This window comes from Acinonyx jubatus, chromosome B3 (assembly GCF_027475565.1).
Source record: "Acinonyx jubatus isolate Ajub_Pintada_27869175 chromosome B3, VMU_Ajub_asm_v1.0, whole genome shotgun sequence".
Classification (NCBI taxonomy): Eukaryota; Metazoa; Chordata; class Mammalia; order Carnivora; family Felidae; genus Acinonyx; species Acinonyx jubatus.
In genome coordinates, this window is record NC_069386.1 from 88,050,300 (window position 1) to 88,194,478 (window position 144,179).

Here is a 144,179-nt window from a genome sequence, read left to right on the forward strand (position 1 = left end):
AGTGTACCCTGGGGATATCATGAGTAATAAACAGAAAAGCAAAACCCCATGCTGTTACAAAGTTTACATTCTTGAGGGAGACAAAGAAAATAAATGGCATAAACTAAACAGTTGTCATTAAGTGCAAACTGCTAAGGAGAAACATAAGAAGGGTAAGAAATGTCAGTGAAGGGTTGTTGACACTTCAGGTAAGGCTTTCTGAGCAGGCGATTTTCAATGAAGAACCGGAAGAAAGTAAGGGAGTCAGCTGTGCAGACATCAAGAATACTCAGAGAGGTGAGAGTAAGAACAAGGATTAAGGCAGATAATGTGCCAGATGTTTTCAAAGAGCAGGAAGAAGAGTGTGGCTAGAAGACAGGATAAACACACAAAGGTCCCAGATGAGAACAGATTAAAAACAGAGCCAGATTATGAAAGTCTCTTAGGTCACGGCAGGTGCATTGACCTTCACTCTGAGAAGGGAGAGCCTCAGAGACATAACATAAAAAGATTTATATTTTATGTTCTACTATTTAGATATACCAATAGTGATAAGCAATTATACTTACAAGTGGGACTAAAAGGGAAGTGACTGGGTCATATCAAAATGAAAAAATTATTTTCAGAGCTCTATGTGATACATAGGTGTTGTTAACATACGAGTTCACAGATAAAAGGGTTGGACTAGGAGCGTCTGGGTGGCTCAGTAGGTTAAGTGTCCAACTTTTGATTTCAGCTTAGGTCATGATTTTACGGTTTGTGAGTTTGAGCCACACATGGGACTTTGTGTTGGCAGTGCAGGGCCTGCTTAGGATTCTCTCTCTCTCCCTCTCTCTCTGCCCCTCCTGCACACATTCTGTCTCTCAAAATAAATAAATTTAAAAAAAAAGGATTGGACTACATTATATCCAAGGCTTTGACTATAGTTCTGTTGAGAACTGGTTTAGGTTTAGGATAATTACCACCCAATCTAAGTTCTAACATGGGAAGTATTGATGTCATGTTAATAGGGAAAAGTTTTTATCAAAATCATGGCATTGCAACTAGACCAGGCATTAATCTGTTTTGGATGACTTCTCATTTTTAGTGGAATTTCAATCAATTTTAAAATATCTCATTTTTCAGATGAAAGAAATAACTTTCATTTTCAGAAGTAGCAACAACTCCCTTAATACAAGTGTGAAAGAAACAGTGACCCATTAAACGTTAGGATAAGTTTTGTCTTTTACAAATATATTGAAAACAATTTTGACTACTTATAAAAATAAGCTTTAGGAAAAAAAGCAACCACTGGATTTACAATAAAAATCTTAGGCACAAAATTTAAAAATAATGACTTTTAGATGCGTTAATGTTAAAAAGAAATACTGTAAAATACTGATATTGCTAAAAAGCAATTGGGTAAATAGAACAAAATATATGTGTAAAATAGAACACTTTATTAATTTATTTTGACAAGTATAATTGAGTTTTAACTATTTATGAGTTTTATGAGTTTTCCATATGAGGTAAATGGGCTGTAATGTCATTTTTAAAAACCATGAAATATTTATTATTATCAACTTATGTCAGCATCCCATTACTGAGATTATTCTTGAAAATAATCTTGAAAAATATTCTTGAAAATCCTGAATACCAGATGCATTTGTTAAATATACTGTGCTTGGAGCTTAATTAACCTGGAAGGGATTCAGTATATAATCATCATATGTCTCAACAAGAGGCACAATACTATTTATTAAGACATTTTTCTCTTGTTACCTCAGATTAGAGGAAAAAGATAAATAATTGTATGCTGATATTGCACACAATCATTTAACAAAAGTCACTTTACTAAATTTAAGAATTATATGTCAAAAATATCTATACAATCTTATTCTTAAACTATATTGGTAAGCACAATAATTGATCATGAACTCTGTCATGATATTGGACAAAAGATTTGACCAGACTGTTAAGTATAATCCAGTATAATTTTGAATATAATATACTGAATACTTCAGTACAATATAGAAAGTAAGGGAAATGGAAGAGAATAAAGAGGTTAAGGAAAATGAAAGGCAATATTATATAGTAAATAGAGTCCAATAATTCCTTAATATCAAAAGTTAAGAGGCAAATGGTGAAAATTTATTTAAAATAAATTTAAATGAACTAATGACAGAGCTACAAATAAAAGTCAAGCCAATAATATATTTTTAAGTTTACAGGAGATAGAATATACTTTATTCTTGTCTTCAGAGACAATAGAATACTTAATTAAATTAGTTGATAATGTCCTTCTTTGTGTCCCCAGTGAGCTATGTTCTCTATAGCTAGTAAAAAGCCTAAAACATTAAATGGGATTTAGTGAATTGGCTACCCACTAAATTATGAGTTTCTTGAGAGTTGAAATTATGTTTTATTTATTTGTTCTAGTGCTTTCTTTAGTGCAGTAATGGCTCATTAAGGAAAGCCTAAAGGACTGGTCTGAATCATTGTCTTCCTTCTTAAGAAGTCACCCATTTTCTCCTGTTCATTTTAGTTGTTTTTTTATCCCCAATGATTCCAATAAAAATGTTACCAAATGGATCATTTTATTATAATTCAGTTATTATTTCTACGTCCACATCTTAATTTGCCTTTTGGCATCACTTGCAATAACTTAATATTCCCTTTTAGGAAAACTGTTTCTAAGGATTCTTTGGCTTGTAGGTTGACTTTGTTTTTTGTTTTTGTTTTTCCCCAATCTCCATATTTCTTTTATATTATTTCCTTTGTGACTTCTGTTACTTGCTTTCATTCTCATGTTTTGGAACATATCAGGACTTTGTCCTCTTATATGTTCATCTGAGTTCTCTCCATAAGGGAGCTCATTATCTTTGCAATTAGGAAAAAAAATCTAAATGGGATTCCTGTTTGATTTTGCTCTGAATCCTTCCTTTCTCCTTTACTTCATTTATTACACTCATTCTCACCACCCTGATGGAACCATGCTGGCCAAATAATAGGCCATTAAATATGCCACAAGAGAGACTGCTAGATCTCACCACTATCTATAGTATGTTCTTGTGTTTTTTATTTTTATTTTTTTTTCTTTGTATGTATTCAGCATGTAAATCAGTCCTCTGGATTTAGTTAATGCCATGAAATTGGCTCTGGCCAATGAAATATGGGTGGAAGTAATTCATATCATCTTTAGACATGATACTTATAAGCTTTGATATTCCATAGTTTCTTCCCATGTCTTCTGGCCTGAAGCAGAATATAGGGAGAATAATGTTTAATTCAACAGGGAGTGCTAAATTATCCATCCCTTCTACCTAACCATTGTTTGTTGGGGGGGGATCATTTGCTGAATTATTGGGGTTCTCATTTTCTGTTTTATTTTTTAATGTTTTATATAGATGAATGCAGTTTATACAGATGAAGACAGTTTGCACTTTTGCATTTCTCTGGGAAAAGATGACAATTTTGTTTGTCAGGTTTTTAGTTCAAGAGCATCTCTTTCCTTTAGTGTAGCAAAGTATGATTTCTTTATTGGATAACTATTTGTTCTGGGGAAAATTTGGAGAAAATTTTGGAGAAAATTTGGACTTGAATCCAAACTCTAACAATAATTTTTGTCCAAAGACACAAATATGCACACTTGGCCCATGAATCCTAATTACCTACAGAAACAACCCAAAATATAGCTTTATATTCACCACAATTTGTCACAAAAACAATATCTTGCCTTCTTACTCTTATCTTCTCAACACGCTGATAGGTCTACACTGTAACCTATAATATGAAAAAAAGATACACTTTTAGTGTTTCTTTGCATGTTTAGTTTTCTTTTTTCTTGTACTGTACTGTTATCGTTTCTTCATGTTGCTGTTTTCAGCTTCACTGCTAATTTTCCTTAGAGGACCTCACGCTTGATTCTATTTTGCTTCTGCCCTTAGGGCAGCATCATTCCAAGGCGATCTTCTCATGCCTCCCATGCACCTTTTAGTCTTTTCTCTGGAGTTAGTGCTCTGACCTAGTAATGAACTTTTTCAGTATTTTAATACATAGGGTGGGTTTTTTTATTCTAGGGATAGATTTGATCAAACTTTATCCTGCTGTCATTCCTTTTGTCCTTTTTTTTTATTCTTTGTAGTTTTTCCTCAATGTTTACTTCTTTCTGTGAAGATATGTAGTAGAAATGTAGTATGTAGCTTGCATAGATTGGGTGATATTTTGGATGAGAGTTTTTGACAGGACTTGGTTTTCCAGTTAAACCTTTGAAAGTCCTCTATGAGCTACATATACTAATGTATTTGGCCAACACTAAATTTTCAATTCTTAAAACAATGTCACGTGGTAAGTCGTGATATACCCATTTTGGATTTAGAGAGATGGCTTCACACCTTTGTTGAGGAGAAAAGAACAAAACTAATCCAGGTCTTCACATTTCCTAAATCCATACTTATTCCCTTGTTCTAAACCCTTCCCCAGATATTAATTATATGGTGGCGTGTCTGAGTTTTAGCCTTCTCCCTTGCTTCCATCTCAGATAAAATTAAATGCTTTGGTATCCTACTAGGAAGAGACTTTAAACACTTAAAGTTCAAATTGAAAAGTTATTTCAATTGGAGTTGTGCTGAGTTGGGATTTCAGGGTGTACTTAAAATTCTATTTGATATTTGAATAATCTTAGGCAAATATTATTTGATCTCAGTCTCCTAGTGACTATGAGTTTCAAAGTGCTATTCTCATTTCCTCTTATAAATAATGAAAGCTGCAAAAAGACAACTTGTCATGATACTACATCCCATAACGTGAGATACGTGATATGTATTTAATGTACAGGGAAAGTAGGGATTTTTCATAACACTTTCAGATGCAAATTTTAGCATGTATGTATGTGTGTGTGTGTTTGTGCATGTGTGTGTGTGTATGCTGCTAAACATAAGAGTTTCATAGAGAGGCAAAAAGCCATATGAATAATTTTGCGAGATGAGAATCTTATTATGGTAAATAGTGGAGACTTGGGTTGATATATGTCTTGCATTTGTGACTTTCTTGACAATTTTATTCCCTGTTTCAAGTTCTCATTACCTCTTTTTGATTTTTGCAGTCTCATGAAAACTTTTCCTGAAAATAACCTAATCCTCTTCAGACTTGAACCCAAACTCTACCAATAATTTTTGTCCAAAGACACAAATATGCACATTTGGCCCATGAATCCTCATTACCTACAGAAACAACCCAAAGTATCTTAGCTTTATATTCACCACAATTTGTCACAAAAACAATATCTTGCCTTCTTACTCTTATCTTCTCAACACCCTGATAGGTCTACACTGTAACCTATAATATGATCGGTTCTGTCTTCCGTAACCATAAATTTCTGTTTACTTTCTCCTGTGTGTACACTTGGCCAACCTTCCCTGTTTATGCTCAAGCTGTCTCTTCATTCTATCAGGCACTATAATCAAGAAGAATTTATTAATGTCCAGTTAGAACTAAATTCCCCCTAAAATTCTTTGTAATTCCTAGAATCCCAATGTGCCATGTTCTTTGTGCTGTGGTTATGGTGGTTCTACAATTGCAGTTGATCACACACTTAGTCACATTTTAAAATGTATATTTGGATATGTTTTTTGGTAATGACTATAATGGATTTACATACATGAATAATTATTAAATATATCCTGAGGCTAGGCATCATGCTAAGCATTCTCACACAATGTTCTATTTAATAACCAGAAACATCAGCTAGTAGGAGAAATTGGCATGCAAGGAAGTTAAAGAGCTGGCTCTTTATTTTCACTAAACTCTTTACTTCAATTTAATGCATCCATCAGTTATAAATGTAAAGAACACAACATAATAGTATTAACATTTCAGGCTTGTTTTTCACCAATAGAAATCAGATGTATTTTCATAACACATTACAGATATGTATTTAAACATATTGCTTACTGTCATCACATCTTCAAAATTATGGTACAGTACTTAACAGATTCACTAATGGTTCTTGTTATTTAACATGTAATAAAGAAAATGCTATAGTATTCTATTCCAAGTCATTAATTTTTTTAATTATTTATTTATTTTTGGGGGGCGCCAGGGGGCAGGAACAGAGAGAGAGAGGGATAGAGAATCTCAAGCAGGCTCTACACTGTCAGTTGATTCAGAGCTCAAACTCACAAACTGCAAGATTGTGACCTGAGCCAAAATCAAGAGTTCAACTCTTAACCAACTGCCTGCTACCCAGACTCCTCAAAACAAATATTTTCTTATAACCTGATCTCCATTAAAAGTTTAAAACTATTTTATAATGCATTTAAATATTTTCCTTGAAGTCTTTATTTTTGCTCCTTTTGTATGGACTGCCTTCACTGATTAAAAGACAGTCTATTTATTCTACTTCACCTTTCCTTTTCATCCTGGCTGCTCCCAGTGTTCTTTAATGACACACATTATTAATACTGACAGGAACTTAGACAAATATAAATCGGATGCTCATGTGGAAGATAAATTTGTAAAGTCAAATTATCATTATTTCATAATTTACTACCTGGGTGAAAAGCTTCCACACAACATCTGGTTGATTCTTTGTAACCCAGTTTTAATAACCAAATAGATATTAGCTGCATACTGACTTTTTTGAATATAGATGAGCTATATTATTGATGTGCAAAAGTTAGAAAGCAGAAATAGTTTTAAGGTAAAAAATTTCTGGGCTATAGAAAAGCAAGGCAATTAATGATAACGTTCACTGGTTCATTGTCTTCTTTGGTCAAATAACCTAAGTGTTGTGATTTATTACAGGAAAGTACCAGAGGGGAAATACTTCCATTTTTTTTTCTCTTGACAAACATCAACTGTTGATAGGGTAGCTGAAGTCACATTTATCAATTTCTACTCTGCTGTGGGAAAATTCTATTGAATTATAAAGTATCAGAGATTTATTAAAACTACTAGAGTCACAGATACAGGCTTTAAGTAAGAGAAAGTGTGCATTTATCAGTCTTAGTTTACTTTTCTTTGATCTAATTCTCCTGACAACTGGAGTTACTTGATGCCAACCATAATTCTGCCTTCCTTAACCGTAAAGTATAAATCTTTAGAAAAGGCAAGAATAATTCAGTGACATTTAGTCCAGTCACCTGGTCCTGTGTTTGTTGGTCTCAGATCAGTTTTAACTACAGATTTTCAGTTTGTTCTTGAAATTTCACCATTTTCTTGTCTCACCTCATGAAACTCAATCCAAGTCTCTACTCATTTGACAAGTTTTATGGAAGGAAATTTAAGTTATTCTCTCATGATTGGTTCAGTCTTAATCAGGCATGTGAAAGCGATGAATCCTGGCTTCTTCACTGTGGACCTGTTTGGTTAACCCTGATATCTTCAAATCATCCAGCTAATAGTCTCTCATGGTTATTTTTGGGGGGGGGGTGTTTGTAAGTAGTTATAAAATGTGGATAACATCAAATTTATCATCTTAACCTCTTTGAAGTGTACATTTCAGCCGTAACACATACCTTCACATGGTTGTGAAACCATCACCACTGTCCATTTCCAGAACTTTTTCAGCCTTGCAAACTGCACCTCTGTTCACATCAAAAACTACCTCCTTATTTCCCTGTCTCCCCAGTTCCTGGTAACGATTTTGCTTTTTGTCTCTATGAATTTGACTATTTGACTATGAATATTTTAGGTACCTGCCATAATGACATCGTATAGTATTTGACTTCTTGTGATCAGCTTATTTCACTAAGTGTATCTTCAAGGTTAATGCATCGTGTAGCACATGTCAAAATTTCATTCCATTTTGAGGTTGAATGATGTCAACTCGTATGTAATATACCACATGTTGTTTAGCCATTTATCTATCAATGGACATTTGAGTTGTTTCCACCTTTTGGCTATTGTGAATAATGTTGTTATGAACACTGGTGTGCAAATACCTGTTTGAGTTCCTGCTTTAAATTCTTTTGAGTGTATACTTACAAGTGGAGTTGCTGGTTTATATGATAATTCTATGCATAGTTTTTTTGAGGACCCACCATATTCATATTGTCTTACACAGAAACTGTATCATTTTATCTTATCATCAGCAATATACAAGTGTTCCAATTTTTGCAAATCCTTGCTAACATTTGTTATTTTTTCTCTCTCTCTTTTCTTGATAATAGCCAGCATAATGGATGTGATGTGGCAACTCATTGTGCTTTTGATTAGCATTCCAAAATGATTGGTAACACAAGTAGTTTTAACTGATTATTACATTTTTTGTTTAGTGTTTAATTAAGCACCAAATTACAGCAACATTTTGATCTCAAAGTATTTTAAGACTTAAATATTCTGCCTAAATCACTGCATAAATGATAGTTATCCATTTAAGGATGAAAACTGGGTATTTATAAGAAGCATACTAATATAAATAATTTTAAATCATATTACTTTCCTTCTGGCATTAAGGAAATATGTTGAGACTGTTCTAAAGGTTAACCTGGTAATTACTATATAAATAAATGTATGGTGGAAATAGAAGAGGCCTTGGGATCAAACAGACATGCCTTTAAATTTGCCTCTGGTATTTCCTAAATATAAAGAACTAGGCCAATTATTTAACTATCCTAGTCTTGATTTCCTTAACTGAAAATTAATAAAAATCACTACATAATAAGGGTTGGAGCTGCAATTCTTAGATTTTCTTCAGTAAATATAGAACTCCCTCTTCTTTAGGCAGAATGCACTTTTCCCCTTACTGGTGTTGGGCTTGGTCAGGTGAAATGTTTGGCTAATGAAATATGAGTAGATATGTCTTAGGCAGGCGTTAATGTGCATGCATAGTTTGGTTTAGCTCTTATGATCATTCCATTCGTTAGGAGAATTTTATAACTCAGTTATCTGCTGGTAGAGAGTTATCTACTGATGAACCCTGAACTAAACTAAGTTCTCTGGGTAAAATGATGTGCCCATGTAGGTTCATCAGTTGTAACAAATGTGCCAGTCTGGTAGGGGAATGTTGATAATATGAAAGCCTATGTGTGTATAGGGGCAGTAGATATATGTGTAATCTCTGTACTTTACCTTCAAATTTGCTATAAACCTAAAATCCTAAAAATAAACTTTGTTTAAAAAATGAATTTGAGGGGCAACTGGATGGCTCAGTCAGTTAAGCATCCGACTCTTGGTTTCAGCTCAGGTTATGATCTTGCAGTTTGAGAATTTGAGCCCCAAATCACCTGACAGTGTGGATCCTGCTTGGGAGTTTAAAGGTACTACATTTTAAATGTAGTATTTCTGGGGGCACTTGGGTGGCTCAGTTGGTTAAGCATCCGGCTTATGCTCAGGTCATGATCTTGAGGTTCACGAGTTTGTGCCCTGTGTCAGCCTTGTGCTGACAACTCAGAGCCTGAAGCCTGCTTCCTTCTGATTCTGTGTCTCCCCACCTCTCTCTCTGCCTCTTCCCTGCTCGCACTCTTTCTCTTTCACTCAAAAATAAATAAACATTTAAAAATAAAAAAATAAATGTAGTGTCTCTGAAATCTAACTTCCTTTCCTGGTATTGTAACATTTCCACTTTGCCTCAGGACAAACTACAGCAGAATGTCACTTTCTAGCTTTGCAGTGGTTGAAGGAAGCGAGACTATCCTTTCTTTTCCTCTTTCCAATGTAACTTACCACTTATTCATTTAAGAGTCCCCGCCGTAAACTTACACACTTTTCCTGACTTCCAAATTTCTTAGGAAAGACACCCTCCCACTTGTACATGAACTGAAACTCATTTTGTTTCCAGTCCTTTCTTTTTCCCACTTTCTTCCTTGCTGCGGAATGATTTGCACTATTTTATTCATGTATGGCTAAGAGTAGTATCCCTTCTTTATTCCAGATCTGTTCTACTACATATTTGCCTTCTTAGTTGTAATAGTTGATTGTATCTTATTTTTTTCTTTTGCTAATATTCATTTAAGTTACTACTTATTTTATTAGAGACTTTAATATTAAATATTAAGTTCAAACATTCAGTGATGGTTCATAATCAAGTATTTCTACCACTCTATCAAGCTAAGTCTTCATTTTTATAGAAATGTCAAATGTTGTAGCATAAGCCATTTCTTAATCTTTTAATATATTCTACAAAATTTTCCATGGATCTACTCATTGTTCAGTACTCTCTGATCTGCTTTCTTTTGTACTCTGCTTTTTGGAAAATGCCTGCTGTAGCTGTCTGCATCATCTGGAATGTCTGTCTTGCATGGCTGTCTCAGAACTGTACTATAACAAAGGGGTTGTACAGGCTTTGTATTTGGGAAAGAAAAGTCACTGTAGATAGTCTCAGCTGAAAAAAAAAACTGGTTCTCATATGGGCAGAGATAATTAACTTCATAAAACAACTTTTTTTAAAAATTTTTTTTCAACGTTTTTTATTTATTTTTGGGACAGAGAGAGACAGAGCATGAACGGGGGAGGGGCAGAGAGAGAGGGAGACACAGAATCGGAAACAGGCTCCAGGCTCCGAGCCATCAGCCCAGAGCCTGACGCGGGGCTCGAACTCACGGACCGCGAGATCGTGACCTGGCTGAAGTCGGATGCTTAACCGGTTGCGCCACCCAGGCGCCCCAAAACAACTTTTTAAATACATCCTTCCTGATATAACAGCCCCAGTTTTATTGCTTATCCAGTTTCAGTCCTCCATCCCATAAGCTACCACAGATCAAAAGTAGGCATGCCTTTGGCAATTTGTCTTCAGGAAGTGTACCCTAAGATGATTAGAGCACTTGACAAAATGTTTTGTTGTGTAAATTTTATATCATGTTACTTTAAAATTTTGCATACGTTTGGTTATTACTACATTTGGCTTTTTTATAGCTTTTTTGAGGTGTAGTTGATACACAATTGTACCATTTAATGTGTACAATTTAATGTGTTAGGACATGTGCAAACAGCTGTGATATCATCACCACAATCAAGATAAGACACATCCAATACCTCACAAAGTTTCCTTGTGTCCCCCTGTTGTTTGTTTTGTTCTTTTTATGGTAAAAATACTTCACGGGAGAGCTACCCTCTTAAATTTTGAAGTGCACAATACCATGTCATTAGCCATAAGCATTAGGTTGTGCAACAGGTATCTATAACTCATTCATCTAGCAAATGTTTGACGTTTTTTTTAAGTTTATTTATTTATTTTGAGAGAGAGCATGCAAGCGTGAGTGGGGAAGTGGGGGGAGAGAGAGAGAATCCCCAGCAAGCCTTGTGCATTTTACTCCATCTCAAGAACTATGAGATCATGACCTGAGCAGAAATCAAGAGCTGCATGCTTAACCGCCTGAGCCACCCAGGTGCCCTGGATGTTTGACTGTCTTAAAATAATATGGCAGTTTGAAAAAAATGACTAGTTTTTGGCCCATAATTAGCCAGTGATTTTTTTCAGAATCAGCTAGATATAGAACTAATGCCAGTTGGTCACTTTTTTTTTTGTTTTATATAGCTAAAAAACCCATTTCAAGGAAAATCAGAGAAAGGCAAAAGATTTTCTGATTCCTACTCATAGCTGAGTACACAGAAGAATAAAAAAGAAATCTATTAAGACATTGATGTTCTAATTAAGTACTGAATTGGAGTTCATTTGATTTTCACAGTGAACTAAACTTTCCCACAAATATAGTGAACCTTCAATCTTTATTCTTCTAATTTAATTTAACAGAAACTAAGGATGCCAGGAGTTAATTTATGAATTACATGTAGATTGGATAAGACAATAAAACAAGTCAGATTTATGTCAATGTGGCAAAAAAAATACTATTTTCTATTATTTTATTATTATTCATATCTCACAACTGAGAAAGTTCAGTTTCATTGAAATTGTCCTATTGTGTATGTACAAAATGTATCACTTATATTTTTTATTTAAGCCATTGATTAAGGAACTCTAGTTCAAGGAGGTGACCTATGCATAGCACTTTGTATCCTCTGAAGAGAGACTTTAACCTTCAAATTGTGTGAGTTTACCACATCAAGTGTGAGCAGAGAAAAGGGAGACACTCTAGATTGACATTTCATTATGTAATTTTGAAGGACTGAAAATAATGAGAAAATGCTAAAAATGTCCAAAAAGGGAAATTTATCTTTTACAAATGAATAAGATTAAGACTGGCTTGATAACTGATCAGAAATATTGGAGATAAGTAAACATTAGAGAAAAATCCTTCAAAGTTTGAAATCAATATTATTGTATTGCCATTAAACTATTAGGTAGGTGTGAGACTCAACCAAGAACAGTAAAAAATGACATTTTCAGGGATAAAACAATTTTGAAAATGTACTACTCATTGTACCTTAAATGGCAAAAAGTTAATGAAACAAAAATAAAAATAAAATAAATGAATAATATAGAATGAAATACTTGTATATCTAAAAAATGAGTTCCAAATGAAATGAGCCCCAAATTAAAATTATTTAGCATACCTAAAGTCAGTTGGTAAAAATTAAATGGAGTTCCTGGGTTTCAATGGAAATGTCTTCAAAAACAAACAAAAAAAATTGAAATGCATTCAATACCATAAATAACTATTTGACTTCAGCATAGCAAATAAGACTTTTGCTTATTTTCTTCAAAAGAAAAAAAAAAGTCCAGAAATTCAAATGAGAATACAAAGAAAAGCCATACTCAATATCTTTAGCAAATTTATGTTTCAATATTTTATTATTTTTGAATAATTGATTTTTCCATAAAAAATAGAATTTAATTTGACCCATATGCTAACAATAATTGTATAATTGAAACAAAAGTTATGACATTTGTCAATAAACAATGAAAAGTAAACCTACCCTACTGTATGGAACTTTAGTAAAATATTAAGTTTCCTACAAAAATATAATTCGAGTATGGTTTATATAATTTTCCAACTTTTTGAATCAACCTATAGAATATTTATAGAAGAATCGAATATTGTCACAGAATGTAACTTAAATATTATCGACTCAGGTAGTACTTAAAATAAGAGGCAGGTAGATGAAAAGAGAGCACAGAGCAGAAAGATATTGGGCTTACACATGTGTTATTCTAGTATAGTGAGCACATGAGAGACAAAAGTTGTGCAAGATGTGGAATTTTAAGTGTTTCTGTTAGATCAGGGTTTTGCAATATCAGTGATACTGATATTTTGGACTGGACAGTTCTTTGTTGTTGTTCTTGGATGTTTAGTAGCATCTCTAGTCTCAAAACACGAGATGCTAGCAATGTCCCCTGCCCAAGTGATGATAATCACTGTCTCCAGGTGTCTGGGTGGCTCAGTTGGTTACGCGACTGACTCTTGATTTTGGCTCAGGTCATGATCTCAAGGTTCATGAGTTTGAGTCCTGCATCAGGCTCTGTGCTGGCAGTGCGGATCCTGTTTGGGATTCTCTCTCTCCTTCTCTCTCTCTGCCCTCCCTGACTTGCACGTGATCTCTCTCTCTCTCTCAAAATAAATAAATAACCTTAAAAAAAAAAAAAAAGATTCTTAAAGAATGTCTCCAGATAACTACCATAGCTTGTCATATAACTTGAAGTAGCTATGAAAATTAGGCAAGGGGAAAAGAATGAAATAGTGCAAATAAGCTAATCTTCATCTTTCAGCTCATAATATTAATGTGTAATAAGTAAATAAGTTTTAAAAAAGATACAAGAAAAAACTAAGCTAAAATTTAAAATGGCAACCAATGTTGGTTAATGTTAATTTGATAAATTGAAGGCAATATGTGTTATATACAAGTATGTTAATGAAAAAATAATTGTTGAGAACTATATAAAAAATAGCTTCCGTGTCTATAATTAAGTCCCTTTAAATAATTTCCTGAAAAGGTTTTATTTTAACTTTGAAAATCTTTTGAATTAGAGAAAAATGGAATTTTATATTAAGTATTTAAATTATGATCATGGAATATTTCATGAAGTTGCTCAATTCCCTTAAAACAGTACATTATGAAACTAATGTAATATGAAAATTCTTCTTGACTTTGTATTTAAATCTCCACTTACTGCTTTCAATTATAATGTTGAAAGACATATTTTTTTATACATAAGGCATCATACCACAAAGCCATGATACATTAAGCTTACTGTGGCTGATATTAATAAACAAATGCTAAAATGTATGAAAACTAATTTATAAAAGCACAGGTTTTTGCCTTAATTCTAAAGATTTTAAAATATGTATTCTATTGCCTAGTAATATTTTGATCTATACTCCTCCAAATGCAAGATGAAGGAAAAATCCATAGGAAAGTAAAAACTAAAAGCTAAAAAACTCTGATAATTTACCATTAACACATAATCCTTTCAATAAGTGTATAGAAACAAACATTGAATATTTATCATGTCATTCTTGTTCATTTAGGGGACTGCATTCTATTTAATGAAAGTTTTGGGATGGGAATATATTCTGAAAACATTTCCAAATATTATGTCCTTTAAATTATTAATTTTAGTATCTATTTTCTAAATTTTTTTAATGTTTATTTATTTTTGAGAGAGAGGGAGAGAATGACAGAGAGGGAGACACAGAATCTGAAGCAGGCTTCAGGCTCTGGGCTGTCAACAGAGCCCCACGCAGGGCTCAAACCCACAAACCGTGAGATCATGATCTGAGCCAAAATCAGACGCTCAACCAACTGAGCCACCCAGGCACACCTAGTATCTACTTTCCAAGGTACTCTCTAAAATATCACATGTATGCATTTATAACAAGATAGCATGTAATGTATTTCAGAAAATTTGATTTTTATTATGAAAACTACTTCACGGGTCTTTTGTTCTTTCTACCATGTACATTGTCCTCAAATAGTCAGTGATTCACTTTTATTGTATATGGGCAAAATGTTGGGAGGAAAGTTATTCACAACTATATTTAGGTCATTTTTCTGCATAATCAGAAAGATAAGACTAAAGATAAAACAGAAAAGGTGGAGAAAGAACATAGATGTAAAATATACCACCTATCTTTGATGTTAAAATGTTGGACTAATTTTATATACCAATAGTTAGCTACTTTCAATCCTAGTTTATTACACTAATTCAATTAGCACTGTAAATCTTAAATATATATATATATATATGTATATTTGTGAATAGCCTTTATTTTGTGAAAAAATGTGATTCCTAGGGAAGAATATTATAAAAATATTTATTAAATGGTGACATAAAGTAGGAAATCACACTAACATTTTATCTAATGCTGGTAAGCAGTTCTTTTCTGATTAGATGGTTTCCAAGGAATTTAATTTCATTACTACATAATTATCCCTTATTTATTTTTTACGAGTTCCTTTTTCAGACTTTTGTTGTTTTTGTTTAAGCAACCAGAAGCTTTTCAAAAGATATTCACATTCTGATATTTGTGTTAGGAATATAAATGTAAAATTTTGCCTATTAAATTGAACCATTAAAATGGATCTATATTCAAATATCATTTTTCCCGATAGTTGGTTTAACACCTGGAGACTGGGTGCATTTAATAGGTTATAATACATGTGTTGCAATCGTCCAGTGAAAATGTATCATTATTTTTATTTCAGTAACAAAAAAAAAAACTCAAGTTTTTGAAGGGATGGGGTTATCAGGGCAATAGATACAAATGTATCAATGATTCCTTATAAATAAGGTTTACCTGTAATTTTAAATATATATAGTTACTTACTACAATGCACTTCACTGATATTAAATGGAAAATTTAAGTGAAGAGGGAAACACAGAGGAAGCAGTGTAGAGGTAATGTTTCACTTTCGCCATGTTCTTTCTGTTTGAAGCACAATGACACTATCAATACGTCTTCAATACTGATGTCTTCTTTGCCAGCATAGAAAATACAGCGTATTGTAGGACTGTGCCTGCATGCGAACCTGGCCCAATAGAAGAAAGTTTCTTAGTGCCTTAACCTGTGGAATTACTCAATGAAAAAAAATTGGAATAAAATAAGCACTCAAAGATAAGTTCATAAATCAGCAAAATGAAGTGAAACATGAGAAAATAAATAGAACAACAAAGCAGTTCTTAAAAATGTAATAAATTATTGGCAGTACATGAAAAAATATTCTAATTTGAGAAGCAAACTGAAAGTCAAGGAAATTTGATAAAGAAAGAACATCTCTGAGACTTTTTTATGTTGTAGGATGTGAGAAATAAGTTTTAAATATATTCACCATCTTGGCAAAAAAGGTGCATTATTCCCAAGGGGAACAATTGGACTACAATGAGGGCTTCTCTATAAGAGTTGTCAACACCCAAAGCTTGTATAAAAATGCTTATAGATCTTAAAGGGAAAAAATAATGTAGTCAAGAACATTTCATCCAGCCAAGTTTTCATTCAAGTGTAAAAACAATAGACAGACATTCACTAACAAAAACACACATGTAAACTGTTCTCGAGGAAGATAAGCTTCTTTAGCAATTCAGTTGAGCCAAGTGAAGAAATTAAAATAGAAACTTTAAGGAAAAAAATGAGACAAAATGACTGATGACAAACATGGATTGACATGATGAACATATAAGTAAATTGAATATTTTTGTCAGTTATGATTAGATAAGGAGTATAAAATACCATAAGCAATATCATTACAAAATAATGACCAATAAAACTGAAAGGTGCAGGGAAGGGAGAAAAAAGGGACATGTGAGTGCCAATGCCCTTATCCAATGCCCTTATGACACATAGCAGGCTATCAGCAGATATTTTAGAAATGATAGGCTATGTTTTTTAAAAGCCCAGAAACCAAACCACAACCTCTCACTGTGTTTCGTAGTTCTTTCAAACATTCCATGAAGAGTTTAGAAATAATATTTCCTATAGTGAAGAAACATTCATTTGAAGGCAAGAAATTCCCTTAGTTTTATTTCTGGTTTAAAAAAAAAAAATCATTTAGGATCCTGGAAAGGAACAATGAGATTTCTCCTGAACTTTACTCACAAACCCATTTATAATTTTGGTACGTACTACATAGAGTTGAACATCTCAGTCTGATAAATGAATGTAAGTTTATGTTGTTTATTTTCATGTATAGATCACTAAGCAACAATCGTACTTCATGATGAAAATCTAGTAGTGTTCTTACTGCAGTGAGGAGCATACAGTTAATTATTATTAGCAATACAATGCTATAACCTTTTTGGAAATTCTGATCACTGTAATTAGAAAAGAAAAGTAAAAGTAGCTCTATAGATTTTTACAATTGGAAGCTAATATATCAGTAGCTGTGGAAGATTTGTCTACCTAGATCTAAGAGATTTAGCTATGTAAAGAATCAATTAAAATGTTCAGAGTGAGGTTAATGACAAAATTTGGACACCAAATCAGTCATTTTCTTACATTTTTTAATGTTGGTAGATTATTATCCATGGATCTATTGCGTTTCTTCACATGTTACACATAGTGGCAATCACTTTTTGACTATATTTTTAAGGACATTTGTAAAGCAAACAGCTTTGGAAGCCTGAGATAGTGTCTCCTTGTTGTGAACAGACATTTGTTTACTGTCTGGTATAATAAAGAAATGTCTTCCTTCAGCCATTTATAAAAGATTCATAATTCCCTCAGCTCTAAGCTTCTCAGCTGTGGTGTAATCACACTATGTGCACATCTGTCTCTGCTCTACTCTACACACTCATGGAACCTGGTGTCAAGGAGATCTGACTAAAACAGGGACATCAGGCTACTTGCAGCATCGTGAGTGATAAAGTCATTTGTCTCTATCCCAGGATACCTGTGTCTTCCATCAGCATACGTGAAATTATGGCAGGCTAATTTGTTACCTGTACGTAGGGTAAATTCTCAGAATTTTCACAATTCTTGACATAAAATAGCCACTGAAAAGATGTAGTAAATGTGACACCTTTAAATAGAGATAAACTCTATGACACATGGAAACGCAATATGTTATATGGGAGACATTTAGAGATTATGAGATAAATACATTCTTTGGTAAATGACGTTAGGGCATCAGGCTGGGGTGGTGCTACTAAGGAGTAGAGATAATCTCATTCCTTTTTCCAAGATAAATTACAAATGATCAATGTGATTATATAAAACTATAAAACATTTATGGCAAGGCAAACACGAACAAGACAAAGGTCCAAACATAAACAAGTTTAGAATACAAAGAACAACTTGAGAAAGAAAAAAAAAAGAGTAAGTCAATAAATTATGGTAAATATTCAGGTTTTAAATAAAAAGGCCAAAGAATATTGTAGACAATACTGGAATATATATATGAATATGATATATATAAGTATATATGAATATATATATATGAAATGTACATAAGAGTACCCTCAGCTGGATTTCAGAGAGAATTTAATAAAGGAATATACCACAAGTATGGCCACATTTAAGGAAGAACAGAAAATGTTAAGTAACCCAAAGACCGGCATTAGGAAGAGACTGTGACCAATCTTGGGTCTGAAAAGGTAAAGAAATAATATGTTACTAGTGCTAGTGAAGCCAGCTAAGACCTAGACCCATGAAAGAGACAACAGCAGGTCACACTCCTATGGAATGTTCTAATGGCCAACGTGTTTGGCAAGCAGGACAGAGAAGGGCAGTAGAAGGACTTGCAGAGATGGCAAATGAGACTGGCCAGAGCTCTACTCTTCAAAGGCACACAAACAAAACAAAATATTATTTATCATGCATCAGTAATTCTATATTTTCAAATGTATAAGGAATTTTCACATATATCTATGGAACCAAAAGCTGATACAAGCTTTCTAGATGACATTCTGATTATTTGAAAAAAAAAAAAAAAAATACATGGCATATTTTTATTTTTTAGCATTAACTTGTTACTATAATCACTAAAATCGCTTCTCGGCCTTTTGGCGAAGATCAAGTGTACTATAATCATTAAAAATTTTATCCAATTAATTTTTATATCCAAAATGGCAATTTGGATACATATATATTTCATATATATACTTCATAAATATATATGTTTACATATATATTTTATAAACATATATATATTTCAGTGTAAAGTGATAATCTGATTTTTTTACCCAGTGAGATGCTTTATTTTTATTAGGAAAAACAAAATATAAAGCAATTTGGTGTTACAGAGAAATTTGAATAAATCAATATTTTGAAGTGCTAGAAATCTGAAATATAATATTAGAACACCCAGTATTAACATTAGGTTTAACACTGGAATACCCCTAAATCCTCCCTTGTTTTATATTTTCTTTGAAAATGTTTATTTTTATATTTATGCAATTAGATTTTCCTAGATGCCTGTAAAATTTAAAGTGTTTTAATTTTATTTCCAAGGAACCTCATTACTCTCCTCCCATACAGTTCATGGAATCCTATTGTTGCTGTTTCGGAGATAGTAAAAAGTTTTTTTTAAGTCCAAAATTCTTGTATTTTTCTGTTATAAGTTTTTATTTAATTTTAATCTCAATGTTTAAATATTTACTTTTGCCAGGCAAAGTGTTCTTATGTCTGTGGATACAGGAAGAGAAGCTGAAGAGGCTATTTTAGACATAACTTTCTCTTTAAAAAGCAAGGAGTCTAGCCATTGGTGTAAGTAGCCAACTAACTTCTTTAGAAATTTCTCTTTTTCATTATGAATAAGTCAGAAGAATAATTTCTGCTTAGAAATTCCAAGTGTCATATGAAACATAATATCTCCACAGTGCAGAGTGAAGCAGGGCTCTAGGCAACTTGTCTAACCTTCAACATGTCATAATTCATTTTATATGGAAGGCAGAGGAGTTCTGAAGTGTATACTCTTTGTTTCTCGAAAGATACCATTCATTATTTAATCTGTCCTGTGCATTTTGCATTTTATTGCCATTTTTTTTCTCTTAGGTGCAGGGAGGTGTGTGGCGTTTTTGTTTTGTTTTGTTTTTAACCTAGTGTAACATTTCAAATATGTGAAATATTATAATTTAGGTTTAGTTCACTGGCAACTTGTGTCCAAGGGCTGGTGCTGTCTTTTTCTTTTCACATCACCTCTGTTCCTCTAAGTGTCAAGCTCTCTGACCTCAGTTGTGTTACATTAGGTTTAGCTCAGAGTCCTGCTTGTGTTTTGTCCTATGGATGAGAATCCCGAAAATCTTGAGGCCCAGTGGAATTTGTAAGCTCAGAAATGGAGAACGAGTCATGGCTTCTTCATCCAAGAAATGTGTTGCTCACCCTTCCCCACTGTTGGCTTAGTTCCATTGGTCTCCAGGTCCTGGCCAGGGAGGATATTCAGTAGGCCTCCACTTACTTCTAGTTTTGTGGTGAAAATCCAGCTGCCCTCTACTATCCAACTGATCTACCTTTAAATCACACCCACAGATGTTTCTTCCCCTAATTTCCTTCTAGTTCTATCATTGTGATACAAATCCTATGCCCTAGTTTCTACAACCCCCCTCTTTTAAAAAAATTTTTCTTAATGTTTATTTTCTGAGAGAGAGAGAGAGAGAGAGAGACAGAGTGTGAGCAGGGGAGAGGCAGAGAGAGAGAGAGAGAGAGAGAGAGAGAGAGAGAAGGAGAGAGAGAGGGACAGAATCCCAAGCAGGCTGCAGGCTCTAGCTGTCAGAACAGAGCCTGATGTGGGGCTCAAACCCACAAACTGTGAAATTATGACCTGAGCCAAAGTCAGATGCTCAACTGACTGAGCCACTCAAGCGCCCCTACAATTCCCCGCTTTTTATGTTTAAGACATCATTTTAATGTAAAATTAATTATTAATTAATCCTAATTCGTTCTTATTTATTTCCTCTTGGCTCCCAGTTCTGCTCATTCCCCTGGCGCCAGGGAATTTTGCTTGCTTGCAGACATGAGGGATTTGGGGGTTCATTTTTAATTTTATTACACAAGGATATCCAAAACCATATGTAAGTTATACATCAGTGTTACTGCTTAAAAAGGACTTGCTCTGAAGATTTACCAAATGGCAGTCATGTTATCTGCTAGCATCAGATGATTATAATTTTTTTCCTGATGTTTGTCTTATTACTCTGATTAACCTCAATGTTCACATTTAAAACTTTGATCTTTAAGTTTCAGTCAGTGGACAGTCCTAAATTTGTAAGTAAAGCATAGATTTTATAGAGCTGAAAATTCAGTATGCACTTTCTCCTGTAACGGGAATTGGCCTGTTGCACAGCGGATCCAACTCTGCTGTGAGCCGTCTGTGAAGAGGAGTTCAGCTAGCTTTGCAGGTAGATTTCCTGGATAAAAAAAAGTTTAAGTGAGAATCTAAGGAGTTATGCTTCAAAAACTTTTCCAATACACTGTCTACAGGGAAGAAATGGTCTCTTTTACAAGGGCATTGGACGGTTTTAGGTCATGTTTTATACTCCAAATACTGGTCTTTCCTTATCAGTTTGTGGATATATATATATATATATATATATATATATATATATATATATTTTTTTTTTTTTTCTGCTGGATTTGTTCTCACCTACTTCAACTGTGGTATTTCAGTCCTCTGAAGATTTGTTTTCCAGAAAGTAACAGAATAACTTCTGTGACAGGAAAGAGTTTAAGACTAATATAGGTTTAGCAAAGAAGTAAAATATATCAAACTGAGAAAATCTTTTTAAAAATGTTTATTTATTTTGAGAGACACAGTGCATGTGAGCAACCTTGGTGGGGGGAGCAGAGAGAGAGAATCTGAAGCAGGCTTCACATGGGGCTGCATCTCCCAATTCTGGGATCATGCATGACCTGAGGCGAATCGAGTTGGTCACCCAATTACTGAGGCACCCAGGTGGCCCTCAAGCTGGAAAAACTTCTAAGTGCTAAACACATGCATACTTTTATTAAAGGAAGAGTGAGCATTTATTATAGTTCAAAGTGATATCTAAGTTCCTGTGAAAACTTATTCAATATTGTCTTATTGAAACGTCCTATAATTATTAATTCTGAGCATTACTTAGTAATTTAACTGGTATCACCTGAAAAGAAGTGGATGACTCATAACTGAGGACTGAATTAAAATATTTCTTCAATGGGGGCACCTGGGTGGCCCAGTCAGTTGAGCGTCAGACTTCAGCTTAAGTCACAGTTCCTGAGTTTGAGCCCCGCATCAGGCTCATTGCTGTCAGGGCAGAGCCCACTGGGATCCTCTGTCCCGCTTTCCCTTCCCCTCTCTCGCTCTCTCAAAAAATAAAAATAAAAAAATAAGAAACAGTGTAAAAAATATTTCTTCAGTGGACAGAATCACACTTAATTTGTAAATTCAATTCACATCTAAGAGCTACCCTTGTGTAGTTACCTGAACATTGTAATATTATGTATCACAGTTCCTGAGCCAGTAACATTGTAGAAGTAGTCCATCTACCTTGAAAAATACCTAATGAAGGTTTCCAATTAGTTTTACTGATTAAAATGTATACTTCAGAAGAATGTTGCATGGTTATCCCAGGTTTGCCTGCACTAGAACACATAGTTGCTCATCCCTAGAGTTACCTTTACTTGTTTTGGAAGCTCAGTCATCCAATGACTTAATGTTTATTTCTTTTTTAAAGTTATTTTATATTAACATGATACTAATAACCACTTAAAGCATCTGGCTATACAGCATGTGTTATATTTTCTCCATAAACTCTATTTTGAAGGGCAGAGGTGGAAGTAAAAAACCAAGAGTTTAGCTCCCTTGCTTATCGTGGGGTAACCACAAACAGAAGTATCATTCATACCCAGATTAAAAGATAGTAATCTTGAACTCACTCCCAATTTGGAGAACCATATCCCAATTAATCACCTTATTTTTCCAATCTCCATAGTGGCCAGACAGTAAGACACGAGTTTCAAAAAGACTTTAAATTGAGTTTTACCTTTTTAATTCCTTAAGGTTTCAGTATGGACTAGTTTTATCCATTGGGGGGAAAATGTGCAGTAGTTCCCCCTTATTCACAGGGGATATGTTCTAAGAGCCCCAGTGGATGCCTGAAACTGTGGGTAGTACTGAGGCTGATATACGATGTTTTTCCCCATACATGCATACCTATGCTAAAGTTTAGTTTATAAATAACGCACAGTGAGAGATTAACAACAGCAATAATAAAATAGATTAATTATAAGAATATACTACAATAAAAGTTATGTGAATGTGTTCTCTCTTTCTCTCTCAAAATATCCTATTGTACTGTAGTCACTCTCTTTTTGTGATGGTATGACAGGTTAAATACCCATGTGATGAGATGAAGTGAGGTGAATAATATTGCCTGTTATTCACATAGCATTCACATAGTCTTCACATTACATGAATGCTACATTCATCTAATGATGAAGCGTTAGTCTAGAAATATGTCAGAAGGAGAATCATTGCTTACAGATTGTGGTTGACCATAGGTAACTGACACTGTGGATAAAAGGAGTACTATTGTGTAGAGTTGCAGAGATCATTCTTTACATGCCTGCAGTTTGATTTGTGTGTAATACCTTGCTCCTTGTCATTTTCTTTATTTTTATAAATATAAATACAAAAATCCCATCTCAAATCCCACAACAAAGAAGATATAATTGTACATATTTGAGCATATATCACTAAAATATTTCTCATGTAAATGTATTCAAATATTTTTTAAATTTTTTTTAGTGTTTATTTATTTTTGAGAGAGACAGCGACAGAATGAGAGTGGGTTAGGGTCAGAGAGAGAGGGAGACACAGAATGCGAAGCAGGCTCCAGATTCCAAGCTGTGGGCACAGAGCCCGATGCGGAGCTCGAACTCGCGAGCCGCGAGATCATGACCTGGGTGGAAGTCAGCTGCTCAACCGACTGAGCCACCCAGGCGCCCCGTATTCAAATATTTTTAAACAATTTTGTACTGACCAAATTGCATGTACCAATCACTGTTGTCATTTAATCTTTCTGACCAATCAAGTGAAGATACCTCTGAAGTTTATTCATTGATTTATTTATTTTGAGAGAGAGAGAGAGAGAGAGAGAAAGAAAGAAAGCACAAGCAAAGGAGGGGCAGAGAGAGAGGGAGAGAGGGAGAATCTGACACAGAGCTCAATCTCACGACCTTGAGAACATGACCCAAGCCAAAAGTAAGAGTCGGGCACTCATCTGACTAAGCCACCCAGGCGCCCCTATCATATTTAAAAGTCTCAGTTGAAATATCTAATTTAGCATAGATTTTGTTAGCGTTACCCATAGGGTAACCTCAATGTTGAGCAAGCACGTGGCTACCAAGAATTAGCCTATTATTACTCTGCCTCCTCCAAAGATTTGCCTATACTATGATGAATTCCTAGTCAGTATGAGTAGGAAGAGGGTGTATGCAATGTCTAGTTTATATATTGATAAGAAAACACCTGATTTCCCAAGTTGTCTTCTCCCTTTACCAGAGGTCACAATGTGGCTATATGGTGAGCCATCTTGGACCAGGTGAATAAAGGAGCATCATGAGGCTGGAGAAGCAAAAAGATAGGAGTGGCCTTGCTCTGCTTCAAGAGCAGACCTGCCATATCAGCTTAGATTTTTATGTGAGACAGAAATGAAGTTCTTAATTGAGCCACTGTGGTTTTGGAACTCTCAGAGCAGCCACAATTATATCCTAACTAATGCAATCCTTAAGCTCTTTATGCAATATAACTTTCAGTTCTTGCTCTTAATAAAACCTATGATTTCAGGAAGAGAGAGTGTGATAATTCAGTTCAATTGAACTAAAAAATCAATTTGTAAAGGTGGACATACAATTCAAAATGGAAAAAATAAAAGGAATCTGAGAGATTCAGGAAAGTGAAGAACTATGGAGCATCCACATTTATATTTTAAACTTGGACTGATATCTGGAATTAGGACAGAGCTTTAAGAAATTAATTAATGAAAATTCAGTTTGCAGTTTGGCATTAAATTAAGAAAGATCCACTCCCAATCTCTTATGCTAAATATCACATGCCATCACTAATGGTCATTATACTACAAAGAAATATTAGGCATTATCTACTCACCTAGACCGTTAGAGCTAAAAGAGGTCCAGTGGATCACCAAGGGTCATATGCCAACGTGCAGGGGGAAAAGATCAGCTCCTTCTACTTCTGCTTACATATACTTCTAAAGTGCTTACATTTTTGCAAAATGCAAAGACAGTTTTGCCATGTGACAAACCATAATGATCAGAATAAATTAAGCCAGTCTCATTTCAATGAATATATATGTCATATATAGTGAAAGCCAACTACCCTTTTGGAAATACGTAGCTGGACAAGACTCAGTTTTTTTTTCTCATTAAATTCATGAAGCAGTTTGTAAATCTGTAAATATTAATGCAATTCCTATATTGTGTTACCTATCTTTACTGGCATAAGCAGAAAAATTAAGTCTATTTTACTGTCCTGAATTTAAGATAGTCTCTAAATTTATGGAATTATTTCAATGATTATTTGAATATCCAAAATATATCATAAGCTTCCAAACTGATAGTTTTGTAATGCATTATATCATCCAAATCATTCTCTGTGCAGTTTTCTAGGCTTTATGGAGGGACCTCACTGACCAAAGTGGGGGAAGCTGAATGAAAGCAATATTAGGAGGCCTCAAAATTTAGCCCATGGCCTTTTTTATATGACCTCCATGGTCAGAATATGTTATTATATAACCATAAATTGATAATTGTCAAAAATAATGCTCCATGACAAATTAAAGTTTTATTTTACTCCAATTTCAGTGTCCATAAATAAATTTTTTTGGAACATGGCCACTCTCCTTCATTTACTTATTGTCAAGGTTGCTTTCACTGTACAATGGCCGAGTAGAGTAGTTGAAAGAGAGACCATATTATGGTCTGCAAAACTATTTACTATCTGGCCTTGTAAATATTTCCTGCCCCCTGAAACGTGTCATTTTGGCATATATTTACTTATGTTCTGGGAATTTATACAATAATTTGTGAAAAAACAATGTTCGGAGGCTCATTGATTTTAAGACATCTTGAAAAATGCTGTATTATTTGTATATGTATTATTTGGTCTTCATACGAATCCTTGTGACATTGGCATAATTTGACTTTATCTATAAGGAAAACTTGTCAAATGGTATACCAAATGTTTGTGGCTAATAAGTGTCAGAGTAGTCATAGTAGCTAGACATCCCTAATCAGAATCCTGTCCCAAATCCTTCAATATGTGTAAAAACAAAACACCAACCATATTATTTTGATCTGATTAATCTCTTATTTTGCCTACCATAATGTGAAAGAATAGGTAAATAGCATCCAAATTTTACTATATAAATTTGCTTCCGGTTAAATAGGAGGATTTACAGAACAATAGGAAAGTTTCTCTTAAACATTTACCAGAAACTGAAGTAACAATTTGGAGACTTTTAAATTATAAATTTATATTCAATATTAAATTATAAATGTCCCTGGATACTTACCATTCTCATTTACTCACAACTCAGAACTAAATGGGTCTAATCAGATTATTTTTTCTCTAACAACTGAAACAAACTGAAGAATGTGCAAGGAATGTGAGAGGAAAACTGATCTGAAAAATCTCTACAATGTATAATGTTTTATGTCCAGTCAGTCCAATTATCAGTTTTCTTACTGATCAGAAAAAATAGGTTAGAAGAGACTCTTTATGTGGTAAATTATACCTTACCATTATTTGTTTTGAGATAGACTATTGCTTTTGTTAATACTTCAAGGAGTTTCTCTACCAGATGCCATTATAAAACAACACAATTAGAAAAAGAAGTAATTTGGGGCACCTGGGTGGTTCAGTTGGTTAAGTGTCCAACTTCAGCTCAGGGCATGATCTCACAGTCCATGAGTTGGAGCCCCGTGTCAGGCTCTGTGTTGACAGCCGAGATCCTGGAGCCTGCTTCTGATTCTGTATCTCCTTCTCTCTCTCTCTGCCCCTCCCCTGCTCACGCTCTCTCTCTTTCTCTGTCTCTCTCTCTCAAAAATAAATAAATATTAAATTTTTTAATAAAAAATTAATTTATTAATTAAAAAAGAAACAGAAGTCATTCATTATGTCAAAACTCAGCTAGCATTCTGATACAACTTAATATTTAATAAATTATGTTATTCTGAAACAAGAAACATATGTGTCTGTTATCAGAGTCTCACCAGACTTAAAGATGTAAATTTTGTTTCCATTCTAAAGGTACAGCACATAATAAATGTTTTTTTTAAAAAAAGTTCTTGGAAGTCAAACATCTAGGTTATATATTGAATAAATTTATGGAAATCTCCAAAATTATAAAGTAGCAATTTATTATCTTGATGAAAGTTTTCCAGAAGGAAAAAACTCTCTACCATACTTAAATTAATATATAATTAGTATGGCAATTTTTTTTTCTTTCCCTGATTTTTCATTTTCACCTTTTCTGGTGTTTTGAAGGCATACAAAGACGAAGAATACTGTCAAATTTGTAATTTCATGAGCTTGGGTTACTCACTAAGCTGTTCAGCTTTGATAGCTCTGGATACTGTAGAAAACATTCCTCTTTATTTGTTTCCTACAAAAATATTTATTTTCAGGTTTTTAGAAAACCAAAGTACACTACACAATTCACTTTCAGCTTACACGCAAAAAGAAAGACTCATAATGAAAAATTTTTAACTGTTTCATTTTAATGCATTAGGAGAGAAACTGTCTAGTTCTGATTGACTTTTTGGCTATTTTTTTGTTTCAGAATAATACGCTGTGAGAAATGTTCAAGGAAAGATATTTCTCTAAACAGACACATCTATAGACAGATAATTGTATGGATAGATAATAATCACCGAAAGATTAAATATAAAAATAGGGAAATAGAGTGCTATAGTATCAACACATACTTTACAAAGAATTCATTTAAAAATTCAGGCTCTACTAAAAATTACGTATTCTCTATAATATACCATTCTAATTTATATAATACTGATTTCATAGGAACTATTTTATAATTCTGTAAATTACAGATATCTGGGGGTTATGTAAAACTACTCTTTCTTATAGATAAATTCTTTTCTACATAAATTCTGTCCTTTCTGATGGAGTTTCAGTGGAGTTATTTCTTCCTTGGAAGAATCCAGTCCTGTGTCCATTTTCACACTTATTTAAATATTCCTGTTCTGTAAGTATATTTCTCAATTCTCCTTTGAACCTGTTAAATTATTTGCTTTACTCCTTCATTATAGTTAAATAAAATATTTAATATATGTTCATTTATAATTTGTATAAGAATTATGATTTTAGGTTTTTTTTAAACTGATAATTAATAGTTTTGAAGGTTTTCCATGTGATGCCCATTAGATCACCTAACAGAACTAAGTAAATTTCATTATCAGAGAGGTGCACCTGATGACAATTTAAGGTCCGTTGAGTCTTTTGTTGGGTCCGAGGGAATACAGAAAGTTAAGAGAAATTTACTATGTTTTTTTTAATTTTATTTTTCTATCCTACCACTTTTGCATTACATATTTTGTTTTTAATTTTATATTAGGCTTATTAGCAGCCAATAATCATTGCAAGCGGCAATAGGTGATCAATTGATCTTAAATATGATCATTTGACGATCTCTGACAATTGATTAAAATTTATGGCTGTCTATTCTCTGTTGGATGAGAGATTAGGTAGAATCTAGTTTGTAAGGATTTTCCTGTTTGTTTCTTTACCCATTTGGAGTGCTATTTACTGTTCTGTTCACAAGAACTATTTTTGATATTGGGACCAGAGAAGGTTTTTTTGTTGTTGTTTCTGTGTTTATTCTTGATCCATGGCTTAAATTTGTTGACACTGTAAACCCCTTTTCTGTGTGTCTGTTTGTTTATATATCTGTAATTCAGCAAGGCTTTTAATTAGATGAATAACATTTTCATAGCTCTGGATGTTATTAACAAATTATAGTGTCTCTTAAATTAAAGGAACATGCACAGTGAGGAATGTACTTTGAAGATAACAGTGATAGCAATAACACATCATTTTCAGGGGAAACTACCAATTGGGCATGCGGTGCCAGTAATACGCTGTTAATGGTGCTAGTTTTGGTAGTGTTTTACTTACCACTTACCATATCTGCTGTGATATCTTGATTGAAATTTAATCTCTGACCCTTCATTAATTGAAACCTATTTTCCTACCTCATTTGAGAACCCCTTTTAGCTACAATTAATTTTTTTCATACATTTTCTTCTTGCTTGATTTTTATTTTTTATTTTTCATTTTTATTTTTGGCATTTGTTCATGCTGCCGAAAAACAAATCAATAGGACAGTGGTTAGAATTATGAGCAATACTAGCAGATAGGCTTTTGGCAAAAAATGGCAACATTTTGCAAAGAATCCTTTCTATGATTACAAGCTCTCTTTAAAAGCTCTTCAGAATTTCTTTTTGTCTTTGTCTTTCAATAGTTTCTCTTTTTTTTTTTTTAATTTTTTTTTTCAACGTTTATTTATTTTTGGGACAGAGAGAGACAGAGCATGAACGGGCGAGGGGCAGAGAGAGAGGGAAACACAGAATCGGAAACAGGCTCCAGGCTCTGAGCCATCAGCCCAGAGCCCGACGCGGGGCTCGAACTCACGGACCGCGAGATCGTGACCTGGCTGAAGTCGAACGCTTAACCGACTGCGCCACCCAGGCGCCCCTTTCAATAGTTTCTTTATGATGTATCAAGTTATGCTTCTCTTGCATTTACCCTATTTGAGATTCATTGGCCTAAATGTGGTTGAAATAGCTGGAAAGACTATTTTCCTTCAGGGTTTTTTACTTTTCCTATTGTTATTCAAGACATAATTTTACAATAATAACCCAAACAATTTTTTTGTGAAAGTATGAGTTTGGAAACAAGGCCATGCAAGGATGTTGAGTAGCCAAAGTATTGAACTAAAGCACATGACTACCTGGCTTTTTCAGATACCTGGCTCCTATGAGCTCTTTCCACCTTAGAGATGTCTCCATGAAAGAAACCCAATGGGAAACAAACTACAGACTTCCTCCTCTGGAGCTAAAAAGTGTCATTTTGCTTTCTCCTAGCCTTCTCAAGCTCATACACTTTTAATATCACATCTAAACCACAGTCCCACGTCCTTTTCTTGGGATTCTGATTATTGTCTTCTGAAGGACTAGTTAATTTTAAATCCCTAAATCTGGGCCTTATCTTTGTAGGATCCCATCACTATGGTTGGGCTAAACATTTGTTTTGGACCGAGATGGTCTGATATGCACAAGACTTCAAGGACTCAAAAGACTAACCTTTTTTTTTTTTTTTTTTTAAATGATTGTGTTGCTATTGAGAGAAAACTAATTTCCAGTTTAATAGATACAGGAAAGTTTATTAGATGTTTCCAAAAGAGTATGAACCATGAAGTTAACTCATTTTGATTAACCAGTTCACGTATTTCCCAATAATGCAATGTGTCATAACAGATAAATTATACACTATTTTTATAATGTTTCTTTCATTTATGGTGATATTTCAAGAAATATATCAAGGTTAACATTTGATTGACCTCTGCTGCTTTGTATGATTACTCAAAGTCTGAATATCATTATAAAGACAATTTTAAAAGCCTCCTATCTTAGATGCAGAGTGCTGTTGTCAATACAGGATACAGCTGAAGGTTCACCTCAGCTATAAAGACCCAAACAAAATTTATCCAAGATGTAACACATCAGAATCTTAAAGCCATGCATTTCAAACTAAAAGTAAAATTACATGGAGGAAAAACAACAACTCTCAAAAAGATAATTTAACAGCATCTTATTATATCAATATTCCAAATTGGAATTTATAACTAAAATTATTCCGTGTCATTCTCTGTGCACATATCAGGAAGTAGACAATGATTTTTTATCTATTGATAATATTAAAATTTGTGAACAAGGGAGTTCTTGAAAGTTTCTTTTGCATTGTTTTTATTGAGATGAAACTGACATAATTGTAACCATTAAAATCTTGTTTATTTATTTATTTTCAGAGAGAGTGGAGGATGGGCAGAGGTAGAGGGAGAGAGAAAATCCCAAGTAGGCTCCCTTGCTGTTATCACAGAGCCTGATGTGGGGCTTAATCCCCCAAACCTGTGAAATCATGAGTCATAATCAAGAGTTGGATGCTTAACCGACTGAGCCACCCAGGTGCCCTTAATTATAATCATTTTAAAGTGAACTGTTCAGTAGCTTTTAGTGTGTTCAAAATGATGTGCAATCACCACCTCTCTCTATTTCCAAAACATTTTCATGGCCCCCAAATCCCCCCTTAATGGCTTAACCTATTTTACTTACAGTTGCAAAAAAAAAAATATGTGGCAATAATTATATAGGAAGGAGCAGGCACTCTCACATCTCTTCCTAGCAAAGCTTGTGTTCACTCAAAGTAAATTCACTCCAGATCTCACTATCCATTGCAAGGGGAAAACATATCCAGGTCTGTCCCAGGTATCCAAGTCTGTTGAGAATTTGCACTAACCTCACATGTATTCTCCAAAATAAAACAACACTTAGATGTGCATATGATGTTCTCCTGAATTTCCACAAAGGCAGAAAATGTTCTTTTAAAAGCAAAATTTATTTGAAAAAGCATTTTCATCTTCTGGGAAATAAATTGATCTCACACAAGGAGGATAATTGTATAGAATTTTATCCAAGGTGTTATAAAACTGTTTTACCTATTATTGTCACAAGTCTTAGGTTTAAAAACTATTGGGGCACCTGGGTGGCTCAGTTGGTTAAGCATACAACTCTTGGTTTCGGCTCAGGCCATGATCTCATGGTTCATGGGTTCAAGCCCCACATCGGGCTCTGTGCTGATGGCACAGAGCCTGCTTGGGATTCTTTTTCCCTCTCTCTCTGCCCTTCCCCTGCTTGGTCTCTATCTCTCTCTCTCTCAAAAATAAATAAACATTTTAAAAAGTTTTAAAAAGTATTGCATTTATTATTTAATTTTTACTATATTATGGTGTTTTCATTCAAGGTAAGTCTCCATCAAGAGAGGCACAGCATAAGATGTGTCCTAACACTAAAAGTAGAAAATGTGGAGATGGGGTTAATACAACACAGGGTATATATTATCTCAGGATACCTTAACACTGCAATAACACAGCGTCATTACTTCCACTTAGGGATGAGGAAACTTAAGCTCAGAAAAGTGCTATGACATGAACAAAGCAGCAAAACCAGTAAATCAAAGAACTGGGATTCAAATCTCTATATAAGTACACGATCCCCAGTTCCTACTTCCTGTAGTATACATATTTTTACCTATCTGTTAGCATAGTCATGGGGGCTGTGTAAAGGGGTACCATGTGTATAGTTATTTAATGTCTTCTTCCTTTCCTTTTATAACATATAAGGATTTTTACTTGGAACACTACAGGAAAATTAATTCAAATGGCTTATAATATTTAAAGATATATCTAAAAGTATGAAAAAATAACCAGAAAAACACCATTTCTTATTCTCTATTTCTTTCCTCCCTTCAAAAACTCTATAATAGGAAAATAAGTTTGAGGCTGCACAGTTAACCCTATTGTGTATAAAAGATGGTTTAAATAAAGAGAAACTTTATCAGACTGAAATAATATTTTCAGAAGCATCTTTGGTAATTCCCTCTGATTTTTATATAATCTTTTCTTTCTCAAAATTGACTAAAATTTTATTTAAGACATTTCAACTGGTAACTAAGATTAAATCAATATTTAATAAAACGTAATGTATCTTTGTAAACAAAGTATCTAAATACACTGTGTAGAAAATATAGATCTTCCATTCAACTGCTTTTGAAAGAAATGAAAAGAGTAGAACATTTTTCCTATCCTTCGCCTGAGAAAACCTAGCAGTGGATGGATACACTTTAAAGTCTGGTATCTTAGGTAACAAAAGAGTAACACTTCATCACTGTCTCCGAGAGAGGGGAGAAAAACAAAATGTATACCCTTTTCAGGATCAATACCTTTGCAAAATACTAATTTTTCTTCTAATGTCATAAATCATGTAAACAGAATGAATTATATTCTTGCTTGTACCATTTATCTACTTAACTCTATAGTCTTTGTTTTGTTTTGTTTTCTTTTCTTTTCATGTGTGAATTGTCTTGGTTTACCCAAGATTTATCCCTCACATATGTTCAACAGGACAAAAAAATTCTATCACTTTTGGATAAGTTATATTAGAACATATTGAATACTTCAGTTGAACGACAAATTCAGATCATACTGGCAGACAAGCAAAACTGGGAAAGTATTGAGTTATATAGTGTCAGATAGATGCTCAAAATAGCCAAAGTAAAACCCATGAATCACTAAAACGGTAACTAGTTAAAATTTGTTGTGCACCCACCTAAAAGACAGTTTGTAATCCAAGAACAGTCAAACCAGAATGTGAAATGAGAGTCAGTAGTGTATATGTTATAAAGCAGCTTATGTAGTGAGAAAGCTGTGACTGTTAACCTGTCTCAGTGACTGGCTGCAATGTTACAATTTTCAGTGGTTACCACATATCAACCTCGGGAAATAGTTCAAGTTTTGTTTATCATTTCCAGAAGCACAAGCAAGAAATGATCCAGGTCAAGTTGGCTTTGTAAAATAAGCTAAATTAAGCTTTGTTTGTATGATTAAACTGTGTTTGTCTGTTCAGGAAGTTTTCAAGGCTAGTCTCTCTTTCTGATGTTAACAATAGTAGGAGAAGCATTCAGAGACTTGTTTGTAGAAGTATTCATTTATACTGCCATTAAAACCTAAGACAAATTAATAATGCAAATATTTTAAGATAAGACTTACGTCATTTTAATTAGAGTTTTTTATAGAAACTCTTTGAGGAATTATTTCATAATATAATTCTTTATAATTATACTTTATATATTATTATACTTTATATTTATATAAAATTATATAAAATATAATTTATATTATAATTATACTTTATAATTATTCTTTATATTATAATTAATTATATAATTATAATATATTTTATTATATTATAATAAAAACAATTGGGACTAGTACTTCAATAATAATGAAGTTTAATTTTAACGAAGCCTATATATCTGATATAATAAACCACAGAGATAACTTTTTTTAACCACAGAGATAACTGGAAGCATGTAGATGAAAAACAGTAAATCTCTCAATGAAATAAAGTTTCCTAGGAAACTTTAACATGTCTTGAAATTAACCTACTCCAATAGTAAAGATTCCAACAAGAGAACTATAATTTCGTCTATGATTATAAGTTATTATTATAAGTTCTATGATGTTTACACAAAGAAAAACATGAATTTAAAAGTAGGCCTAAAAAGAAAGGTAATATTAATTATATATGGAAGAAGCCTACATATTGAGAAGCAGTAACTAAATATACACAAAAATAGACTGCAGAGTTGCCAACACATAAGATCAATATTTTTTTCTCATAAAAGAACTTGAGATTGCCCCACAATGCAACAAAGACTATGGAACAACTTGGAAGCGATTTTGCTTTGGGAGACTTTTAGGGCATATATGAAAATTTGTGTCGGAAAATGCTAATTAAAACCTGTCCCTCTGTCAGGAGGCACCGTCACACACACTAATAAAAATGATGGGGGCGCCTGGGTGGCGCAGTCGGTTGAGCGTCCGACTTCAGCCAGGTCACGATCTCGCGGTCCGTGAGTTCGAGCCCCGCGTCAGGCTCTGGGCTGATGGCTCAGAGCCTGGAGCCTGTTTCCGATTCTGTGTCTCCCTCTCTCTCTGCCCCTCCCCTGTTCATGCTCTGTCTCTCTATGTCCCAAAAATAAATAAACGTTGAAAAAAAATTAAAAAAAAAAATGATGTAAGAAACCACCATACATTTGACTGTTACAAATGTCCCTGATATGTACATAGAGCCGGTAATCTATCTCTGTGGCATTAATCTTATGACCTTTCAGAAATTTAATTTATTTTCCCTTTTAAAGGTACCCTGCAAGGAAACACCTAATAACTTAGCTTTATTGCATACCTGGACTTTACCTAGATGTCCTCATGTGTGGAGGAAGTCTAACCATAATTTTAGTCTAGTTCAGAGAACAACGAACAATAGTAGCTGTTCAATGAGCTGTGAAAATCAATGAGGCAAACTATCTTTTAATTCTAAATTGATTTTCCCTGCCAATTAATTCCTATTTGGTTACTCATTATTAGTCATTTTGTTTAAGTTCTATTACACTTAATTTGTCACTTTTTCCATGAGTGTCCCAAGTGACAGGAATTGACTTTCTGAAGCCTGTTATCTTTAAGAATAGTTTTACTAAAATATAAAAGAGAAAAAAATAAAGATACTCATGATGATTAAAATTAAAATCTAAATTGTGAAATTTATGGAAAAACATAAAAAATATTGCCTTAAAAACAATTAGTGTGAATAGTTTTAGATTTAGCTCTGTTTTTATTTAAAAAGATTGAATACCAAAATATTGTAAACAGATGGCTTAGAAGTGAATATCTGTCTATATTCTAATTAAATAGTTTACTGTCCTAATTTCTGGAAAGAAAAATCTTGTTTTTAAGTTTATTTATTTATTTTGAGGTGGGGAGGGGCAGAGAGAGAGGGAGAGAGAGAATCTGTACCGTCAGCACAGAGCCTGATGCTGGTCTCCTTCTCATGAACCATGAAGTCGAAATCAAGAGTTCATCACTTAACCGACTGAGCCACCCAGGAAGGCCCTGGAAAGAAAAATCTTAATAGTAAAGTTAGGTTTAATTTTATGTGACTTTAACCATCATCAAAGAAATAAAAACAATTGTGAATATTAGCAAACAAATTTACAACTTTTACATGTTAGAAAAATTTGGCACTTTCTTAAAATATTACTCATACAATTATAAAATCCAACAATTGCAGTTTAGGGCATTTATGTCAGAGACCTAAAAACATGACCACACAAAAAATCTATACACAAATGTCCACAACTTTATTTGTAATAATTGATAATTGCAGTCAGTCACCATTTCCTTCAACAGGGAAATGCTAAATTGTGGTACACACATAATCCTGAAATGTACTTGGCAATAAAAAGGGAGGAATTATTGATACACACAACTTCTTGGATGGATCCCAAGAAGATTTTGCTGAATGGAAAAAGAAGATAATTGCAAAAGATTTCATACTGTTTAATACATTTATATTTATATAGCATTTTTGAAGACAGAATTTGGAAGTAGAGGACAGATTAATGATTGCCAAAAATTAGGTATTGGCACAGATGGGAAGGGAGTGTATATATTTATAAAATAGGTCTTTGCTAAGAATACCAATCATGATAGTCGATATACAAACATGTACATGTTAAAAAAATTATACGGAATGCAATAGAGTTACACACATACATGCATATGTGTAAAATGGGGAAATCTGAATAAGATTGGATGATTGTATTGATATCAATATCCTGGTGGTGATATTAAAATACAGTTAGCCAAATTTTACAATTAAGGGAAAATGTGTAAAGTGCACAACAGTTCTATTATTTCCTACAACTTCAAGTGAATTTACAATGATCTCAACACAAATTTCAATTAAAAAATGCAAAATCAAAAGGCATTGAAAATATAGGGAAATAAGTGAGATATAAGTTGTTGCTTATCAGATAGAAAAGGTTAAAATGATTGGCAATGTTTTTTATAGGGAAATGTGTGATGATAGTAACATTTTAGCAATGTATTCTTGTCTATCATTTTGTCAGTAGTTGAAAGGATAATGAAACCTAGTGCTGAGGAAGATGTAGAATATTGATAGTCTTATAAACCATTTGTAAAAACTAAATAAATAAAATAAACCATTTGTGAGAGTAGAAAATAGTGATGGGCTTATCTATACATATATTAGTAATCAAAAGATTAAAATATGTTTGTGGTTTCCTCCATCATTTCCAGCTTTAGGAATCTTAAAAAAGTATATACATATAAGTACATGCCATGCAATTGGGGGTTCAAATATTTGTTGCAGTCTTTCTCCAACAGTACCATATGGAGCCATATGATAATTTCATTTCATATTTAATTGCCTTTAAATATGGTTAAATATTAGCATTTTTGTTATGGTTGGTCATATATAGAATTATAATAATTAAAAATTGAAATACACACAAATTAAATACCTTTCAAGTTGTGTATATACAAATAATATAGCAAATGTGTCATGTAATGCTGTATAGACACTTAAAAGAATGACTTATATGAGTTAGAACTTTCTGAACTTTATTAATGAAAATACTCCTAAGATATATTAAGTAAATAAATGAAGTTGCAAAACAGTGCATACGTAATTATCACAAGTAGATTAAAAAAAAAAAAAAAAAAGAAAGACTGGAGATACATGGTCCAAACTATTATGAGTAGTTTCCGCTTGGGGCTGAGGAGAATTGTGAGGTCTGAATAAAAGAGGAGTTTTACATTTCATTCCCTCTCCCTCTCTGCTTATTGATTAAATATTTGCAGTCAATGTGATTGAATGCTGTTTACTCTTATACTAATACATATTAATACATTTCCCCTTTACTCAGAAATAGATGTCTGAGTTTAATTTTGAAAGAAAAATTTTAAATATTTATAATGTTATACTATTATAGTTTTCAAAAGCAAAAAAAGAAACTCAATGGGATTCATTAGATAGTTTTATTTGAATCGCTAAGGTGAATTATTTTGAAGCTATAAAAAATCATGTAAAAGAAAAGAATTCTACTGAGTCAAATAAAAGAAAAAAAATCTATAAAATTTTAAAAGCATAACTGATTTTTTTGGAAATATACTCGTGTGTGTGTGTTTTGTTTTGTTTTGTTTTGTTTTGTTGTAAAGTAGGGAACTCTTACTATGTTTTTGCTACCTAGCCTAAATCCTAAAATAAGATTCTGACCCAATTCTGTAAGTCATAAGTGGTCTGTATACTCCTTTTCTTTTCCTTGATGTTCTAGTCTGTGATCTTGATCTTTTGTTCAATGACACTAAGATGAAAAAAATTCTGTATATATTATTCAGAGAATCCCGCAATCTGAAGTCTCGTAAAAGAGATGACTGATACCAGATGCTGTGGAGCTTGCTGGGGCAGAAGACAGCAGTTTTCCTGTGAAATTTTCCAAACCAGACTGTGGGTTATGTTCCTAACTATGTTCTTTGAGATATAACCTCTCTCAGTCCCTAACCAATTTCCTGAATTACCAACATTTATGTTGCATTTATGATCTCCTCCATATCTTTCCAATAAGATGCTTTCTGCTTACGTTTTTCAGAATCTGTTCCAGTTGTTTAAAACCAGACCCACCAGAAAGCAAACAAAATGTCCATTTAAAAAAAAATGACTGGGAGAACTTATACTAAAATCCTTACAAGAATTCTTGAAGACTCTAGTATGAAGTATTTCGGATTTTGAGGTGTTACTTTGGTTGTAGCTTTTATTTCTTTTTAAGTGTTTTTATTGAATCTACATGTTTTTGAATTTGATTCAAAATATGATTCAACGTATCTATGGCACTACCTAATAGGAATTATTTTCACATTTAAATGTCGCTTTGCTCTTCAATACTTCTTAGAATTCCACCTCCCTGTCTGTCTGTATCTCTCCTTATTTTCTGAGAATACTAGCTGAGAATACTAGTTGTATATTTGGTAGTCGGCTAGCTGCTACTAATGAAAAAAAATCTCTTTGGCTTAAAACAACAGAAGTTTACTTCCTGTTCATCTTATGATGTCCAGGTCAATTAGGCTGAATATAATCCATGAGGTACTCATGCCGATGGATGTTCCATCTCAACAGGGCTACCACAGCAGGGGAAGAGAAAATAGGAAATTAAACTTTCATTTATTTTGAGTGAACAGATAAAATTACATGGCCACAGCTCACTCATAGTGGATAGAAAAGTGTAATAATTCCCCTAATTCTCCAGAAGAAAACTGATATTCCTTTAGAAAAAGTTTTAATGTATGCCATATTAGACAATTGCAGAATTAATCACTAAATTTCCTGCTAACAGGTTATAATTATATTCATACAATGATTAGAAATTCCCAAATCATTAGTTTGCTTTGATAGATAAGTGTAAGTCTAACTTGATCTAATATAACTTTCTTGGATTTTGATAGGCTGGAGAGTAAAGATTTGAACTACTTGGTGGCATAATTTCTCTTTGTTGCTGTAAAGAATAACTGGTTTGTTTACAAATATCATAACTTAGGATGTAGAATATATTTCACATATGTCTGTTTCTTTCAGAATATTATTTTGGAATGTGAAGTGAGTTTTCTGAGACTTGAAATCATCTCTGAGGCAAGGCATACCTGATGTGATGATTCTCTCTATTTGAAGTCACTGGTTCAGTTAGAGTCATTCTAAAATTTGGCTTTTCGATTTATGTAGGTATAGGCTTCAATTGTCACCGTGAAGAAGATAAAAGTAAAGTTTAACAACACCACTTGCATCAGAATAGGACTATGCTACAGTAAATATGTTTATGAACAAATGAATTCACAAACCCCAAAAGAGAGTTTATCATATTTCAAGCTTAATCTGCTAGTATTTGCTAATAACAAGACTGCATTCTTACCAACATAACTATATTGTCACTTCACAAAGAGGTATGGTATTTTCTCTTCAAATTCTCTTCAAATTATTCTTCTCCCCTCACTTTCCATATTTAGTTTTATTATATTCTAAGGATGTGTCACTCCTGAGGAAAATTATGTGCATGTCTACATATTGTGTATATGTATGATACAATATGTGTGTCTGTGTGTGTTTGTATGTATATACAAAATATGGAGGTCAGAGGCACTTGGATGGCTCGGGCTACTGAGTGTCAGACTTGATTTCGGCTCAGGTCACGATCCCAGGGTTGTGGGATTGAGCCCTATGGTAGGCCCTGCACTGAGTGTGGAGCCTGCTTAAAGATTTTCTCTGTCACTATGCCCTTCTCCTCTGCTCGCTCTCTCTCTCTCTCTCAAGTTAAAAAAAACGTGGAGGTCATAGTTACAAAAATGTATGAATTTCTCTGGCATATGTAAGTATGTGTTATAATCTTTTTAGAAATAATTAACACTTCAGTGATACCTCAGATATGATTTACTGAATATGACATTATCTCTTTTTCAAGGATCTAATGAATTGGGCCTTGAGTAAGTAAATAGTTTAGCTGAAAGATTATATATATTTACATACATATGTGTGTGTGTACATATATATGTATATATATATATATATATATATATATATATGTATATATATATATATATATATATATATATATATGTTGATGTGATTTTTGTTTGTAAATCTAAAAAATGCATTCTCAATATCACTTTTATTCTAATGAGAATCTTCAGCTGGATTGAATACTTTGAGAAAGACTATCTGAGCAATTCGTTTGGTGGATAAAAGCCAAATCTTAGTTACATGCTTCAAGTGTTTAACTAACATTATTAGAGTAGACTACATACACACTTAAATTTTATTTCACCATAGTGACATTGGGCAACATAACTAAAAGTAATTTCTCTTATATGAACTTATTTTACATACGCATCCATAGAAATTGTTCTTTAATGCATTCCCTACATAATGCCTCACAAGTCTGTTCCAATGGAACAGAGCAACATTTTTAAACCACAGAAAAATTAAAGTATAAAATTGATCTAAAAACATCCAAATGTCAACTATATGTTACAATATTGAACAGGGAGAGGAAAGGGTGGGCATAAACCAACAAGCTTTGGCCTCAATCTCATTGAGTCTCAAAAAATTCTCTATGGTAATTCTCAACTTTAGCTTTATGTCAAGTAGATTTTTAAAATTTACAGTTTTTTAGAATGATTATGTGATGGGCAAATACAATAACAATATTTAATGTTACAATGTTATAATTCGATAAATAATAAACTAGTATTAATACAAATACAGAATTATTTATGTATCATTTATCATTAGATTTCAAATTAAATTTTATATTTCTGGGATGAACCACACCTGGTCACAGTGTATTATTCTTTTTTATTATGAAAGAAAGTAGATGTTCCTGAACATTGTTCATTAGTTAAGAGGTTATAGGTGGCCATTGCCTAAGCCATATGCCAGTTTTAAATGGGCTTATAGTTCTTTGTTACCTAAATTCATTTATTAAAAGGACAATATAGAAAAATGGATAAGCAGTGGAAGGGAGATAGAGGAAAAAGAAGAAATTTGAGACATTTTCCTCTTCTGAGTAATGTGTTCTGAAGGGAGCAGTCTCAATTGGAATCCAACTTTGAGGATGCAGGACTGGTGGGGAGGTGGCTAAGGATGCATGGTTGACAGGAGCAGGCCAGTAAGTATGATTTCAGGAGTGATGGTTTAGCTCCTGTGGTATTTGAAACAGTTGATCCCTCCTTTTCCTTGGAAAATTTTTCCTCTTTCTCAGTCATCCTGACACTACTTTATTCTGGTTTTCCTACTGCCCTGGCTGCTGGTTCTCAGTCTCCTTTGATGGATCCTTATTCCTAAATGTTAGAGTCAATTTATGTATTTTTGTTGCTGTATGTGAAATAGAGCAACATTTCAAACTCTTAAGGATTATTGTATTTCTTTTTCTATATCTTATAAATGTACCCACTTGTTAAATTAGGCCATAATTTTTTTTTAAGTTGTGATATTTAGAAAGGGAGAGAGAGAATCGCAAACAGGCTCCACACTGTCAGCACAGAGCCGGATGCAGGGGCTCAGTCTTGATCTCATGAATCCTGAGATCATGACCTGAGTAGAGATCAAGCATTGGACACTTAACCAACTGAGCCATCCAGGTGCCCCCATAATTGGTTTTTGTCTAATGACAATAATGAACTCTCTTTAATGTGAAGTGCATTAGGCTGCTTGTGGAATATAAGTTGCTTTTCTCCTAAATTTTTTTCTCCAATTGACCCTCTAGGTAAAATTATCCACAGAATAAAAGTATTCAAAATATGCTTCCTGGTCATAATAGAATTCAATTAGAAATTGATAACAAAAAGATCTCTGGTAATTGACTAAATATTTAGAAACTAAGTAACAAACTTATGAATAACCCATGACTCAAGAAAGATAATAAAAGAGAAATAGAAAAGTACTTAGCCAAAAGAAAAAAATAATAACCATAACAAAATGAAAAAGAAAATATAATCATATGACCAACTCTACTGATACATAAAAAGTATTTGACAAAATCCATATTCATTTGTGATTTAAAAAAGAAAAATATTAATCTCTTCAATCAAATAAAGATATAAATATGAAAATTATATGTATTCAGTTAATTTTTGACAAAATTGCAAAGGCAATTCAATGAAGAAAGGATAATCTTTCAAAAATGGTGTTAGATTGATTGCACATCATTTTGAGACAAAATTAACTTTCATACATTATGCCATGAGGAAAATTAACTCAAAATGAGCTGGAGATTAAAGGGAAACCTAAACTATAAGACATCTCGAAAAAGGAAAAGGAGGAAAAAATCTTAGTGATCTTGGGTTGGGCAAAAGTTTCATGTCCAAAATCTTTTGGACGTGATGTACTTATTTTTTCAATTGTGGTGATGGTTCTGTGAGTATATAAATATGCCCAAACTTATATAATCAAATCATACTCAGCTTATTTAATGACTTGAGGTCATTTATACCTCAAGAAGAATATTATTCTGAGATGGTCCCTACAATAAGTCCTGTTGGGGTGGGGGGGGAGAAGGGAAAAAACAGGTTCTATGTGAGAGTAAATAACACCCTGGCAACTACTGGGATTTTTCAGGGGTGTGGTAAATCATGTTTTTAAGACCTAGTAAACAGACAGGATTTAGTAGATTTATAATAATGTTACTTCACGTTTGTTGCTTAAGACCTAAATTTTGAATACTATCCTGATATATACAAAACCAAAATTAGAGCTACCAACTTGGAAAAGAATATTTCTATGCTTCAATTGAGGAATGTAGTCTGAGAGAAGAAATCTGGTTAGCTGTGATTTTTAATGTTTAAAATTCTTTTTAACTTTTATTCATTTTTGAGAGACAGAGAGAGAGACAGAATGTGAGTGGGGGAGGGGAGAGAGAGAGAGGGAGACACAGAATCTGCAGCAGGCTCCAGGCTCTGAGCTGTCAGCACAGAGCTCAATGCAGGACTCGAACTCACAGACCACAAGATCATGACCTGAGCCAAAGTCGGACACTTAACTGACTGAGCCACCAGGTGCTCCTGTGATTTTTAATATTTTAAAAGGAACATGGAAATATCATAAACTGAAATATTCTTTGGAAACATAGCAAGCTTTGTCACTTTGGGTATAGTGGTGAAAAACCTCTTATAATTAAAAATATATATATTTTCTCTGATGGAGGCCCAAGTGATCTAGTTTTTTTTGACTTCCGCCTTATATTAATGTAGCTTTAGAATACATCTGCTCTAATTTATACACACATACACACACAAAAAATCTACAGATAGAATTCCTATATAAAATGGATCTGAGTAGTAGTTCCTAAATTTTTTTATTATTACCTTGCACTGAAATGTACATGAAGAAACATAAAATAAAAAGTCAAAAGTAAAACTAACGGTTGAGCCTGTTATCTAAACCATTTCCCTATCTTTCCTGCTCTATTGTGAACAGTGCAAAATTACCAGAATGAAAAACAGTGGAAAGTTGCTATCTCAGAGCCTCTAACATGGTTCAAAAACAAAAAGGATGTACAAATAAGAAAACCAGTTCCTTTATGGCAGGTACTAATTATTATTTTTTTAAGGAAGAAAAGATTACTTTCCTAATATGAAGAGTGCTCCCCTTTTCTTTATGTACTTTCCAGCAGATAGATAAACAGAAAAACGACTGGCAGATTTGTCCTGGGAAATTTGAATTTGGGGAGCTAACTGTGTATAAGTATCATTAGGTAAAAGCAAATTAAAAATAAGAGATTATAGATTTCCAATCCAATCTCTGAGTCAGAAAGCCAACCAGGAAGTATGAAAACAAAACAGTCTTGTCTCTGTCCTGTGAAACCACAGGACACGGCTTGCAAATCTTCATGGTGGGGAGTCAGTTCTCCGTGGGACTCTCACGTTTCTGCCCACCATAGCAGAGACACTGATGTCCCTTTGCTACAGACTGCTTTTCCAAGGATGTTTGTAAAACAAGCAGCCCTGGGAGAGAGAGTTTTTCTTTGCTACAGAGGGTCCGTTGTTTACTATTGTTACAGTTACAATAAAGATGTTTGTTAGTTTGTTTTTCTGGAGCAAATGTTGGGCAGGTTTGCTTCCATCTCATTATAAGAGACGAGAATTTCCTAATTTTAGGGGTCATCTGCTATGTTACACACCAACTGTGTGCACACATCCATCTGGGCTCACCGGGGATTTGGGGACCATGGGAAATGGGCATGAACATGAAGCTCCTGCTGCCTGCTGTATATTAATAGACTTTTATCTCTGACCCAGGAGTCTTCTGTGTTCTGTCAGCTTGCATGAAACTCTAACAGGCTGCCTCACTAGTGTGCAAATAGGGTAAAATTCAGACTCTTCAGAGTTCTTGATATGCTTAACATGGGTATATCCATTAGAACCTCTTTCATATGGTTGTGGATATGGAAGGAGATTTAATCTACAGATAAAGAGAGCAAAACCAGGCCAAAAGGCAATGAGCACAATGTTGGTTTATAGTCATTGATCCTTGTTCCAAGTAAAACAAAACAGGAAAAGACATATACGTGCATAAAATACTTTCAAAGAAATATCTTAAAATATTAAAATAACACATATGTCTGAAAAGTATTACTGCCAGAAAATTCTGAATAATTTTTTTCATATTCTTTTTGTGTCTTAATATAAAACATCTTCTATACTCAAGTATTTTATTATTTTTTAAATATTTATTTATTTATTTTTGAGAGAAACAGAGAGCATCAGAGGGGGAGGAGTGGAGAGAAAGGGAGACAGAAAATCCCGAACAGGTTCCGTGCTGTCACTGCAGAGCCAGATGCAGGGCTCAAACTCACCAGTTGTAAGGTCATGACCTAAGCTGATTCCAAGAGTCCAGTGCTTAACTGACTAAGCCACTCAGGTGCCCCGTATACACAAATACTTTAAAAATTGCTACTTACACTCATATGTTTATTATATGAATTTATAACTGAAGATGTATTCCCATAGAACAAATGTTAAGAATTGAGAAATAGAGACTTCATTGTATAGTAGGACATAGTAGAGTTATTGATACAAATGTATGTGATAATATCAGTCAATTTGCTAAAGATGCCCAATGATTCAATATAGCTTTGCATTGTGATACTGGAAGAAGCAGCTTTATAATTCAAACAAAATGAAACTGTAAGGCAATGGAGATATTAAGTGTTGAAATCAGATATCCTATTTTTGAATATCAGAATTTCCTATCTGTGAAACCATGACAGGTTATGTAATCTATCTGACACTTACTAACCTCAAATATAAAGGATTGTGTGGGAAACAAATTGACAATAAACAGTTTCAAAAAGTTTTTGTTTGAACCAAAGTTGAGACAGATTTTAGAATGTATTTATTAAAGAACAAAATTTCTGAAGGGAGTGGGTTTTCTCTTGAGAGTGGATTTTCACTTTGGTGCCAGCTTAACACCATATAATCACAAAGGGAATTCTGGAATGTTAAAAAAATATACTTTGCATTGTTGGGATAAACCTCAATTAGTAATGACATTATTATTTTTATATTTTTGAATCAATATGCTAACATTTGGTTAAGAATTTTTGCATCTATGTTTATGAGGGGTTTTTATCTGTAGTTTTCCTTTCTTGATTTTTCTTTTTTACTTTTAATTTTGGTATGAGGATAATGCTTCCTCATAGAATATATTAGTGATTGTTCCTTCTCTATTTCTGAAATAATTATGTGAAATTGGTATGATTTCTTCCTTTAATGCTTGGAAGAATACTCAAGTGAAGCAATGTGGGACTAAAGTTTTTGTGGGTATGTTTTAAACTACAATTCCAGTATTTTTTTTTTTTTTACAGATATAGGGCTATTGAGTTATCTATTTCTCCTAGTGTGAGCTTTCACAGTAGGTCTCATTCAAGGATTTTCCTTTTTATCTAATTTACTGAATTTATTGTTCTAAATTGGTGTCAAGTATAAACATATTATTATTTAATTATCATATATGTGATTTCACTCATCTTATTTTTTATAATGGTAATAAGATTATTTATGTTTATTGATTGATTGATTGTCTGGTATGAGTGGCGGTTCTCACTGGCAGAGGGAAGAGGCAACTTTGCCTCTTTGGGGACATTTGGCAGTGTTTGAATGCTTGCAGATGCTCTTTTTTTGGTGACACGTAAAATAGTATCACTGGCATCTAGTGGGTAGAAGCAGGGATGTTTCTAAGCATCTCACAATGTACAGAACAGTTCACCCAACAAATAAATCTTGAACCCAAATACCCACGGTGCTGAGGGAGACACCAACCACCGTTTTATATCTTCTATGTTAGTTACACCTTATGTCTGTATTATTTCCTTCTGTTTACTTTGTGCTTAATTTGAATTTCTCATATCATTATTTTCTTAAGGTGGCATCTTAGGTTATTCTTCTTTTGTGATGTTAGTGTTTAATGCGCTTCTTTTTACATTTCTTTTTAGCACTGCCTTGGCTGCATCCCGCAAATTTTGTTTGTTGGTTTACTTTGTTTTCATCCAGTTCATATGTTTTCTAATAGTCATTGCCATTCTTCCTTTGACAGTTAGGTTTGGTTTTTTTTTTTTAATTTAGTTTAAAAATAGTTGAGGGGTGCCTGGGTGGCTAGTCAGTTGAGCATCCGATTCTTGATTTTGAATCAGGTCATGATGGGTGGGATCCAGCCCTGCCTCGGGCTCCATGCTGAGCATAAAGCCTGCCTAAGATTCTCTCTCTCTCTCCCTCCCTCAACCCCTCTACCCTGCTCATGCACTCTCTCTCTCTCTCTCTCTAAAAGAAATAAAATAATAAAATAAAAATAAAAAAATACTTGAGATTTTTAAGATATAATTTCTGTTATTGATTTATAATTTCATTCATTAAAAAAAGAAAACAAATTTTGTGTGATATAATTCTTATAGAGACTCATTTTACAGTCCATAATATGGTATATTTTGGTAAGTGATCAAATTGCATGTTGAATAATTGTGCATCCTGCTGTTGTTCAATAGAGGGATCTATAAATATTAAGAAAAGTTAATCAATAATATTGTTTAAGTCTATTATATTTTTACTGATTTTCTGTTTATTTGCACTATCAATTTTTTAGAACAAGTAATGAGGTCTCTGATAATAAAAATATTTTATCTTTTCATTCTTTTATAACTTTTTACTTCTTTTAGTTCTGTTAATAGGTGTGTAAACATTTTGTTTATGTTTTTGATTTATGTCTTTTTAATTGCATCCTTAGTTATTACTATTACAAGAGTCTCTTTTTTTTTTAATGTTTTATTTATTCTTGACAGAGAGAGCATGAGTGAGAGTGGGGCAGAGATTGTGAAGGGGACAAAGGATCCAAAGCAGGGTCCATGCTGACAGCAACCAGCCTAATGTGGGGCTCAAACCCATGAACCACGAGACCATGACCTGAACCGAAGTTGGATGCTCAACTGACTGAGCCACCCAGGCACCCCAAGGGTCTCTTTATTTTTCGTCATATTCTTTCTCTTTCTGAAATCTACCTTTCTGGTATTACTATAGCCAGTCTTTATTCTTTTTATTAGTATTAGTATGACTTTTTTTTTTTATTGTAAGCTACTGATGCCTTTTTTTTTTTTACCAATAACATGGACAACTTATGATTGCTTTTTACTTTGTTATCATCCAACCTGGCAATATTTTATTTTAGTTGTAATATTTAATTGGGGTTTAATTTACTTTTAATCCGAGTATTGATTTGGTTGTGTTTAAATCTACTTCCATTCTACTTAGGCTATCCTTTTTTTCCTTTTGGTTCTACTTTATTTTAGATGAAGTTAATATTGCTTGTGATTCCTTTTTCTTCATTACTAGCTCATTATCTTTACCTGTTTTTATTACTTGCTTTAGTTTTCATATTTCAACTTATCAAAGACCATATTCAATAGATATGATAGTATTTTGATACAGTATAAAATTGTACAACTTCATACTTTTCTTTCTCCCCTCCTGGCCTTCATGCTATTGGCATATATTTTCCTCTGGGTATTTTTTTTTCCTAGATGAATTTCACATAGGTAATAAGAAGATAGTCAACATCTACTGTGTTTGAAACATTATACATTATATTCTAGGCATGTATTCTAACTTAGTTCTCATAGTCTTGTGGGTTAAAAATCATTACTTTCATTTTTCAGATATGAAAACTGAAGTTCAGAGAGATTATATAACCTACCTAAGTCAGATATCTACTAAGTAGGAGAGATGAAAATCAAACCCAGATTTTATAATTCTGAAACCAATGTATATGTTTCTTATATACCACCCTTTTCAATAAGTATTTATTGAATGAACAAATGAACTTCTAAATCAATGTAATTTGAGCGACAAAAAAATACTCTGAATTCCAAATATTTACATTTACTTTGCTTGATAACACCTACAATTTTTCATAAGTGGAACATATCCTTTCAGCTTAAAATGATAAGCAGCTAAATATAGCACCCACAATGTTCATTAATAGTATCAGTGGACATGGAAATGGTTAATTAATAAACCCAGAACCACCGGTGCTTAAAAAATAGTGGGTATTGCGTGCACACACACACACACACACACACACACACACCAGAATGGCACTATTAAGGACTGGATCTGTTTTCTCCTAAGTCTCAATGAGGAAATGGTATGTCCAACTGTAGCCCCTTAGTCATCCCCACAGGTAAAGGACAATAAGAATTCAATAGAGTGCTGGAATTAGATACTTCAGAGATTAACAAGTGAAGCTGAAGTTTAGTACTCTGCAGAATGACATACAGGGAAGCACAGCCTATGGAGACACTACTGCTAAAGACTCTTATAGAAGCACATTTGCAAGCAGAAACTTCAAGTTTTCAAATGAGTTGTGTTCCCTCAATAGCTGTCTCCTCAGTGGAATGCTGAAAAATCGGAGAAATACATCATGAACTAAGATCATCTTGCTGCAAGAAAAATGTGAGGAATTCAAGAATGATCACAGAAACAGCCATCCAAGAAATATAAATGAAATGATTGACAAACACTTAAAAATTATTTTGTGGGATTTGAATACCATTTCATAGGACAACTTCATAGCAATAACCAATAGCAAGAGGCGTGGCCAGTGAGGCAGAGTTCTCCAAGGTTGCTTGATAAAGATTGTAGTGAAAGAAAAATGAGGCAGTTTGGGGGGAGGGTGTAGGAGATGCTGATTTGCTATAATAAAATCAGTGCTACTTAGCATAGTTGAAGGGAATTGGTGGACTAAGTAAAATATGAGATTTTGACTGACTTTGTAAAAATAGAAACCATGGAAGTCAAGGGATGTGAAGGAAAGAGAATGCTATGAGTATCACTTTGGGAATAGAACAGTGTCCTATAATAACTGAGTTTAATGTTGTGCCATGTAGATGGATAGCTGACACTTATTGGAGATGGAAACCATCTAGATTAAGGACTTTGAAGTAGGATGATATAAACTGATGGCTGTGAGTTTTTAACTGATCTTTAGGTATACCAAACAACATAGATTTACTTATTGAATTTAGAACAGTCATTGGATAAACAAATTAAGAAGCTATAAAGAGAAATGTACATATGGATCATGAAATGGATTTGGAATCAAGGCTTTTTAGATAATAACTAGTAGTTCTACCTTGTATGAAGCATCTTAAACTTTTCCTATGTACAAGAATTGATTTTCCAGGAAATATCCAGCTCTTTAACTTCAATGTTAAACTCATTTTTTAAAATTTATTATCACCATTAAGTTATATAAAATACTATATATATCAAATGGAAATATTGAGAGAACAGTTATGATTATGGAAATATATATTTCGCATTATAAAAAACATTTTTGCAAGAACGATTTTTTTAGAACATTAGATGAATTATATATATGTTATGTAACTGCATATATATGTGTGTGTATATATGTATACATTTTTTCTTATCTTAATTGATAAAAGATATTGAAATATTATCTAGTAACTCCTCAAAATAACATGAAGTTATAATACAAGATAAGGCAAATCCTGTATCATCTGGATTTTTTTTTCATGAGTTTCTAAACATCCTTTCAGGTGTTTAACAAGATAGCAAATCTTGTGTCTTTGTTTAACTACTTGGCTGGAAGTGGAAATGAGTGGTTTAGGGAGAGTAGTCCAGGAGAAATAACTAACTGTGCCTTAAACTTGTTTTCAGATAGCAGGGTCTCTATTTTAGAGAAAGGTGGTGCAGAACTCCACAAGAAACACTATCTTGTGGCTTCTATTATTAATCCAAATTAGATTATTCTCTCAGTTTAACAGAATTTTGCAATGGTACGTTAGCAGTTTTTCATAATAATTTGAATCTACAGTTGAGACTAGGCATTTCTTTCCACCTACTATAGGACTTTGAGAACCCAGACACAAAATTTCATTTATTTCTTGTGAAGGTATTGTATAATCTCTTCCTATTTTGGGTGGTTTATTTGGTTAGGGGCTTTGGATTTATTTTTAGTGTTTTACTAATCTTGATATTTACTTACCACACAATTGCTATTTAACCTTTTCCTCAGTTTTAAGTTACTTCCTCTGAAACACTTTTAATGACCTCCTATGGCTTGGTGAGTTCCATCCTGTACACACTTCCTACTATACTGGAGCTGCTTACATTAAAATTGTGTCGGATCACTTTATACAGTTTTATGTTCATTTTGCAATACAATGGTAGAACTTTGAAAACAGTCAAAAGAGCAAGTCTTATAAGCGGAGTGTTTATGCACCTTGCTTTTACAGAGACAGTCTCATTTTTTAACTATTTCTTCAACATTCCATGCATCAGCATTCCCTTTCACATTCCAAGTGTCCTAGTTTGGATAATAAATTATACGTATAGTTACTCTGCTTATAAAACCTATACCCCTAACAACTACCGGAAGTTTAGTTATATACTGGTCAGTAATAAAGATATGTGGAATTAATAAATGGATAATAGATGTTAAAATCAATGAATGAACTCACTATACTTATCCTTAATTCTATGTTTAAAATTGTATTTTGGAAAGTCTTCTTTTAAAAACTTGATCATGCACCTTACATTCATAACAGAAAAGGAAGAAGTGAATAACAGACTAAAATATCTTGAGCCAAAACTTGTGAACATTTTCATATATTACTTGGGAGAAAACTATTTCTGCAATTTATATCAAGAATGATCTATTTTCTGTTTACTTCTTTCTCTGCTTCTCTTTCTCATTTTTAGTTGCCTTCTCTGCAACTTTGATTCTTTTTTAGTGAATTGTTATTTTTCATTATTCTTCCTGATATCAGTGCAGACAAGTCTTAAAAGATCTTTATGCAGTGCCTCTGTTAAGTATAAAAATATTTCATTTATAGCTTTCAGTACTTCTTATCTATTTCTTTTTGAAGGATTTGATCATGAATTATACATACCAGCACAGTATGAAATATTCAGCTCATGTTCTTTCATTCCAGTCCAGCCTACCAAACAAAGAAAGAGTGGTTTGAACACAGAAAAGAGAAGGTCTGATAGCCATATGCCGGTAGTATTTAATAGATTTTTTTCCATCGTAAGGCCCAGATGAAATGTCCAGCATAACTGAAATTCATACACTCAGTGCAACTCATGTAAGTTATTAAATTAACTGAATCAGAAACTTGGCTTTAAGCATATAAAATACACTTCTCAAAATATAAGAGTTGTTTTTTTTAAGTCAGAAAAAAAGGAGTAATTATTACTCCAATAATGAATTACCATTATACAAAGCCACAGTTAGACATATTTAGGAAATTTGGAAAAGTTAATATAGATTTATTAGGTCAATAGCTACTTTGAAATAGTAACTAAAGATGTTCACTATTTCTTTGAATTAGTAGCTGATTGGTTATTCTGTTTGGTTAGATTCTTTACAATTAAAAGTTTCCAACAATATGTGTTTCTAGTTCTAGAAAAAGTAAAGTCCTTTCCTGTTACTGAAGAATTCTGAGTTATATTGAGGAGAGTGATTTCAGGTTACTGCCGGAAAACTCTTCCTTAGGGAAAGCACAGTGTAATAATATTCTTTATTGAGCTAACTTGTCCCTCAGACAGACAATCTTCAGTTATTTCCTTCTAGGAAACCAGTGTATTCAGGATTTGTGTGTTGTTTTTTGTTTTGTTTTGTTTTGCTTTTCTTAATCCAACTCAGGGGCAAATGCATTTCATTCATTAATCAAAAGTAATTTTCCTACCTCCCTGCTGTACAGAAATAAGTAGAAGACAATAAAAACGAGCAAAATAAACAATAATTTGTGAGGTCTTCTTGCCTATTTACTTCACAATACACATCATATCAAACTACCCCATAAAATGTTCAATTTATTTATACAATATCTAGATTGTATGTAGTAACAACTTTTCTATTTAAGACTTTGTAGTTTGGAAATTATTTGATTTTGAATTGACTGGCACAAATATGACTGGTTACTCTTTTCAATGGAAGTTTTTTTGTTTCATTTTAGTTTTTCTTGAAATCTTTGTTCAAGCTAAAGGGTTAATTTATAGTTCTGAATCTATAACAACATAATCTTGGGTATAGGTTTAAAACCTCAAAGCAACCCTTTTTCATTCTTGTTAAAAATGATAAAGCATGCTCCAAAATTTGAAGGTCCTTACCTGTGTTTCTGTTATTATTTCAGTTCATTTCAAAATTATTTGATTGAATATTAATTTTGCACGAGGTATATGGAGCACTTTGCAAAAATCATATTACATTTGCTATTCTTCTGTACTTAGCCATTTAGATAATCTAATATAAACACAAAAATTGAAATTAGATTTTAAATAATTTAAATTTTATCCTTGTAAAAATATTTATAGAGAACTGATTCCATACCAGTAGCTGTTTTTAGCACCTTTATGTGGATATCATATTAGTCAAGGGTTTCCAAAGAAATAGAACCAATAGGAGATGATAGATAAATAGATAGATAGATAGGTAATAAATAGATGAAAAGATTTATTATAGGAGATTGACTCATGTGATTATGGCAGTGGAGAATTCCCATAATTTGTCATCTGGGCAGGAGGAGATGTAAATCTCAGCTCAAGCATAAAGAGCTCTTCACCCTTCCTCTGACTTTTTGCTCTGTTCAGGCCTTCAATGGGTTGGATGGTGCCCACCTGCAATGGTGAGGGCAACCTTCTTTACTCACTGTACTAATTCAAGTGCTAATCTCTTCTGGAAGCACTCTCATAGACACAAGCAGAAATAATAATTTACCAGCAATCTGAGCATCCCTTATCCCAGTCGGGTTGACACATTAAAATTAACCATCACAGATGTGCTGTTTAATGCCTCTCCTTCAAGTCTTCCTGTAAGCTTTCTCAAACTAACAGCATTATTTTTGTCCTTGTTTGATCTTTCACCTCTCTTTTTCATTCCAGATTATTTCTCCCACTTCATCTTTTCGCCTACTGATTCTGTCTTCTAAAGTTTTTTGACTGCCTTTCAACAAACTAATACTATTAAATGTTAAAGACTACAAGTTTTTTTCCCCCTTCCTGTTGTTCTACTTAATTCTTTTGTCAAATGTGCCCTTCTTTTCCATCGCAGACTTTTTTTTCCTGGTATAATCTATATTTTTCTTTCATTTCTTTAATAATATTAAATATAATTATTATCTATTAATTATTTTTATTATTCCAAGTTGTTTTGGAGCAGATTATCATTGCACCTGTTTAATTACCCTGGTGGACTATTTTTTTTGCCTGTTTATCATTGTTATTCTTATTAATAACATTAAACATTTTTGCCGTTATATTAGTTTTTTATTGCTATAAAACAAACTACCACAGACTTGGTAACATAAAACAAATACCCAGTTATTATCTCACAGTTGTATCGGTCAGAGGTGTGGACAGGTTCGATGGAATTCTCTACTTACAGCCTTTGAAGGCGAAATCAAAGTGTTGGTCCAATTGGACTTTTAATAAGAGGCTCTGGGGGAAATTCCACTTTCGACCTCATTCAAATTTTGGAAAAATTCAATCCTTATGAAGCTGAAGGTCCTAATTCCTTGATGATTATCAGCAGTGGGCCACTCTCACCCTCTAGAGGCAGCTCACATTCCTTCTTATGTAGCTCCCTACCTCTTCAAAACAGCAATGACATGTCAACCCTTTCTCACACTGGAAATCTCTGTCTTTGCTGATTCCAGCCAAAGAAAACACTTACCTTAAAGGCATGTGATTATAGTAGGTCCATTCAGGTCCATTAAAAGAAAGAAAGAAAGAAAGAAAGAAAGAAAGAAAGAAAGAAAGAAAGAAAAGAAAAGAAAACAACTCAGTTAACTGGTTAGCGACTTTAATTTTATCTGCAAACTTTCTTTTGTCATGTAATAGAACATAAGTAGGACAGGATATCTCAATGCATTCAGAGTCATAGGGATAAGGCTTAACAATATAACAGAGCTGTCTTAGTTGAAGTATTTATCTGTTCATAATATTCAAGAATATATTGGTGTAGTATGATTTCAGCCTTTATTTTTTCATTTTGTCATCTGCTTTTTCATTTGCATGTTATGATCATATTGTAATGCTGCTTTCTTCACTGCTTTTTTTTTTTTAAGTTTATTCATTTTTGAGAGATAGAGACAGAGTGTGAACAGGGCAGAGAGAGAGGGAGACACAGAATCAGAAGCAGGCTTCAGGCTCCGAGCTGTCAGCCCTGAACCTGATGTGGGGCTCGAATTCATGAACTGTGAGATCATGACCTGAGCTGAAGGTCAACCGACTGCGACAACCAGGCGCCCCAATCTTCACTGCTTTTGCAGACTTTGTTTTTGTTTTTTTTTTTAACTTTTCAAGAAAGACTTATCTTTTCTTTCTACCAAAAACTCAGAGTAGGCATTAACTAGGAGGCTTCTTTGTTGTTTCCTGAGACAGATGATAGGGCACCTCCAGTCCCCATTCCTTAAAGGGCAGCCTTTTCAGTGTTCCTACTGAAAGTAAGGATCTTTGCTTACTCTGAGCAGTTTCAACGCCAAATGTTCTATCTCTGCTTGTACATTAAAACTACAGCCTCAACTCCATAAATACATTGATCCAAAATATACAAACATAAAGCATGTATAAATCAGACTTCTCGTTTTTTCTTGAAGATTTTGTGAGTGAATGACTGGATTTACCCACCTATCAATGAGAAGGCAGGGCCATGGAAATTGTGTTCACTAAGGCTCCTCAAATGAAGAAGAATCTAGGAAGTCATCACTCTGAGGTAATAGTTCATTACATTCACAAGGTAAACTTCTTTAACCGTTGGACATTTTCCAACAATGTCATTTGCCCATATACTGTAGAAGGTTTTTCTGGAGATATTTTTGTTCTTTTTCCTTCTCATCTATAGATTGTGGTGATACAAGGAGAAGAAAATGTTGTTATATATGTGTCATATGCTGATACTTCACATCGTATTTTAATAGGATTGGTGTTATTGTTCAAGTAACACAGTAATGCATTTTACTAGTGAAATTCAAGTCTGTGATTAGATATAACTGGTATTAAATTGTTCTGTGAAGGCAACTTGGCAAACTATGTTGTTTTCTCTGTTAAGAGTTATGTTTGTGAACAGGCAAAACTTATTGATAATGGTAAAAATCAGAATAGCGGTTTCCGAGGAGAAGAAAGTTGAATATTGACTGAAATTGAGCATAAAGTAAAGCTCTTTGTTGAAATAAGTATTCTACATCATTATCTGGATGGTGGTTATATTTGTAAATGCTCATCCAGCTGTATAGTTAGGATTTGTACCCTTCACTTGCTGAATGTATTTTAATCTCAATTAAAACACACAAATAGGTACACCTGGGTGGCTCAGTTGGTTACCGTCTGACTTCAACATAGGTCATGATCTCACCGTTCCCAAATTTGAGCCCCGCATCACGCTCTGTGCTGACAGCTCTGAGCCTGGAGCCTGCTTCAGATTTTGTGTGTCCCTGTCTCTTTGTCCCTCCCCTGCTCACACTCTGTCTCTCTGTCTCTCTCTCTCTCTCAAAAATAAATAAAACATTAATTTTTTTTTAAAAAAAGCACAGAGAAAATATCAAATAAATAAAACCAACGAAACACCCTTTATTTAGAACTAGTTGTATATATATGTATATATAATATGTTCATATGTCTCATTTTTTACATGTACTAAATATAAACATTCTAGAATGGTTTTAATTTACTACTTTAATATTTTTGTGAGTAATACATTTCTTACATTTTATATGAATGCATATTTCTCTCTTTATTAAGGATATCTAAAATAAGGATACTATGAAAACATGTTTATGTAAAGCCTTTGTTCTTTGAGCATTATTTAAAATTAGACATCTATGAAACAGATTTGGCAATATATATTACTTCAGAAAATGGTAAGGATTCCAAAAGCTATCATTATTTAGTGTAAAAATAAAATCCATTATTCTAGATTGAGGAAAAGAAAATAGTTAAATATAAAAAGTGAGAAGATAAAAGGAGTATTGTGAAAAAGAGATATATAGGAAGGTTTGTGCCTTGAGTTTAATTAAATCACATTTTCTTGTCTCCTGAATGAGCCTTTAGCTGACTGTGAACTCAAGATTTAACACAATTTAATGACATTAAGTTATTTCTTAAATTGTATTTTCTGTATAAATATTGAAAACCTTCCTACAGCTATACTGTTTTACTTTCTTCATGAGGAAAGTAGTTAGGTATCTTTTTTATATTTTGTGGGTTTATTTACAGGGAAATTTTTTACATATCCTGGAAAAGTATAATAATCTTCGACTTTGAGTCACAATTTTTCTAAAGAAATGATGTTACTAGTAACGTATCATTCTCAATAAAGAACATTTTGACAATGTATTCACCACGGCTATTATGGACTCAACGCTTGTGTTTCCCCAAATTCATATGTTAAACACCAAAACCCAGTGTAATGATGATAATTAGAGGTGGGCCTTTAGGAGGCAATTGAATTTAAATGAGATCATGGGAGTGGAGCCCTTAGGAGAAGACAGAAGAAAGTGCTTTCTCTCTGCAGGCACATCGATCTTAGACTTTCTAGCCTCCAAAACTGTGAGACATAATGTGTATTACTTAAACTGCCCACTATGTTTTTATAGCAGTCCAAACTAAGATAATGGCTGAAGTGCTATTTGGTTATAAAAATACTTTTGAATGGTTTTCAGTGGATACTGTATATCACAGATTAAAAATATAAGTTTAGCACAGCTTGCAACTAACCAGAAACTTCTATATTTGACAGGGAATGGAAAGTTGTAGAAGCAGGATCTTGCTAATCATCAAAGAAATGTTGAGGCAGAGGACCAGTAAACAAAAATAAACTTCTCATTCTGCAATTATCATTAACATCTTTGTGACAGAAAGTAGGACAAGGAAATATTGTTTATAAGAGAAAATAAAAAGAAGAAAATCATTTTTTGTAATTTAGGGCATACTGTGGTGACATTTTTATATTTTATTCCTGCCCTCCTAACTCACCTATACTTCTTTTAGGCTAAAGTCTAGTTTACTAGAATTTACTAAATTACAAATACATACAAATATTAAAATGATGATATAGCTAGGTTAGTCAAAATAGGTGGTCATATTTACATTGTAATTATTAAGAATATTGTATCAGAATAATAGACATCAAGTTTTGTTAGTTTCCTTTGTCTCAGAATTATTTGAACTATTCAAATTTCATCATCTGTTCTATAAATATGGCATTTATAAATAAAGTTTTATTGCATTTAAAAATATATTTGGGAAGTTTCTATGAATATCTTATCAAGTAAGAGTAGATTAACGTGGAAATGTTGGGGTTTGGAGCCGGGAGCCGAAGGCCAAGAAAGAATTCTTGAGACATCTTTGGTGCAAAATGTGGTTTTGTTAAAGCACAGGGACAGAACTCAGGGGCAGAAAGAGCTGCCCTGGGGCTGTATGGGTACTTTCAAGGTGGGGCGAGGTCAGGGATAGCCTAAATCTCTGAGGAATTTTGGAAGCAAGGTTTCTAGGATCTTGAAGGGGCTAGATATTTTTAAGAAAAGGTCATTTATTACTGTCTAATAAAACAGTCATGAGACCCCTCAGATGCAAATCAGTGGGCCGTATGCTTGGAGGATGATTGCTAACATATATTTAGGGGGGAAATATAAAGGAAATTTCCAAAAGAATTTTTATAAATTCCAGTAGACTTACCAGATCCTGGAGGTTGGGATAATGTTAAGCTAAGATTACTTTTTGCCCTTAGGCAAAGTATTAACATGGAGGCAGTTGAGCTCCCAGAGGAAGGTCACACTGCCTGTTTCAAGGACTTGTGAATGGGCTGTAAATTGTAAGGAAATTTAATTTTTTCTTTTGCCTTTGTTTCATCATAGATGACTATTGGTGAGACATTATTTCCTTGGCAAATTGAATTTTAAATGAGTGCGACAAGATGTACTGATTAGAACAGGGATATCTTAACACTAAGATCTGAGACCCTCATCAATATTTTATTTTATTAAACCATAGAAATACAAGGGATCTCCAGGGGGCACCCTCTCTTCCTCCTACCATTCTCACAGTTCAGTGGAGTTGTTTCCTGTGGTGATATTTCACATAACACAGAATAATTTCTCTTCATGTATACTGACTATGAACTGCTCATTTTTCATAAATATGATTATTTTTCTTAAATTTCCTTGAGGCTGATTGACTCATCCCTTGATCAGCACATTTTCAAAAAATTTTTTAACATAATTGCTACCCATTGACATGGACAAAGCTAAAAATTTCATTCTTAATCGTTGGGGAAGGAAGCTGTAGTAAGAGGCATACTAATTATGTACTGAGTCACAGCAAATAAATTGATGCAATCTTTCAAATCTATCATGTGTTTAGAAAGTTGGGTAATGTCTTTGAGACTTTTTTCCATGGAAGATACACTTCTGTGGGGCTCAAAAAGTAATTGTGTGGATGTAATTACATAGACTATCATATCTGTCCAAGTATAACTGGATATTACTTTGAAAAAAAGTTATGTTTCAGTCAGAACTGTCATGGATTAAATATTCATAGCAAATTCACGCTATTTATGGTGACCTCTACTTTATTTAATACTTGTATGACTGAACATTTTGAAACACTTTTCTCTGACATTTTCTATTGGCAATTGAATTAGCTTGCTGGGATTGTTGTAACAAAGTACCACAAGTGAGTGGCTGAAACAACAGAAATGTATGGTCTCACAGTTCTAGAGGCTAGGAATGTGAGATCAGGGTGTCAGCAGGGCCATACTCCCTCTGAAGGCACTAGGGAAGGATCTGTTCCACATCTGTCTCATAGATTCTGCTGGTCTGCCAGCAATCTTGCTTGGCGTATGGCAACATAATTCCAGTCTTCACATGGCATCCTCCGTTCATGTGTGTCCAAATTCTCCCTTTCTGTAGGGACATCCCCCAGTTAGGAGTAGAGGTCCACCCTACTCCACTATGATCTCTTCTTGACTAATACACCTGTGATGACCCTATTTCCAAACAAGGTCAGGTTCTGAGGTAATGGGGTTAGGAGTTCAACATATGAATTTGGGGGGATGTAATTTACCCATAGCAATAATATAAATACTTGCCATACTATAAATATACTTAATATAATATAAATCTCACAAAATATTTATTTTTAAAACTAATGTTCCATTTGAAACTAATAGCAAAAGTCTCGTTATCAAGTTTGAAAGCATATTGTAATTTGTATATGAGTTGTGTGTCTGATGATTTTATATCAGACATACATGACTGGATATGTAGCAGGTAGTATTGTACACTAATTAAACAAAAGGAGGGGGAATGAAATCAGTTTAAATCTCAACATGATGTAAGATCCATAAACACTACTACAAAATAAAGACAGCTAAATATTTCTTGTTCAAGGACATTTTTGCAAAACTCTATCATCTACCTCAGAAAGAGGGCATTATTTTAGATAATATAGATGATGAATAAATCTTCAATTGTACTCTTCACTTTGATGCCTGCCATTCTCAAGATGTATATTTTATTGTATTTTTTTTTTCAACTAAAATTCACCTCACCAGGGGATTCCTTCTGCCAAATAAAGAGCAAACTTTCACATAAAGGGAAAATGTTTTTTACCCACAACAAAAAGTTAGATCCTGCTGAGTGTTTCCCCAAGCTTCTATAAAAATTCACAGGTGAAGCTTTGCCACCTTAAAAGAAACCCAAAACAGCTTTGATCAGCTAAACAGAAACAGTTTTTATTCCAAGCACATTAAAAAATACAAAGAAAGCACAGTATAGGCATTGCTTTTGGCCTTTATTCCGTTGTTTATGATATTTTATAACAAAACTTTAAAATACTCTTAAAAATGCTTTCTAACTTAAAAAGCATCATTTGAAACAATTTCATGCTGGGGGTGATAATTAGTTCTGTTTCCTGCCATGCTATGACCCTGATCTTTTTCCTTTACTTATTTGAAATATTATTGAGAAATGATTGCATACTTAATCAAAAAAGTATCTAAACATCTGTCCATAATTTTAAAATTAGCTAATTTTAAAATTAACAAGCTAATGTAGTTGATATAAAGCTAGTCTTACATACCTGGGTACATTATACATTGTATATATTTATACATACTTATATATATATGTTTCATTTATTTGATTAAAGTAAAAATTACATGATTTTTGTGACTATATATTATTCTTTTATGTCTGTATCACAGTTGGTTAAACGATTTTTCCTTTTTGGCTACACCACTTTTCAAAATTTTGTCTGTATTGCATAGAAATCTGTCATGAGAAGAGGTTTTATCTTTGTCAATATCTAAATTTTCACCAAAATTGGTTCAAAAAATTACGTAAACCTTATCAGCTTTATTTAACCTTTAATGTTTTTAATTTGCATTTACAAAGCTTTTAAATGGCCCATCCAATATATTTTGGCATAATGTATAAGAATCATTCATAAGCCATAAAGTGGCTTTTGAAAAAAATTCCATCTCAAAGAGGCAGATAAAGGATTTATAATTACATATTTTCTAAAGTAAGTATACTCAAATAAAAAAGGCGGGGGTGGGGTGGGGTGGGGGGCCTAAAATAAGAAAGAAACTTGTCCAAAATTTAGTCAAGTAGAGACAAACAGTGAGGGCATCTCGGTCGCGACTCTTTTAGAATTTATTGCCTTTAGTGGAGTACTTTCCTAACCTGGGTTCTGTCATTTGTGAAATGCTTCCAAGAAAAGGGGATAAAAGTCCTGGCACTTCCTGCATGCCTTGCCAATGAACAGAGCAGGCTCCGTCAGCCAGAAAAGCCCAAGGGCAAAAGGATGCAGGTGGTGGCATTTGGAAGTCAAACAAACTTAGCTAGAAAGTAGAAGGGCCAAGAAGATATCAGCGGGGCGTCAACAGATTCTGCCAGAGGTAACGTCATTGTCTGGAGCACTATTCAGGACTTTAAAGACACTAAACCATTTTTAAAAATCTAAGTAGATATTGAAGAATCCATGCCCAAAGGATGCTTAAGGAACCAGTTCTGTCTTATCCTGCAAGTAGTCAAGAAAATTGCTCTATGGCAACAACAAATCATAATTTATGATTCATTAAAATGTATCTTAAATAACATTGTCAATAAACAAGTGATGATTTTTATTGGTTTCACTTGAGATTGCTTATTGAATGGAAAGAGTTTATTTTTTGGTAAAATAAAGGCATGTGTATGTCTTAGTTTAGTGATTTACATAATGGATACATTTACATAATGAGTCCTGAGTAGAAATATCTGTATCTGGAAATGTAATTAGAATCTCAAGTGCAGTTAAATCCTCTCTCTAGAAATTTTTCTCACTATAGCTTTCTCATACTAAAAACAGATTACAGAGTAATAAATCCATAGCCTTTGATGTTCTGGTCACAAAGACACTAAAGAAAATAAATCTCACTCATATTTGTTTAGATAAAATAATCATCAATCTTCACCTCAGGGGTGTTTTAGGAAACTTTTCAAACCTTCAGTTTCCTACTGAGTATTAGCTAATAGCCTTTGATTTGATACTTGTTTGGATGGCAATCTATTGGATTAAATGATGCCCTAAAGCTACCCCTTGGCAAAATAAAAATTCAGTATTTCTGTTAGTAAATTATGCTAGCTTTATTTAATTAGAGATTTCAAGGTGTCTAATTTTTTTAAGGCTGACGTCTATTGAGCCTTGCTCTAACATGTTATTAATTGCACGTTTGGAATTGAAATTTTTTTCTTAAAAAAGATATCAAATTCTAGTGATGAGAAGAGTAAAAACAAGAAAAACAGATTCATAGGATAATGTTTAATGAAAGAAGGTATTAGGTTTCAAGAATATTTTCTAACCATAGCACACAGAAATTTGCTTGTTTTATATATTATATTGCCCAATATACATTCCAAGGGATGGCCAAAGCTTTATTTTGTTTTAAAAAGACTCATTTAAGTGTGCCTAATAATGCAAAGCTTCAGATGGGAAAATTACACAGTCACATTTTTATCAGACATTGGACAAATTTTACGAATAAAGATTGTATCGTTTAGAATGTTTATGGTGCTCTTGAGAAATGCCAATTAAGTTTCTTAGTAATACAATTAAATAGGAACATTTTAAATACATTACATTTCTTGATCCTTAAGCATAAATGTATTTGGTAATAAATATTATTGATTTCTTTTCAAAGAAAACCAAAAAGAAGAAGCAAAACCATATCTAGGCATATAATTACATACATTAAAGCAAAAAAGCAAATAGGCATTTAAAAGCAAGGAAAAATAATGGTGAGTTTCAGGTCAATGAAAGATGTATGCAAGAGAATTGTTCATTAAGGTAGCATTTAAATATGTAACATTTTTTCAATTATGTATTTAAATTGTAGTACTTTTTATTATAAGAAGTAGGGAAATTATCATTTTTACTATAAAAATGAATCAATGTTTTGTACCATTTAATATAATAAAAATTTAATAGCTTTAATACCATTATATATCAATTTATATTTAGTGGGATATCTTACTAAGGATAACAATTCATTATAATGCTAAAAATATTATGTAAGTTAATAAGGTAATTGTCCTAAGGAGGAATAAATATAAATGAATAGAACAAAAACATTTAACCTTCACTCCACTTAGCTTTTTCCAGTTTCCGGGCATAGTTTAATTTGCATCTTATGTATCTATATAAATGCTATGCCATTTTTTGGCACTTGAGCAAATCACTTAAACTCCTTGCATAGTAGTTTCCTCACCTATAGAGTAGATATAATAAAACTATCTCATACTTAAGAAACACTTAGAATAGCACCTGGCACATAGTAAATGTTATATAGATACTTGTCACATAAAATGAAAAGGATGAGTGTCTGTGAAGATAATTAAATTCCCAATAATTCTCCCTTATAAAGGCCTGGGCCATGAAAGACAATATTAATAATTAAGACATTCTGTGCCATGTAGAGAGATGTCTTTGACTTTTCACAAAATTTTATGTGGTTTTCTAATTTTGCCTGTATTTGCAAATAACGATTTAAAAGAATATGGAGAATTTTATTTATTTTTTATTTATTTTTTATATGAAATTTATTGTCAAATTGGTTTCTAAACAACACCCAGTGCTCATCCCAACAGGTGCCCTCCTCAATGCCCATCACCCACTGGAAAATTGTAGATAATCATACTTTATTCTCCATTAATGCAATAATTATCATCAAGGTGAAAAACATATGGGATAGATTAAAGAATGTGAAATATTCTTTAAGGAAAACATATATATTATATGTAACAAAGGTTCTGTCAACCATTTGTATAATGCCATTAACTTTACCCAGATAGCCAAGTATGAGACATTAGGTGTTGTTATAACAGGTAGAAGAGATAGACTTTAGTATGATAAGAAATAAAATATTGTCAATACCATTATGTATGTCCTTGACTAATATCATTGCTTGCCCTTTCACTTTATGGAATACCCTAAGGTGTATTTCTTATCAGATCATATAAACCATGACTTTGTACAATAAAATACATTCAGAAAATCTGAAGTAGGTGGTCAATTTCTTTGGTTTGTCATGTGTACTGTCTTAGATAATGAGCTTTTCATAAGTTATTGTGCCATTTCTAGAGTAACACTGAAGCCACAATAAATATTTAACAGGAAAATAAATGTAGCAAATAGACTGCTCTAAAGACATAAATAGACAATCTGATTTAGTTCCATAAGTCTAGGAATTTTACTCTCCATTTACAAATTTATAACACTGCATCCTTTGTGTTATGGATTACATTTATTTTCAAATAGCATTGTTTTCTCACATCAATGAATATTTAAGTGAAAAATGAAGTTTTAAAAGCTATATATGTCTGAAGTAATAACTGGCTTATAATTCATGCAGGTATTTTATTCAATGCAGGTTGTACTTGAAGTGATTATTTGGCTTATAGTGGATATTTTCCTCAATCCATATGAGTAGACCTCCACTGGGCAAGTTTGCATGCAAGATTTTGCTTTCCACATTCATCGTTCATAAGTCAAGGGGCAAATAAATATACAACTCAAAGTTGGTCTCTCATAGACTTTGTTCAAGAATTTTAAAAGATGGAAAAGAGAAACAAAATCTAGGAGTACTTGAATCTAAAACTTCTTATTGAGAGACCTCTTGAGAAGAGATCCATTATCTCCCTATGACCCAGCAATAGCACTGCTAGGAATTTACCCAAGGGATACAGGAGTGCTGATGCATAGGGGCAATTGTACCCCAATGTTTATAGCAGCACTTTCAACAATAGCCAAATTATGGAAAGAGCCTAAATGTCCATCAACTGATGAATGGATAAAGAAGATGTGGTTTATATGGAATACTACTTGACAATGAGAAGGCGTGAAATCTGGCCATTTGTAGCAATGTGGATGGAACTGGAGAGTATTATGCTAAGTAAAATAAGTCAAGCAGAGAAAGACAGATACCATATGTTTTCACTCATATGTGGATCCTGAGAAACTTAACAGAAGACCAGGGGGGAGGTGAAGGGGGGAAAGAAAAGAGTTACAGAGAAGGAAGGAGGCAAACCATAAGAGACTCTTAAATACTGAGAACAAACTGAGGCTTGATGGGGGTGGGGGAGAGGGGAAAGTGGGTGATGGGCATTGAGGAGAGCATCTGTTGGGATGAGCACTGGGTGTTGTATGGAAACCAATTTGACAATAAATTTAATTCTATATATATAGAAAAGATCCATAAATATTCTTGCTGCCCAGAATCTTCCCTACTACCTGCCCTTTAGAAGGCTTAGCTTTCAGAAGTTCCTTTGATCTTGCAAACTACCTCACTTTTACTCCCAAAGTTACATTTTATGCTTAAAATATCCAGACTTAGTTTTGCTGTTTACAACTAAAATAACTTTGGTCAATACACAAATCTAAAGGGAGTTGCTAGATAATATCTATAAGGAAAAAACTAATGAGAAACTGCTATATGAATATGAAGTAAGCTGCAAATAATAATAATAGATAAAGTGATTTTGTATGAATAATATAGTACCTACTTATTGTACAAAATTCAAAATAAGAATATATGTAAATTCCTGGAGAAGATGAAGTAAAATAGCATGGTCTTTCATGTTAAACAGAGATGGCTTCCAGCCTGAGCCCTGGTTTTTCCTATGTCTGTGACTACTGGAAAATTATTTAAATTATCTTTATCCTCATCATTAAAATACAGACAATAATTAACTCCTAATGTCACTTGTAGGATTGAATAATCTGATTCACATGCAATGGCTATTGTAATGCCTGTTCACATAAAAGGTACTAAAAAATGTGTGTTTTGTCCCTCCTCCACAATAACTATTTGTACATTTTGGGGTGTGTAAAGATCCAAGAAACAGTGCCATTCTTCCCTCCTCAGATGCATAACTAAATGGAAAAATAAAACAAAAAATATATGGTTAGTGGAGGTCAAATATCTACTTCAATGGAGATAATAGAGAAGGAATTCTATCTATGGGATAAGTGGCTTTCCAAGTGCTGAATTTCAGAGTCAAACAGATTTCTGTTGACTTACACGGCCAGCTACAGATCTACAGGCCTGGGCTACAGAGACAAGACTAAGCTAATGATATGCCAACAGCAAAGGGACCTCTCTCCAGAATAAGTGAGAAAAATAGGGGCCAAACTACTCATGCCTGTTTTTTTTTTCCCCTTTCAATCTCACCAATAAAAAGTAGTTGAAGAGTGAGTATATAACAGATAAAACATGGTCGGAAATACCAAGAATGGAGAAAATAATTTTATACATAAAAGCAAGTCTTAGAGTTATTTGGATAGCATTTGTGTACTATACTATAATTTTAAAAATACCTAATTGATGTGTTTTAATACGCTAGTGGAACTATGTGTAGCTGCAGCAGTACTGGAAAAACTAACAGGAACAAGAACAATTTATAAATGAAGACTAGAATTCAGGTGCCAGGAAAAAAAAAAAGGTAATGTTAAGAAGAAACTATTAGAGGAAGGGAAAGCATGATGGGTTATCAAAAGTCTGAAAAATAATAAAGAGCAATATGTTTTAAAGAAAATCAAATGAAGGAACAGATATGAAATGATAGTAACAGAAATTTTTAAAAACATGAACATTTTGGGGGCGAGTGGGTGGCTGGGTTGGTTAAGCTTCTAACTTTGGCTCAGTTCTCATGGTCTCACAGTTTGTGAGTTTGAGCCCCATCTCGGGCTCTGTGCTGTCAGTACAGAGTCCATTTTGGGTCCTCTGTCCCTCTTTCTCTCTGCCCTTCCCCTGCAGGTTCTCTTTCTCTCCCTCAAAATAAATAAATAAAGTTAAAATAAAATAATATAAAATAATAAATAAATAAATAAATAAATACATAAATAAATAAATAAATCGTGAACATTTTCAACCAGAACACTTTAAAATTTTCTGTTAAAGCATGGATTCATCCATAAAATTGACTTATTGGAATAACACGTATAGAAATATCAGTGAGAGTCAAAAATAAAGACAGTAATTAACAGTTACTTATACACACAAATATGTGTGTGTGTTACTGTGTATTCTATTAACTCTTTTCTTTCTACTTTTGAATATTTTTAAAGCATATTTTTCTTCTTCAATGTATGTGCTGTAGTCAGAATGAGGGCCTCTCAAAGATGTCCACAGACCTGTGAATATGGAGTAAATGTGACAAAATGGAATTTGAAAATGATTAGGGTAATGAGCCTTGAGGCAGGGAGATGATCCTATATTATCTACGTTGGCCCAATCTAACCTTAGGCACTCCTAAAAATGTTCAGAACTTTCTCAGCCTTGAAAATTAGGAAAGATGAAATGAAAGGACAGAACAGAGAGATTCAGAGCAGGAGAAAGGAACAGCCTGCAGTTTCTGGCTTTGAAGATTGAGGCAATGGCCGTAAGAATAGGAATGTGGTGGCAGAAGGAAGCTGAAAATCTCCCTGACCAACAGCCTGCAGGGAAGTGTGGACTTTAGTCCTACAACGAGTGACACCAAAATCTTCAACGATCAAAATAAGCTTGGAAATAAGTTGATGCTGACAGACTCCAGAAAAGAACACAGCCTTGCGCGTAGCTTAATCTCAGGTTGGTAATTCTTGGAGCTGGAAGTCAGCTGAGTGAACTCACACTTCTAAGTTACAGAACTGTGAGATATTAAGTTTATCATGTTTTAAGTTTCTAAGCTGTAGCAATTTGTTACAGCAGCAATAAGAGACAAATGCAATATTAATCAGCTGTTTGCAGTATTTTTATATTTGTTGTTCTCTCAATGCTTTTGGCTTTATTATTCATGAAATAGGAGTCATGTTACAGGTGGAGATGAAGAGATGGGCTTTCGATTTTGAAAAGGGACACTTGGAAAAGAAATGTGAGAGATAAATGAGTTATCCAACATGGATGCTATAGAGAACAGAAGAATTTCAGGTTTGTGTTTAGATTAAAGGAGGTAAAAGATGATATATGGAAAGTCCTTGCCACAATAGAATAATGAAAATCCAATGCTGTGCTATAGGGTTGTCCTATATTCGGTGGTCAGTGGAAGAAAATAAAGTATAGTCATTGTGGTTGTATGTAATGTGGTGGAGTCAAAAGAATTCAGACAGTGAGATCTGTATTTACATAAGATGGTCTCATGTAAATAAGGGTTCTTAAATTTTCCTAACAAAATATTAAACCAGGTAAACCATTAAACTGGTAAAAAAAAAAAGTGCAACCAAAGAAGCAATTTTAATAAATGTGATAGAAGGATGTCCTAAAGTCAAGAATTGACCATTACTATAAAGGAGGAACTAAAAATACATGTTGCCAGTTAAACCTAAAGATGGTGAGTTGATAATATATTGAAATAAGAGGACAAAAGTAATAGGAAGAACAACATCAGGGTCCTAACTCAGATGATATAAGGGATGGTAATGCTACACCTGTGATACTGAACATAGAGAGAATGCTACCTAGATCCTTTTGGGTTTAGTACTATTGAGAAAAAAGAGCAGTATTACTGTACCAGCACAAAGAGAAAGTAGCAATTTGAATTACTTTTCATAAAAAATTAAGTTCAAAAAGTTTCTTTATTCTACTTAACTATTTCACAGGGTATCTTATGCCTTTCCTTTTAGGTAATTACTTTATAATTATATTTTATATATTTTTGTGTAGAGCTTTATTGCTCAACATCCCATAAGTGCCTATCAATATACCAGGAAAAGAACAAATTCTACTGGGAAAGATGAATGGCAAACACATTTTCCTTGATGTTTTGATGAGGTATTGTTCTTGTCTTTTAGAAAGGTCTGAAAACTAAGGACAAGTTACTTTTAAAGTATTTGAATTTTTGAGAACCAGATGGTACCAAAAAAAGGCATGATTGAATATACGCATAAATTTCTTAATTTCTTCTTGAATTTAAACTTCGGGTATCGTACCCACACATTCTCATCTCTAGTGGAATATGGCAATGAAAACAAAGAAAAAAGGTAAGAAAATTAAAATATTTTGTAATACAATTGAAATTGTCTTTGTCCTATTGTCACCTTAGGATGGTGAACATGGCACTCTCTAAGGCACCAGTTATCATGTACTGTCCATCATGTGGGCTGAGGGTGGAGCCAGGCTTGCCTTCCTAGAGAGTCTTGATGAATGAGTTGCCAACTAAGGTCAATAACAACTCATTTACAGCTCCAAATAGTAACTCTGAAGTAGAACTAACTGAACTTTAAGCTAGATCTTTTATACACAGGTTTTTGTCTATTCATAGCTGATGTCTAAATATTCCCAATCATAACAACTGGTCTCATACTCCATTCCATCCATCGATATGTGTGTGTGTTGGAGAAAAAGACGTGTTCAGCGTAGATGTTCCCTATCAGTGATGCTCTCCTAATAGGAAAACCTCGTATTTCTCAGTATTTGATTGTTACCACTTTTCCCAGGTTATTTATGACATGAAAGTCATAGATTGTCAGATTACAATAATGATTTGACCATCATTTACTATTTATTATTACAAAGTCATATGATATGAATTTAGAGGCTGGGAAATCACCTGCTTTCAGAAGCCCTCCAATACATTTTTTTTTCTCACTCTTAACTAACTCCATTTCTGGAGAAATGGAGACACTGCCAACCCAGAGGGTTAGTTAGTCAACTTTGGACATAGGATTTGGTTCTTGGTAAGATGAAGTAAAACCAACTAAGCCCTTGAAAACTTTTTCCTACTTTGCCTCATTTGGAGTACTTAGAATTGCTCCCCAAATTTTGCTTTTATTTTTTTGTTGTTGTTGTTTGCTGTTTGTTTGTTTGCTTGTTTGTTTGTTTCAGGTGTTACAAACAACTGAAAGCCAAAGCTAGAGTGTAGGTACATGCAAAAAGACCCTGTTGGGGGCCTTATCTATTTCTGCCCTGTGCTCTTGATGGCTCATTATACAGAAAATGTCCTCCTTTCACACACAGTAGCAATTTAGAAAAAATCTGAACTCCAGATTTTAATTAACAACATACAAATACTCAACTGTCTTAAGTAGATTCTAACACTCTAATTTTGTGGAATGAAGGGGGTGTAGGGCCATGAAACATGTCTTGTCAAAACCTTATTCCCTAGGTCAGTGGAATGCATCAAAATGGGTGAAAGATATTTCAACATATCTTCCAGATCATGTGTTCCATCCCAGAAGTTGCAAATTCATTTAAATGTTAGCATTGTACAAATGTGTAAACATTGGAATGCTAAAGTCCTATCCTTTTAAATAGACTCATTCTGAAGAAATTCCCAAAATTAAATTTATGTGACGCTCTAAAAATCATGTCATTCTTGACTTTCAAGTTAATAAACCCAAAGTTAATTTTATACTTGCATACACATATATTAGTATTAAAGTCCCAGTATAACAGCCAACCACATTTATTATGTACTTAATTTACTTACTAAATCAATGTAAAATTTCAACATTACCACACTGTGTTTGGTAGAAAAAAAAATCTATGGACATCACTTTAAAGTAGTTTATGAATAAAATCCCCCTTTAAGACCACATCAATTAAATGTAAGTAATTACAAAAACATAACATGAAACTTTAAAGAAACATATTAAAAATATGTCATGTGAATGATGGTATTTTTGTCTTCACATTTAACGTAAGGCAAAATATGTGTAGGGAGTCTGGCTCTAAGCACAAATCTTATGTGGGATCTTTCAGGTCCAACTGTAGCCAATTACAAGGCTTTGCCTAGAAGGTTTCATGGAGGGAAGCTGCTCTCCCACACCAGACTGTGCATGGCCAGTGCATTACAATTTTTCTGGAGGGGGTTACAGTCAAAATTTCAGCCCCGGATTACCAACCCCCCCCCCCGCCCCCGCCCCAGCCAGAGCTCCTATGCATGTGTTCAGCCTAGCATGCCCAGGTGGCTCCATGAGTTCTCCTTATTAGAGACAATGGCTAAGACTCTTTTCACCATTTCTATTTAATACTTTTCTACCCATAACCCTTCCTCTTCTCCCTATCCCATGGGCCTTCAGGTCCATAGAAAGGCAAGAGTGCCATTAGTTCATGGCTCTTCAGCCATTAGGCAATACTTCTGTTTTGGATGTTCTCTGACCCTCACATATACAATTATACTACAAATATCTATTTCACTATTAAAACACTTAGGAAGTATACCTCCACTGGTAGATCTTTATGTTCTATAGGCTTCATCTGACATGTGCAGTTAGATCTCTTTTGGATATTTTACATGTGCCCATTTCTCACAGCAACCCTAGGAGTTCACATATTGCTATCAGCATTTTGGAAATGAGTCAATTGTCAAAAACTGTAAACCACTTGCCTAAATCTACACAAGTAGTAAATGAAGGAATCATTTTTTAAACACAAGTATGTGTTCACAAAAGAAATATTCTTTTTTTTTTATTTTTTTAACGTTTATTTACTTTTGAGACAGAGAGAGACAGAGCATGAACAGGGGAGGGTCAGAGAAAGGGAGACACAGAATCTGAAACAGGCTCCAGGCTCTGAGCTGTCAGCACAGAGCCTGACGCGGAGCTCAAACTCACGGACCGCGAAATCATGACCTGAGCCGAAGTCGGCCACTCAACTGACTGAGCCACCCAGGCGCCTCAAGAAATATTCTTTTTTCTCTTATTTCTTGTTTCATGTTCTTCTTTGTGTCTCATACAACAGCTATTACAATTAACTTCATATGGTGGGTACCCAACAAAATTTAATTAAAAGGAAGTTATCACTTTTCATTACACAATTAAATCTTAATACTAGTAATATTTTCTAAACATCATTCTACTTTAAAAGGAAATTTGTGCTTACATATTTGAAAAAGATTTATTCCTAGTCCTCTGTGAATAGCAATTCCCCAAAGCCCAGGACCCAATCATTGGGAAGGAAGTCCTCTTTTGTGAGAAATGTCATTTCCAGAGTATTCAGATGGTGAGGAAATCCAGTTCAAACCTGTCAAGACTAACTTCAGATGTGAGGAGTAGGTGGGAAAATTATGCTTGAAAAATAGCAGTAGGCTGGTGAAACCCTGAGTGAAGGAGAAGGACAGAGCTCTGCAGTGTCAACACCTTGGCCATTACCTGATGCAGCCTCAGAATTCGGGGTATTTTCCAGCTACTTGGTTTCAGAGTGTGATACAATTTTTCACTCATATGGCTTAATCCTTTGAAAAACAGAACATAAATATTTAGATGGCAAATAGGTCAACTCACACAACTAACCTGCTATACTGACTGTGGTTGTGTAAATAAATCAGGAAGACATTCATGTGATTTACCACTGCCTGCTTTTTCTGTGCATGATAAAAACAAGAAACAAGTATTGATTTTACTGAGAATAAAATCAATCAAAGCAAAACCAATGGCTTAATTTCAACTGCAAATCCTCAATCACCTTATTATCAACACTTCCATTTAAAGTCACAAAGCAGATCAAAATTCTACAATGTATAGTGAATACTCCTTTAAAATATAAATTCATATTTTTAAAAATAAAGGAAAATAAAATTTACTGTTGTGTTCTTTCATTTCCCATCAGCCACGTAATTTAGATTTTTATAGTGTATCATGTCTAGGTGTCTCATTCTCCACTCTGACAAAGAAGAAAGCGAAAGCATCTTTACCTTTTTATATAATGCTTTGAATCATAGCATTGATTGTATGGACTTATTCCTACGACTGTTAATTGAGAATGAACCTGCTGTGGGTTGATCTTTTACAATGAATTTGAATTCAGCATATGCATTTAAGAATCATCATTTATAATGTATTATTTACAATGTATATTGTAAAATGTATTTATGAAAAGGATAATGGAAATGTTAAGTTTACTAATCTTTAGGTATAGACATTAGTAGTTTGATCCAGTCTAGTAGGATTCCACATACAGAATCTTAAAAATAGTTCATGGGGCAACTAAATTACCCAGAATCTGGTGCTTCCTAGCTCATTTTTAAAAACCTGCATATTTTTCCATGTATTTTTATAGAAAATTGCTCCGGTTGGAACAATTGTGACACTTATCAGTATTAATGTTGGTAATTCATTATTATGTGTGTACAAAGGGTTCACTGAGATAGAAAAATCAAAAAGAATATGATCAATAAAAAGGTACAGTTTGATTTTAAAAGGCTAATCCATGAGATTTTCAATGAAAGTGTATGAATATATTAAAGCATTATATTTTTTGTTCGAATTTCACATAACACTGGGGAAATAGGGTTCAGAAAATATAAATTATTTACTTCCAGGGGAAAGTAAAAAGTAGCTTATGATATATAGAGAGGCTATAATTTTTATGCTATGAGAGTCATGGGTATTTTTTAAACTTGTTACAATATATCAAAGTCTACCTGCATTACATTGATATTTTTGCTGTAAATTTAACTGTGAAATTAATGCATTTGCATAGTAAAATGCTAAATCTTTTGATAGATACTCAAAAATTTTTCTCCAAAACTTCTGTGCCTAGTTATGCTTTGAGCACCAGAGTGTAAGAGTTCTGAATATAGATGTTAAGTAAAACACATTTCCTAATATTAAAAACAGTATTTAATGCAATTTTATTACCAGATCATTGTCTATTGAGACTTCCAATTTACCTATACTCTTTCATCATGATTTTTTCCTTCCAAATCATAAAAAATTAATATGTCAGTGCAAGAAGAGAGGACTGTAAATGGAGTAAGTTATGATTTGTAAGGAAGCCCACACAGAAAGGATTTTGTTCTGCTATAAGCCAATGTCTGAGGCAGGAATAGAAGGAAGAAACTAAAGTAAAATTAGTACTCTATTGTCAGGAAGAGGTGAGCTCTCAGAAGGCATTTCATCCTAGGGACTCCTGGGTGGCTCAGTAGGTTAAGCTTCCGACTTTGGCAAAGCTTCCAACTTCAGCTCAGATCATGATCTCCTGGTTCCTGAACTTGAGCCCCGGTTGGGTTCTGTGCTGACAGCTCAGAAGCTGGAGACTGCCTCAGAATCTGTTTCTCTCCTTCTCTGCCTCTCTCTTTCTCTCTCTCTCTCTCTTTCTCAAAAATAAACATTTTTTCAAAAAGGCATTTCACCCTATTGGAGTAGTGTAGCACCTAACCATTTGGAAGCCTTGTGTAAAAGGACTGTCAGATACTCCTGATCCCAGAGAAATGGCAGTGTTTCTACAAGGTCAGCAAAGATAATGGATCTGTACTCTAATGCAGAGATTTCAGAGCCCAGACACTCCTGAGGAACACAACTAAGAAAGTAGATAATGGATATATTTCTTCTGGGTTGAAGACTTGAATTACTATTTGAAAATATTCTTCCTTGAAATAAGAGTCAAATTGCAAGGGAAAAAATAATAATAGCCCATAACTAAAATTATCAAAATATTATGGCAAAATCTAGAATCTGAGTGTTGGATTGAGGAGGAGAAAATAAAAGCATTATCTCTACAGTGTCATATTCTGGGAAAAGGAAGCATGGAACTATTTTATTCATTGTAGGATATGTTGTAGGATAGAGTTGACACACTTACATATAGTGGAAACATATTAATTGATTATTGACATTGGGAATGTTTAAAAAAACACTTGACAAATGGAAATCTTAAAGGACCGTCAAAAATAACTAGATTAAAAGTGAGGATGAATAAAAACAAATCAGGAAAGACAAGCAAAAGATAGAAGAGAATGTAACAAAGTAAAGCAATCTTTTTTTCATTTAAGTTCTAGTTAGTTAACATACAGTGCAATACTGGTTTCAGGAGAATTCAGTGATTCATCATTTACATACAACACCTGCTGCTGATCACAGCAAGTGCACCCATCACCCATCTAGCTCATCTCCCACCCACCTCCCTCCATCAACCCTCAGTTTGTTCTCTATCGTTAAGAGTCTCTTGTGGTTTGTTCCTCTTTCTTCTCTTCCCCCTCCCTTCCCATATGTTCATCTCTTTTGTTTCTTAAATTCCACTTATGAGTAATACATAATTTTAAAAATGAACTAAGATGGGGCACCTTGGTGGCTCAGTCAGTTAAGCGTCTGACTCTTGGTTTTGGCTCAGGTCATGATCCCAGGGTCACCAGATTGAGCCCCACCTGGATGGGCACTGCACTGAGTCTGGAGCCTGCTTAAGATTCTCTCCCTCTCCTTCTGTTCCTCCCCGCCCTGCACGTGTTCTCTCTCTCTCTCTTTCTCAAAAAAACAAAACAAAACAAAACAAAACAAAAAAACCTTGAACTAAGATAAGAGTAGTAAAATCATACAGACTAAATATAAATTAATTTGCATTTTAAAAACAAATATTAATATCGAGATAAATCAACTTTACTATGCATTATAAAAAGGAAAATCTTAAAACAAAGAACCAAATGCTGAAATGTTGATTTATGTCAGATAATAGACATTCAGGCAAATGCAATAAAGGAGGAAACAAGAATGGCAATATTACTATCATATTCAGAATCTAACTGATTTACTAGAGAAAAATAATTGAAGAGACAATTTGAATAATGCAATAAACATACAGCAATCAATAGACAAGTTAATAAAGTTGCATCCTATAAATGGAAAATATATTTTACATGAAAAAAATAAATAAATAAATTATAAAGCGTTCTAAAACTAGTGATACATCAAGTAGATGAAAAATAAGCACAGTGAGTGGGTAAATGATTAGAAACTCTGTAAGCACTTTACTATTGCATGATTAGTTATAAACTCAATGTGAACATAAAGAAAATTATCACTTAATTAATAATTTAGTACATGATATAATATGTAGAATACAGAATACAATTAACATTTTCTGTGATTTTAGGTATATAACATAACTCTAGTTTTTGGAGTTTTTTTTTAATGTTTATTTATTTTTGAGAGAGAGAGAGAGCAGGGGAGGGGCAGAGAGAGAGGGAGACACAGATCCAAAGCAGGCTCCAGGCTCTGAGCTGTCAGCAGAGAGCCCAACGCCGGGCTCAAACTCAGGAACTGTGAGCCGAAGTTGTAAGCCGAACCGACTGAGCCACTCAGGCACCCCAACATAACTCTGGATTTGATGTGTGGTATTAGAGGTTGTGCTAATCAAATAATATATTATTTGCCTGCTCTTGCTTATTTCTCCAAAGACTGTTATTTTGGAAAGACTGTTGAACTGAGAGGCAAATCCTAAACTTTGCATTAAGATTTAGCTGCTTTGACAATTTCAACTAGTATCTCTGAATGTCAGTGTACTTATCTTCTTCGTTTGCTTTTAATGTGGCACTCTTGAAAGTCAGAGACATCTCTGACCTCTAGATTACAATCAAAATATGTTTGTATTACTACTATTATCAACGGTGTTAATAAAAGACTGACTACCACGTAGTTGCAAATGGAAGGTATTATGCTAAGTGAAATTAGTCAGTCAGAGAAAGACAAAAACCATATGACTTCACTCATATGAGGACTTTAAGAGACAAAACAGATGAACATAAGGGAAGGGAAACAAAAATAATATAAAAACAGGGAGGGGGACAAAACAGAAGAGAGTCATAAATATGGAGAACAAAGTGAGGGTTGCTGGAGGGGTTGTGGGAGGGGAGATGGGCTAAATGGGTAAGGGCCATTAAGGAATCTACTCCTGAAGTCATGGTTGCACTATATGCTAACTAATTTGGATGTAAATTTAAAAAAATTTGTTTTAAATTTTTAAAAAAATAAAAAAAGACTGACTACCAAAAAAAAGCACAGATATCGAATATCTGCCAAATATAATTAATAAATCCAAGATATGCTATATTTCATCTAATTCAAAATTTTTTTATTATAACCATTATTTTATATATTACCAAGGAAGAAAAGAATTATGCCAATTAACTTACACAATGTTCTGTTATCATTTAAAATGTTTTATCCTATATTTATTGAAAAATGTATTTTAGTTTAGTATAGTTATATTTCATAAATACCACTATGATGCATACATGAAGGTAAAATAGAATACAAATAAATAAGTCCCTTCCACCTTATTCCTACTTGTAGACTTTAACACTTCTATCTTCTAAAATTTTGCACACTATTACTTATAATTTAGTCTGTTGTGTAACTTTTAATACATCCGAAATGAAAAAAATTGTAGAAAAAAATAATGCCTCATCAAAGTTTATCAAATCAGTGGACAGACCCTTACCCAACTGAATATATGACAATTAAATACTTTCCAACTATGAAGACCTGATAGCAATCATTCTTTGGTTAATACAGTATCTGGAATTTTAGATCGACTGTCAATGGGAAATATTCTTTCTTTTTTTTCCTCTGGGAATTCTATGTAAATTACCTTTGTAAGCATAATTCTTTTTCCCCCATCTTACTCATAAACTTAACTAATAAGGTAAACACAAAGGCTAGATTAGAAAAGAAAAGCTTGAGACTAGTAAAAAATGGTGAACCAAAGGGTAACAATGTGTTCTTAAAGACATAGTATCTATTGATAGAAATATGACAACAGATTTAAATTCTTGAAAGAATAAATTGTTTAGAAGATGAATTTGTACAATAAAATTACCCATTTAAAATGTGTTTCAAATTTTATTCCTGCATATTATGTCTTTAATTTGCCTGCTTTTCCCCAGCTTGATTACTTGATTCTAGAATCATTTCTACTATTTAAATGCCACTCTTTTCCTGTCTTGTTTCCTTGATTAAAACCCAGTCGGGTGTTTTCCCTTCTGTCTGATTACTACATTAGTAATCAGAACAAAACCAAAAAAGTTCTGAATGAAATTATTCCCAAGCTTTCACAGTACTTTAAAATATGTATGAAGACTAAGTATCTTATCAAAAGAATTTCCATTGTTTCATGAATATTTTACTTTTCTTCTCTGGTCCATAACCACTGGAACATTTTTATTTGCATTTAACTTATTTTCCATATTTTTAATCTATTGCATGATATTATTGTATGTAGCAAAAAGTAAAAACATCAGCAGAAAAAATAATAGAAAACACTGAAATCAATCTCTAAAATGGAATGTAGTAAGTTATAGGTAAAGATACAGTTTTTTCTTTAACGCAGTTTAATGGAGATCAGTATAAGTGCATTTTGAAAAATTTAGTAAATTACTGATGTTACACACTATTGTCATTAATTTTTAATTAAATATAAATTAACTAAGTTGAATATGGAAAGAACAAAATTCCTGTCCTTTTTTTCTTCCATTCGTACTACAAGGTCAAAATGGTTCCTCACCTGATTGGTATTCCAGTTATCAAGAAGGAGTTCAAGTGATGGAAAAGACCTACTTCTTCCACATAAGAGTACAACCCAGAATTCACATGTCACATCGAACCAATATTCCATTTGCCATCACTAGTCACATGGCCACACTGGGCTTAAGGGAAGGCTATGAAATGGTCGGTATGTAAACAATGCAGAACGAACATAGTGCAACAACTGGCCCTATCAGTCCCCCCAACTTACTTAGAGCGTGTGTTGATGACCATTACTTTTTTAAATAATTTATAAGACTAATATATTCTTTCACCTGTTTCTTAAGAACTTTTATTGTTTTAGTTTTAAATCTTTAGAGAGAGGTCACAATTTTAAAGTACCCTGTAATTCATGCAAGAAGGCACATGTGAATATGATATATTATTCCATAAATTAGAAAGAAGGTCTTAATTATTGCTTAAATACACCATTAATTCCATTTTCCACTTTTCTGCTTTCTTTGACTTTCTTAATTAGATTGGACAAGACTCTTCACAGTTCAAAATACACCGTTCTTTTTGAAATATTTTTTTCTTCTGGAATGTAATAATACTTAAAAATTTAGAACTACTTAATATGGCATTTCTTTGCTTTAATTTAAAGGAAATTTTGCATGCTCTGCTCATTTTTTAGTGATAAAAGATAATTAAGCAGTATTAGCTTCAGTTTATTGGCCAAGAATAAGTAACTTTTCATTACATAGTCACTTTTGCACAGTACTAGGACTCTTTAAGTATTAAACAAGAGAAAATGACATTTGAATTAGAGTTAAACATCCAGATAAATTGTTTTATATAGCCACAGTCTTAATATCAAATCTGTAAATATCTCTATACGCATACATACAAATGTATAGATACGACAGAATATACATACATGTGTATGTTTTGTGTGCGCATACACACACACACACACACACACACACACACACACAAATCCAGCAAGAATCTTGGGCACAGAGTCGATTTAATATTCGTTAAAAACCGTCTGGGTGGCTCAGACGGTTAAGCGTCTGACTCTTGATTTCAGCTCAACTCATGATATCATGGTTTGTGAGTTTGAGCCCCTCATTGGGCTCTGGCCTGACAGTGTGGAGTCTGCTTGGGATTCTCTCTCTCCTCTCTCCCTCTCTCCCCACTCCTCCCCTGATTGCTCTCTCTCTTTCTCAAAACAAAAAATAAAATTAAAAAAAATATCCATCAACAAACAACACTGGAAGTCTCAGGAAAAAAATAATTGAGACAGGTTATTTTAGAAATAGAGTTTATTACATTCAATGTAATGAATAAACTATACTTATTCTCATAGAAAGAAATAGAAGTTTTCATATTGAAATATGGATTAAAGATTGTGATTGTTTTCCTCTAATGCAACCCATATTCCTCCAAAACTGTAATACAAGAAGAAAGTTGTGAAAACTCTGTATAGGAAGACCTATTTTCTACAGCCTACTTCATATGGAAAGCAACAAGGAAAGTCTCTTGGAGAGCAGAACCAGGGCTTAGAGCAGTGGGGCAGTTCCTTCCAGAGTGTTTATGCATCCAAGAATCTCAAAAATGTTGCTGATGGAGAGATGGCTATACATCATACAGACATATAGAACAGGATGCAGGAACTGGAAAACTTCAGGTTTGTCTTGTTGAGAACTGGCTGAGTGTATTATTTGAATAATAAGCATAATGAGCATAGATGTTTGGGTAACTAGAGGGGCAGACTATAGCAGAGAATATAGTTGTATATTCAAACATGTATAATCAATACACTTTTTATTAAAAGAATCCAGTTTCATTTAAGGACGTAATACATACAGGAGAACAATATAGTTTGTCACATCAAATGTTTTGGATGATGATGGATCATTCTAGAGAAACTGCAGGTGAAATCTTACAACTATATGTTTGATTTTACTGTAATGTGCTGTACCATTGAATCTTATTGAGTTTTGTTTAAATTCAGTGTATCTTAAGAATAGAATATTTCTTACCTTTTCCATTATTACTGATGCAAAATCACATATTCCTAAACTCAGAGGTTTTTGTTTTGTTTTGTTTTGTTTTTCCTATGTGATCTGCTAGCTTAGACTCATCATCTCCATTAAGCAAGACATAAAACAAATTGTGGTGTCATTACAATATTAACTAGCTAGAAACACTTTACTCCCTCTACTTCCCTCTTTGCTATCTCTCCCCTGAAATACTCAATCACAACTGGCCATGTTAGAGAAATGAGGTATCAATCAACTATTTCCAGAAACATGAATAAATTACCGTTAATCAAAGATTGAATGGATTCATAATGCCAAACAGCAGGACTAAAGTGGAAAATGGGCTGGAAGTCATAGTGTCACCTACTCATGCATAATATGCACTGTTTTCCCCTTTCCAGAGCAAATGTTAGGCAAAAAGTCAGTCCTACTGAATAAGCAAAATGAATAGCTCTTATTGTATGTGTGTGAGGAAATGAAATATTGAAAAAGAAGGAAGTGGAAAAAAAAACACAGGAGTGAGTCTTAGGTGATTGTGTGTATTATCACATTGGGAATAAAAGAAGATCTAATAAGCCAATGTTTTATTTTTTGTTTTTGTTATTTTTGCAGTTTGTTGTGGTTTTGGCTTTATGTGCCCATTTCATTGTGGTAAATATAACAGAGTGTTCCTCCTAGAAACAAATTCCCATGCACATCTTCAATTCCAGGAAAAGCAAGATAAATAGAAATAAAATGTCCCTTCCATTAGAAGAGACTCACAAGATAAATTCTTAAAAGATTTACTTTGGGGTAAGCCTGATTAAGATGTATTCTAACCACAACTAAATGGATACTGAAGATGGGGAGAAGGACTCTTCTTCCCCCTCTATTAGGGAAAATCCAGGAAAAAGTCTCATTTCCATATGTTCTTTAAAAATATTTGCAGCATGGGGGCCTCAGGGTGGCAGTTCAATATCTGACTCTTGATTTTGACCCAGGTCTTGATCTCATGGTTCATGGGATCGAGCTAGCATGTCTGGCTCTGCATGGACAGCACCAAGCCTGCTTGGGGTTCTCTTTCCCTCTCTTTCTGTCCCTACCCCATTCACACACTCACTCTCTTTCTCTCTCTCAAAATAAATAAATAAACTTACAAAAATATTTTGCAGCATGAGAATAATAGGGAAGGTTTCAGAGAAAACTTCACTTTCAAAAGCGATTTACCACAACAGACAAAAGCAAACTTTACAAAGTGATTATTTTGGTGTTCTCAAAATCAGTCCATATTTTAAAATCTGTGGTATTCTTTTATAATTGTAAGGTATCTAAAAATATTCCCAGTAATGTTTTCTGTTTTCTGTTGTGTTGTATACATAAAATACTTATTAGAGAAATTCTTTTTAACTAATTTTAAAAAATGAAAAAAGAATTAGTAGCTTGATAAGCAAATAAAATAGGTATTTCTTTCACAATTAAGTAATGTTTCATTTTACTATTTTGCCCTTTGTCATACAAAAAGCAATTAAAACTGGATCAAAAGTGAAGATGACATAGATGTCTATAATACCTACATGTATACTCTCAAGAAATGACCAATGAGGTGTTATGAGAAAAAAACTAATAAATCAAAAATAATGAAAAAAAAGCAATGAAAGATGCATCAGCAGATCCAGAAAGTATTCAAAAACAGGAAGTACTAGGATGAAATTTACAAAGAAAAAAACTAAAATCAAAAACAAAATAAACCTGAAAATATATGTATGTATATATTACATATGTATATATATATACACATACACACACACACACATACACTGGATACACACACACACCTGCATGCACATACATATACTGGAAAGAATTTGATAATATGATGAAATTTTATAAAAATGGATTGCTATGGGTCTTACATTTTATAAAATTGCCAAAAATGCCATGTATTTGTCCCAAGTAAAATCTCAACAAATTCCAAAAAGCAAAATTTCTCCATATACACTGATTACAAAGCATATATTCAGTAATTTTAAAAAGTACATTTGAAAATAAAATATGCTCAATTGGAAAATTAACAGATAATCCTTCTTAATAAGTTTAGGGTTAATATAAAACTGAAATTAGAATTAGAATAACTTTAAGGTGAGCTTTGATATAAGCAATCCATCATATAAAAATGCAAATTTTATTGACTAAGGGACACTCGGGAAAAAATGTGATTTTATATTAAAAAACTCTATGAAGAAGAGCTAGCAAATATTAATTTCAAAACTATTATAAAAGTAGTAAAACAAGCTAACAAATGACTTAAAGGAAGACAAGCTAAAATGGACAACACAGTTCATAGTTAAGAAATAAAACAGTGAAGCAGTAAGTAATAATAAATATATGGGTCAATGACACTGATACATTTTTTGGAAAATAAAAAAAAAAAGAGATAAACATCTGGTGAGTCAAGATAAAAGAGAAAAACCTTAAGGTAATAATATAAAATGTATGGGGTAGGCTTTGAAAATAAAAAGTGTAGGTAATTGTAAACTTACAATTTTAAAATTATTTCACAATGGATGGTTTTTTATACTTTAAAATGAAGAACATTGTCATCAATGTGGTAGAAAGTATGATCAAACCAGTAAAAATATTAAAAATCAATTTGGTAATCAAAAAGTTACTTGTAAAAGGTACCCATCCCAGAATGTAATATGGGCAAATCCAATAAAATCTCCAGGAAAAAAACAACATATATATAAATATTTAATACAAATAAAAATATTAATAGCTTCTCAAATAATTCTACATGCGTAAATTGGTCACCAAATCTAAAAAAGAAACAGGAAAAGTTTTTTAAAACATGGAAGTAGACATTTTAAATTGCATACTAGGATATTAATATAACAAGTCTGGATTAATCAAGTCCAAATAAGATTTATCACAGGCATGGGGCACCTGGATGGCTCAATTGGTCAAGCGTCCAACTCTTGATATCAGCTCAGGTCATGATGTTGCAGTTTGTGAGACTGAGCCCTGTGTCAGCTCTGCACTGACAGTGTGGAGACTGCTTGGGATTCTGTCTCTCCTTCTCTTGCTCTGCCCCTCCCTTGCTTGTGCACTCCCTCACTCTCCTCTCTCTACAATAAATAAATCAAAACAAAAATGCTTTGACACTGAAAGCCTCAAAACCTGAATTAATGCCACTGAACTAACAGATTGGAGAAAATAGAACACATGCATTCAGGCAATGTATTTGATTGTCTTTAATATACATTCAACTGGGAGAAAAAACACAGTATTCATCAGATTTATAACATAACTAAAGTGAAGTTTTTTATAAGCACTCCTTCCTGATGCACAGTGAAGAGAATGATGTCTTCTACCACCACTACCATTAAATGAGTTCCTGGCTAACCTAAACAAAATAATGTAAAGGAATACATTGTCAGGTCGAGGGGCGGGGGGAGAAAGAAGGGGAAATTTGGATACAGACAAGGACAGAAGAAAGATCGTGTGAAGACACAGGGAGAAAATGGTCATCAACAAGCCAACAAGAGACGCCTCAGAAAAAATCAAGCCTGCTGACACCTTGATCTCAGACTTCTAACTTTCAGAACTGAGAAATCACATTGTGTCCTTTAGTCCACCCAGTCTGTGGTACTCAGTAATGACAGCCCTAGCAGACAAATGCAAGTCACTTCTGAAACTCATTTGTTGAGTCCATATTTAGTCAGGAAAGAGCCCATCTTTCCAACCAACTGCTTAACAAATGCCAACATTAACACTGCACTGCCATCTGCTCTTGAATAAAGAGGGACATTTCTGTACCCTGCAGGCTGTATAAGAGATGAAGCATGGCATGGCAAAAGCAAGAGAAAGATTCATCTTCCAAGAATGTTTCACAGTCTATCCTTAGAGCCATATGGTGCTCCAAAACAAAAAGTATTAATGGAAGCTTACGGCTTTTCTCCAATATGCAGTGACTAAATTCCTCCTCGCTCAACTTATACCTGTATAATTTTATGAAGATATTCTTCAAAGTTATAGGTATGTTGGAAGAACCCTTTTCTGCATTCTAATGATGATAGGGGATTTTTATGAATTAAATATTTTGGATTAAATCTCATTGATGATTTGGAATACAGGATGTGTCATGATTGGGTCTTCTTCTCACACGTCCTGGAGATGTAAACTACCTTTTAACTAAAAATTATTTAGCTAAATATTTTGTGCCTTGATATTATAAGAAAGATATGGAGTATTACAAGGAACGTTATATGAGTTGTAATAAAGAGACTGACCATTTTTGATGACTGCTGAGTCGTTCCTAAGCCTCACCTTCCCTTTCCCCTTTGATCTTACAGGACAGGCTGGTAAAGCTCTCATGTGCCTCATCTTTTCCGAGGAACTTTTCTCCAATCCTACTTCCTGGCCACTATAAAGACCCAAACACAGTCCCTCAGTTTTGCTCAAACCAGCCTGGATCTGCTTGTGCCCTCCCAGTTCTCCCTGAAGCCTCTTGTGTAAGTAATAACATACTTTTTATTACATTCTCTTGGTGTGTGGAATATCATAAACCTGGACATAAAACCGCATTTTAGATGGGACCCATCCTATTTCTGCAGTGTAACTCAAAACACTATGAAACTCATTTTTAAATTTTCAATATATGAACTGAATAGGAGCCAACTCTTTTTATCTTTTCTTAGCAGTTTATAAATAGAGAAAATAAACTTAAAAACTATATAGCTAAGATTCAATTCCCATTTCTGCTCTTTAACAGCTGTGCTAAGTGGGATAATTATTTAGTTTACATTTATCTCACTTTCTTCATCTGAAGAAAAATGTTTAATAATGCTTACTCCCAAGGTTTTTTAATGATTAAACCAAAAGAATATATATAAAGCTTCTGGTGTAGTTCATGGGATATAAGGCTCAGCATGTTATTTTTTAGTATACCATTATAACACAAAATTAAAACGGTTTAAAGAAAACAGAAAATAATTTTATAACATTTACTTCTAGATAACAAATCATAATTCACAAGGCCTATTTTTAAATAAATTTGATTCCAAAAAGTATCCTAGAATTTCCAATGAGAAAAATGTTTAGTATCTTAAAATTTCCATGGTTATGCTAGTAATCTCTGCTAACTAAAAATAATTCAATGTTTTCAAATCATTATCAGTAAATGTTTTGGTTCTAAAATATCTCACTTTTTCAATGTATATAAACATACATTGTATCACTAAGGTCTGCTTGTAAAACTTGACCTAAGTGTTGCATGAAACAATGGATTATTTAAGACTCCAATAATATTCCTTCAGTACTTAGCATAAGAGATGCCTATAGTGATCCAATAGTTCATTAATAAAATCAGAATAGTTTGGAACAGTATTAATCAACAAAAAGTTGCTTGTAATGGAGTTTTATGATAGCATAACTGTGTATATACAGAATATATAATGCATATGATCAAATAGTTTACTGGTTAAGCTGTAGTCTGAGTATTATTTAAAAATAAAATATGAGGGGCACCTGGGTGCTCAGGTGGTTGAGTGTCTAATTCTTGGTTCCAGCTCAGGTCATGATTCCAGGGTTGTGGGATCAAGCTCCACATCGGGTTCCATGCTAGGCCTGGAGCTTTCCTGGGATTTTCTCTCTCTCTCTCTCTCTCTCACTCTCTTTCTCTCTGAAATAAATGAAATGAAAAAAATTTTTAAATAAAATATGAATCTCTTTACCTTTGAATTAATTTTTCTGTGAATTCTAAAATTGCCCTAAAAAGTAAAGTCTATTAGAAAATGAAGTAAAATATGTTTGATGAGGAAAAATAACCTTTTTGAATATAAAAAATTACTTTATTACAATTATAATTTTAAAAGATTACTGAGATGTTTTACTCTGCTTTTTTCCCTTTATTTCTTTTTAAAATCTAGTCTTATTACAATGACATTAAGTAGAATATTAAATGTATATTGCAGATTTGATTTATAATATCCTTAGAAATATAATAGAAAAGCCAAAATAAGATAAAATTTATTTATGTATTCTTTACCTCATTACCTTCATATATTTTCTTCCTTTTCCTTAAATGTTTCCTTAATTTTAATTTATTAAGTAGCTACCATGTCCCATTGTTCAATACATACCTCAAATAAATGTATACTCTGGACTTTCATGGATGAAATTTTAGGAACTGTGAACCAAGCTTCTGTGAAATACTCCTGTCTTTTACAACTTTATTGGGAATAGTCAGCATAAGAATTTGTGTGTTTGTGTATGTGTATGTGAAATGTGAAATGGAAAATTGTCTGTCAACTCTTTTAGAAAGAGAAGCATCTGAATATTACAAGAAAATTTAATTGATTCCATTTTCTGGACTCATAAGCCAGAGTGAAAAGTGGAATATTAGACTCATATAAATTAATACTACTGTAAAAGTGGAATATTAGACTCATATAAATTAACAATACTGTCTTAGTTTGTTTCAGCTGCTTTAAAACAACAACAACAACAACAACAACAACAAACATAGACTGATTTACTTCTTTGTGAAAGTAAACGTGGTATATGTTTCCAAAATACAATGGTGGGATAGCATAGGATAAACATTTCCATTCCAAAGGGAAAGGTAGGAAAGAGAAGAATGACAAGTCTCAAGTAAGTCCAAAATTTATCAGGGCAACAACATTAAGACTTAAGGCTTGAGAATAATCCTCTTTGGCTTGAGGATCTGACTTCTAGGTCCACTGGAGTGACAACAACCCCCCGCCCCCTACAGCTCAGTAGGAAGAACTTGCAGTGGTTCTGCCTGGGCCCTGCCCTCAAGGTGGCTTTCTGATTGGGTCCCATGGCTCTAGTGTCTCATGCCCACAGCCCTCTCAGTGTAGACTGGTATTTGGAGTCCCTGATTTCACCCAGTAGCCCTGTCCTTTGAAATATAGGTGGAGGCAGCAATCAATGCCCACAGAGCTCTGCTAGGCACAACCAAAGTCACAACTCTCTGCAGGGGTTCTACCCCTGGGTTATTGGGTGGAATTTCCCTGGCCCACCTGAAGATTGTTCCCTTTGAAACCACTTTATCCCTCACAACCTTGCACTTGAGGCCTATGATGGGAGTGCTGTCTTGATGAACTCTTTGGGGTCATTCCATCTTCTTGGAAAATAACTTCTGACTTCTGTTGAGATGGCTGATTCATATTACTCTCCTTATCAAATAGTAGCTTGGTCATATCCTTAGTGTCCCCATCTTTTTGCAATATGGATAGGTTGATAATTTTCCAAATCTTTAAGTTCTGCTTCTTTTTTGCTCAGCAACTTCATCTTTAAGTCACTTCTCTCTCACATCCTGCTGTAAGCAGTCGAAAGGAGTCAAGTCACACCTTCAATACTTTGCTTACGATTTCGCCAACTACGTATTCAATTTCAATGTTCCCAGGATCAACAGTCCACAAAACACCAGAATATGAATACAACTTAATGAAGTTCTTTGCCACTGTATAACGACAATAACCTTTCCTATAGTTTTAAATAACATGTCTCTCATTTCCATCTGAGATGTCATCAAAATGGCCTGTGTGGGTAAGTTCTGCCAACATCTGTTCACAATTACTTAAGTATTCTCTAAGCTTGAGGCTTTCTCTAGAATTCTCTTTCTATCTGAGACTTCACAGAATCACCTTTAACTCTCTGTTCATGACAATGTATGATTTTCCTAGCATGCTCTTCAAAACTCTTCCAGCTTCTGTCTGTTACCACAGCCACTTCCACAGTTTTAAGTATTTGTGTAACAGCACCCCACTTCTGTTAGCAATTACTGCCTAGGCTATTTGGGTTGCTACAACAAAAACACCATAGAGTAGGTGGCTTTAAAACAATGGAAACTTATTTCTCAAAAGTTCTAAAAGCTGGGAATTGCGACATCAAGGCACTGGCAGATTCAGTCTCTGGTGAGAATCAGCTTCCTGGTTCATAGAGGGCTGTCTTGTTGCTGTGTCTGATAGTGAAGGGATAAGAGGGGAGCTCTCTGGAATCTCTTTTACAAGGGCATGAATCCCATACATGCAGGCTCCACCTCATGACCTTATCTCCTCCCAAGGTCCCACCTCCAGTTACCATCACACTGCAGGTTAGGATTTAAACATATGATTTTGAGAAGGACACAATTATTCATTCTATAGGAACCACCATCTACTTAATAAACATGTTAAAAGAACTTGAAAACTTTTTTTTTTGTTTCCTTTAATGCAAAGCTATCTTTCTGCCTGTTTGTGATGAAAACCCAGTGAAGAATAGTTAAGTTCAAGTTGTTATAACTTGTGTTTGGAAAGTGGAGCAGTTAACCAGAACTAGAAGCTGTCTGTCAATTGCAGATTGTAAGACTTCTGATAGTTCTTGATGAAGAATAAGAAACGAAAGATTTTCACATAAAAACAGCGAGGGGGACAAAACATAAGAGACTCTTAAATATGGAGAACAAACAGAGGGTTACTGTAGGGGTTGTGGGAGGGGAGATGGGCTAAGGTAAGGGGCATTAAGGAATCTACTCCTGAAATCATTGTTGCACTAGATGCTAACTAACTTGGATGTAAATTAAAATAATAAATTTAAAAAAATAAATGTTAAATAAAATAAGATAAAATCAAAGAAAGAAAAGAAAGATTTATTTTCCTCCACTGTTGTCAATACGTTTGTTGTGTCCTGTGAAGTTAAAGAATTTTTCAAATAAAATTTCCAACTCTAGAATTTACATGTCTGTCTTTTAATATAAAATAAAAATTATAAATAATTAACATTGAAGCATTATATTTAAAATAAAGTTGTTTGGCATTTAAGTTGAAATTTATTTTCCCTAAGAGTACTTAAATACTAGATACTTATCTTTTGGATTGTTTATTATTCTAAACCTTATTAAACAGTGCATTCTGCAAATAACATTTCCACAAGAAGAAAATTTTAAGACATAAAGATATATTCTATCTACAAAAAAGTATGAAAATATTCCAACAGCGGCAATTTACAGGTTGTACATACAAAAGAACACTATTATTCCAATACTTAAACATCATAAAGATATTAGCTATTTTCAAAGATAATCAAAGTTTTATAAAGGAACATCACACCTTAGTTACTATTATTACCATTCCATAAATCACAAAAACATGTATTTCCATAAAAAAGGAGGCCATTGTATTTGGTAAATTTTCTTGCAACAAGAGATAAATATCATAGAAATTCATTACTTACTTTGAATTATGAAGATAAAAACAATAGTTTGTGAAGGAAATCCTGTAAGTAAAATGTTGATTATTAGTTGTGTCTTATTTCTAGCACTCTCTTATCATACATTTAATGTTAATTTAGAGTTATTTAAATCAGGGTAGTTTATACTACCTTAATAGCAGATATATTTAATATATCATATAATTAAAATGATTACAAAATAACATCTTCATGTTTTCTAAATTGTACAGATCTTTTTAATCTTAGCCTACTTTATTGGGACCTATTTATGTCCATGCAACATATTAAAAATGACGTTAGGTAATATGTGAATTACTTTTTAAACATCATATAAGACTAAGGTAATTAAAGAGGAAGACTGACCAAGTTTTTGTTATTTACTAACCATGCAGCTGTTGTGTTGTCTTCCTTGATCGATCAGTTCCTGCAGGGGTCAAGCCGTTACGGTCACCCTGCAAAAGCAGGGGGCACTTTCACTGAAATTTGACTGAAATGTCAAGAGTAGTACACCACACAGAGCAGGGATCTCAAGGAGGTCTGAAGTGTCTGGAGAGTGCCAGAAAAAGAGACTGGCTCAGGAGTTTTTATTGCATTTAAGGGTGGGGTACGGATAAGGTGGCAGCTTGTGTGGTTTCAGTTTCCAGCAGGTACTGAAGGAGAAAGCACAGGCTCTCTTATTAGCTTACCCAAATGTGGACAAAAACGATGAGGAAGGGATGATGTCTAAAAGTTGTCAGCAGGTGAACATTGAAAAATGGAGTGAGATTCCTGTTTGGTCAGTCATCTGTGAGCAGCTGTGCTTGGTATTTTGAATGATCACCTAATGAAAGCAAAGACATTCAAATTTTGTGAGGCATTATTAAAAATGAAATCATTTTAATAGTGTATCATTTCATTAATAAATTAGAACGGCACAGTGTTTGAAGAATTTGGAGTAGTAATAATAGTTAACATATTTGAAATAGTTTGTTTTCCCTGAAGTACTTTTATATCAGAAATCATATTACACTCCTTGAATTTCTTAAGGCATATTATTATTCAGATTTCAGAATATTAAAATATTAATCGGCATAGAAAAGTTCTTTAATGATCTTTAATGTTCTACTTCTTTAATGTTCTTTAATGTTCTACTAAGTAGAATAAAAATACATTTCCTGTGTCTTGAAAAGTTCTTTATTTGTAAGCGAATTTAGTTTCAATTCATATTTGGTTTCCTGTTTCCCAAGATAATAAGGTGGGGGTAGAAATGGGTTATATTCTGAAGATGTGGCAATATTATTAATTAGGTTACCACACTAAATTAGCGCAAGACTATAAAGTTACTTATATCCTGAATTTGTTTACTCACAAAATAATCAAACACAACCCAGAAAAATTTTGATTCAGGTAAACTTTGATATTGGATCAGTAGTGTTGAAATAATAATGATGACAACACCACCAACAAAAATACTAACTATTTTTTGATGGAGGTCGACACATTTATTCTAAAGTTCATATGAAAAATATAAACATTCAATGATAACAAGTATTGAAAATAAAATTAAATGTTGGGAACTAGGATAACATACCATAAAGTCTCTATAACTAAAACACTATGTTGCTGACCTGTGAGAAGTTATATATTTGGAACAAATTGAACATCAAATACAAGTACATGGAAATTTACTGTACACAAAGGTAGCATTTCAAATCACTGAGGAAAATTATCTTTTTACTAAAAGTTTGAAAACAGGGGTATAGCCATTTGGGCACAATGACAATTGGATTAAAATATAACTGCTTATACCGCTAAATGAAACATATTGTATCTAAATGTCAAGAAAGATGTGAAATTATAAACAAAATTCTGGATATATTTCATTATATACTGAATGTTGGGAAAGCTTTTTGAATTCTGGCCCCAAAATATAGGTGCAATTTTTATTGCTGGTTTATATAATATAAAAATAAAGTAGAAACTTCTGTAGGAACAAAAAACAAATAAACAGAAGGGCAAAGTCTGAGAATATGAGTAATCAGAAAAAAATTTTGCATTATGCTCACAAAGGGTTAATATTCCTATTATTAAAATAAACCTAAAACAATATGTAAGTATAAAAAATTCAGAAGTTACAGAAAATGGATAAAATATAAAGTTCACACTCAAAAATTATGCAAATACCCTAACACTCATCTTTCCATTGATTACAAATATATCCTACATCTATTAGTATATATATATGTACGTATATATGTATATACACACATATATATTTGTGTATGTATTTACACAAATAACAAATAGCATTCTATGAAATTGGAGTTTTAATTTTCAGTCAGGACATGAGGAATATATCATGATGCAAAAGATATAATTTGAGGAAGAATTGGAAGTGTGACAGCAATTTATTTATGATTTATGCTATCAAGTTCTGCCTTAGTCTAATCTCATGCATAAATAATACCTCCACTTGATGTTGGGATGGCAAAGGACTGTTGGATGTGCCTGACTTAGTGGCTGGATAGATCTTTTTTATGATGTGAGACTTAGGTGGCATGATTACCTGGTACCTTTTCTTCAGTACTTTAGTCTGAAAAACAACCCAGTAAAAAGTCAGAAACTATTTCTCCATAGAAAAAGTTACTTGCTGAAGGGTGGCTTTGTCTACAAACCCTAAGGAATTGTACTGAGATTCTCATCTAGGGTCCAATACAGGTTCAAATGTAGCTTTCTGATCATGTTCACACAATGAGCACTGTTAAATATAACATATAAGGATCAAATTTCCAGTATAGAAATATTTGTACTAGACATAAGCAAGATATTGAACAGCTTCATTTTTTTTCTGCCTCTACTCAAATCTAGAAGCAGAAATATAGTATATGTGCCCTATTTTAAGTTGCCAACTTAAATACTCTGTTTTCTTTTTAAAGATAAAAAATGCAAGCTTCTTCATGTCCTTCACTCCAGTAACAGAAATTCTTATGCCCCACATGTTATGTGTATGGGGTAGGCAAAACTCTATGGAATGATGTATTCAACTTCTCTTCTCTGTAGATGATTACTGTCAAGATACCCAGCCTGGGAAATGTGCTAATAACTGCCATCTAGATTCTTTTCAGCATGGCATAAAAATATAGTGGCTCAGTGATCTGGAAAGATGAAAGACAATGATTAGACCCGGAGATGCTTGAAGGTGAAGTTCTGGAGATGCGGTAGTTATTATTGACCTCACAGTCCAGATTAAGACCATGGAAATTGTTAGTTTAGCTTAGAGGAGGAAAACATGATCGGATGGAGGAGCTCAAAGAACCAAGAGACCAGAATGTTGAATATTTTGAACCAAACTTGTACTGGAATATTGAAGTGATGACAAAGAAAATGATAGGAATAACAGTAAGGAGTGAAATACCATGAATAAATAATTACTTTAAAAAACGTGGGGTGGGGTTGGGGTGCCTGGGTGGCTCAGTTGGTTAAGCGTCTGACTTAGGCTCAGGTCATGATCTTGCAGTTTGTAAGTTTGAGCCCTGCATCGGACTCTGTGCTGACAGCTCAGAGCCTGGAGCCTGATTCGGATTCTGTGTCTCCCTCTCTCTCTACCCCTCTCCCACTAGTGCTTTGTCTATCTCTGCCTCTCAAAAATAAATAAATATTTTAAAAAAAATTTAATGAGGTGGGTGACCCCCAAATCAATAGTTGACAGGAAAGATGATGTTAAATCTAATAACATTTATTTTTCAAGTGAGAAGAAAGTGTTGAAGAAATAAGAAATATTTTCAAAGTGGCCTTGAGATGCAAAGCAAATACAAACTCTGCTTTAAATAATTTGGGGAAAATCAGTGCCCTTTAGGGACAAGCATGTTTGGAGTAGTACACAAACTGAAATAAACATTAGGAAAGAAGTTGAAGGTTTAAAAAATATATATCAATGTAATGGTTTGAGAAGATATTGAGAAATGTGTTATAGAGTCAATTTCAGGAAATGTCTATAGGATAACTGTTTGGGTTCTGGTATTCCAGGAAATTAAGTGATCATAGTAAATCATAGTTTTTAGCAAGAAATTTTGAACTTAATGCCAACCAGATTGGTGTGTGAGTCTCTGGGATGGACAAGGACCATGGCGTCATGACCTCTAATGGTATAGTGGCTTTTGGAGCTGTTATTTACTTAACACTAGAACTTGGGACTTCAATAGGGTTGACGGGGTCAACTTACAGAGGAATGCTATTCATGAATTCTAGAGGCTGGAGGTGTTGCAGCAGTTTGAGTAAGCAATTAAAAATGTGAATGTTGGTTAAGAACATTAGAAAGTTTCATTCTGAATTATTGACATTAATAATTTCAAATCTCTGTCACTTACAGACATGTGCAGAGATCACTAACCACAGGGATCACCTCAAGTAGTCCATCTACATTTTTAATTCCTGGCTATATTTTAAATTGGATCATATAGGTTTGCATAAATCATCTATTAATTAAAACTATTCTATTATTGCTTTTAAAAAAAAGTATAAATCCTTATGTATATGAAAATTCTGTCTAACCCAGAATAATTTACTAACACATCTTTTGAGACAGGAAGACACTTAGATTAAATATTTGTGATTAATATGCAAATACCCACTTGAGAAATTAAAATAGTTTGATTTGCTTTCTTATTGAAATTGATTTCCTCACATTATATCAAAGTCATATAGGCTACAGGCAAACCTAGTCGGCCTGCACTTGAGATCTTCACAGTTGGATGCTATCTATTCTTTCAAGTCATGTATCGCGCTCTCTCACCATGACTAGTTTGATTCTATAAGACACCATAAATCTACTGGTTCTTATCTACTGGCTCTCATATTCTTATAAAACCACTTTTTTAAAGCATCCAAATATTTCTTCATTCCTTTTCTTTCTTCTAGGTAGTCCATAAAATACACTATGGTCAGTCAGCCTTGATTGAAAGATTTTTTATTGATTTGTATTCTTCCTGAGTATACTTTCCCCCTTTTTCCACTTCTCTAATTTATTATCATAGTTCAAGACCCTGGTAATTCCTAATTTTCACTTCTTTTTCCAAATTCTAACACCATGTGTTGAAATTTATAAAATTCTGTGACCTGTATTATTCAGTCTGCTGCTTTAAAGTACTATTTAGCTGTGTCTTATTGTGTACGACCATATATTAAATGAAAAAGTAACTTACGGTGTCCAAGGACTTGAAGTTTATGTCTTCATGTGGATACAGCTATTTGTTAAACAGACAAATGAATAATTCGAAAAACATGAGTGTTCATAGTTATTATCTTTGTCTAGAAATCTACCTTTATCTTCCCTGGTATATCTCTTGTCTATTATTTTTAACAGAGAGCTTAAACCAAAAATTTAGACACAGTTTTGTCAAGACTCATATTCACACTTTGAATTTTTTCTTTGGTAGGACATAACTTGTACTCAAAAATTCAAGCTATGGGCATCTTTACAGTTATAACTGATGTTGAAAGGAAAATGTCCAGCATTGTTAAAGAAACCATCATACCAAGCAAGATCAAAAACAAACAAACAAACAAACAAAGCAAAACAAAACACAATTGCAAGTTACCTAAAAAAAAGTATCCTGGAAAAATGAGATCAGGGACCTAGGGTCAGAAAGAAACCTGTGTAAAAATAAGATGAGTTGAGAACAATGTTAAGGTCATTTTGGTCTTTATTCATTAAAGGACAATGTGAACCCTTTAGGTCCAATTATCTTTCTATAAGAGATTCTACTTTAAGTGGGATTACATATATTATATACTAATATTATTCATATGTGATATAATATATTATATATTAATAGTATTAATATTAATTATATATTAATATTTTTCAATGAAAAGCAGCAGAATCAAAGTTCAGAGAGAGAAACTAAAAAAAATACATTGTTCAGTAGGATAAAATTTTAAAACATAAAATTATTTTATTGTAAAACTCTTAATTCACATATTTGTTAAAAACAGTGGATTATGCATTCTAATATCAACTTTAGAACCAATTAAATTACATGAACTCAATTATTTGTTTTCCTCAGAGACTTTAAGATCAATGTTCCATCTATAGCCCATTAAGGATAAATGTTTTACACATCTTTTCAGTAACTGAGTTGGTAGCTGAAGCATGTGAAAATTTTACCATTGGGAGCTTTAAAACAAATGGAGAAAAAAAATCTACAAAGAAATATTTGGAGGGAAAATTCCTTCAAACTGGGCCTTTCTACTATCACAAGATTTTTGTATCTAAAATATATGTGTGTATATATTAAAAATTTGTTATGAGTTAGAAAATATGAAAAATATAACTTAAGAAATAAACAGAATGTATTTAAAATGGTAATTTCATTAAACACAGTAAAATTTACTTCTTCTTGATACTTTGAAAATACCAAGATTTTATTTTTTTTAATTTATTTTATTTTTTGTTTCATTTTAGAGAAAGAGTGCACAAGTGGGGGAGAGGAGCAGATGGAGAGAGAGAGAGAAAGGGTGAGAGAGAGAGAGAGAGAGAGAGAGAGAGAGAGAGAGAATATCCTAAGCAGGTTCCATGCCCAGTGCAGAGCCCAGTGCAGGGTTCAATCCCACGATCCTTGGATCATGACCTGAGACTGAAATCAAGTCTGACACTAACCTGACTGAACCACACAGGAGCCCCGAAAATACCTAGATTTTAAATGAAATTGTCCACAAATACTGTACAGAGTAGCAAAAGTAGATAAAATTTACCGCTTTTGAAATATAAGGAAATAAGGATGCCTGTATGGCTCAGTTGAAGTGTCCAACTCTTGATTTCAGCTCAGGTTACAATCTCACAGTCATGAGTTCCAGCCCCATATTGGGTTCTGTCTTGAGGGTGGAACCCACTTAAGATTCTCTGTCTCCCTCTCTCTCTCTGCCCCTCCCCTGTTCTAGAGCACTTTCTGTGTATGTGTATGTGTGTGTATAATATTTTTCCATATATATATTTCTATATATATATTTCTACATATATGTATGGAAATAGACACAAATATGGAAGAATTATTAATGTATACAAGATTCCAATGTAACCAAATAGAATATTTTTTATTCTGTTATGGTCTTATTTAGGGACACCTGTTTTATCAGGCAGTTTGGATGCAGTTATTTTTAAATTCTATATATTAGGTTAATATATATATATATATATGTAATTATATATACAACATATATAGTACTTGGTCTGTGTAATACTCATGTTTTTTTGTTTGTTTCTGACAAGTAGTTGACTTCTAACCTACAGAAATTTCTTTGAATTTTAGAAATTAAAACATTCAACATTAGTGCATGGCAGCAGATATATGAAACAAAACGTATTTCTTCATCTAGAAGTCCAACTTCAATAAATGAATATTATAGAAATGACCTAAAGACAATCTGCCAAAGAGACTGGTTTATTCAATCCTCATAATGGATATCAGGTCAAGCACTTTTTGGCTCTTCAAGGCATTCCTTCAGCTTTCTTTTTCTACATTATATTTTTAAGCCTTACCAATTATTTTTCCTTCATTAAGAAAGGATGGTGTATATTTTTCATTGAACAATTCTAATTTACACTGAAAAAATTTTGAATCAGCTAATGGATAATTACATATAGTAGATAAACAATATTAAATATATCATTATTGTAAGTCTTTTTTTTTTAATACTTGCACTCCCTTTCTTATAAACACATAGAAGTTTTAGGATCTGCATTTCTTATGCTTTGTAACAGCACTACAAATCTTAAAAGATACTTCATTGGAACAATGAATAACTCATAATTAGAGTAAGTAGCTATACATGCAAAACTTATTTGAGAAAAGATTCCCAGGACTCTAGAAAGCACTCATGATAATTATGAAAGTGAAACACAAGTGGGATTTATTATTAAAGATAATAAGTTAGGAAATTAGACCATGTTTAGACTGAAACTCTATAGTATGAATTTAGTCACAGAAATATATGTGATGTCTTGGATAGAAAGTTAAATTATATTTAAATCATTGTAAGGCATTATTGCATTATTGATACCAAGGAATGATGATAACTATGTAAGCATAGATATAAAATATTTTTAAATTATTATTAAATAATCAACACATTTATAATACAGTTATAATTTAACTTAAATATATGGTATATATACATGTATATACCATATATTTAACTTAAATATGGTATATATATATATATATATATATATATATATATATATATATATATATATGCAAGGAAATATAGTTCTGGAATTAAACATAGGGAGAAAACTAGTAATATAGTCAGTTGCAAATTCCTATGCAGCATTTGTACTCTAAAAGGTACATTTTAGTTGTTTTGCATTTTATATCTAGGTAACAAATTTCTAATTGATTCAACTACAACTTTACACTCCCTGTGGAACACAGGTAAAAAACTTATAGTGTCATATTCCTTCTGTTTCAAATTAGCTTTTTCCCATTATTCCAGTATATATTACCAAGATTTTCCATATGTGGGTAGACACAGTTTTTCCTCCCTACAAGACTCATATAGAAACAAAAATAAAGTGAGAACATTCATTGTATAAATATGCTTTATAACATTATGGATTTTAAGTACCTTAAGGGCATCAAAAAGATAAGCTCATTTAACTGACAACTAAATTCTCTATATTCACACAAGTAACTATAATGTATTTTCTGAATTTTACTACCAAACTGATACAAATATTACTGAATATCAAAAAATGGCCACTTGATTTCTATAGACCAAATATAATTTAAAAATTTATTGTTTATTACATTCAAACATTGATCAAAATATATTTCAGTCTCATACTTGCTTCCTTCTCTTTCCTTAATTGCATTCAATTAAAGCTTCTGTGTTGGTGTGTTTTTGTTTATTGGCTTGTTTGTTTCTCTTTCATTTTTGTCTGTCTATTCCATGCTCTAAATTATTTTCATTGGCATTTTCACCAATCTCTTTTACTGATCTCTCCCTTTTATGTAAATCAATTGAATTTGTATGTCTCTAGGTCCGACCTCTCTCCAAGTCTTATCTTTCATTTTCACAAACTGCTAGACAATATGGCAGACATATAAAAAAATAGACCCAAAATTGAATGTTGATTGTATAATAACCCATCTTCAATTACTGTTTTATTCATTTCTTACTCATATTGATGTCACCATAATTCTATCAGTCACCTTATTTTGCAACCTTGAAATTATTTTAAATAATGGCCTCTTTTACTACCCACATCTTAGAGTTTCCCAAAACCATCTACTCTAACTTTGTGTCTTTTCATCTCTAGCCATTTCAAATTTTTCATGTTTTAATTTAGACACAGCTAGTAGCTTTCTAATTGATCTCCATGCTCCTAAATTTTAACACTTTCATTTTTTCCCATGAACAGTGGTGGTTTCTGAAGACCAATTTCAAACATAGTTCTTCCTCAAAAACCTTTCTATGAAAATTTTACAGATAAGTTACATCTTTTTATAATACTATGCTGTGTTCTTCACAACATATTGTAGTGAAAAAAAGCAAGATGGAATGTGTAGCATGGTACTAAATAACATATTAAAAAATAGAAAAACAAACCATAAATATATTTACATGATTTTTCCCAAGGGAGAAAAGGCAGGAAATATAGGGTAAGAGAAGCTAATTTCTTATATATACTTACTTTTTTTTATCACTGAAAATTTTTACCCTTTTACCAACTATACCTATTTCCCCCACACCATAGCCCGTGGCAAGCACTTTTCTACTCTATTTCTATGATTTTTCATTTTTTGTTAAGAGTCTGCATATAAATGATAAGAGGTATTATCTTTCTATGTCTGGCTTATTTCACTTAGCATAATGCCCTCAAGATCCACCCATGGTCTGCAAATGGCAAGAATTTTTTCTTTTTCATAACTCATCTAGATATGTACATATCTTACCTCAACTTTAACCATTCATCCACTGCTAAACACTTACGTGGTTTCTCCTGGTTATTGTACATAATCTGCAATGAATATGGGAGTTCAGATACCTCTTTGAGATCCTGTTTTTATTTCTTTTGGATGTATGCCCAGAAGTGCAATTGCTAGATCATATGGTATTTCTATTTTTTATTTTCTGAAGACCCTCCATACTGTTTTCCAGAGTGACAATTTGCATTCAAACCAATAGTGCCTAAGGGTTCCTTTTCTCCACATCCTCATCAACACTAGTTATCCTCTTGTCTTTTTTTATTCCAGCCATATTAACAGGTGTGATGTGATATCACATTGAGGTTTTGATTTGTATTTCCCTGATAATTAGTGATATTGGACAATTTTTTGTATACCTGTTGTCCATTTGTATGGCTTCTTTGGAAAAATATCTATTCACTTCTTCCCATTTTTCAATCCTGTTGTTTATTTTTATTTTGTTACTGAGTTGTATGAGTTTTATAATAAATAAACAAGAAAACAAATAAACAAATAAATAGACAAACTAATAAATAAGAATTAGAATATTACTGTTTTGGAGTCCTTAAGTAGCAGATCTATCAGTAATAATTAATGGAAATGTCACAAAAACAAAGGCAAACAGACCTACACGTATCCCCTTGTATTAGTCAGAGTCCTCTAGAGAAAGAGATGCATATGTAGAAAAACATTTATTATAAGGAATTGACTCACATGATTATGGAGGTTGAGAAGTCCCAAGATCTCAGGAGAGATCCAATTGTGTAGTTCTAGTATGAGTCCTAAGGCCTGAGAATAAGGAAAGTAAATGGTGTAAATTCCAGTATGAAAGCCAGCAGCTGTGAAACTTGGGAAGAGTTTCTTTTCTGTGCAAGTCTGGAGAGAGGAAGAGCCAATACTCCAGCTCAACCAGTCAGGAAAAAGGAATTTCCTCTTATTCATGGGTAGGAGGAAGGGAGGGCTTTCAATGAACTGGACAAAGGTCACCTACATTGGGGAGGGCAATTGGCTGTATTTAGTTGACTATAATGTCATCCAAAAATATCCCCATAGACAAACCCAGATTAATGTTTGATTAAATATCTGGGCACTCTGTGGCCCAGTCAAGTTGATACATAAAATTAAACATCACACCCTTGAATGGAAGTACACAAAATTTTATATAAAGCAGTCTTGTCAAAAATAACTGAATGAAAATATGGTCAAAACTCTATCTACCAGGTCATAAGAAATTACTTCATAGCTATAATCATCAGTGTTCAGACTATTGTCTATTAGATTTATGAATTGTTTTCTTCAATAAAATATGCCAAGTAAACAAAAAGAGAAAGAAACTTGAAAAATTATATAATATTTAAATGTCATTTTTTAAGTTACAATATATGGAAATTGAGTAATAATTCAAACAATTTTGAAAAATAGATATTTCATAAAAAGTTGCAGAGATGGATGATAACAGATGTATATCAATATAAATTTACTTGGCCACTGAGGTATACATTTAAAAATGTTCAAAGTGGTAACTTTTATGTACCTTTTACTGTAATTTTGTAAATATTTAAAATTTAAAAATTTACATGAAAAGTTGATATTTTAACACATTAAAAATTAGTATTAATGTTTAGGTTTAAAATAGTGTTGTGATTTTTTTAAGGGTGCATTTTATCTAGAGATACCTACTAAGTATTTCCAATTAGAGTGATGATTCATTGGGTATTATTCAAAATAATCCAGGAAGAGACCTGGGAAATGATATAGACTAAACAAATTGATGATGTATTCATAATTGTTGATGAGGAAAATGAGTATTTGATATTATACTAAAAAATTCTGTACCTGTATAAAATTTCCAGAATAAAAATTTTTTTAAATATAAAAAATTCTGTATCTGTGTAAAATTTCCAAAATAAAACTTTCAAAAATATAATATTTCTTTATTTCTATTTTTTATTATGCTTTAGGAAACTATTCCTATATCTGTATATTCAAATGTTATCCATTCTATTTGTACCGTTTTTTAAGTAAAATAGATACCAAAAAGCATTTCTCCTCAGAGTTGAGACATTTTTCTTTGTTAAAAATGGGAATAATAATATCCACTACATATAATTATCAAGATGAATAGATAATAGATCAGAAAACACCCACATAAGCAAAGTTACAGTGTCTGCTTTTATGCATTAATGTTCCTATTGCCCTTTCTTAATTGACAAAACATTTCTGATCCTTGGAGGATTCATTTCTCCAGGATTCTCCATTTAGTTCAGCTTTTATTTGTCATAAAAATAAATCTTATTACTCTGATCCATTGTCTGAAACAACACTAACAGTTGTTTTGCCCGCCCAATCACATTTTATAACAAAGCTGTGATAATAACTCAGGAAAAAAGGAAAGAAAGAAACCATAATTATATAAATTAATTTTAGCTTTTGTGCATTTTAGTAGATAGAAAAGAGATTACTTACGTTGTTTCAAACATTGTGTAAAGTTTGATATAACCCTTAATCATCTTTATGTCCAAAATGGTCCAGGCTCAGTGAATAGATTATTCACCTACCTGGTCATACTTTGCAAATTATCCAAGGACTATACTTTCTGTTATCAAGAGACAGGCCTCATGTCCTTCTGTGGGACTCAGACACTGGCTCCTGAGATAAGGATGGTAAGGAATATACATCATTAGGACAGATAAGAGAAAGACCAATCTATCAGTAAAATCATTCTTATGTCCAAAAATCAAATAAAAAAAAGAGGAAAACAATGACTGTCAACAGTCTAAGCAAGGAAGCAAGAAATTCTGGGGCAAAAATAATTACACAATTAAGAAAACTATTTCAGACATTTAGTTCCAACTTTGTGGTTGCCTGAACTTTGTCTCTACCATACATAAGGACAGATTCTGCATGATAAGGGACATGGTGGAAGAGAAAGAGATTAGGGAAGATAAAATTGTCTGTGCTCCCACTGTGCTTGACCAAACAAGATGCAGGAGCATGAGAGAGTTTTCTTTCTTTCTATATAAAGAGAGAGAGAGAGAGAGAGAGAGAGAGAGAGAGAGAGAGAGAAAGAGAGAGAGGGAGACAGAGACAGAGAGAGAGAGAGACAGAGACAGAGAGAGAGGGAGAGAGTGCAGAAATCAATGCAGGGATCAATTCCACAACCCCAAGATGACCTGAGCTGAAATCAAGAGTCGGATGCTCAACCAACTGAGCCACCCAGGGGCTCCAAGAGATGGCTTCTTAACTCAATAAATATCAATCTAGTGAGCAAACCGGTGTTGCTCTGGCTTCAGAAAAGTGGCAATCTTTAACAATCTCATTTAGCAAGAAAGACTTCAGGCCAGGCTAAAGGATTAGTTGCCAGAAGTAATGGCCCTAGTAGTGTTTTTCTGGGGAGGAAATGTTAAGTCATGAAATGCAAAATGAAGAAGTGAAGAGAGAGCCAGGAAAAGTGATCAGTTTGACACCAGTAGTAAATATCAGTGAGCAAAAAGGAAATACTCAAGCACTGATGGTCAGAATTATCTAGTACTTATATTAATTATTTTGTAATTAAAAAGTCATTATTGGTATTACAAGTGCAAAACCTATACACAGAAGAGCAAATGGTATATGTTAGCATATTTATTCCTGATATTTATTTGGTAAATTGCAAAGATTTTCTACTATAAAGACTTAATATTCATCGTAAGGAGACAAAACGTTAAAAAAGTAATTGAAGTGAACCATATGTCTGCTGGAAAAGAAATGTACCACGTACTCTTAATAGTTTAAGTCTCTAAGCTTTATAAAGTGACTTTAGTTTTCTCCTTTTGTCATTGCAACAGATTATTTTAATACCTATAACTATTTCTCAAGCTTTCTTACATTTAATGTTTACTGTCCTCTGAAACCATACCAACGTCAGAGGATTTTTAAAAGTCAATGCCATAGAAGACTCGACTCCATGCTAGGAAGATTTTATGAATCATGGAATTATTGGAGTGTGGATGAAACCTTATCAACCTCATGTAGTGATTTAGATAATATGCTTTAGTTTTAATTCCCCTATATTCTACTTTAAAGGTTTTTTCTAATGACCTATTGAGAAATAATCAAATCCCATTTACTCTCTCTCACTAAGGTCAATCAAGTAGTATGTTTTTATTTCTCCACAGCTTTTATACCTCTTTGTCATGCTGAAAGCAATGATATAATATTTTAGAGTAACCATTTTATACTGCACATATTTTATTTCAAAATATTATATTATCCAATATTTGTTACCCTATTTTAAATGCTATGACAACATAGTGCTATAATTAGAGTATATAGCAACAATCCTCTCATAGAACAAAATCCCTGTGCACTAACTTTTAAAATACATCTATCTTTTCTTCCATGTGTTTTGTACACCTTCTCTTAAAGTTGAAGCAGAAAGTGAGTCAGGAATGCATTGGATCCTTGATATTCCCACAAGAAGAATATAGTTTATGAGTTACTTTAGTCACGTTAGCCTCCAGCAGTTTCTGCTCTATTTTTGCTAAAGCCAATATATGATATGACCAATTGATTATGGCTCTCCTCCTTTCTGGCACAGGAGATATATTTTTCAACTACAAGTTAAAAAAGAAAATAGCTCCCTTGAAAAATCCTTCTCAGAATTGCTACAATTTTCCTCAACTCTGTTGCTTACTGTGTGGCGTAGCCATGTATGATTGTGGTTCCTGGTTCCAGTTTTGTCAGTCACCTTCTTTGTTAAAACAGGAGCAGTCATACAATCTTATGCCATTTGTTTTGCCGCTCAGAAATGATTGCTCCATGACATATCTTCTGTTCCTTTTTAAGTACTGATAGAGTGGCAACTGCAAGTTAATTCCACCAGTTCACATTATTAATGAATAACTAAAAAGAAAAAGTAAGATCATGACTACAGCAATTGTTCTATATTGCTGCATATATAACCAATTACCACAAATTCTATGGCTTAAAATAGCCCACGGTTTCTGACTTGGGAGTCTTAGCATAGTGTGGCTGAGGCCTCTTACTATCTCACAAGTTTCAATCAAGGATTGGCCAGGCTGAGTTTTTACAAGCCTGGCCAGGTTAGCCCAGGCTAACCTGGGAAGGAATCCACTTCTAAGCATCTAAATTATTGCAAGAAGAAATTCTTTTGTGTTTGAATTACTGAGGGTTCTAGCTTTTTGCTGGCTATGGCTAAAGGCCACCCTCAGGTCCTAGAGACTATTCACAGTTCCTTGTGGCTCTACTCAGTTTCTTGCCACAAGGGCTTTCTCAACATAAATGGTTAATTCATCAAACCAACAAGGATGACCTTTCAGTGTAGTCTGCTAGGGCAAAGTCTTATATATAATAACATAACCAAAGGAGTGACATCTCTATATCCTTATTGGAATGCCACATTCTGTTGGCTAGAAGCAATTCACACATACTGCCTGCAGTCAATGCGAGGGGATTACACAGTGGTGTGGACCCCAGGATTTGGTGGGAAGGCCATCTTGCAGCCTGTTCATCACAATGACTCTAATACAGATATAAATGTATCAAAGACTTTTTTTTAAGTTTATTTATTTATTTTGAGAGAGAATGCAAGCTGGGTAGGGGCAGAGAGAGAGAGAGAGAGAGAGAGATAAAGAATCTCAAGCAGGTTCCATGCTGTCAGCACAGAGCTGGATGTAAGGCTCGATCTCATGAACTGTGAGATCATGACCTGAGCCAAAATCAAGAGTCAAATGCTTAACCCACTGAGCCATCCAGGAACCCCTCCAAGATTTTATTTAATTCATTAATATTTTAATGGGCTCAGAGTAGAATGGAAACTGAAACACTTGTACAGTCAGATGAAGAATGCTAGACTGGATTTAGAAATAGATGCAAAAATTCATGATATATCCACAAGGCATTTAATCAGATAGAATTTATAGTTTTATGAAAAAAAATCATTTGCACTACTTTTGGTATTTTAAAACTGATCGTAGATTAGCTCATAATATAAATGATTGTGGAATAACTCAGAAGGAAAGAAAGGTGCAGAACCTCCATGGAGTCAGATGACCCAGAATAAAAGAACCAAATCAAGAATTCTTTGGTCTGTTTCAAAATCTTAGACGTTTTTTCCCCCTTCTTTATAGCACCCACTCTTCCCCTGTGATTATAATCATCTCAAGTAGACTTTTTTTTTTTTAAATCAGGCTGGTCTCATCTGATTTGTACTGATATTTACATAGGTACAGCAAAAGTGTTGCTCAATCATATAGCTCTCTGAGCTTGTTTTTCAAATCTAGAGTCATACAGTATTCAATAATTAATAAATCCATAAAATTAACTTCTGTCTGGAAGTTTCCATAAGGAATCTCAGACTGGATTTATAAAAAAGTCTCTATTATCTACAATACTGAGACCAGAAGCCAAATGTAGGAACTCCACCAAATTTTACCTAATTTATCTTTAAATCTGGATGAATTTCTCTATTTCAGAGGATCTCAAAATATTCCAAATGTCCTGGTCCAAGAAATGACCTTCCTTACCACCTGTCAGTCTGGGACACCATAAACAAGGCACCAGGATAGTTTTTCTAGGAGGGCTTTACAGGCATTTGCTCTATAAGTATAGCTAACAGTGGTCCCTTAAAGTGCTTGTCAAAACTAATTAAACAGGGACGCCTGGGTGGCTCAGTCAATTAAATATCTGACTTTTGATTTCGGCTCAAGTCATGATCTCACGGTTTGTGAGATCCAGCCCTGGGTCAGGATCTGTGCGGGTAGCACAGAGCCTACTTGGATTTTCTCTCTCTTTCTCCCTCTGTCCCTCCCTTGTTCACTCTTTCTTTCTCTCAAAATAAATAAACTTAATAAAAAAAGATTAAATACACATCCTTTTCAAATATGATACTCCACTAAAATCTTAGTTACATGATCAATTTATCCAGTTATATCATGGAAGAGAGTAAGACAGATGCTTCCTGAACCTGTGCACATAACTATATTGCTATGAAAGTTAGACAATATAATGAGTTTATGATTTCTGCGATGTCAGGGTGAGTCACCCTGGTTTACAAAAGCAAAGACACTACATTGAAATGGGATAGCTTAAAAAGAAAATGAGCTTCTTATATATATGGAAAATAGAACATTCAGGCATTATCAACAATATTGCAAGCAATTAAATAGCCACAATAAAATTCTCCTCTTCAGTCTAACCAGTCTTCTGTATTTAACTCCTTTTCTGTTGTATCTGATTTAGTATAAGCCCAGCAGAAAACTGTCTGCTTCTTGATCAAAAGGAATCTTGAAATTCTGATTAGTCTACTGATAGAGTCTAAATATTACCTAAACAATGTCAGCTCAGTTGCTACAAAGAGTCCATTTTTGAAGTGTCAATAGTTTGAAGTACCTACCCCTGACCTTTTTCTTGGGTTTTTGAGACTATCCTTCATGGTTAAAGATAAAATTCTGGTCAGCAAATGATAGCAGGTTATCTAGCTGGAGACAAAAACCCTAGGGGCGGGGGGGAGGGGGTTCTATTATTTTTTTCTAATGACAAATTTCAAATGTGCAAAGTCTGAATAGAATTCATAATAAGATCAATGCAACTGACAAGGAAATCTGTTTCTGTGGTACGAGGAATAAAGATAATAAAACTATTCCCCTCACAAAATGCAGACAAATTATCTCTGATAATAATGAATAAGTCTATTTTCAATGACGATAAGGAGAATTATACATCTATCTGACTTACAAGAATAAATGAACACAAATTTAATAAGGAAAAATACTGACATAAAACAAACAATAAATCTGAGACATACCAAAACATATACAAAGAATACCAGGTGCAAGATTGAGTAACTCTGGAGAAGGACTGAGACCTAGGTGTTGTCAAAAACCAAACTCTGTGCTCTGGAGCTGAAATATAGCATGAAGACATAGTTTGGGGATAAAGAGGAACAACAGTTTCATTACCATCCCAGGCAAAGAAGACTGCAGCAATCTAATGACTTCAAAACTGCAGACCCACTGGGGGTGAAAGGTTGAGGAGTTTTACAGGAAAATACAGAAACTGGGAAATTTCAATAGGAATCTGGTACCTGCTGCCAGCCACGGTCATGTCTTCAAGGTGGTCTCTTGTCCCTGAGTATACATTGAGGTCAGCAAGATGTCCACGTCCATACTGAGTTCCTGGAACAAAGAATTCCATAGAAAGCAAGTAAAAGGTAAGGGAGACTTCAGTAATGAGGAAGGGGGCACCTGGGTGGCTCAGTCAGCTAAAGGACCAACTCTTGATTTTGGCTCAGGTTATGATCTTGCTGTTCTTGAGTTTGAGCCCCACCTCAGGCTCTGTGCAGACAGCATGGGGCCTGCTTGGGATTCTCTGCCTCTTGTCTCCCTCTCTCTCTGCCCCTCCCCTGTTTGCTCACTCTCTCTCAAAAATAAATAAACACTTAAAAAAAAGAATGAGAAAGAAAATTTGTGCAGTTTAAATTCAAACTTTGTTGAAGCATTAGTGTATTCAACCTTTTTAAAGTTAGAGAGACAAAGAGAGAGAGAGCCTGAGTGGGGAGAGGCAGAGAGAGAAGAGAGAATCCCAAGTGGGGGTTGATCACATGAACCACAAGATCATGACCTCAGCTGCAATCAAGAGTCAGATGCTTAACCAACTAAGCCACCCAGGTGCCCTGAAGTGTTAATTTCCAACCACCTTTACGTTTCTGTAGCTGTTCCATGGGTACTTTTCTTTAAAAAAAAAAAAAACAACTATATAGGAAAGTTGAATGTGTTTTCCAAATGGAGAACCATTAGCCTAAATGGTGTTACATTCAGAATAAAGGAATAAGGTTGTGAAAAAGTAGAAATGCATAAATAATAAGAAAAATTATGACTGAAAACATTATACTTTTAATGCCTAATATCAGGCAAAGCATCTCTAGAAATCTAACAAATACAGAAAAACAACAGAATTATATCATAAGGTCTTGATCAATATTTTCCTTTAAGGTAAAAACAGTATGGACAAAGAGTGCATTGACAAACTTCTGGAAACTTCCTATCAAGCTTATCATTTCTAAAATATAAATATTAACATTTTACCTCTACAAATTTAAATTAAGAGGTGTATGCCATTCTTTCTACTTAACTCTTTTCATGCAAATAACCTAACAAATCAAAATACTTTTGTTATTGCTTTCTAAAAGATGGAAAAAATGTCATTCTCCAAAGACCCTCTGGAAACATTAAAGATAATTTTACATGTAAATGATATCCTGCAAGTTCTGTGAAATAAAAATATTTCCCAAATAATATCATTGCCAAAATAAACATCTAGATTGCAATCATAGAATAAAGACAAAATAACAATATTCAAATTAATGCTGTAAATATTATGAAATGTAATCAAAGTTTTATTCACAAGTTATCCAAATCTTACATAATTCACTTACTAAGCAATATTATCAGTAATTTTAAAAGCTACTGCTTAAAAGATTAACAAAATAACAATATTTAGTTTTAAAAGCGAAAGGAACTAAAAACAAATAAAATAATAAAGTAAAAATATTAGGTTAATATAGGGATCTTTGAGAGAAACCTGTATTTCTTCAATAATTTAATCAAAGAGTTTAAAAAAGAAGTTTTAGTCACATGATCAAAAATGAAGAATGAAAAATGTAAGCATCACAAAGAGTACACAAAAACGTTTAACAGATGAGTATTTGGAATTTCATATGAAAATGAAAAGAAATGGGTAATATTAGAGAAAATAAAAATGGACCCACTCAAATATGGATATAAAATAGACAAATAAAAACAAGAGAATAGGTTTTTAGAACTATTCCCTACAACATTCAATGAACAAGTTATTTTCAATTATTTGAGAAACAAATATAGATAGTACTATTTAAACCATTATAGACAAAAAAAAAAAAGGTGGACTTCTTTCTATTGAATTCAAATATATAGCAGTCTTGATACAACTCAATAAAAATATCATAAAAAATATCATAGGCTTATAAAAACTTGTATATATAAATTATGAGCAAAATACAAATTTAATGTTAACTCATATTAAAATCATAATTCTATTCAAATGAGGTTTAAAACAAAAACTAAACTATATTGCTTAGGAATATATATATACACACACACATATATATATATATACATATGTACATATATACATATATATACACATATATACATATATATAAATATATTTATGGCTAACAAAACTACAAAAATAATCAAGAAAATGTCACAAAAGTCAGAATAAGAAAGTTTTGATCACGGAGAAGCAGGAGGCCTCTTAAGTGCCCTAAGTAGTTAATGAATTGACCTTTGCTGTCGTTCACCATATAGCTCTTCATATATACATGCACATACACGTATGTGCTTGAGTTCTCTCTCTCCATCTCTCTCTGCCTCTATCCTGCTTGTGCTCATTCTCTTTCAAAAATAAATAAATCAATAACTTAAAACATTACTTAAAATTTTTTAAAAGAAAAATAATGGATTCATAAATCATAAGAATAAAGATTATTCATAAAGAAGAGGATCATTACTAGGTAACTCTGATAAAACTGCCTGTGAACATTTTTGTAATCTGAAACTGTGGGGAAAATACCTATGGGTCAATAATTTTCCTGTTACCATGAGCAAAGTGACATGTTGCTTACCAAAGTCTGTTTCCTATGGAAAAAAGATGAAGAATCTTTTAAAATATACCTTTGTGGGTCTACAAGTCTAGGCTAGATTCAGTTTGAAGTTCCTTGGCATATAAGTTTATCACTACCAATTTAAGCACCTATGTAATGGTTTAAAAGTGAGGCAACAAAAAACAAATGAGAAAGGTGTGTAATTAACTAAGGACCTTATTCATGTTGGCCATCGTTTATGCAGCACTATTTAATAAGAGGGACGTCACCTAGAGTGCTAAATAGCCCAGTGCAACAACAGTGCAGAACCTGTGTACCAGAGCTCTTTGATATGCAAACTAAAGTCACATTTCTAGAAAGCCAGCACTAACCAACATGGAGATTGGCACAAGAAAATGTTCCCTTACTTACAGCATTTTAATTAAAGTAAGTTCAGGGGAGAAATCTCATTTTCATAGGCATCAGTCATCTGTAAAATCCCTAGCTTTTGTTGATGCAAATTAGTTCTAAAATGCACATGCCAAAAGATAGGTAAAGTGTAAGAATTTTCCCAGTACTCATAGAAGTATTCCCTGATGGCTCAGGGATGAGTAATTTTAATTCTTTCAATGCATTTTTCTAAATTACTAATTTCTCATTTATTTCAATCTAATTTCAGAATTCGTAGTGCACAAGATAATTTTGTGAATCTCTCTTTCATTTGCTCACAAAAACTATGCCATTGTAATAAAGAGAGGCCACCAGGTGACTGCAGATTTGGACTAAGGAAAATGAGGAGGAGTTTGAAAGAAGCAAAAGCAAACAAGAAAAGAAAATACAACTCTTAAACACGATTTAGCAGGTATCTTTAATTTAGTTCAAATGATCTCAGTTCATTAAGAAAAATTCAGATTAAAAAGCCCTTTACAGAGGCTTAAAAACAGTGTTCTCTACTGAAGAATGAAATATAAATGTACATACAACGACTGTTCCCTAAATTAGAAAATTTTGTCCTAAGGCTGAAGATGTTAAATGATAAAGTTCAATGCCTTGCTGTTCTCGGCACCTTCAGCACTGGGCAGATAATAATTAACAGAACTGGGGAGACTTTGGTGCCTTCATGTCTTTGTCCAGCAGTATCCTTTACCTGGCATGCTCTTCTTCCTTTTACTTGTACCAACTTGATAAAATTCTACTCATCTGTAGTGATGCTGTGATTTATAATAAGAAATATGTATTTGGTCTTCAAAGAACTCCTAAGACCCTCAGAATTTCCTAAGTGATGAGAGCAATAAAGGTATCTTTATTGCTATTGAGGTGACTTTTGGAAAGCCCATAGGTAACCAAAAGATTGGGGCTATTTGCCAGGAGAACCAACTGCGTGTAGAGGGTTGGAAATTTTAGTCCCCCACCCCCACTCTCAGGGAGAAGAGAGGGGCTAGTGATTGTGGAGATGGCATCAATCACCAATGGCCAATGATTTCATCAATTGTGTCTATGTAATTCAGCCTCCATACCGTCCTGAAGGACAGGGGTCAGAGAGTCTCCAGGTGAGTGACCACATGGTGGTGCTGGGAGAGTGGTGCAGCTGGGAAGGGCATGGAAACTCCATTCCCCTTTTCATCTCCCTTGCCCTATGCATCTCTTCCAGGTGGATGATCCTGAGTTTCTCATATAATAAATCAGTAATTTATTAAGTAAAATGTTTCTCTGAGTTCTGTGAGCCACTCTAGAAAATTAATGGAACTCAGAGAGGAGGTCATTGAAAATTCTAATCTATAGCCAGTGGGTCAGAAGCACAGATAAGAACCTGGACTTGTGATTGATGTCTGAAGTGGGGACAGGGTACAGTCTTGTAGGACTGAGTCCTTAACATGTGGGATCTGATACTATCTCCAGATAGAGAGTATCAGAATTGAATTAAATTGTAGAACACCAAGTTTATATTATAGAATTGCTTGTTGGTGTGGGACAAATCTCTCCCTTCCACATTAGAATCAAGTATCAGATTCATTAATTGGCATCAGAATTGAAATTGGCATTCGGAAGTGGAACTGGGTGCAGAAAGTTATCCTTCAAGGTGCTCACTTTGGCAGCATGTATACAAGGTGCCTGCTAGACTACAGAAGGGTTGAATTCATGTCTTATGGGATCCTGTAAACCCAGCACTTAGCCAAGCGTCTGTAATACAATTTTGGGTATTCAGTGTATTTGGTGGATGAAAGTTCAACTCAGCTATCTTCTTCATATCTACGCAGCATGCTTGCTCTTACCTTCATACTACCCCACCTTTCCGAAACAGACTTAATAATTGTGTCTGTCCTAAATTCACTACAGTGAATAGTATTCATTAAAGGGTACTATTCTTAGAGGATATATGATGTGGCAACCATCCTCTTGCCACACACACACATACACTATATCTTGATCTATTTGAGAGCAAGGAGATACCATCATCAACTTTTAGTTCCTAGCTTCTATCACAGTACCAGTAAAAGGTTTTTAATAAATTTCAAAATAAAACGCAAAAGTAATTGGAAGAAAGAGGATTCTGGGAAGATAGCAGAGTAGGAAGAACCAGGAATATGTCTCCCACCTAGACAGCACTTGCACTGGCCAAATCTATCTGATAGAACTGGTGGGGAACTCTGGAGTCTGCTGAAGTCTTACAAATTCCAGGAGAAACTTTTGATGATAAATTGAGGTTAACCTTAGGCAATAGTCACACAACATTGTGACTGTATACAAGACCAATGAACTCTACATTTTAAAAATGGTTAAGGTGGTAAATTTTGTGTTATGTATATTTTATCACAGTTAAAAAAAGTTTTTGAAATGATTGGAAGATCTTTCCCACAACATATAAATAAAAGAAATATTCAGAGAGTGTTTTCTACATATGTACATGAATGGGAAAGTGAATAATCTAAAAAGGAAATTACAAACACAATTTCATTTACAATAGCATCAGAAAAACAAGCAAACAACTTTAGGGATGAACCTAACCAAGGAGGTGGAAGACTTGTCCAATGAAAACTACAAAACATTGTTGAAAGATTAGAGAAAATTTCCAAGCATCTCAGGAAGTACGGATAAATCAAAACAAAATAAGTACTTTCTTAATGTTCTTGTTGTCCACTCACTAAAAATAGGTGGTATCATCTACATAATCATTTAATATTATTATATAGACTAATAAAATCTGCCTCAAATATTGTAAATTAAAATCTGTATCTAAAAATCTATATATAACTAAAAGCAGTTAATCTCTTTCCTTTTAATTCCAAATATGATACAATTTCTTTAAGACAGTTTTACTGTGTCAATATAGTAATTGCATCATTTGATATTAAGTGCACTTTTAATCCCAAATATCAAATCTAGTAATTAAAATGAGAAATTATGTAAACATTTTATGAGAAATATCACATTTCTTTACTTGAATAGAACCTACATATAGCCTCAAGATTAATAACATATTATCTATCAATGACATGTATATGTTTTAGATATTTTAAATATTATTATTCATATTTGAAATGAAAATACACATACTGTCCTTACTTAATGAATCCTGTTTTCCTCTTAAATAGTTTGCTTTTCAAGTAAATGCTTATTCAAATATATTTTTACAAACTTGGGATATATAAAATGTTAATTCTTTAATAACATTGTATCTTTCCTCAATGACTTACACTTCAGTTAAAACACAGCAGATATACAATATTTTCCTAACAAAAATTATATGTAGGGGCCTCTGGGTGGCTCAGTCAATTAAGCGTCTGACTTCAGCCCAGGTCATGATTTTGGGTTCGTGAGTGTGAGCCCCGCATCAGTCTCTGTGCTGACAGCTCAGAGCCTGGAGCCTGCTTCATATTCTGTGTCTCCCTCTCTCTCTGCCCCTACCCCACTTACACTCTGTCTCTCTCTTTTTTTCAAAAATAAACTTCAAAAAACATTTTTAAAAATGACATGTAGGGGTAACTGGGTGGCTCAGTCAGTTAAGCATTTGACTTTGGCTCAGGTCATGATCTCGTGGTCTGTGAGTTCCAGCCCCACGTGGGGCTCCATGCTGACAGCTGTGAGCCTGGAGCCTGCTTCGGATTCTGTGTCTCCCTCTCTCTTTGCCTCCTTGCTCCTCTGTCTGTGCTCTCTCTCTCTCAAAAATAAATAAACATTTAAAAAAATGACGTGTAAATTCAGGATGAGCTTAAGAGGTAAGGTGACAAACTAAATAACCCACACTCTGCAGTTGGGTTGCAGAGAAAATGTATCAACACTCTTCAAAATAAACACAATGTCTATAGTATAGTGCTAATAGGAAGTATAGAATGAATCATAAATATGTGAAAATGGACATTTTTATCAGTGTCACTTAGATAGCATTAAGGCAAGAAAGAATAGTCTAAAAAAGATTCTGGTGTTTCCTTGACCCCCACCCACAACCTCTACCTGTCTCTCTCCTACTTATCTAATGAAACTCAAGTAAGCAAAATATTATCTATAAACTTTGTTTTTGATACATTCCTACTTATCTAATGAAACTCAAGTAAGCAAAATATTATCTATAAACTTTGTTTTTGATACATCCTGGGGACTCTACTGTTCTCTCAAACCTCCTCCCATGTAGATACATCATCAAATGCTTCTCTCCCCTGTGTTCCTACAGCACCCAGCACATTTGATTCATTGTGTTAAAATCCACTGTTGGGTCCAGTAGAAAACAATTTCCTAGATGTCTGTAGGGATCATAAAATTGTAATGGTATTCCAAACTGCCACCTAGTCCTGGGCACAGAGCAGACATTCAACAAATGTATGAGCTGAAGTGATTCTCCTCATAAATAGAAAAGTTAAAAAAAAATTACACGTGAAATGGAAGTTCTATACATATTTTTTTTTCATCTTAACTAGGATATCTCAAACCCAACAATCAAATAAACCATTTGAAGACACAGTGCAACATGGTTAATATAGGATTTTCAAGATGTACTATTACAGTTCAGAGAGACAGATATTTCTTTTGTGAGAATTGCTTATTCTTTATTTAAAAAAATTTCTTTAATGTTTATTATTTGAGAAAGAGACAGAGAGCAAGCAGGGGAGGGGCAGAGAGAGAGAGAGGGAGACACAGAATCAGAAGCAGGCTCCAGGCTCTGAGCTGCCAGCACAGAGCCCGATCCAGGGCTCAAACCCACAGACCGTGAGATCAGGACCTGAGCTGAAGTTGGCTGCCTAACCGACTGAGCCACCCAGTCGCCCCAGAATTGCTTATTCTTTAAACTAAGACATGCTATAGTAAATCTAATCAGTCATTTACATATTAATAAAGAGTACAAAGAAAGGTTTCAGAGCTACTAGTGACAAAATCACAAAAATACTAGTTATTATTTGATGCATTATTTTTGTTGGCATCTTTCTCCTAAGATTGCATGAATCTTTTCAGCCCTTGGCCCCAGAGCACCAGCTAAGAGGGAGCCTAGTTTTGGCTCCAGCCAGGTTTAAAGAACACATGCCTCCCTTGAATGACTGCTATTCATTACTTAAACTGGTAGTGTAACATGCATATATGTTGTAATGGTAGATTTTTATTCAAATTTATGTCTGATTTACATTATGGACAACACTTTCATTGGCTGCTTTTACCTGTTGCAAGAAGCATTTTACCAGAGCTGCTGTTTGAGCAAATTTGCATTGGAACTATCTTGCTTTTTATATAGAGTGGGAAGAATGTGGGGCATTTGCCATTTACATTGAATTCAGGCAAATTGCTATTAACAGTAAATGCTACCAGTTTCTCACAGCTGTGGAAAAAAAAAACATTTGTTCAAAGTCTCTTTCACCATGTGAACGTGAACCCACAGTTCCATAACCTTCAAGACAGAGGGACCAAGCACAGGGAGATCTGCTCATCTCTATCTCTGTGTTTAACACTTGCAGAGCTCTTCCAATCTTGCCCCTCTCCTCTTACATAAAGCTTGCATAAATTCACCAGACTTTTTCCTATATCTTGACATATGAGAGATTAGACCCTAAAGTAGCTTCAAAGTGTTGTAGTACACATTCTAACGTACTTTAGAAAGAGTAGATTTCAGTTGACATTTGAAGCTTGCATTTTCCCTACACTGAAACTTATTAATAATTATGCAGCAAAACAACATATACTTCCAGCTTTTAATAGTTTAAGAATAGTTGCCAAAACTAGGATAAATTCACACAATAACTTAACTAGCAGCTCCTTTTGTATTGGAATCATTTTGATTGAACTACAAGTAGGTCCTATTTTGTAATAGGAAAAGTAGACAAATCTAAAGATGTTAAAATAGAAAATTTTTGATCAGAGTGAACATAATTTCCTTATGACAGATTTTCTTTATGGTATTTATTTTCATAACAAGGCACACAAGTGAAAATAAAACTGCAATTAGTCTATGACATTAACAGTTTAGTCTCAGAAAAAGTAATTTAAAAAATTTTAGTTAAGTATTAATGTCAATTACCATACATTAATTTGTTTAGTGATAAAAAAAATGTTCTCTTATTTTTCAATGATTATCTATCAAGTGACTTCATGAAATTATTTTCATGTGCTAAGAATTTTATGTAGAAAATACATTATCCATGTACAGCTGTTGAAAGACAGAGTATCAGTCCCAGTGAGGTTTAAATATCATATGAGGATTAGTCTTTGCACGTAACCGTGATACACTTTGGTTTTAGCAACTGCTCACATGGACTGAGGTTCTTTGAGGAAAGATTATGGCAAGCTGATGCTTCTGTTGGTTTATAATATCCACTGAAGGCAGTCAAGCTGATACTGGTTTTGAAGCAAAATATACACAATTGCACATATTCACAAACATGCACTAAAAGCATATATACTATACACACATATGCACATTTACGTGGACATCACACATATAACATATACATATAAATCTGTACACACAACTCTTTTCATACCCCACTAGTTTTGAAGAACCTTATGTTTATTTCAAAGGATTAAATGGAGTCATATATATCCATATATAGTTAAAAAAATGCATATTTCTGGGGAAGCAAGTAGGAGGGGAAAGTTTGGGGTAGTTTTACTTGGAAGTCTAGATTTTAAATAAAAAGCATGCCATAATTTCAATTATTTACAATACAGCTGAATATCTTGCATATTAACATTGATATCAACTATAATTGCAACACATACCATAAACATTATGAACAGTATTAGTGTAAATTGCTTTTATAAGCTTATGTGAATTTTATTGGTCATATTAACTGCTTATATTAGTTCATACCCTTCATAGTTTCCTGAATGGTGCTCTGCAAAAAATAGTCACTTAAAAAAGTCTGGCCCATTTGGCTGTCATTCCATATTTGTTGCTATGAAGAACTGTTTCTGAGTTGGCATGAGTAATTTTAGGTCGTGTATTTCATGTTTCCCTGGACCACCTGCACATTGGATTTAACTAAAACTGTTCATCAAGCACTTAAAGTAAAAAGAGGCTGGTTAATAGGCTGTTGCACACCCAAGAAGAACTTGAACTGGTCAATCGACACCCAACTCCCCTATCTCTGCCTCTAGGTAACACCCCTGCACTGTACCTCTCTAGCCAGCACAGAGAATCTTAGAGTTTAAGGAAGGCTGACAGATTTCCTCCTCTTTCTGTGAAGTCTCATCCCTTTCCATCCCACATCACCCTCATTATACTAGAAGAATTACCATTTAAGTAGCCTAAGGGACTCCTATGAAGAATAGAAACTGTAAGAATTGATTTACATTTCCCCCCATATGGCCTCAAAAGTTATCTCATTGTGTCTTATATAACCATTAACTTCAGCCCAACTCTGGTAATGTAAACTATGAAGATACTGTTTAAAATAAAGAGCACATGATTACATTGTACTAAGTGAACTGATTAACATTCAAATTTAGTTGGGGTGTTTTTTATACTGCTCTGTGTTAGCTCCAAAAGAGAAGCAGACAAAATATAAAGAAATAAAGTACGTTTTTTTCTTTGAATAAATAAGTGGAGTGTTAATTAAATTTGAGTTCTCTTACAAGGCAAATGAGAAATTGGAACAAAATATTGGCAATATCTGTAATAAATGATAACAGCCTTAATCCATAAAGAGCTATTACAAATACAACTTGGCAAAGTATATAAAGAGGCAATTCATAAAAAATTAAATAAAAGGGGATGATGCATATATATGAAGACATCCTCCCTCTTCTGTAGCAAGAGAAATACACATTAAGATGAAATGCTGTTTTTCACCTATCAAATTTGCAGTCACTTAACTAAAAATATATATACTGTGCTGGGAGAGTATAGACAAATGAAATTTTCATGGTAGATTTTCTTTTAAGTGCATATTTTCAGGTATACAAATTTGTCTAGGATTTAAAATTTTTATATTAATTTCCTATATAACATTTGCTTTAAATGCTTTTTCTTCTCTAAGAAAAGTTATATACCTTCTGCATACATAATATTATTTGTCTGTAATATTATCTTTAATATTTGATCATTCCCAGGAGAATTTTGTCTATTTTTTACTTTTTCAGATACATTGATGCTCTATTTCCTTTTCTTAATTTAAAAATGATGTTCTTGGGGCACCTGGGTGGCTCAGTCGATTAAATGTCCGACTTCGGCTCAGGTCATGATCTCACAGCTGGTGAGTACAAGCCCACGTTGGGTTCTGTACTGACAGCTTAGATCCTGGAGCCTGCTTCAGAATCTGTGTCTTCCTCTCTTTCTCTCTGCTCCTCCCCCCTTGTGCTCTGACTCTCTCTCTCTCAAAAATAAATAAACATTAAACAAAATTTTTAATAAAATAAAATAAAATAAAAATGCTATTCTTATAATTTTGCAAATTCCGTTTTCTTTCTTGTATGTGTTGAAGAGGATGAATTATTTCTGTCATACAGTTTCCCACTATATGGATTTTGCTGATAGCTCCCTCTTAATGTGATTGAACTTGTTTATCTATTTTCTATATTTCTTTTAAAGTGGTAATTGAACCTAAAGTCTTGACTGTGTTTTAGTTCTTTTTCTCTTTTCATAAGATTTTGTATTATGTTTTGTTGTGTACTTCTGATAGCCCAGAAGGTCTGGTTGTCTCTCTCTTTCCATGCTGTGGCCGTCAGTTTAGAGTACTGACCTGATACATTAAATCATTAGGAATTTAATTATGATAAGGCTCTCTTTCTATTATTTCTTCTTCATTTCAACGTTATATCAGTTTAATAAAAAGACACCTCTTATGAGCTAATTTTTTAATGTCAAGTACCACTCTCATAGAAAAGGCAGGAAAATGTTTTAGTATTTTTTACTAATTTCAAAACTGTGTAGAGTTTCCTTAGAATCTTCCCAATGAAGTTTCATTTCTTTAATTTTGCTTCCTTTTAAAGTGTCATTATTTAATCATGGACTTAAACATTTTATGTGCTTTAATAATGTTGAGTATATATGCATGTATATGTATGTGGATAGCATGTATATGTATAAATGTATGTGTGTATATATTTATATGTAAATAATTATATTTTATACATTCATATATAAATATAAATATATATTTAAATATAAAATATATAAATATAAAATATATAAATATAAAATATATAAAATATAAATACATATTTAAATTGCTTAATTTTTGGACATGGGCTCCTGAATCCTTTAGATACAAGTTTTTACAGTTTTTGCAGTTTTATGATTATATGTGTGTATATATATATATATATATATACACATATATATATACAGTTTTATGATTATGTGTGTATATATATGTATATATATATATATATATATATATATATATATATATATATTATAGAGAGGGTGTGTGAGCTGGGGAGAGAGAGGCTTAGGGGACAAAAAGAGAGGATCTCAAGCAGGATCCACACTCACTGCAGAGCCCAGTGCAGGGCTTAATCCCATGACCCCGATATCATGACTTTATCTGAAATCAAGACTTGGACACTCAACCAACTGAGTCACTATGATTTCTAAGATATATTCCAAGTTTATCTGGCTTATTTTCTACCCCATACCTGGAATTAAAAATTTTCAAGAAGCCCTGGTTTCCTTTAGTGCAAACTAGTATTTTGAGACCTTATTCTGAGCACTCAATGCCATTAGGTTTATCATTGTTTCTAGGATTTTTGGAAAGATCTGGGAAGTATTGTTAAAGATTAACTATACCATGACTTTATACGAACACTTGCAACTCAAAAGTAAGACTATATAAAGTGTTTAACCTCATTATCTTGAATCTATATCTTTCAAAACGCTTAAAATCCTGTTCTCAATAACATTAATTTAATCATTAGCTTTAACCGAAAATATACTCACAACAATATCAACAATATTAACAGTCTCAAAATAACAATATTAACAGTCTAAAAACATTATGATTATTAAATATGGTGTTTGGGGGTTTTATTTTTGCAATTTCTTTCTAATGTATATCCCACTAAGACTGAGGCACAATTAGTTTATTTTAAATCTCTGAGAATAGTTGTTTTCAAAATTATTAGGTCACCTAATTTAGCATAAAGTAAGATTCTTCCATTATATTTGCTCTCAATTTTTAGGGTTTTTAAAAAGTAAGTTTAATTTAATTTTAATCTTGTTTTCCAATTATGTATAATATTTATATAACTCCAAATTCAAATATACAAAACAAAATATTTTCAGTGATGACTACCTTATGTTTCTGGCATCCATTATGGACATAAATATGAAAATCTATATGAAAAACATTTGTCTTGGAAAATGTAATTTAACAAAGTTCATCAAAGAACAAATAGAAAGCTTAAACAGAAAATTTTTATAGAATCGGTAGAGTAAATTATCAAAAATATATCCCCTCCAATAAATAACATGGTCATGGGTTTAATAAATCTTTAAAAAGCAAATCACTTGAATGCTATGGAAGCATAAAAAAGAAGGGAAACTACTAGATCATTATGTGTCAATTGCTATACCATTTATTTATTAAAAAAAAAAACAACAAAAAAAAAACCTTCTTAGAGCTTTACCAAAATAAATCTACAGGATAGTACCACCTATGACATTTTACAAAGAAGATATAATAAAACCAATAAGCACATGAAAAAAATGCCTAATATTAGTCATTAGGGAAATGCAAATCAAAATCACAATGAGATAACACGTCATACCTAGTAGGGTGGCAATAACAACAACAACAACAACAACAACAACAACAGAAAGTAATAAAGGCTGGTGAGGCTGTAGAGAAAACTGAAAACTCATATATTATTAGTAGGAATATAATATGGTATAGCCACCATGAAAAGAATTTGACAGCACCTCAAAAAATTGAGAATAGAATTAACACGTGACCCCAAAAATCTATTCCTAAGTGAAAAACAAAAGAATTTAAAGCATGGCTGGAACAGATATTTGTATATCAACATTTCATAGTCCATGGCAGCATCACTCATGGTAGTCAAAAGATAGAAGCAACCCAAATGTCCATCAATGGATGATGGGTGAATAAGTATGGTTACATACAATGAAATATTATTCAGCCTTAAAAAGGAATGAATTTTCAGGGTGCCTGAGTGGCTTCTTCAGTTAAGCATCCAATTCTTGATTTTGGCTCAGGTCATGATCTCACGGTGAGAGAGATCAAGCCCTACATTGGGCTCTGTGCTGACAGCACAGAGCCTGCTTGGGATTCTCTCTCTCCCTCTCTCTGCTCCCCCTGTGCTTGCTCTCTCTCTCTCAAAAATAAATAAACATTAAAAAAAAAAGAAAGTAAAAAAGAAATGCCTTATAAATACAGTGAAACCTTGGACTGCAAGTAATGTGTTCTGTGAATGTTCCATGAGACCAGCAAACATTTCTAATAAATTTTAACTTGATAAACAAGCAATGTCTTGCAATATAAGTAGTACATGACACTGAACATCACATGATCACAACTGAGCCAATGATACTTCTCTCTCTCTCTCTCTCATTGCAGGATTGTGGGTGATCATCTCCCATGCTCGGATGTTAGGTCTCATGCCACAGTGTTTGGCAGAAATCAGTGATTTTTCAGAACGTTGGAAGGTGCCCATAACTGGCACGAGTGTATTTTTTGTTACTTCAAAGCACCTATGGACAGTTCTTTGCTTTTGCATACAAGAGTAAGGATAGGAATGCTTTGCTTTATTCTAGGTCAGTGTGCCTGCAGATATAGACCCCTTCCTCTGTTGCCTTATTGCCGGTTACATTAAATACAGTATATGACAAGAGTTTATTAATACTCTATTAGTGATAGTGAAAGTTGTCCTACACAATAACCCAAATTTCTTTATTATTTTGATTATATTACAGTATTGCAATCATTTTTATATGAATATTTTTGGGTTTATTTCTGGAACAAATCATCTGATTTTCCATGATTTCTTATGGGGAAATTTGCTTTTTTAAAAATTTTTTTTTAATGTTTATTTATTATTGAGAGACAGAGCGTGAACAGGGGAGGGGCAGAGAGAGAGGTAGACACAGAATCCCAAGCAGGCTGCAGGCTCTGAGCTGCCAGCACAGAGCCCAACCCGGGGCTTGAACTCACAAGCCATGAGATCATGACCTGAGCCGAAGTTGGACGCTTAACTGACTGAGCCACCCAGGCAACCCAAAGTTAAAATCTTTATAACAGGACACATCTAGCAATATTTTTCGTGACTACACTTGTAAGCCAAAAGTTAAACATTTAATTGTCTGTTTCTATACTTGCTAAAAAACTCAGAACTACATCTAAAACTTATTTTCTGTCATAACAGATAGGCTTTGATATGTTCTGAAAGTATCCAAAATAACAGTAAAGATTATATGCTATGGTCATTCTTATTCTCTCACATTTTTAAGAAAAGCTGTGTTCATTTCTTATAGATTTCCTTTGGTTGAAAGTCCTGCTTAGTTTTTTAAGGCCCAAAGTAATTGCTACTCTATCCCCCCCCCCCAAAAAAAATCTTCTCTTTCTGCAAGAGTCAGATAGTCCCTCTTCCTTGCCCCAAATCTCCCTAAATTTGGATCTATTATTGTATTTATCACATTACATTGCTAACTATCCATGCATATCTTTGCCTTCTCCTCCTATCTATACACTGAAAGAAGGAACAAATGTTTTTCAACTTTGCAATCTTAGCATCTAAATAAAGGAGAGGTATCCAGAAATATTTACTTATTGAATGGAACAGTTTAAAATAAGGCCCAGGTCCAAGGCCCATCATTTAGTAACATGCATTAATATAACCTTTTTAAAATAAAATAACTTGAGTATGAACATTGATATCAACATCTAAACACTTTCATTGAGAGCTAGTTTCAATGAGACAAAAATTATTGTGTTCTTAGACCATTAATTTTATAGTAATTTCCATACTTTGCTTACCTTTCATACGATAGTATAGCTGTTAAAAATACCTGACAGAATACCTGTGTTTTGAGTTATAAAATTTCTGTATAAAAAATATAATGTATGTTACATAGGTAATGTTCACACAAATAATTTACAAGTGAAATATTATGGTAATCTGGAGGTCAGTTTGCCATTGAAGCTGTCAAAGGAGGCACAAGCCATGTTCAACCCCTATGCTAGATTAAGCAAGGTTAGAAAAATAAAAAATTCTTGTAATCTGGTGTGTCTGGGTGGCTCAGTTGGTTAGCGTCAACTTCAGCTCATATATGATCTTGCGGGTTGTTGGGTTTGAGCCCCGCGTCTGGCTCTGTGCTGACAGCTCAGAGCCTGGAGCCTGCTTCAGTTTCTGTGTCTCCCTCTCTCTGTCCCTCCCCCACTCATGCTCTGTTGGTCTCTCTCTCTGTCTCAAAAACAAATAAACATTAACAAAAATTCTTGTAATCTATTTGGAAACATGCAAAGAGAAGAAAGAAAGAAAGAAAGAAAGAAAGAAAGAAAGAAAGAAAGAAAGAAAGAAAGAAAGAAAGAAAGAAAGAAAGAAAGAAAGAAAGAAAAGAAAAGAAAAGAAAAAAAGAAAGAAAGAAAAAATACCTGTAGATCCTACAGATTACCGAGAGGTTATGTCTTTATAATAAGGCTTATTTTTGCCTGAGTAGATAGTGAGACTTTTAGAATCTTCAAATAACAATGTATCCATCTTCTATAAACTTGTAAGGGCCAGCTCTGTTTGACTTCTGCAGAGCATCTTCTCTGATTCTCAGAGGTAGCGGCTGGAAGCACTGAAGAGCTCTTATCTCTGACCTTATCAGTAAGAAGGCTCTACTTGTTTTCATTTCCTTTGCTTGAAGATTTAAGTCAGTTCTTAGGTCAGTCTATAATGCTCCAATAGTTCCAGAATGCACATGGACAAGTGTTTTCAAAGTGTTATGCAGTCATCACCGTCTAGAAAAATCTCCCTGTCCGTAGTCTAGAAAAATCTCCCTGTCCGTAGTGCCCCATAGTTACAATCCCAGTAAGGTCTTTATAAATGGATCTCTGCAGGAGGTACTTGGTGGCTCAGTTAGTTGAGAGTCTGGCTTCTGCTCAGGTCATGGTCTCATGGGTAACGAGTTTGAGCCCCACATCAAGCTTGCTTCTGTCACCCTGTCAGTGCGGAGCCTGCTTCAAATCATCTGCCCTACTCTCTCTGTTCCCACCGCTGCTTGCACTCCCCCACAAAAATAAATTTAAAAAAAAATTAAAAAAAGATAAATAAATGGGTCTCTGCTAATACCTCTATGAGCAGCAAAGTTGTTACTCAAGTTTTACAAGAAGAAGAGTTTAAGAAGCCTAGACAAAACCCTTAAAATAAAACAGGGTTTTTTCAGGCAAGAACAACAGTGGTGGATAGAAATCGAGATTTTCTTTAAGAAAACGTTTTTAAGATTTATTATTTTTATTTGTATTTTTGTTATAGCAGTAATGCATATGCGCTAGAACTATTGCAAACTTTACGTTCTTCAAGCTCTCTAAATATGAATCAGTAGAATTTATTAGTAGTAATAGTTCAATTTGCAATGATTAATGGAGTTATTTTTGTTTTTTTAAAAATCATAGTATTAAAATCTATTCTCAAAATGTTACTGCAATTTTATAACCATAAAACTTGTCATTAGTAAGAAATGTAACAGCACAAGCCTACAAACATGTCATTCTCAACAAAATTTGTTTTTATTAGGTGAGGGCCAAAGATACACTATATTTTCAATGCTGGAATCAGTTTCTCTCAATATTCTCTTGGTAAAGCCATAGCATCTTGTCTCTTAGACTTTTAACATAGTCTGCCTTGGATTGTGGTTACATACATGTATTTTCCTACCATGTTAAATTTTGTCATCCTTCAAGACATTGTTTATTTTTAGAGTTCTACTACAAACCAGTATACAGTAAAGGACAACAGAAGTGTGTAGGTAAAGGGAATAGATAAAGCTAAATTTGTATTTTTGTACCTAATAGCACTGAATGGGTCCTTTCAACCAATTTGTATTAAGTGTGAGACTGACCATTGACTGTTACAAAACATATTATGTTAAACTGCAAACCCCTTAGACAAAATCATTACCACATTCATAATTATTCCAAATAGAGTGAATTTCACATTTACAGATATGTTACTATTCTAAAGATTTATTCTATTGTACATCTGTTCAATAGCACTTTGTTGTTTTCATAGTTTTTTGCTCTATTTGAAAATACCTGCCTTTCCTAGTTCTCTGCTACAACAAAAGAATATCTTCTAGTGTCTGCCATCTGAACGTAACTTGATAATATAATATCTCTAACGACTCAGTGTCTAATAATAGCTGTTGGCTGAAATTTTGGGCTGTGTGAAACATAATGTATTTCAAAATCCTGAAATATCTGCATATCCTTTATAGGAAAAATATCATTTGGAGATTTGTAATTGCCATATCATAAGTAAAAAATGTCTATATCAAAAGGCGTCCATATTTGCAGTCACTTTTTGAAGAATAAGGTTTGTCTCTGGATGGTAATGTCATTCCATAATCATGGTAGTACTAGCATGCAACTGATACCAATGGGTTTGATCATCCCAAAGTCAGCTAACTTGGCTGTGTTCCATGCCCAATTCAACACCAATCAGCTATGTCCTAATTCTGCATGTAGAAGGATAAAAAGCAAGGTAACATACATGAACGACAAAGCCTGTTGGGGAAAAAAAACTGTTGGGAAAAAATATATTATTGCAAGTCTACTGACCAATAGTGGATATTCATTCCTTTTATCATTAAAAATGTCCAAATATCAGTTTTTCTCTTAAAGTATATCTTAACAGATGCTCAAGTGTTCTTTTTGTTACTCTTTGTCTTTGCATGGCATATATTTTCCACACTTTTAATTTCACCTATTTATGTCACTAAATCTAAATGATCTGTTTTATTTATTTTTATGTTTTTAATGTTTATTTATTTTTGAGAGGGAGAGAGACAGAGCATGAGCAGGGGAGGGGCAGAGAAGGAGGGAGACACAGAATCTGAAGCAGGATCCAGGCTCTGAGCTGTCAGTACAGAGCCTGATGCGGGACTAGAACTCAGGAACTGTGAGATCATGACTTGAGCGGAAATCGGATGCCCAACTGACTGAGCCATCCCGGCGCCCCTAAATTATCTCTTTTAAATTTTAATCTCATGAAAATAGAAAATTATTGAAAGCTATGAACAGAGTACTGATATAATTTGTCTTATAATTTAAAAAGATCATTCTGGGGGCATCTGGGTGACTGAGTCAGTTGAACGTCCAGCTCTTGATTTCAGCTCAAGTCATGATCCCAAGGTCATGGGATCGAGCATTGAGCTCCATGGTGAGCATGGAGTTTGTTTAATATTCTCTCTCTCTCCTTCTGCCCCTCTCCCTTGCTCATGCTCTCTCTCTAATAAATAAATAAGTATATAGATAAACGAATGAATAAATAAACAAACATCATTCTGATGGCTGTGTTGAGTTGTAGAGTTAGTGTAATGGTGGATATATGGCATTATGCATTTGGCAAAACTCATGGAACTATATAACACAAAGAGTGGGGAAATAGGGTGAAAGAGAGCAGGTGAGAACTTTGTACTTTCCTGCTAATTTTTATGTAAATCTGGAACTTGCTCTGAAAAGCAAAGTCTACAAATTAAAAATTTTTTTCTATAAATTTCCCTTAACCATTTTTTCATTATGAGTTAACCTTTCTTAACAATTTCTTAGATAATTGGGTCTGTTGTGAAAGACATCACATTTGTGAAGAAATATATAATTTTCAACCTAATGATTCCCTTAGTATCAACAATGATTAAACAACCATTGAAAATCAGTGTGTTCAATTGTACTTGTTAAATGGAAAAGCTATATATATGTAAACTTTAATTTGAAGGCTTACATTTTCCATTATCTGCATTTGCACATATGTATGCTCAAGAAGTACCCAAGAAGAACTAGAAATATTAGAGAATCGTACCTTAACTAAGATATTTTAAAGGCTTAGCTCCTACCTCAGTGTAAACATGATCCAACACACTAAAAAAGTAAGTTAGAGTAATCATGGCAGGTATCTTTTATATTTAAGAACATTAAAATATTTTCTGAATGTACACAATTTATAATTTATTTTACATGCAAAGATTCATTTCCTGTGTAGATGGTATATTTGTATTATAGTTATTTTTTAGAGTATAATATTTCTTTTGCTCTTTACTAAAAAGATTTCTGGAGCAATTTTTCCCAAAATGTGTTCCAGAGAACACTGACCCCACCAGATTTTATTTGGTTTTATGCAAAAAGTATGTGTTAAAGTGAGTTGGTAAAATGAGTTGGAGAGTCACTGAATGGTAAGATTCTCTCACAGAGTTTCAATGCACATTAGTATTTTAAAGACTATAAGGTATCTCTGTAAAGAGTTTTCTTTGATAAAACTCAGCATTTCCCAACTTGACCACAGGACACTTTCACTACAGAACACTGTTGCAATTTCAAAGAGAGTATATCTTCCATAAGAAATATTAGAGACACATACTGGTTTTATTTAATCCCTTGTTTTATATTTGGGGATATTTAGGACCCAGATACATCAGATAATAACCCCAAATCATATAGAAAGCTAGGACAAAAATAAGATAACAAATAAAATCCAATTATTTCCAACCTACTTCATTTTCTACTATCTCACAGTGTTTTCCATTATGGAAATGAATGTCCTATCCCCCAACGTGAATAATTTGAAGGCTATCTATCTAAATGTTGCCATATTTTCTTTGAAAAATAATCTGTATGTGTAGAAATTTATTCACACCTTAAATTTTTCTTATACACATACATGAATCATATATGTGGGTATGTACCTGAATGTTTTGGTTATTTATTTGCACCTAAACAAGAACTCAGAAACAGCAGTGGCATGTATACAAATTACCCTCTGTGGGGGGGGGGGTCATTTTAAACACACTAAGGTCAGATGCTAACAGGGAAATGCATAGCTCTATAGAATACAGAAATAGCTTCTCTGAAGTAGGCTGGATTATGTCATTAAAACATTGAAGACAAAGCTCAAGTTGACATGATTGATTCATTCCATGTGTCAGATATTAATTCTATCAACTATAAACTTAGAGGATGGTAGACAGAATGGAGGTAGAACAAAGAGGGAGACACATGGCTAAGAAAATGACATTCCTTTTCAGTTTAGTAGCCAAACTGTCCTTATTTTCCTAGCAACTATAATGTAACTCACATAATTGCAGGCTGTTTCCCCAAAAGAGAAAATTTCAGTCTTGTTCCTCATTCTCTTTTGATAGAAGTATAAAGCATTTTAACAATCCAAAATACCTTTTTAATATGAAATATGACACCGGTTTAATATCAAATCATTTTTGTCTTATGAAACCTGTATTATTTTTTACTCATGACTTTAGCATAAACTATTTGAACAAGGAAGTCCTCAGTTACTGAAATGCTTGATTGAACATTTAATATCATTTCATATGAATTATAATTGGACCTGTGTTTCTGTCCAAAGGGGAAATCCATTTTTAGCTTGGTCCACAATGTGTAAGTTATTCCTGTCAGAAAAACACATTCAAAAAGACTCCTCTCACCACACTCGTGTGGCTTGAATGCTGAACAGAATCATCTGGGCCACAGACAGGGACAGAAATGCTAATTAAGTATGGTCATGAAAAGAGAAAGGAACGTCCTTCTTTGCATAATAACCACTTCAGGATATATTTCATGGACCTCACTGGAGAAAACATCTGTTGTTAGAAAAACAGCTAATAAGGACAATGATGTTTAAAATCTGAACGTTGATATTTAATATGTGGAGACTGAAAAGTCACTGTGCAGTCAAAATAGTACTAGATGTGTTCATTTTCTATTGCTACATAGCAATTATCATAATCTTAGTAACTTAAAACTACACAAATTTATGATTTCCTAGTTTCTAGTATCAGAACTTGGGTTCCATGAGTTCTTTGTATAGGGTCTCATCAGACTGAAATCAAGATGTCATCTGTGGTTATGGTCTCAGCTGAGGCTTAGTGTTTTCTTCCAAAGTAAGCTCAGCTTTGGAACTGCTTATTGGCAGAACCAATTTCTGTGGTATAGGACTGTGGTCCCTGTCTTCTTGCTGGTTGTTGGCCAGGACTGGTTCTCAACTCTATGAGAGCATCCTCAGATCCTAGCCATGTGGTCCTTTCATGTAGTTAATTCCATTAAGGTCAACAGAAAAAATCTTTCTTCAGTCCACAACATTGGAGTCTTTACAAAGCTAAAATGTAATGTAATCTTGGGATTGACTATTTCATCACCTTTGCTATATGACAGAGTATAACCAGAGGAGAAAGTGTTCCATTATATTCACAGATGTCATCCAGCCTCAAGGGAGAAAGCATGTACAGCATGAGTACATCAGGGTCATGGGGACCATCTTAGCATTCTGCCTAGTACATAACAACCTTCCATTTTACAACAGATTGGAATATAAAAAAGCCTGAGAACATGGAAATGGTTCAGTAAAATCTGTGAAACTCAACATAGGTAGGATCAAAATAACTCTGTTAACCAAATCCAAATAATCAAAAGTGTAGGCTTTCAAATTAGAGTTTACTTCATATTTCATCAAAGACAACATTACTCTTTGTAGATACCTTTTCCTTTTATAAACTGTGTATTTCTGGGGTGCCTGTGTGGCTCAGTCATTTGAGCATCCAATTCTTGATTTCAGCTTATGTCATGATCTCAGGGTCATGGGATTGAGCCTTATGTTGGGCTCTGAGCTGAGTGAGAGACTGCTTAAACATTCACTCTCCCGCTCTCTCTCTGCCACTCTCCTGTTCTCTCTCTCTCTCTCTCTCTAAAAGAAAGAAAGAAAGAAAGAAAGAAAGAAAGAAAGAAAGAAAGAAAGAAAGAAAAGCATTTTTCTTATTTAAAAATTTTAAATATATTGAACCTTTTAAATTTTCAAAAATGGGTACTGGTATTCAATTTAAAAGTTTTCTTTATATAATTCTGAATATATTGTTTGCAATTGGCAGGATTCCATATTCTTCATTCAATTTTTCTCTAAATAATAATTTTGTTTTCCTGAAATCTGAGCAAGATAGCTTTCATGTTTCATCACCTTACCTAAATTTAAACAGGTTTCTTCCTAATCGGGTTACTAATCTCTCTTTTCTTAGATAATTTACTATAGAAAACTTGCGATTATAAATTATTTCTCTGCCCCTTTGAGATATAAATCCTCTATAACCCAGAAAATGCCTTTCTTAGGAAGTGGGAGCCATCCTTTGAAATGTAATCATTGAAGGAGAGAGCACTCTCAGTTTCTGTGGGAGAGTAGGAATCTAATTTCAATAAGTGACAATTAACAAACACAGATGGTCTAATCACATTCACCAACCTCTTTCCTAATGTCCTTCAGTACTTTTCCATTAGTTCACCCCAATGTTTAAAAATTCTCTTATTTTTTTTTTGTTTCAGCAAAACTGAGTTCAATCTCTCTCCCCTATTGCAATAGTCTTGATTCTTATTCAGTAGTGTCAAATAAAGTCTTCTTGGCAGTTTTTAAAAAGTGTCGAGTGCAACAACATGGATAGAAGCTAGAGAGTATGTTAAGCGAAATATGTCAGTCAGAGAAAGACAAATACCATATGATCTCACTCATACATGGAATTTAAGAAGTAAAACAAGCAAAAGGGAAAAAAAGAAAGAGAGACAAACCAAGAAATAGACTCTTAACTATAGAGAACAAACTTATGGTTACCAGAAGGAAAGTGGGGGTGATTGAGTGAAATAGATAATGGGGATTAAAGAGTACACTTATCATGATGAAAAAATAAAATGAAATAAAATTTAAAATGTCCAGTGCAATTTCTCTTCCACAACTCTGAGATTAAGTAACCATGAAGGGGCACGTGGGTGACTCAGTCGGTTAAGTGTCGGACTCTGGCTCAGGTCATGATCTCATGGTTCCTGAGTTTGAGCCCCTTCTCAGGCTCTATGCTGATAGCTTGGAGCTTGGAGCCTAGAGCCTGCTTCAGATTCTGTGTCTCCCTCTCTCTCTGCTCCTCACCCACTCATGCTCTCTCTCTCTCTCTCTCTCTCTCTCTCAAGAATAAATAAATATTAAAAAAATTAAGTAACCATGAAAATTATTGTTACTTGTACAAGATGTACAAAATGACTATTTTTGGGGGGTTTTTCTGACACCCAGAAAAGATACATAATATATAAATGGAGGACCCTGTATAAACACTTAACTAAGTAAAGATTGTTTGTGACTGATAATGCTATATATTGCACTGCTATATATACAATCTGTATTCACATGAATGCTTACAAAGCAGTATCTACAAAGTTGTCTATTCTCTCATTAAGCAACCAGCCAAGAGTCTCATGGTATCATGTAGTATGTAGCAAAAAACTTTGTGTTAATGGAAAAGTTATAAGCTTTGACTAAGATTCACTTTGTCTTTCATGATAAGCTCAAAAAATCATAGTCTAGCTTTCTCTTGTAAGTTTGCTTTTTTCATCTTACAAATTCTAAATATGCTATAGCTTGTACACTTATTTTTTACTAGTTAAAAGGATGTAAATGTATTTATGCTGATAATGTTAGATGAGCAAAATAAAGCACAGAGAGGTTGTTGTTTGAAACACAAAAGAAAAGCTTTATTATTTCGTTTCAGGTTTGCTCAGATTTAGTCTTATTGAAGTTTAGGGCTGGTTAAGTCTTTGTTCTGAGGAGCTTATGCATTCTCTTATGCATTGCAGGATGATTTGCATCATGCCTGGCCCATACCCTCTGGGTGATAGCAGCACACCCTTTCCCAGTTTTCACAACCAAAAACACCTTCAGACATTAGCATGTGTCTCTCAGCACATTAGGGGAAGGGGGACAAAAAACACTCCCTGGATGAGAACCACTGCTTGTTAGATTTGCTGCTAAAGATATTGCTGTCAATCTAATATATTTGGAATTTATTAAACTTTTGAAACATAATCCAACTAATTCTATTCCTTACATTGGGGATTGTAACAAAAGCAGGAAATTTGTATTTGACAGTTATTCACCCATTGATCACTAGGCATGCCTGGTCTAAGATGAAAACATCTGAACTATTAACAAAAGTAACCTAATACTGCTCTTTGTTGGGTCTCTTGGGTATGTAGCTTTAAGAATAATGGAAAAATAATTTAACTTTTCAGACTATAATCCATAGAGGGCAAAGAAAACTACACTATCTAGATAAAGGAAACGAGTTTAGAATTTAAGAATTGAAATGAAATTAAACTGATGCATTAGAGACTCTAGAAAGTCAGTTACTTTCTCCATGAACCTCAAGTCAACAGCGTAAAGCAATTCCACCAGGGGGCAATGGTGCCTTATTATGGTACATATAAGAAGACCAGGCACCTTCAGACTTGAGTTTATCCAAGCTAAAAGTAATAATATGGTAGCGCTTCACTTACACATTAAAAAGGCATTTGTTGAATAACATATTATATCATCCTTCAAAATTCAGCCCAAATATCAACTCCTCCAGGAGGTATTCTATAATCTGAAATTTGGATCTGCCTGTCCACTTCCATAGTATAATAAAACTCTGCGTTCTTCTGTCATACCATTTATAATAGGTTGTAAAGCCTTGTCACTGCCTTTTATTACATTAGAAACACACTAGGATTGTGGTCTATATGACCTTATATTCCCAATAACAGAGAATGATACCCAAGTCCAGTCACTTTTTGCAGAATGAACATGTTAATAAATTAAATAAAACATTTAACCAAAGTAGCATTCCTTATCAAAATAATAAATTAAATATACAGAATATAGAGAAGATAAGATATCAAATTCATTAGGAGACAATCTAATAAAGTCATAACATTCTGCTATATTTAATAGACTAATATTTAGTTGCCTGTTCTAAAGTGAGTCTTCAAATTCCTTTTCCCTGACACCCACCTCTCAATTTCTCCTTGTTTAGGATCCATAAGATTGAAATCAAACAACAAAAATTTTCTGTTCTTTTTTGTAGTTAAGACTCCAGAGTTTCATTTCCCAGAAAGTATTATCTGTGTGCATGTACCCTTAATGTGTCATAGACCACCCTATCATTGCATTACTTTTACTAGCGATGAATAAAGCTCTGTAAGGTGGTAACTACAAAGTTTATTCAAAGTATATGTCTTTTTTTCTGATGAATAAAAGGCCTTTTAAAAGTTAAATGTTCATAGTAAAAAAAAAGGAGAAGAAAACCCTCAGAACTTTCAGTCATAATAGATATAGCTATATAAAAGAGACTCCTTGAGGTGAGTGACTCAGTGATGTCACTAACAGAGACATTTCTTTATAATTTGGTGCCAAATATTTGTATTGATGTAGAGCTCAGACCATGAACTTAAAGAGTTGAGATATGGAATCATCATTTATTAAAAATCATCATGTGCCAGGAAATGTGATGAATAATCCACTCTCCAAATGCATGTGAATTATATGCAACACTTTTCTAGTAGACAGACTTCTGCTGAATTCACATGAATGCTCCTTATGTATATTTAATAGAAAAGCAGTTTGCCTCACACAGATATTCTCTGAACAGAGATAAAATGAATAGAGCAATAACAGAATGAAAGATAGCTGTCCCACAGAGTTGACTACAAAGAAATCTATAATGATAAAGTAAGAACAGCATACAATGAGGGAATCTAATCAAGGCAGACGCAAGAGAAGAATAAGTTTAAAAAGTTGGACAGATATTTAAGATAAAATGAAGAACAACTTCTGACATACTGAAACAAGAAAACTAGAAAAAATATATTTCTTTATGGTGCCAGGGATTGACTAGCAAATTTTTCCATTGTCCAAAAGTGTTAGCTCTAGAACCAGTAAGCTAGTGAATTGTTTCCTCAAACACTAGGAGACCCAGGAAGAGATCTATTATAGCACTGGAGTAAAAAGGCAAATATCAGTAAGAGAATAGACATCAGAGATTCAAAAGAAACTCATAGTTACATAGTATGATAAAATTCAAATTTTATCTTAAAATTTTATTAGCAGTAAGGTTGAGAAGATTTTCTAAGGGGAAGGGAAATTATTGAAATATTAAGGGTGGGGTTTTATTTTTAGAGTAGAAGCCCAATAAGGCTATCTCCCATTAACCCCTTGGATGCAACAGCAAGTATGGCCAGTAGATATTCAACTTTTTCTAGGAATGTTATTGCCAATATTATCACATACAAAACATATCAAAAGATGTATCAGATGTGATTACCACTCAATTGCATGTGTTTTATTCACATTGTTCTAATAAAACTACCTTGTAGCCATTCTTGCCTAGTGAGCAGGGAATTAAATAACTCAATGTTCAGGAGATGGTGGAACTTCCTAACTAGGACTGTTCAATAGTCTCAGGGCTCTGTTTTTAATTATTCAGAAAAGATACCCTGGTCATAGTCCACCTGGGCCACAATGGTTATGCTCATCTTCAAAATGCAAGTATTTTTGGCAAGGTTGGTTGTGTAGAAGCTCAGGGGTCTTTGCAGAGAGAGAGAGAGAGAGAGAGAGAGGAGAGGGAGAGAGAGAGAGGAGAGGGAGAGGGAGAGGGAGAGGGAGAGGGAGCAAGCTTCAAGACATTCTCATTTCCATTACTTCCATTTCTACAGCATTAGGACACATTCTGAAAACAACAACACCAAAAACTTTATTTTCCTACCCAAAACAAAAACAAACAAAAACTGTGGAAACTTTCATTTGTGTATTGACCAGTTTCTAGGGGGGGGGGGGGGCGGGGCGGGGGACTTAAAATTTAAATGAAACAAAAGAGTAACTCTTAGTGACTTACCATGCTTGACTGACTCGGAATACAAAGCCTAACTACTTCCAAGGATGAAAAAAAAAATAGGATTCCTCTCATTCTTTCTATAAAAATAATAAGATCAAAACTCAGTTCTATAATGCTATATTTTATCCTATGACAAGGTTTATCTGTAATTGAATCCGAAGACACAAAATATTATAAACTTGGGCTTTTAAAAAGACATTTATTTATTAGCTGAAACTTTTAGATGTTTATGTATAAATGTCAAAATCTAACATTATGATATTTGTTAGATTGATTCTTTTGCACTAGCAGAATCTGGGAAAAAGGAGGGACTTTATGAACAGTAAATCATGGAAGACTGATAATAATCCAGATAGATTCAGAAACTAACTTTACACAATAAAATTTTTGTGTAAGACTAAATATTATAGTAATATTTCTACAAGAGCAAAATCTGGAAATGACAAACTTCCAAACTTTGGTGAAAAATTAAATGTTATTAGTAAAAGCTATATTTTAAAATATTCACCTATAAAAGATTATGTTAAAAAATATTTAATAAGGGGTGCCTGGGTGGCTCTGTCGGTGAAACGTCCTACTTTGGCTCAGGTCATAATCTTGCTCTCTGTGAGTTTGAGCCCCACATCGGGCTCTGTGTTGACAGCTCAGAGCCTGGAGCCTGCTTTGGTTTCTGTGTCTCCCTCTCTCTATGCTCCTCCCCTGCTCACACCCTGTCTCTCTCTCAAGAATAAATAAAGAAAAATTAAAAAAAAAACTGCTTTAAAAAATATTTAATGTGTAGAAAAACAAAATTAGAAAGTCTGTATACTTTAATGTATTTCATAGATACATGAGTGCTAGCTCAGGCACTCAATAAATATTTAACAAATATAAATGCCTCAATCACAATAGTCTTACACTATCTTCTAGCTCACTGTTAATTTTTTGAATGGCCAAAAATTAAAATATGATGACAATGTTTATTATTAAATGGCAGTCATGATTCAATTAAAAATACTCCTACCGCTGGGGGGGGGGGGGGTGGATTGATCACAATCACATCTGGTGCATTGTAGGTACCAAATAAAGGCCATTAATTATTTGGAGTAAATGAATGCTCAATTTTGGTGTATAATTTTTTAATGTTTATTTACTTTGAAAGAGAGAGTGCGAGTGTGGGCAGAGGCAGAGAAAGAGAATCCCAAGCAGGCTCCGCACCATCAGCTTAGAGCCCAAAGTGAGGCTCAATCTCATAGAGCAGGAGATCATGACCTGAGCCAAAATCAAGAGTCGGATGCTTAACTGACTGAGCCAGCCAAGTGCCCCGAACTTTGGTATACAATTTTATGTCACATTATACTTTTTATCCATACTTTGCAATATGATCAGTGCATCCTATTTATAAGGGTGGCTAAATACCAGAGTAGACTTTTTTATGTCATCTTCTTGGCCTATAAAATAATTTTAGTGATTAATAAGAAAGGCTATAAATACTGAATACATGTTCATGGCCAATAAAATGATCCATACTCTGAAAGGATACAAGGAGAATGAAATTTATTCACACTGTAAAATATTATTTAACGTTTACATATTTTAATCTCCATTCTGCCAACATGTTTCCAGAACTGATCTCAAGAAACAAAATTAGGGGTACCTGGATGGCTCAGTCAGTTAGGTGTCCAAACCCTGATTTTGGCTCAGGTCATGATCTCATGGTTCATGGGATCGAGCCCCACATCTGGCCCTGCATCAGGCTCAGAACCTTTGGTATTCTTTCTCTCTCTCCCTCTCTCTCTCTGTCTCTCACCTGCTCTCTCTCTTGGTCCCTCTCTCTCTCTCTCTCTCTCAAAACACATAACATTTAAAAATTAAAAAATAAAAAGTAAACAAAATTAAACAAAATTGTTCTTTACATACGTGACCTAATGATAGAAGAAGAAGGCAGCTGCACACAAGGGAAAAGGAGATTACTGAGTTACATCTGGACTGTCTTAGAATAGAGAAGGCGGGTTTCCTTCTCTGCATTCAAATACATTCCATTCCACATATGTGTCTTAAAAATAAAAAAAAAACACATTAGTAAAATTTGAGGCATCTATAACTGGATAGCAGAAAAAGTTATAAAGTGTGCCTATGTTTTATTTTTTTTAAAGTAAATAACTTGTCATAACTGAGGATAAACAGACTGGCTCAAACAAAAAAAAAAAAACAGATGCAAAAGCATATGGAGAGTGGGAAAAAAATCCTGATAGGTCAAGAGTAACACCAATTATCTTAATAGAAAGTAATTCTTTTTTCTCAGAAAAGATTAGGAAAGCAAAATATGTTTTCCTACACTTTGAGGAAAATTGACTACCTCTATGGTTGTGTGCACAAATTACAACTAGACAGACACATTAAAAGATAACTTAGGAGACCGATCTACTTTACAAATTATAATGCTATCATTTCTTCAAGCAGCTAGAGGCCTAGACTTAATATGGGTATAGAAGTCAGCAAACTAGGGGGCGCCTGGGTGGCTCAGGTCATGATCTTGCAGTTTGTGAGTTTAAGCCCCACCTCAGGCTCTGTGTTGACAGCTCAGAGCTTGAAGCCTGTTCGGGATTCTGTGTCTCCCTCTCTCTCTGCCCCTCCCTCCCCACCCACCCCCTCAAAAATAAATAAGCATTAAAAAAAACAAAGAAGAAGTCAGCAAACTAGGATGCTACAGTTTAGTTGGTACAGAAGGACTTGAGAGAGATCCTGGGTGGATGTGTAAAATTGAGCTGAGGGGCACCTGGGTGCTCAGTTGGTTGAGTGTCCGACTCTTGATTTCAGCATAGGTCATGATCCTAGGGTCATGGGATTAATCCCTACATTAGGCTCCTAGCTGAGTGTGGAGCCTGCTTGAGATTCTCTCTCTCTCCCTATGCCCCTCTCCCCACTCTTGCACATGTGTGCTCTGTTTTCCTTTAAAACAAAACAAAATAAAACAAAATAAAATAAAATAATGAAATAAAATAAAATATAAAATAAATTAAATAGAGCCAAAAGAGGGACTAAAGAAAGGAGGGAAGGGCACCTGGCTAGCTCAGTTGGTAGAGCGTGTGACTTTCTTTTTTAAATGTTTATTTATTTTTGAGAGAAAGAGAGTACAAGCAGGGGAGGGGCAGAGAGAGAGGGGGACAGAGGATCAGAAGTGGGCTCTGTGCTGACAGATGAGAGCTCAATTTGGGACTTGAACTCATGAACCAGGAGATTATGACCTGAGTTGAGGTCAGATGCTTAATCAACTGAGCCACCCGGGTGCCCCTAGATCATGTGACTCTTGATCTCAGGATCATGAGTTCAAGCCCCATGTTGGGCATAAAGCTTACTTTAGAAGAGGAAGAAGAGAAAGAAGAAGGAGAAGGAGCAGGAGGAGGAAGGAGGGAGATGATTTTAAGAGGTGTATATAATCAACCACTGATGTTTGAGATTGTATATACGATTACATTCTTAGCAATGACTGACCCAGTATAAATTAATCACCTTACAAGATGGAGTTTCTCTGTATCCTGTACTACCAACAGGTGTCTCTGAAATGGATGTTTCTGAGTTAAGTTTGTACTGACCAACTAGGAAAATTGAAAGTACCTGGAATAGGAGAGAGGTAGGGATCATCGACAATTACCACTGGGATTAACATGCACTTTCATATTTCACTTTCCTTTTCATAAATCAATATTTTCTCCCATTGAAAATTAAAATGGTTAGAGAATGTAGACTAATTGAGGTGAAAGCAAAAGTGACTGAAATAAAATGTAATTCAATCTTTAGATCGGCATAACTTTTAGTCATATTTCCAGTCAATATGAAACCAGATATACAAACTCTTATACACAGAAACCTAAAGGCCAGGATCTACAAAATATTTCATACAGAATGTAGTTTTTTTTAATGGTAAACCTTTAAAGAGAAGAAACAATATTAGATTAAGAGGAAGATATATTCCTGGTCACATCTCCTTGCCACCTGGTAACATTAAACCTAAGGAACTTAAAGCTTTCTACAAAGCAATCAAACTTAATGAATATAAGATGATTAAAGTATTAGCATAGTCCAAAAATAATCGGAAAAATAAAATTTAACCCCAAATTCCCACTAAAGAAGATATATTACAAACAGAACATAAGCAGCTAAGATTATTTTTATTTCAATTATGTATTCCAATAGCAAAAGTACTAGAAATTTAGCCAATATAAATATGCACAAATTGAGGATGCCTGGATGGCTCAGTTGGTTAAGTGTCTGAATCTTGACACAGGTCATGATCTCAGGGTTTGTGAGTTCAAGCCCTGCATCAGGCTCTGTGCTGACATCCCAGAGCCCGCTTGGGATTCTCTCTCTTCCTCTCTCTCTGCCCCTACCCTGCTTGCACTCTCTCTCTCTCTCTCAAAATAAATGAATAAACTTAAAAAAATGCTGAACTTTGTCTCACCATGAATACCTTCTTCATGTTTAACCACATAATTAGAAACTGTATAGTTTGAGTCTATGTAGCAATTGATATTTCAATTTAATTGCGTAAAACAGACTCATAAGTGCTTAGTAACAGATTAATCAGTAAGAACGGGAACAACCAGTACACAAAACTATAATCTTACTTAAATTTTTCCAGAAAACATTTGATGTGTAATAACTATAAATATACATGTTCTATGCTCAAAGATGCCTTATTTTAAGTAAGCAGAAGTACTTCTTCCTATGTTTTCAGTTTAAAAAGTCAGAAAGACCTCATGCGAGGTTGAATTATTCCAAATTTTGTTGGAATAAACAACCTGCAAGAGCATCTGTAAATGTGTAGTCACAAGAGAGCCATCTGGCTCCGTGTAATTATACCCATCTTTCATCCAATTCTGAATTCTAAATGTAAAAGTAAGTCCAGGAATATCATACAGATTTCTGATACATACTTGGGAATTGTCGATCCATAAACCAATTAACAGTTTTTACTCATATGGGTGTGTTCTTCATTTATATTACACATCCAAATAAGGTACAGATTCAGAGATTAGATAATAAGTTGCTGCTAGTGTGAATTATTACTGGTGAAGTATTTCAGTGAAATACTTCAGGAATGAGTGAAACGAAATGAGTGAAATGAAACAGAAATTAAGACACAATAAGATGTAAGACACAGGGTAGAGGTTATCTGACTCTCGCTTTTTTTTTTTTCATATAAAATCTTTGTTGGATGTCTTATAGGTGTAGAAAAAGTATTTGTGATCATTTATTGCACAGGACCTCTGACTTTGGAAAGTTCACTGTGAGGGATTGGATTTGTTGGCATGTTATGGCCAAACATTGATTTATTAGTGTCTATTTTATGTAGATTACCTCTCTTCAGAATAGTAAGTTTCTGAGGTAGAGCAAAAACTGTTAAAGAAAATTTAACCTTAACACAGTAGCATTGCAGCCATACATATTTCATTGTATGGAATACATATTCTATCCTTATATGTATTGTCAGTTGTTCTATCTTATACCTCTACTTGTTATACTATAAATCCTTTGTTTTCATAGGTTACGTTTAGCATTATCAATTCTAGGCTGATGTCTTGTCCTTATGTTAATAATTGTTCAAATGGTTATATTATGGCAAATCATGGGTGCCTTAAACACAACTCCTACTTTATGGCAAATAGAAGACTACTTTTTATAACTTTAGTTTCATAGAATAAAAAATTAAGTTAGAATGTTGTTCTAGTAACTTGGTTAAATAAAATTATTTTCAGGGTTATATCATGATTATGCCATAGTATAAAGTGTGTATCAATTCATTTACTAAAAATATATGCTTAGGGAATAATTTAAAAAGTATACAAAGATGTATGGATATTTGTATATGGTATCACCTGTACATATGGGAAAATATTATATATATATAAATTAAAATTAACTTAAGTGTCTAATAAATTCTAAAGCAGTAAGTGGATAAACATCAACTGAAATCCTGATTATACTATTGGTATTGAAAACTAAAAGTTTTGAGAAAAATTACATAATAAAAAGTATGTAAGGAATGTTCTAATTTCTACCTGTATTTTTAAATTATATATAATTTACATATAAATTTATATAAATTATATATAATTCTATAATAGTAAATAAAATATATAATTTTATACATTAAATATATAAATACAAATATTTTATAGAAAATATTGATAATGTTTTAGTATATTTTAAGAAGCACAGATGTGTGTGTTATTTTGTATGCATGAACATATGTAGGATACATTATGTGAAAAATGGTAACAAGTAAAATATTTTTAAAATTTAAAGTCAAAGCCTTTAAAATTTTATTGTGAATTAACAATTATTTCAGGAATGTCATAAAATGTATTGTTTCATAAATGATTTTCAACAGTGAAACATTTTTCTTCAAAGCAGTAGTGAGATTTTGTTAGTAAGCCAAAAGAGTGCAGACTAAGGAGCAGAGTGGATGAAGAAAAAAACATGAGGAGAAATGGAAAGGAAAATGGGGGAGAGGAAGAAGTGTAAGCAGAAACTGGGTGGCAGAAAGAAAAAATTAAGAATCAGTAGTGAGAAAGACAAAGTGTGATCCACTTTCCCTCCCAAGAGATGAAAAAGTCAGTTGAGTGTGTTTTTATGGGAGTTTTCCAGTACAGAATATCTCAATCCTTTCCAAACTCTGGATACTCCTAAAAAGAAAAGGATCACTAAATTTTTGTTTTTTAAAAAGCCTTAGAAATGGCCAGTGCTCACTGGAAAATATGTCTATAGAAGATAAGGATCTTTAGAAAGGAAGAACAGTGATGCCCACAAAGAAGATTGGTAGAACACAAAGTGTCAGTGCTTAGGGGGTTGATGGTTGTGCTATGGGTCAGAGGACTGGTTCTACACTCAGGTTCAACTGCTTGGTGCTGGAATATCAATACTTGAGAGACAAGAGATGGCGGGAAAAGAAAAGTTGCTTTATTCAGGAAGCCAGTAACCTGGGAAGGTGGTGGACTATTGCCTCAAAGAGCATCTTCCCCATCCAGGGGAAGCTGGAGGGGTTTAAAGGAGATGGCAGGGGAAATGGGAGGGGGGCTACGTACAAGAGAAGGTGTCCAGGTGGTTAGTCACATGTGGACATGACCCTGAACAGACTTTCTGGTATCTGTGGCAGCTGTTCTCAAATGTAGTCAGGCCTTAACCTTTGGGAAAGTTTGATCCTTCCTCCTCAAGGCCAGTGGTCTGTAAATCTCAAAGAAAGTAAGTTAGTTCTGGTACAGACCAAGGGACTTCAGCTAGCAAGTAAGGAGTACATAAGCTTGGACAAATTAACTGTTAAGACAGGTTGGAGCCCTGCTATGATTAAAGGCAGATAATAGTAAGCAAAGTCTAGGGGTGGCCAGGAAGAAGAAATGTAGCATGCTTACTGGATGTTTGGGGAAATTTCTTTGGTGAGATACTTATATCTGAGCATCCTGGTTCAAAGTTGGAAAATATAATTTTAAATATGAATGAAACATTACCAGTTACCTTTGTCAAAGAGCAGTATAATGTTAATACTTCTGATACCCAAATATAATTGCCCATTTAAAATATCATTTAATTATGGGGTGCCTGGGTGGCTCAACTTGTTAAACATGAGACTCTTGGGTCATGATCTCTATGGTTCATGAGTTCGAGCCTTGCGTCTGGCTCTGCACTGATAACGTGGAACCTGCTTGGTATTCTCTCTCCCTCTGTCTCACCCCACTTACATTCACTCTCTCTCTTGCTCAAAAAATAAATAAACATTTAAAAATAGGATTTATGGGGTGCCTGGGTGGCTTAGTTGGTTAAGCATCCAACTTCAGCTCAGGTCATGATCTTGTGGTTTGTGGGTTCAAGCCCTATATCGGGCTGTGTGCTGACAGCTCAGAACCTGGAGCCAGCTTTGGATTCTCTCTCTCTCTCTCTCTCTCTCTGCTCCTCCCCCACTCACACTTTCTCTCTCTCAAAAATGAATAAACTTCAAAAAAAGTAAAAAAATTAAAAAATAGGATTTAATTGACCCTTTATTTTCTACTATATTAAATTTAAATTTTATTTATTTATTTATTTATTTATTTATTTATTTATTTATTTTATTTATTTATTTTTTCAACGTTTATTTATTTTTGGGACAGAGAGAGACAGAGCATGAACGGGGGAGGGGCAGAGAGAGAGGGAGGGAGACACAGAATCGGAAACAGGCTCCAGGCTCTGAGCCATCAGCCCAGAGCCCGACGCGGGGCTCGAACTCACGGACCGCGAGATCGTGACCTGGCTTAAGTCGGACACTTAACCGACTGCGCCACCCAGGCGCCCCAATTTAAATTTTATTTATAAAGAAATATACATCTTTCTATTCCTTACTAATACAGATAAAATAAATTTCTCCAACTTGGTAATGCCAACAAAGGTTATTTTCATCTACTTATCTAAACAATAACAATTATTTTAAAATATGAAAACCATTAATTTGTATATTCAACAAATATTAATTAAGCACTTATTATATTCCAAGCAGTGACATAAGTGTATAGGATACATTTTAAAGATCACTGTCCTTGTAGGCCTTACACTCTGACAGGAGAAAGCAGGCAACGTTCAGTACAGTATAATAAGTAAATTCTTTAGTATGTTAGAAAAGCAAAAAGAACAAAAGTGAAATTTGGGTAAAATACGAGTTGTCTAGAGAGCCAAAAATTTAACAGACTTGCATTTTTAAGTAAATTGGTCAAAGTAGCCTTCCTTACTGTAGAAGATGCAAGATGCAATAATTTGTCTTCCAATCTGA

At 33.6% G+C, this 144,179-nt stretch overlaps 1 long non-coding RNA gene across 6 annotated transcripts; it reads right to left on the reverse strand.

Annotated features, from left to right (window-relative positions):
* Positions 1 to 18,223: 18,223 nt before the first annotated feature.
* On the reverse strand, positions 18,224 to 100,487 carry LOC128316024 (uncharacterized). 6 transcript variants are annotated; one of them, XR_008299384.1, is made up of 8 exons: positions 100,167 to 100,487; positions 95,082 to 95,136; positions 90,192 to 90,325; positions 89,891 to 90,051; positions 89,509 to 89,550; positions 72,164 to 72,246; positions 51,451 to 51,498; positions 18,224 to 21,136 (listed from the first exon to the last, which is right to left on the reverse strand). It is a non-coding gene; the product is annotated as an uncharacterized LOC128316024 (long non-coding RNA). The 6 variants fall into 6 exon arrangements; XR_008299383.1 differs by lacking the exon at positions 72,164 to 72,246 and having other exon boundaries at positions 100,167 to 100,483; XR_008299385.1 differs by lacking the exons at positions 18,224 to 21,136; positions 51,451 to 51,498 and adding an exon at positions 57,678 to 65,968 and having other exon boundaries at positions 100,167 to 100,486.
* Positions 100,488 to 144,179: the final 43,692 nt, after the last annotated feature.